We start from the raw sequence: 130,093 nt of genomic DNA, 5'->3' as shown, positions 1-130,093 counted from the left end.
ATATACATATACATATACATATACATATACATATACATATACATATATATACATTAGATTTCATTTATTTTTATTTTATATGTATCGGTATTATGTCTGCATATATGTATATGCACACACATGTACAGTGCAGAGGCCAGAGGAGGGCAGCAGATTCTCTTGGACTAGTATGGGTGCTGGAAATGGAACCTGGGACCTTGAAATAGTAGCCAGGCTTCTTACCTGCTGAGCTATGTCTTTAGCTCCAGGAAAGAAAACATCAGTGAGCATGTGATAACCTAACGGACGCACCTATATGCTTTACAAAATCTCTACCCCTGAAAAACATGTTGGTATTTTCCACTTTTGTTATTATTGGTAATGACACGATAATAATAATTAACAAAAAGACCTTTTCATTCTTTTTTTTAATCTGCATTAAGATCTTTTTGCTTTTGCTAGAACTAAGCCCAGAAATAGCATTAATACTCAGTCAAAAGATTTGAACTTTTAAAGCCAATTTGCCTTCCAAATTGGTTTCCCTAATTTATTGATCTCACTCCATCTTTGCCAAACTGGGTATTATAATTTAGTATTTTTTTTAATACTTGAGACCTATAATAATACTTTGTTTAATATTTGAACATCATTAATTAATTTAATAATAAAAATGAATGGCAATTTAAATTTCCTCTTCTGAGAGCTGCATATGTCTTTCCTGATTGCACATTGCTCTGGTGTTTTTATTGATTTGTGAGAGGTCTTTAAATATTAAGAATGTTAACTCTTTGTTCATGATCTTTGCCACAAAGTTCACATCTCATTCTTCTTCCTTGAATTCAGTTTATGATAACTTTAAGATTCCTAAAGTCTTATGTAGGCTACAAAATATTGGAATTTTTTTTTTTTTTTTTTTTTGTTGGCATGACCTCTTCCATTGTTTGATGCTCCCAAATCCCTCTACTTTCCAGAGATATAGAAAAAATAAGTGTCTTAAGCTCATTTTAAATCAATAATATTTTTCAGTCCGATTGTTGGGTCATCCTTGAATTTCTTTGATGGATGGTTTGAGAAGAGTAAGAGCATCTCTTTTGACTGAACCACCGAGAGAGGCCCAATACATCCCGGGTCCCATGCGAATGAAGGAGCAACGGCAGTTAAGGCAAATGAGAAAGTAAAGTAATAAATTTCCACCTTGTAAGCACTATACAAAGGAGATACGCTCTAGGCAATGTACACAGCCTCGATTCAGCTCGAGATTCTTTTAAACACAGGGAAGTCTCCGTCTTTTTCGGTTAGACAAGGCAAACCCTCCATTACTCCCACCTTATTTCAGTGTCTATGTTAATATAAAAAAACTTTGAATTTGAGTCTCTCTCTCTCTCTCTCTCTCTCTCTCTCTCTCTCTTTCTCCCTTTGCCACGTAGCCACCATTCTGTCTAGGTGAGTGGAGTCCCTATCTGTGAGACAAAAGGGCTGCTGGCTTAATTCCCTACCACATTGCAAGTTAAGACCGCAGGCGGGTGTCCTGACTGAGATGGAGAAGTATACGCAAATAAATCCCCGGCCTATGCTTGATTGGAATAGATATATGGGAGCCGGGGGCAGAATTGACCAGCTGCTGGACCATATGATAAACACAGAGGATCATGGTGTAGTATAAAAACTGGGCATTTATATGGTCCAGCTGGCCATGCATAATCTTCTCTTAATTTATAAGGCAGGAGCATCTGCTCTCTAGCTGCCTCTCTTTCCAAAAATTTAACGGCCTTACCCTTGAGCTTCTAGTCCGTGGAGCAGCCCCGTGGTACTGCTCCACGGGGGAAGAAGCGGCGGATCACCGCCAGGGAACATGGAAGGTCCAGAATCCCGCCTGTCAAAACATTAGAAAGGCTCAGATTCGTGGTCTGCTCCTGCATGACTCATCATATCTTGACACAGAGCTTTGCTGATGGCATTTTGAAATTACAGTTTTACCTGAAGCATCTTGGGCTGCCATCCTTGGACAGGGCCTTTTTGTTTCTTAACTCATAAAAGGGGAATTTGAGCCAAACTTACCTCCGATTGCTTCCTGTGAGAGTCAGGGTTAGTTTCAGCTGGTACTTAGTGAGGACTCAGCAGGGGATGCAGAGCGAGGATGCTTTCTGTGTTGGTTAATCATCACTGTCAGTTTAGCTGGAGTTACTGTCACTCTGATCCTGTCTGTGGAGGCTTTTCCAGAAAGATTAAAAAGAAGAGGGACGACCAGCTCTGAATACGGGCAGCATTATCCCGCAGGCTGGGGTCCGAGACTGAGCAAAAACGAGAAAGCAAGCTGGACGCCAGCCTTCATCTCTCTACATCCGGAGTCTGGGTGCATTGTGGCCAGCATTTCAGGCTTCCACAGACATGCATTCTGTGTGATGGAGCACTGGACACTCAAATTTGAGCTCAAACAAACCTTTTCGCTCTTCATTTGTCTTTTCTTTCCAGTAATGATGCCACAAGAAGAGTAGACAGGAAACCTTCTTAGCCTTATAACTGCCCACACCTCTCCCTGACAGGCTTGTCTTCACTCACTGTTCCTTCCTTCTCTTCCCATGCTCTTTCTGCTGCTCACCAGGGAGGGGATGTTAGGAGGTATTAGGCTCAGGTTTCTACTGCCTGTCTTTTTAACTCCTAATGGTTGGCAGAGGTTTGGAATAGTCTAAGAAAGAGACTTCTAAGATTCAAAGGACTTTATATCTTAATAGTAGAATCGCATCTTTTGGGCCACACAGGTAAAATAATGGAAAGAGAATTACCATCTTATCTTTTAGCAGCACCATTTTGGAAGAAGCCTGTTGTCCTATACATTAGAAGAGACATTAATATTTATTCTGCTACTAATATAAACCTGTGATGTTGACCATCCCTCTTTTGCCTCTCTGAGTCTGTGTTTCTAGAACTTCACAGTGGGGTTAAGATCCCCAACTCATATGAAAATACCTCTTAAGACATAAAACATTGGACAGATATCAGTGGCTACAATTTGACTTTTATAGACCTGTGGAATATTAGGTTTATAATAAGTTGACATAATTACCATTCACAATAGGATACTTTTGAGAGAAAAGAAAGTGAAGTCTGTAGAGACTACTGGGATAATAGCAATTTATCCAGGGTAAACCTGCATCCGATGGTATTCTTGTTCATAAGAGGAACTAGAAGCTGTGAAAGCTGTCATAATAAAAATGAAAATGGAGTCTCTTACATGAACAACAAAATATAAACAAAGTAGAGAGGTGGCAAATCAGGAATTCTCATTATTGATTTCCTGGCAGTAACTCACAAATCACTCTGTCAGAAACACAACCTACCACAGCCTTACACACACACACACACACACACACACACACACACACACACACACACAGCTTCTGCAAGACCACTGGCCAGAAGGCTATTCAGTTCATGCTGGTACCAATGTCATTATTAGTCCTTGTGGCCAAGGGTGATTGTTTCAAGACATCTTCTATATTCCTTATGGTACCTTTTACAAATTCCCATTGCCCCAACCTGTGCATATTTTTCTCAGCTGATTCTGGCCTGTGTATTCCCATTCTAACCCCAAATAAATATTGCTGCTTTTTTAAGAACTTCCTCTTGATGTTTAAATTGATAAAGGTTCTTAGTACCTATTATGCCGGCTTTGTCTTTGAACACCACCATACACCCAAGAGGTAATAAAAACAGTAGAATAACAAAAGACTTCTTTCTGTATATATTAAATGTTTGAAGACACTAATGTCCAAAATACTCAATGACCTTAAATTTCCATCAGTGATCTTCCTGTCTTGTCCCTTGACTGGAAACACACTGGTTGTGTGTGAGTCTCTTGCTCCCTACCGATGGGATTAGTAGTGGGTTAGCAGAACCCTTGACAAGTGGTTGAAATGGCTTCAGCAATGCTTTGCACATATTAGCAAGGGCCCTCTTGGTCCCTTCTCATCCTCTGCTTCAACTGTCTCCTTTTCTCCTGGAACCCATATACTTGTCTTTGAATGTCTACCATCGTTCCTCCATGACTTGCTCAATATCCACACTCACCAGTGATGCCTTGAGTATTGGTATAATAAAGTGGTAAGATTCACCAGAGAGACTCAACAAGGGCTCCTAGGCTGAGAACCTCAAGTGGGGACGGCTGAGCTGAATTTGTAGGTGATTTTGATCATCACACGAGTTGAAGGCAAACGGACTTAACAATTATGAAAGTTAAAAGTTGCTCTTGTGAGCATTTGGACTAATAGATCTTAAATTGGGGCTCAGCCAGAGTCTCAGCCATTGCTTCTGGACTTGTTAGAAATACAACCCACTGCAGAAGGAGTGGGGCTCTGGGGTGGCCCAGATTCCTGTGTGTTGTAACCTTCCTTCTCCCAGGTACTTCTGTGGTTGTGAACAGGATGGGTAGTCAGGTGGTAATGGGCTATTGAGGATCCACACCACTGGTTACATTACCACTGGCAATGGTCCTCTGCTCCCTCTCTTGTCTCTCAGGTTGACAGTTCTTGTCTGAAGATAAAATCCCCTGTTTGCTAAGGAGGGCTGCTAAAAGAAAAGAGGCTCCTGAAGAGCCATGCCCTGTGGTAAACCAGAGCCCAAGTGCTGATGATGACACTTCGGTAAGAAATCCCCTGAGAATCCAGCCTCCAAGAGGACCTGGTTCCCTCTAGACACAACCGTATTTCACTCTCCAAGTGGTTTCAGCTCTGCTTTTGGTGGTTAGGTGCTGTTCATTCTCAGTGTTTGGTGTAAGACTCTTCTAATTATTGCCTCGGAAGAAGTGGCTGAAATTGCCACCTGTGGGCAGATGTTGCTGTAGTTTAATCTACTTCTTTCTGTCCCACTGGTGGGTGAAAAAACAAAACAAAACAGGGGTCACCAGTTTGGCTATTCTTGCTCCTCGTCTTCCTAACCTTCAGCCAGTTGGCTCCAATTTTCTAAATGATTTTAATATAAGTAAAATATGTCCTGTCACTCATTTAATGTTTGATGTACTCTTCTTTTTGTGTATTTTTTATTTTTATTAATTACAATTTATTCACTTTGTATCCCTCCTGTAGCCCCCTCCCTCTTTCCCTCCCAAGCCACCCTCCTTCTCCCTTCTCCACCCATGCCTTTCCCCAAGTCCACTGATAGGGGAGGTCCTCCTCTCCTTCCTTCTGATCTAGTCTATCAGGTCTCATCAGGAGTGGCTGCATTGTCTTCTTCTGTGGCCTGGTAAGGCTGCACCCCCCTCATGGGGAGGTTATCAAAGAGATAGCCAATCAGTTCATATCAGAGACAGTCCCTGTTCCCATTACTATGGAAACCACTTGGACACTGAACTGCCATGGGTTATATCTGTGCAGGGGTTCTAGGTTATCTTCATGAATGGTCCTTGGTTGGAGTATTAGTCTCAGAAAAGACTCCTGTGCCCAGATTTTTTGGTTTTGTTGCTCTCTTTGTGGAGCTCCTGTCCTCTCCAGGTCTTTCTATCTCCCCTTTCTTTCATAAGATTCCTTGCACTCTGCACAAAGTTTGGGTATAAGTCTCAGCATCTGCTTTGATACCCTGCAGTATAGAGTCTTTCAGAGGCCCTCTGTGGTAGGCTCCTGTCCCCTATTTTCTCCCTCTTTTGAGGTCCATCCTCTTTGCCTTTCTGAATGGGGATTGAGTTTCTTAGCCAGAGTCATGAAATGGCTGCCTAAAGATTGGAAAAAGATCTTCACCAACCTTATATCTGACAGAGGGCTAATATTGAGAATATATAAAGAACTCAAGAAGTTAAACAGCAACAAATCAATTAATCCAATAAAAAATGGAATACAGAGCTAAACAGAAAATTCTCAATAGAGGAATATCGAATGGCAGAGAGAAACACTTAAAGAAATGCTCAATGTCCTTAGTTATCAGGGAAATGAAAATCAAAACAACCCTGAGATTTCACCTTACAACCCACGAGAATGGCTAAGATCAAAAACTCAAGTGACAGCACATGCTGGAGAGGTTGTGGAGAAAAGGGAACCCTCCTCCACTGCTGGTGGATGTAAACTTGTACAACCACTTTGGAAATCAACCTGGCACCTCCTCAGACAATTAGGAATAGTGCTTCCTCAAGATCCAGCTATACCACTCCGAGGCATATATCCAATATATGTTCAAGTACACAACAGGGACATTTATTCAGCCATGATGTACTCTTCTTAAAACAAACAAATGAATACAGAAAAGTTTAAAATTAGCGAAGATCACTCTGAAGGTAGTACAAAGAGCTCACATACACCACTCATGTAGTTTCCTCCATTATTAGCATAAGGTATTAGTAGGGTACAGTTATTTTAACTGATGACCTAAAACCAGTACATTATTGTTAGCCAAATTCTCTGTTTTTCAAATAAATATGTCCTTAGTTTTGCCTAGTGGTTGGTTGTTCCTAGCGGTTGGTACATGGTGGCACATGCCTTTAATCCCAGCATTTGGGAGGCAAAGGAAGGTGTATCTCTGAGTTCCAGGCCAGCCTGGTCTACAGAATGAGTTCCATGACAGTCAAAGTTACACAGAAAAACTCTGTCTCTACCCCACCCCTAAGAAAGTAATTACTATATGATATTTGGGCCCCAACCTGGATGCATTGATGCAATATGGTGGTTCTCTGATGCTGTCAAAAGACCTTTGTCTGATTCAGGAGTCTGTCTTCTATAAGCATCAACAAAGTGCTGACAAGATAACTTTGTTGCTTCCACATAGATTAAAGACCACATCTCCTGTGCAGTTCCTGATAACTCTTCTGTTCCTTTGTGAAGCTTTGGAAAACATGAAATCTGAAAACCCCAAATTTATATATATATTTAAAGTAAGAAAATTATAAAAGAGTGATTGTTAAAACTGCCAGATTCATAAACAATCAGAAAAAGTGCATTAGTTGAACTGAAAACCTCAAGTAATATCAATATGAAGTTATAATTCTTACAGACTTGATTTAAAAAGTATAATATCTTCACCTTCTTTTCAGTCAATGAACCCATACACATAATACTGAATCAGTTTGGAGCTGAGATTTTACTGACATCTGTCCTAGAAGGAAATTTTCTTCCTGTTTATGAGTTAAGTGTATTTGTACTTTCGTTAAAAAAAAAGAACAACTTTCAACTTTGTCCAAAGAGTCACTGTCTGATAAATTTTTAAGTATCACCAATAAATTGAGCCTTTTAAGCTACTTTGTGAGGCAAGCACCTGTTTTGGAGATTCAAAGGATAAACAAAGGTCTTCTATTTTGCTCTCCTTGTTTAAGCTTCATGGATTAGAACAGGCACATTTGAGAATTGAACTTAGGACCTTTGGAAGAACAGTCAGTGCTCTTAACCTCTGAGTCATCTCTCCAGCCCCAGAATGGACACATTTGGTATTTATTGGATCTGCATTAAAGGACTGTGATTGAATGAACTAAGGGTTAGATTTTGGCCCTGTTCTCGTTTTAGTTTTAGAAAGGTTACTCTGGATGTATATGGAAATTAGAAGGAAGGAGGCAACAGTAGGCATGAAACCAAACAGGAAGTCTACGTCATACCTTGATTGTAGCCAAGACCATTACCTACCTTTGTGAGGAAATAATTAGTCTAATTTGGAAAATGTAACTGGCTTATTAATGAGATTCCGTGTAGTCACGTGATGAGAGTAGGCCATCATGAGGAGATGTGCTTTGTTCTTTCAAGCCATAAAACAGGAGGAACATTCCATGATTAGATGGAACCGTGTCCTTTGGAACTTACAAGAAGCCAAATGGATCCCATCTTGACTCTCACACTGTCATTTTAAAGGGTAAACTGGCTGAATGTGCATGACTGAGCAGCTCTTGTCTTTCCGGAATTGGCTGGTTATAGGAAAGTGTGCTGCCAGTGGCCGTGAAACAGCCCTACCCTGCAGCCTTCCTACCAGTCAGCCTAGTGTGCTGAGACAGTGACTCAGGATTACACTACTGATCTTGTTGATTCTTCAAAAGTCCCCTCCTATGTCTCTTGTCAGAACACATGCTGGGCCTGCCCTTGGCTGTGTGCCAAAGTGCCATTCCTACTAGCAAGTAAGGTCTTCTTTTGCTTGTAGTATATCCTGTTTCTTTTCTGGTTGGTAATTCTGTGGAACAAATGGACCGCATAATATTTAGGATGCATAAACAGGGGGGTTCATTGGGAAAAGGTGGCCCATTCAGTCTCTTTTCAGACATACCAGTTTCTCCTCAGTGTACTCATGGGCAAGTCCCTGTGCAGTAGGGATGGAGTTCTGTGTGGCTGTGATGGTTAATATCACTAGCTCATTAGAATCTCCAGGTACCTAGAAACAAACCTCCAAGGAAGCCCATGAGGGACTTTCCAGATTGGATTAGCTGACACGAGAAGACCAACTCTAAATGTTGGGAACACCATCATACAGGCCGAGGTCCTGATGCTGAATGAAAAGGAGAAAGCAAGCTGAGTGCAAGTATTCTTCTCTCTGCGTCCTGACTGCCAGCACCTCCACTCCCACCTGCCTAACTGCCCTGACACAGAGGGGCTGCATCTTCAAACTGAGAAAGTCAGCCCGTCCTCTTGCATTGCTTTTGTCAGCCATCTTGCCACTGAAATGAGAAAAGTAACTCAGCAGCCTTGACTGGGCAGCCTGGGCTTCCTCCCCTTGAGGCTGAGCAGTCAGAACTCCATCAGCCAATGGTCTTAGCAACTCATGAACACATGGCACACTGGCATGCTTTGGACAGCATGGTGATTTACCCCTAGGGGAGTGAACACACCTATATTTGGGTTGGCTTTCATAGCCTAGCATGCTTCTCTGTGGCCAGCACTGTGGGCTTCTTGAATGCTTCATTTGCCTTCATGTTTCATCATGCAACAACACTGTTTCTTATATTTCTTGGTTGTGAGCCTAGCCTTTGATGGCTGAGCCATCTCGCTAGCCCATTAACACTGTTTCTTACGAAACAACCCAAACTTAACTGATATTGGGAACCCTTGCTCCCATAACTAGAATACCAGAGTTTGCATTGCCTGTCACTACAAAAGCTAATGGACAGAGTTCATGAATTTGAATCTGTCAGTTGTACCCAATTCAAAACCACTGAGAAGGCAGCAGATTGGCATCCCAGAGATCTGCTTTACATCCCATCTCTAGGCATCAGACTTTACAGGGAATGGATACAAAGAAAAATGGGAGTAATCATTGCAAGGTTTAACTGAACCCCTCTGGTCAGGTGGTCAGCCTTGTCTCTGAGAGTCATGGCACTGGAGCCCCTCTCGTTACAATCTCTACATTCCCCCTTCATTGTCGTCTCTCTCTGTGCAGCTGGGTTTGTATATGCCCCAGTCCGCTGAGTAAGAGCTACATATAAAGACAGTAGATACCCTGCTGTCATGGGTCTGGCCTACTGTCAGAATGGTGTCATATTCCTTAACTTCTGCATGTAGGAGCAGTCCACATGCAACAGCAGGCAGTTATATGAAGACAGAATAGTCAGGCCCAGGAAGTAGGAAGAAGCCCTTTCCCTCCCTCTCCCTTTCTCTCACCCTCTACCCCACTCCCAACCAGAGGTAATTTTATGAGCTGTCCTAATCTTTTGAAAAATCTAATGAATTTTAATTAATCTTGTGAAAGCAAGTGTTTGGCAGATGAGGCATTTTGTAGCACCCTTATCCTGTTGGTGTACTATGCTTCCTGTCAGCTGTCTGATCCCAGGAAGACTCTCACAGCTCTTCCTGTACCCAGACCCTTAGTCGGACATGCTTCTTCATTTGTGTGCTTGTCGTTTGCCAGATTTCTTTTCTTCTTTAAATGGCAGGTACCTTGAGGTTACCTAAAAAAAAAAAAAAAAAAAAAAAAAAAAAGAGGTTGTGTAGGTAGACAGTTCTCCTTGCTCAAGAGTTCTTTGCTTTGGCAGAGGAGTCTTGACAGGCCCCTGGGAAAACAACAGTTTTCTCTCTCTGGGCTTGGGATGTGTTATCAGCTGTCCTATCAAGCTTTCCCTGCCTCATTCTTTTGGGTTTCTGTTTTTGCTCATCCCTGCTCGCAGGCTTGCCATGTCTTGTCTTTGTTGTTTACTTTAAAGGCAAAATTTCTACAAATAATAAGACAGCTGCTACACCTCAACCTTCTCATGACTCCCAGTGGCTTCCTCTGAAGTAACAAAGGGGGGTTATGTTTTCAGTTATTGTAGCTGATGCTTTTAATGAATGTGACAGCGGGGGCATCAGACCTTTAGTGTGAAGTGCCTACGGTTTCATCATCACCGATCTCCTGCTGTCCTGCTTTCACTTCCCACTGCTGATAAAATACCCTAACAACTGAAGGGCAAGGGGTTTATATCAGACACAAGTCCAGGGCACAGTCAATCGATTTGAGGAAGTGAAGATGGCAGGAAGTTGAAGCATCTAGTCTGTCCAGTCAAGGGCAGAGAGAGAATGAATGCTTGCAAGCTTATACCCAACCCCCTTTCTCCTTGTTGTACTTTCCAGGACCCAGACGCAGGGAATGGTGTCGCTCTTTTAGGCTCAGTCTTCCCACATCAGCTAACAGAGTCCACAAGCAGCCTGGTCTAGACAATCCTTCATTACAACTCTCTTCGTATCACACCCTCTGTGGCAATGCCACATCTAGAGCAGCATGGGTCATGACCCCTAGGGGGTCAAATGATCCTTTCACAGGGGTCACCTAAGACCATTGGAAAACACAGATATTTACATTAGGATTCATAACAGAAGCAAAATTACAGCTATGAAATAGCAACAAAAATAATTTTCTGGTTGGGAGTCACCACAACATGAGGAATGGTATTAAAGCGTTACAGCAGTAGGAAGGTTGAGAACACTGCCCTAGGGTTTGGTCGTGGTGGTGCCACACTCCCTTTCCGTATTACTTAGGGAAAGCACTGAGCTGTCAAGAGAACACAAATCTGACAGATATTCATTTATTTCCAGTCTAGAACTAGCCAGTGGGTTCTGTTCCATGAAATCATTCAGGACCTAGATGAGTGAAGGCATTTTGGCCAGCTAGCTCCATCACTTAAGAAACAGAAAAATCAGGAGTGATTCAAAAGCAACTCTTTTAGAGGTTGAACTGGCAGATATAGTTGCCAATTCCACTCATTTTTATTTGGTGAGAGCTAAAGCATTTAATCTTGCCTAGTTGCAAAGAAGGCTAAAAAGTACCCCAGTCTACCTCAGCCCTGACAAGGATGAGCATGAGTTTTTAGGGGGGAAACAAATAGTGTTTCATATTAGCATCTAATTTCTGTGCAGGATGTGACAATAAATATACTACAGTTTCCCAATGTCTTTCCTTTTCACATTTTAGGTAGCTTCTAATTTACCGCTGTTGTAAGTCCTCTTATATACATGTGTTATATGTACATCTAATGCATTGTATGTTATACATCAGATATCTCACATAGAGTAAAGCAAACATTTGTACCTTGGTATTTATTTTATTTATAATTACGAGTGAGTATGTAGATATGGGTATATGTGCCTATGAGGCCAGAGGTGCCTATTTGTGAGTCACCTGACATGGATGCTGGGAACCAAACTCAGATTCTCTGCAAGAGCAGGACATACTCATAACCACTGAGCCACCTCTCCAGTCTCTCCCCGAACTCTATAGTTTTGATGACTGCACCTAATTTGACTTTTGAGGATGTCCTTCAGTCTAAGTCATAATTCTACTCAAGGTGCTATGTGTGCTTAGTTTTCCTACAGTGTTACACACAGAAATACATCTTATCAAACATCTTAGGTTGCTCTAAGTTTTTAAATATAAGACAGTATCTCATTTTAGTTTGAATTTCTCTATGTTCACAAATGTCACCTTTCCTTGTAAATATCTCATCTCTTCTTTTTAGCACTGCCTTGGGAAAATGCCTTGGGTTTTTCAAATTTGTTAAGTTCTGAGAAACATAACACAACTAGGAACACAATACAAAAATATGTAGTTTCTCATGAACCTTCTTTTCACCTCTTCTGCATTTCATTCCGCTTCCCCTCCACATCCAGACACCCCAAAACCAACTCCTTGGGAGAAGCATACAGGGGCTTTCCAAGAAAACGTCTGGTTATGCAGGCTCAGAAGATTCCTTAGATATTAGCAAAAGTTTATTATAGATAGCATTTTTTGATATAGATCTCATGTAGCCCAAGTTGCCTTCAAATGGTGGCGAAGGATGAATCTAAACTCATGACCCTCCTGCTTCCATCTCCCAACCACTGAGCTTGCACACTTGGCCAGGTTCGTGTGATACTAGGAACTGAACCAGGGTAAAATTCATGCACCCTAGGTGAGCTGGCTGAGTTATGTCCCTATTGACCTAAGCCTGTAGAAATAAGGGTCCTGGACACTGGGGTGTCAAGTGTGAAGACCAGGGATGAGAAGCAAAGAAGACAAAAGCAATAGTTGATACCAGGAGGTCTTGTATAAGCTAATGACATGCTAAGCAAGTGTTAAGAAACGCAGCATCTTCAGGGCTTGCCAGAGCTCCATGAAGAGTGTGACGAGAACAACCTCGGTACCAGGAATCTCAGAGTCCACGGTTCCCGGTGTTATGCAGGTAGACAATGACAGTGCGCTGGAATGTGGCTCCAGTGTACAGACAGCAGAAGACCAGGAACGGGAAGGTACAAAGATCACAACCTGGCTTACGAAGAGCAAGGGACAAAGCCCAGTCAGAGGCAAAAGGAAGGAAACTTTGGTATAAATGTGTGTGTTCACCAGTGGGGAGACTATTTATTTATAAATTTGTACATTTTTTTTCTTGTAATGGGGCATCCTAGGGTTACTCTGTACCAGATGTAACATGGTCATTGTTTGGGTTTCTTTCTTTCTTATTCTCTCTCTCTCTTCCCTCCTTCCCTTCTTCCCTCACTGTTGTTGTTGTTGTCATTGTTAATGGCAGCTAAAGATAAACAAATTACTGTTAAAAAAATGCAGCCTCATACTTTTTGCAGGGGTTTGGAGGAGATGGCCAAGGCTAGCAGAGAGCTAAGTCGGACAATGTTAGCAAAGAGAACATGGGTACCCCAGGCTACCTAAGGCTTGGAACCACAATTCAAGGGGTTGCTTTCCAGAATTTGCAGTCTTTACACCTATGAGGCACTGGCTCCATCCCTAAACAGCCTTTCCAGGTCCACTCCTAAACAAGGACACAATTAACACAGTTTAGGAAAGTTAAGTCTGTTTTCCCCTATGCTTAGCTGGCAATTTGTTTTTATTAGGAAACAGTTTGTCTTAGGTCTTATTTTTGAAGTCTTGTTCAGCTGAACTGGCTAACCATCTGATCTGTATTCTTATACTCAGAATTATTCACTCTGTCTTCATAACCCTGTCTCCTCATGATGCACACCGAAACCACACCCCTATGGCCACATCCCTAGATTACAAGATCCAGGAACTCAGACACAACCTCGAATGTATTTTTTTTATTATTATTAACTTATGCCAAGCCTATTTTTTTTACAAGTACAATTATGTGCTTGTAATGCATGAAAGCTCATTGTAATCTTTTTCTAACCTATGCAGCTCTTACTACTCTACAAGGAGGGAGCACATTCTACTCTTAATTCTGATTTTATTGTATCTTTCTGGCAAAACAACTTAAACCATCTCCTTAAACTTTCTATCAACTGCCATAACTTTGTAAAGCTATTTAAATCAAATCAGAAATTCTGTAAAACCATCAATTCATCTAAATAATATTATTTTACGAAAGTTCATCTTCATATTGATCTGCAGGAAAATTGCCCAATCAAGTGGGCTGTCTCCCAAGAAGTAATCACAACAGACCCCACCGCAGTGAGAACTCGCCACACACAGTCATACAATGCTGGAAATACGAGAAACAGCAATGACAAACACGAGAAGGCACAGCAACAGCAAGAAGCAATCTGGAGACCAAGCCCCTGGCACGTCTATGCCTCTCCGAGGTGTAGTCATTGCAGCTGTGTGGAATGGTGGAGCCTCCCTAGAAAGCTCACTTGCCCACCACAGTTCCTCCTACATGGCATCAGCCAACAGAGGAAACACAACAAAATAACAATAACAATAATAATATAAAAATAAATAAAGTCACTCTCTAAAAGCAGCCGAGCCCTGCAAAGTTTTGTGAACCTGTTCACATGTGTATTATTTGCATAAATGATGTACACATGTGTGTGTATAACACACAGACACGTGTGGTAGGAGCGCCATTTTAGATCAAGTCCGGTTTTCAGACAGTCCAGTCTCTTCCAGATAGATATTCCAAAGGACAAAGCTATGAAAACATTTCTTAGAAACCAGTTAACACCAGTTTACTTTGGCAGCATTCTCGAAGTTGAAGAAGGAATTGCCACATTAAGTTTCAGTAACTTTTTACTTACTAAGTTAAGTAACTTTCACTTACTAAAATAAGTAAAAGTTGTCTCCCTAAATCTTAATATTATCGAATTTTCTACATGAAAAGGAAAAAAAAATATGTTACATTGCTGGACTTGAACCTTCTTGTGTATGGATTACAATGTAAAATTACTCCATAACTTGTAAAAACAGAACTGAAGCAGTCAAAAACCATGTGTAACCATTTTCTATGCTTCTCAAGATAGAAGTCTGGAGTTGACATTTTCTTTTAAATGGCACTTTTAAGATCAATGATTGTGGTATATCTACACAATGGAATATTACGCAGCAATAAAAAAACAAGGAAATCATGAATTTGCAGGTAAGGTGGGATCTGGAAAATATCATCCTGAGTGAGCTATCCCAGAAGCAGAAAGATGCACACAGTATATACTCACTCCTATAGACATATAATATAGGATAAACCTACTAAAATCTGTACACCTAAAGAAACTAATTAAGAGGGAGGACTCTTGCTAAAATGCTCAATTCCTATCCAGAAAGGCAAAGAGGATGGACATCAGAAGAAGGAGAAAAGAGGGAACAGGTCAGGAGCCTGACACAGAGGACTTCTGAAAAGCTCTGCCCTGCAGACTATCGATGCAGATGCTGAGACTTATGGCCAACCTTTGCGCAGAGTGCAGGGAATCTTAGGAAAGAAGTGGGAAACAGTAAGATCTGGAGAGGACAGGAACTCCACAAGGAGAGCAACAGAACCAAAATATCTGAACACAGGGGTCTTTCCTGAGACTACTATTCCAACCAAGGACTATGCATGGAGATAATCTAAGACCCCTGCACAGATGTAGCTGATGGCAGTTCAGTATCCAAGTGGGTTCCATCGTAATAGGAATAGGGACTGTCTCTGACAGGAACTGATTGGCCTGCTCTTTAATTATCTCCCCCTGAGGAGGAAGCAGCATTACCAGGCCACAGAAGACAATGCAGCCACTCCTGATGAGACCTAATTGCCTAGGATCAGAAGGAAGGAAAAGAAGTCCTCCCCTATCAGTGACTTGGGGAGGGGCATGCATGTAGAAGGTGGAGGAAGGGAGGGATTGGGACAAGAGGAGGGAGGGAACCACTGGGGAGATACAAAGTGAATAAAGTGTAATTAATAAAGAAAAAAATAAAAAGATATTTAAATGAAAAAAATGAAACAAACAAAAAAAGATCAATGATTTTTTAAAGCTATATGGAGAAAGGAAATTTTTTTTAAATTATATTTTATTTATTTTGTATCCCCCTCTAGTTCCCTCCCTCCTCCCCTCCCAATCCCTCCCTTCTCCACACACTCCCCTCCCCAAGTCCACTGATAGGGGAGGGTTTCTTTTTCTTCCTTCTGATCATAGTCTGTTAGGTCTCATCAGTAGTGGCTGCATTGTCTTCTTCTGTGGCATGGTAAGGCTGCTCCCCCCTCAAGAGGAGGTGCTCAAAGAACAGGCCATTCAGTTCATGTTAGAAGCAGTCCCTGTTCCCATTACTATGGAACCCACTTGGTCACTGAACTGCCATGGGCTACATCTGTGCAGGGGTTCTAGGTTATCTCCATGCATGGTATTTGGTTGGAGTATGAGTCTCAGGAAAGACCCCTGTGCTCAAATTTTTTGGTTCTGTTGCTCTTCTTGTGGACCTCCTGTCCTCTCCAGATCTAACTATTATTTCTGACTTCTTTCATAAGATTCTCTGCATTCTGCCCAAAGTTTGGCCATAAGTCTCAACATCTTCTTTGATAGTCTGCAGGGCAGAGCCTTTCAGAGGCCCCTCTGTGGGAGGCTCGTAACTTGTTTCCTGTTTTCTTCTTCTTCTGGTGTCCATCCTCTTTGCCTTTCAGAGTAGGGATTGAGCATTTCAGTCAGAGTCCTCCATCTTGATCAGTTTCTTTAGGTGTACAGATTTTAGTAGATTTATCCTATATGTCTATATGAGTGAGTATGTACCTTGTGTGTCTTTTTGCTTCTGGGATAGTTCACTCAGGATGATCCTTTCCAGATCCCACCATTTACCTGCAAATTTCATGATTTCCTTGTTTTTCATTGCTGAGTAATATTCCATTGTGTGGATGTACCACAATTTCTGTATCCATTCTTCAGTTGAGGGGCATCTGGGTTGTTTCCAGCTTCTGGCTATTACAAATAAAACTGCTACAAACATGGTTAAGCAAATGTCCTTATTATGTACTTGAGACTCTTTTGCATATATGCCTAGGAGTGGTATAGCTGGATCTTGAGGAAGTGCTATTCCTTGTTGTCTGAGAAAGTGCCAGATTGATTTCCAGAGTGGTTGTACCAGTTTACATTCCCACCAGCAGTGGAGGAGGGTTCCCCTTTCTCCAAAACCTCTCCAGCATGTGTTGTCACTTGAGGTTTTGATCTTGGCCATTCTGATGGGTGTAAGGTGAAATCTCAGGGTCGTTTTGATTTGCATTTCCCTGATGGTTAATGATGTTGAGTATTTCTTTAAATGTTTCTCTGCCATTTGATATTCCTTTATCGAGAAGTCTCTGTTTAGCTCTGTTCCCCATTTTTTAAATGGATTACTTGATTTGTTGCTTTTCAACTTCTTTAGTACTTTATATATACTGGCAAAAGGGCTGAGAAAGAAATTGAGGAAACAACACCCTTCACAATAGCCACAAATGACATAAAATACCTTGGTGTAACCCTAACCAAGCAAGTCAAAGACTTGTATGAAAAAAATTTCAAGTCTCTAAAGAAAGAATTAGAAGAAGATATCAGAAGATTGGAAAGATCTACCATGCTCATGGCTTGGCAGGATTAACATAGCAAAAATGGCCATTTTACCAAAAGCAATCTACAGATTCAATGCAATTCCCATCAAATTACCAACACAATTCTTTACAGACCTGGAAAAAAATTCTCAACTTCATATGGAATAACAAGAAACCCAGAATTGCTAAAACAATCTCCTACTATAAAAGATCTTCTAGAGGTATCTCCATCCCTGATCTCAAGTTGTACTATAGAGCAACAGTAATAAAACTGCATGGCACTGGCTTAGAAACAGACTGGTGGATCAATGGAACTGAATAGAAGACCCAGAAATAAACCCACACACTTATGGACACCTGATCTTTGACAAAGATGCCAAAACTATACAATGAAAAAAGATAGCATCTTCAACAAATGGTGCTGGTCTAACTGGATGTCTACATGTAGAAAAATGCAAATAGATCCATACTTATCACCCTGCACAAAACTAAAGTCCAAATCGATCAAAGACCTCAACATAAAACCAGACACATTAAATCGGTTAGAAGAACAATTGGGAAGACTCTAGAACTCATTGGTACAGGAGACAACTTCCTGAACAGAACACCAACAGCACAAGCTCTAAGATCAACAATCAATAAATGGGACCTCATGAAACTGAAAAGCTTCTGTAAAGCAAAGGACACCGTCCTCAAAACAAAATGACTGCCTACAGATTGGGAAAGAATCTTCACCAACCCTCTATCTGACAGAAGGCTAATATCCAGTATATATAAAGAACTAAAGATCAATGATTTTAAAGGGCTAAATTAATAGGTGTGTATGTTAGAAATAGTGGCTTGCATTATGGAATTAACATTTTTTCTAGAAATGTTATTATCATTATTCAGAAAAGGAAGACACACTCTTTAAGACCTAGACCATGGAAGGGATGGCCTGGCCACAGCCCTCTCTGTCTGAATGTTATCTGAACTACAAACTCAATGTCATTTCTAAAGGGCCTTTGACTCATGTGAAGAGATAACTATTCATGCTGCAGCATGCCTATACAATGGATTCATTTTCCACCCTTAAAAAGAACATATGCTTTTAACATGGAGATGAACTTTGAGAACATTACACTAAGTAAAAAAAAAAAAAAAAAGGCAGTCAAAGAAAGACAAATATTGAACAAGTCTCCTTAAGTAAGTATCTGAAGTAACTAAACTCAGAGATCCCATTGTTGGTTGCCAAAGGCTTGGCCAAAGGGAGCGAGAAACTCAAAAGTTTCTGTCTTGTAGAACTACAATTTCAGTCAGAGAAGGTGGGAAGGGTCAGGAGATGGGAAGTGGCCATCATAACATAACAGTGTGTGGTGTGTTATATACTTAAAAGGCCAAATTACAACCATAACATCATTGGCATCCAAACTTCTTCTGTCTACCTCATTTCCTCCCCAACTCTGGCCTGAACTGTTGTGTAAGCACCTACAGCAGGAAAGAGGCCTGGATTCTGGTCTAGGGATGTGGCTCAGTTGGTAGAGTGCTTGAAAGCTTCAGTCCATTCTTAGCACTGCAAAACTCAGGGCTTGGTGGTGTCTACCTATAAACCGGCACTCAGGAGGTAGTGGCAAGAGAACCTAGCTTACAGGGAGTTGGAGGTCATCAAACTTGTCTCAAAAACAAAAACAACCAACCAACCAACCAAACAAACAAAGATATAGATAGACAGACAGACAGGCAGATAGATAGATAAAAGAAAACAGTGCCACAAAATTTTCATTTTCCTTTCCTTGCTACACCCACTCCAGTGTCGCCAGTGTAGCACATCAATAGATTGTGCTACAGGGCGGGAGATACGCTTTCTTCAGAAATTCGCTCCCTGGAGGTCAATGGCAGGTTCCCCCGACCACCTAAGTTAAAAAGACCCATTCTAGGGTCTCTACGCTTTTTCAGTCGCATTTGTGGGGCTGGATTAATGAGGTTTTTTTTTTTTTTTATCTTTCTTTATGATTCCTGAAACAGCACAATTAACTATTCAAGGAAATATATTCTTGATAGATTACTAAAAGCTTTAACAAGAATAGAACGGAAGAAAAGTAATTTTAAGAGAAGTAATGAATTAGATTTAGTATTAAAAGCATTATAAGAATAGTGAAAAAAAATAATAGGCTCCTTCTTAGAAAAAAAAATAGCATGAGAAGTACAGCTGGCTCGAGCTTGCCCCCCTTTTGCGTCTTGTTTCTAGGGAGGATCGTAAATCTTTAGCAAGACATATGGGAGGATGGTTAACAAAGGTGTAGTTAGATTTTGATACAGAGAAAGATTTTGGCAGGTATCTGACTTAGCTCCTGACTTTCCTCTTCACTGGTTAGCAATAATGAAACTGCAGTTTGAGGTTTCTTTTCCTTTGTTTACTTTGATCAAAAAGTTCTCAGGCCAAGATTTCTTGTGGGCACTGCTTTATGTTTGGCTACATTTTTTGAGTTAAAATGTAACTTTGTATTCTTGGTAAAAATCTAAGTGTTCTGGGAACTATGCCAACTTTAAGGTGTTTCCCTATGTAATTACTATAAAATTATTAGCCTGACTTCAGTAAAATTACAGCAGAGTCAAAGCCATTTCAGTGTCGTCTCTGACTGTCATTAGCCTGAAACTGTGCCTTCCTGACATCCAAACCTCTGATTTTGCCGCAGACACAGGGAGCCCGACTGGGCTGGTCCGTGGCATTTCCTCCTACCTCCTAGATTTCTTTATGTTCTTCTGAGCTTCCCCAGGACTAGGCATACTGAAAACAAAAGCCGAGTTGATGCGCTTGTCATGTGTGGTATTCTGATAGGCATCCAACACCCTTTGCAAGGCACAGTTGGTGCTTTCTTCTTGATCTTCAGAGGTTATCCACCCCAAATAGTTCTTTGAGGCAAAGGATGCAGCCATTACAAAGCAAATGATCTCCGCATTTAACCACTTAAGACAACAAGCATTTACTTCCTGACATTGCTGAGAATGAAGAATCTGGAATGACTTAGCTGTGTGATTTGGGTCCACAATCTCTTGTGATGCTGAAGTCCAGCTGTTAGATTAGGATACAGTCATCTTGGTTCTCAACTGAGGTTAGAAGATTCGAATAAAGGCCCTAGGCTGATCAAGGTGCTCCTGAGGGGTGGGCATAATACAATAAAATGTGTATTTTTTTATTATGCACATTTTATAAGCATGTGGCTTTCTGCATACTTTTCTTCATGATGTGGCATGTATGTCTATGGCATGTTAAGTATATGTGAAGAAGTAAAGGCTGGAATGACAGTCTCCTGTTTTGCTTGGTAAAGGCTAGTACGATGGTGTTCTATTATGTTAGGTTCATTCTCTTCCAGTTCCCATGGATAGCTTGGTGGAAGAGGAACCATGGTCCCTGTGAATTATTGCAAGGAAAAGTAAGTGCCGCCCTCAGAAGACAGAGCTGAGACACTGACACAGGGGGCAGGGCTGTAAATATGCGTACTCTCCCTTTATGGTCCAGTCTCTACAAGGCATACTCTCTCTTCTGTTAAATGATTAGATTTTGTGTTATATGGGAGGAGGCCATGAGGGTGTGACTACCTAGAAACAGGGATTTGGAGAGAAGACCATGTTGGAATCCGGCTAACACTGCAAGGGCCAGTCCTTAGACTCTGTCTGGAGTCCTCTAGTTCCATCAGCCCCCATTGCTGGCTTCCTTAAGGACATCTGGAACCAATTGTCCCCCTGGTCTCGTAAGAACATGCTGCACGTTAGAAATGTGGATTTTTCTAGTTCTCTCCACTCCCTTCTGGCTTCCATCCCGGGCCATTTGGGCTAGTTTCTGCTTTCACAAGTTTTCGTGAGACGCTAGCCATCTACATGTGTCAGCGCACATGTTCACAAATTCAAGGACAGCACCAATTTCTCCCCTGGATACAGAATCCTAGGCTCTCCCAGAGCTCTACCAACTGCTTGTCCGTAGTGGTGATGAGCTGATGATTTCCAGCAGCTGGACCAGCCCCAGTAGGAAGTGGGACACCTGTGTCCTGCTATGCCACATGCCTTCTCTCAGAATTCCCCTCAGATAGCTTGGTGGAAGGAGAACCACAGTGCCTGTGGATTCTTGCAAAAATAGTTGTGCCTGCACAAGCTATAAAAGGACCAACCCACCACTTTGTCTCTCTTGTGTGCTCTCTTACTTTCCTCTCTTTATCTCTTCATCTCTCTTTCACCCCCCATCATGTCTCTTTCTCTTTCCTTTTTCCTCTCTGTCTCTCCACTTCCATGCAATAAATCTCTTTCATATAATACCTGTTATGTGCATGGCATCATTTTAAAATAAATACTAACACTTAGTAGGTGATCTTTTGCAGAGCTGAAGATGAGACAGATCAGAAGTGGTGAGCAAAGTGAAAATCTACACTTGGCCTACCTGTGTCCCTGCCTGAAGTAACTTGTAGGTTCCCAGGAAATGCCCGCTGGAGTTGGTGTCTGGGGTAAAGCACTGAGTTGGGGGAGGGAAGTTAGGAAGACAAGACCTGTGTGATCCATTGGCGATGAGGACAAGAGGAGAAGGGAGACAGGGGATGAGGGGGTTGAATTCCGAGGAGGGATAGGTAAAGATCTGTAGTTGGCTTATCTGCTTCCCTGGCAATGCTATTCTGCAAAATTCCAAGTCACATAAAAAGGCACAACTGAGCTGCATCTGCCACACACCTGGTGGGAGACACGTAATGACATCATAGGTTCCTAGGCAACTGAGAAGCAGGCTGCCTAAATGCTAACATTTCTCCCCTTTCCTATAATTTAAAAAAAGTAAAAATAAGAGGACACTGGCCAATGCACCAGTGAAATGATTATGCGCCCAACAGATATATGAAAGAGGGTTATTGGATGGAGATGGAGAGAGGGAGAGAGACGTGATAGGGGAGGGAGGAGTACCCCTACAGAGAGAGGAGAGAGAGCAAGGGAGGAAGAGCGAGAGTGAAAGAGGCAGGGGTCCATTTATAGCTCCTGTGCAGCTGAACTGACCTGCCAGGTATGGCTACCTGGTGGACAACAACTGATGATGTCTTGGTTACTAGGAAACCCAGAAGCAGGCTGCCTAAATGCTGACACTAAGGCCTCTTCTTACTTCCCCCCATACTCAGGAAAACAAGCAGATCCTGGAAAAATAGGCTGCTTTCTTCCCTCCTGTGGTCCCCTTGCCACCCCCCAGTACATCCCTATTTCTAAGTGTCAGATCCCAATACCTAAAAACACATTTTACTTGGAATTCCCAGTGGCCACACCTATCAGGATCCATGAAGAATATCTATTGGGCAAAACACAGACACTACACTCTTCTAAGAACAAGAGAGGGCAACAGAAATCAATGAACAAATAGACACCTGAAAAAACAAGACATGATATTAGCAACTAGAATTACAATCTTCCAAAACCCAGATGCCTAGAAACTAGCATAAAAACACCATCAGTAACAGCCAGGACAATTTATCTCCACTACAGCCCAGCAACTCTATCTACTACAGTAAGTCCTGAGTATTTCAAAATAGCTGACACACAGGAAAAAGACCTTAGAATAGCTATTATGAATATGATAAAGGTCCTTAAGGAGGAAATTAATAAATCCCTTAAGGAAATCTGTAAAAATGAAAAAAAAACTTAGAAGGAAATACATAAAACAATTCCAGACCTGAAAATAAAAACAAAATCAATAATGAAAACTCAAAGTGGGGTAAATTTGAAAATGAAAAATTTAGAATCTTGAGCAGAAACCTCAGAGGCAAGCTTCATCAAGAGAGTACAAGAGACAGAAGAGAGATCAGATATTGAAGTCACAATAAAGAGAAATGGACACCTCCATCAAAGAAAATGTTAAATCTAAAAATCCTGGCACAAACATAGAAGAAATCTGGGACACTATGAAAACACCAACTCCAAGAATAAGAATAGAGGAAGGAAAAGAAACTCAGGTCAAAGACACAGAAAATATTTGCAACAAAATCATATGAGAAAATTTCCCTATACTAATGAAGGAGATGCCTCTCAAGACAAAAGAAACATATAAAACAATAGATTTGGCCCAAAATAATTTCCCCTTGTTACATAATAATACAGAAATTGTATAGAACAAAGAAAGAATATTTGAAATTGCAAGAGCAAAAACCCAAGCAACATAAAGGCAGACCTGTTGAAAGAACATCTAATTTTCATGGAGACTCCAAAAGCCAGAAGGGCCTGAACATATGTCCTATAAACTCTAGGAGACCACATGTGCTCCTCCAGACTACTATACCCAGCAAAACGTTCTATCACAATAGATGGAGAAAATAAGACAATTTATGATAAAACCAAATTTGAGCAATATATATTTGCAAATTTAACCCTACAGAAGGTGCTAGAAGGAATCTAAAGAGGTTAACCACACCCAACCTACAAGAAATGAATAATGCCAGACCTGGAATCAACAAACTGCTCATTGATATCATTCAACATCAATGGTCTCAATTAAAAAAAAAAGACACATAATAACAGTAAGAATGTGAAAACAGGACTCATCTTTCTACTGCTTCCATGAAACACACCTTGACATCAAGGGTAAAAGGATGGAAAAGATATTCCAGCAAATGGACCTAAGAAGCAAGCCAGTATAGCCATTTTCATACCTGACAAAATAGACTTCAAGCCCAAAGTTCATAATCACCCAAGTTCATGAAAGAAACACTACTACAACTTAAATCACATTCCTTTATATGTTCTCAAACATTTGGCATTCATTAAAAATCTAATAAAAAGCCTTTGGAAATGTAATTAATATAAAATCGCAATTCATGAATGCTATAAATCCCACAAGATAAACATGAAATAGAAAATATTTTAAAGTTCACAAAACTAATTAAAGCTGTTAGCCCAAAGGATTATAATAAAGGTTAAACATTTATCTTTCCCAGCTTTTCATTTTTGTCTCTCCTGGGAGTTTTGATAATCATTGGTTAATACTTGCTTAGGTTTTAGCAATATGACTAAACTTAAAGGAAAATGAAGCTCACCTTGGGCCAACTAACTTTCCTGGTTCCTGGGTAGAAATTACTAATCTTCATAATGCACCAGCTAATGTACTTGAAATACAACTGTTGACCACAGGTTTGGCCTGTTGCATGACACCGTTTTCAACTTGCTTCATCATAGCACTCTCAGGTTGCTTGTTTGGTGAAGAAAATTAGTGTTTGTAATATGTCTGTTTGCATTAGCGTAACCCAACTGTTTCCATTCTAAGTCACAACTGCTGTGGTCACCCCTGGGTACTCCTCTGGTTCATTTCCTCACAGAGTTTAATAAATAAAAGCAGTGGAGCATTGTAGAGCTTTTTGACTGAAACCTTGTGCCATCAGATCCAGGGAGGGAGCAAAGGTCTTCAATATTAGCATGAAGCAAGGCAAGTATGTTCTAAGTTGGCTTCAGCCACTTTTCCTTCAATCGTTATATATGCTGGGAGCCAGCCCACAGAGAAGAAAAAGAGATGGTGAAGGAGGAATGAGCTGGCATGGGGTCAAGGGAAATCTTGTAGCCTGACTGGCAGTCAGAGTTCTTTTTTATTTATACACAACTAAGTGGCAGGGATAGATTCATGTTGTTCCCAAACATAGAAGATACCATTTTTTTGCCCTGGACACTTGATTTGGCCTCCTCTTGGTCATAAGTTTAGTCGTCATTGATGAACTGTGACAGAACAAAGGTATATTTTGCAGTCATTTTCCCTCATCAACCCCACAACCCAATTTGTAAAAATCTAGAGGCGTTTCTGCCAAAGCACGACATTTCATTTTCAGGCTAGCAGCTCTTTTGGTTTCAAGGGCACTAGAAAGAAAGAAAATCTCTAAGCCACCCTGGGCAGGTTGCCATGTCCCCAGCAGTGTTATCAACTTTTAATGGTCAGAATGCCAATTGTCCTAAGGACCAAGAAAAATATTTAGGACAAAGCTGCTGCACTTATTTATTTATTTATTTTTATCTACTACTCTTTTTTAATTTTTATTATTTTTATTTCTTTTTTTAATTTTTTGATTTTTACATTAATTACAGTTTATTCATTTTGTATTCCAGCTGTAGCCCGCTCCCTCACTCCCTCCCAATTCCACCCTCTCTCTCATCTCCTCCCTGCCCCTCTCCAAGTCCATTGATAGGGGAGGTCCTCCTCCCCTTCCATCTGACCCTAGTCTATCAGGTCTCATCAGGACTGGCTGCATAATCCTTCTCTGTTGCCTGGTAAGGCTGCTCCCCACCAGGGGGAGGTGATTAAAGAGCCAGCCATTGAGTTCATGTCAGAGACAGTCCCCGTTCCCCTTACTAGGGTACACACTTGGATACTGAGCTGCCACAGGCTACTTCTGAGCAAGGGTTCTAGGTTATATCCATGAATTGTCCTTGGTTGGAGTATCAGTCTCAGAAAAGACCCCTGTGCCCAGATTTTTTTGGTTCTGTTGCTCTCCTTGTGGAGCCCCTATCCTCTCCAGGTCTTATTATCTCGCTGCTGCACTTATTATTTATTTTTTGGCATAATACAATGTTTATATTGTATGTATTTCTCTAATTTGATGTTCTTTTGTTTCTTGGTCATATGACGCCACAGTAGCCCTTTAGGAGCTAACCTTTCTTTATTACTTACCCACACCAGTCTTCGTCCATCAATAAAAGCCCCTGTGTAGGGCAAAGATCAGCCAGTCTAACTTTGTTTTCCTTGAGGGACATACCATGTGCAGCCCCCTTATATGCCTCATAATTGCTTGACCATATTTGACCTCTTTCGAGAAGATTTTAATTGGATCTGCTGCCAACTCCTCCAGCCCACTGAACCTTGTTTACATTTTTCAGTTTACTTTGTTCTGATTATCTTGGAACAGGGGCCAATGTTCCAAGAGTGTCTTGTAGTCAGAGCCCCATAAAGAGATCTCTGGCATCTTTATTAGAGTTACAACTTCCAGGGCATAAGGAAGACCTTCAAGCAGGCCGGATACGGAGATCTCCCTAAGAGTGGGAGGGTTAGTATGCTCAGGGCTTTCCCAGGGAAACTTAGAAGCAGCACGCCTGAGAGAAGGCATGAATGAGTCAAAAGAAACTCCCCATCAACCCAATATCCCTAAGCTGTACAAATGTTAAAAGCTCCCAAGCATGCAATATGTGGAGGCTGGCACAACGGTGATAGCATCATTTGGCTCATCTTTGCAGGATCTTTGTTAAGCAGCTGTGCTGGACTTATGGCTTTTGATGTTCCCGTTAGATATAGCTGTACCATGTGCCCTTTTTCTGATACCAGCTGCAGGACTGCATATGATCTTGCACTACCTCAGTAGATGTCAAGTCCGTGAAAACTGAATGACAATCAAAATTTCTCCTATAGAAAGCAAGGAAGATGAGATCATTCTGTGGCTGTAAGACGTATTTCCCTCAGAAAACATACCCCTACAGGTTGCGGTTTCATTGGCAAGATGGCTTTAGTCAAGTTTGAACCTTAATTAATGTTCTTTCTTTCAATGGTTATGAGTATTTCTATCTTTTCCATAACTCTTTGAGTGAATTCTGTTTCTTCTGATTATCTCTTCAACATTTATGCTCACTTCAATATACACGTACACATAATGAAACGTGGAATTCTTTCCAGGAATATCAAAATAAAAAAGACTCTGCTAAAAACCTACAAAGATGAAGAATAATTCAAATTCTCATAATGCTATTTTATTGCTGGTACAAACAGAAATTAAAACAATCAGTTCAGAAGACTATTTGTGGTATTCACTGAAACTAACCACAGTCCAAACCCCATGAACTATTCTCTGCTATGCAGCCAACAGAAATCTGTAGCAGACTCACTGAAAAGCAAATCTGCTTGTAACAGCTCCCAAATGGGAAACAACTCAATTCCCATCCATGCGATGGAGGATGAGTTCTATTATAAGTAGACAAAGGAAATCTATCCACTAACATAAAAGTAAACTATTAATATATACCTAAATGTCAGTGGGGTTTATAGGCGTGACATTGGACGCGCGCAGCCAAATGCTAGAGACTGCACACTGGTCAGCAATATTGACCGTGACAACTTTAAGAAGAAGTCGGGGTTTTTTTGGTTTTTTTTGTTTTTGTTTTTTTTTTTTTAAATTGGAGATAGTCTCTCCTTACCTGCAATTTCGCTTTCCCAGCTTCAGTTCTGTGAAACCGCTATACTTTGAGGATATTAAATGGGAATACCCAAACAATTCTTAAGTTTCTAGTGTGGAAGCTTGAGTTGTCCCATCACTATACCCCACGTGAGACATGGATTATCTATTTGTCCATCTTCTGAATACTACCTTGGAGGGAGATAGAGAACACATTTACATCATTTTATTATAGAGTGTACCATATGACTGTGTCGGCATGTGAATGCACTAAATGTGTGCGTTACATGGCATACTCTGAGTGCTCTTTTATTGTTATAGCTCTCACTGTGTTCAATTGAGAATTCATCTTTGTCATAGAGACATGTCACAAGACAGAGTGCTATAATTACAGGGCTCATCATTACCTGTGGTTTCAAGCATCAGCCTGTGCTCTGGAGAAAGGGTGGCTAATGTGTCTTCATGTGAGCAGTATATTTACACATGGATAATTTAGTGACTCACACATTCAATTTTTTCACATAGGAGTTACAAGAGATGTTTGGAAAGAGCGTCAGGATTAGGTTTTGATGTGAAACTTCGTGCAAGAATAATGATGTTTGTAAACAGTGGTAATTCAACAATGAGCCTATTCTGTATCAGCTCAGGCTGCCTCAGCCACTGTGTTGGTGAAGAAAATTCTTGGGGGATGGTTTCATGCTAAATTTGTGTGAGTGTCCCATTTAGGGCTGAGCACTCCTCAGTATCTTCTTACCTTCTGCACTTTGACCAGTTATGGTTCTCCGTGTTACTTGCAATTTGCTGCTCAATGAGGGTCAGAGGCTTAGTGGCAGAGCTCCTTTCTGGCTGTAACCCCTGCGAGCCCAAGATGCCCAGGCAGGATTTCATCAGTCAGACTCACACCAAATAACAGCTACGTCAATGTGTAAAGTATGAAGTGAGATTTATTGAAGTATTATGACAATTTGTTCTTAACATGATCAAGAATGTGAAATTTGTAATGTTTCTCCAAACAATTTATACTTGTGTAATCATGGCTAAGCTCACGCATGAAAGCAAACCACAAGCAAACAAAATCAAAGCAAAACTCTGTTGTCTGACAACATTCAAATGAGGCTTCAGACTGCTGAGTTTCACAACCTGAATGTTGTCTCTACATATGCTTCTGATTCCCAATGATGGATGGGGTCATCTTCTCAAGTCATCACCCTTCCCAAGGTACCAAACAAAAACAAAAAAGAATAAACAAATCAGGTACTACTCCACAAAAAGAAATAAAATTTGAGTAGTTCAAAAATAGGTGCAAAAGTCAGTATTTTCTGACCACACGGGACAGCAGGGACAATGCTCTAGCCCTTGCTTTTCACATCTCTCCCGTGTTTTCAGTGATCTACAACCATTTATCATTGTGAATATAAGCAGCCAGAAGAACTGATTATATTTTTAAAGTTATATTTTGGAGCACCTTTTGTGAGGATCACAAATGCTCATACGTATCCTCAGTAGCAGGTAGTCTAAGTTCAATGAGGTACAGAAAGATTTAGCCCAGGCAAAGCCAGCCACTTTCTGAGCCTCAGGCTACCTGATCTTTGGTCAGGAGAGGTAGTGTGATTCACAGGGTTTTGATTTTTTTTATAATTTTAAAAGCAATTTAAGCATCTACTGTGTGTCTTTAGCTTCAAGCTCTGCTTCCTTATAAGGGCACCAACTGTCTCCAACCAAACTGTCATTCTGCTAATGGAGAGACCCCTTTGCCTGAATGGCCGTTTATCAGTATGGCTTACATGTTTCTTCCGTCGTTGCTGTGAAAAAAAAAATATGCTTCATTTTGACAATACAGGTAAACTCTAAGGCAATAGTAAAAACAAAACCAGAAAGGGTAATCTTACTAAGATTGTGTGTTAAGGGGAAATTGTATTTTGGAGATTTCTTTCAATATTTACACGCTATTGTTGAAAATCTTATTCTAGAAATTAATTCAGAGCTAGGAGAGGTTATTTTTAAAGTGTTGATTCACTAAGTAGAATACTACATAAGAAATAAAACAATAAAAATACATTCATATAAAATAGAAATGTACAGAAATGTATTCATTCACATAAAATATTAAATCAATGTATCTGTGGCAAAGCAAACGGCTCAAGAGTGTGAAAAATTATTGGTGCAGGATTTCTTATATATAATGCTTTAAAATTATTGCAACATTTTGTTAACTGCCTGTTATTACTTTATTTTTATTTTGCAATTTTAGCAGAAAATATCATTGTTAAGGTTGTTATATTCAGAAATAAACCTCTATGCTTTATACAAGATCTTTATCTTATCATCTTATTTTATTGAGGCAGGATCCCACTATGTAGCCCTGGCTAGCCTATAAACTCTTTATGTAGACCAGGCTGGCCCCAAAGTCAGAGCTCTTGCTGACTCTGCCTCTCCAATGCTGAGGTTAAAGACATGTGCCATCCATCACAAGCTCTTTATTCTTTATCTCTCCTTTAAATTCTACTTTTTGAATCTATTCAGATTTACTTTACTTTGTAACTGAAATAAGCAGAAATGAAAGCACTGATGAAGAAATCCTCAAAAGGTGTGAGTAGACACCGATCTACGAAAATTGAAACAGAAATGTAGAAAGCTGTTCCAAGCATGAGCCATCCCATTCTCAATGTGCTCTTGGTTTCTGCATTGAAGAGCGCCTCAGACCGGTTCACGGAATCTTCACACATCTCTCGTCACTTCTTGGGCTTCTTCTGTTTAGCATGAGCTGATACAATTCAGCCACTATGCAGTAAGTGGAATGAGGTGTCAGACCTTTAATTTCAACCGTTCTCTGAGTCCCTTCATAGGCTTTCTGCTCCTACACACAAGGGGAGAGAAATCAGATGATAAGTGGTTTCCAATGACCCATTGATTTGCTTTTTCTTTGCTAAAATCATTGAGTTGTGTTGATCATGATCCTCAGGAAAAACCTTCTCTGCCAAAGCCCTGGGCCATAACTGGGTGAAGCCACTGGTTAGGCGGTCAAGCCACATGATGTCTCTTTGAAGGCTAAGGGTGATGGAGCCATAGCCAGAGTCTCAGTTTCAAGTATTTGGGCTCTGAGTGAAAAAATGGCGCAGACTGTGGAGATGCAAATGTGAGCCCTGAGACACGGTCAAGACAGAGAGGGACTCTGCAGACCTCACCTCCTATTTCCTTTTTCTGATTCTTGCAAAGTTCTGGCAGCACCTATTTTCTGTTTCTGGCTGTCATGGAGCTTCTTGTTTCTTGCTGAACTACCCCTCTTATTTACTTATTTATTTTTTAACTTTCTTCAAACTAAGTGAGCTCTGACTTAGATGTTTACTTAGAGGAAGGTGCTGTCAATGTACTCTCCAATATAAACTATCACAGCAAGACTACTAAATAATGTGATTCAAAAGCTACTGAAATAAACAGGAAGTGTAAAGCTAATAGAAATAAATATTAATGACAGACAAACAGAATGAAATATTAACTTTTTGATATACAGGTCAGTCTAAGGGAAGCAAGCTGACTATCCAAAAGGACGCATACCTGCTCCACACAGAAATGCACACACACACAACTTCTGATGGTGATACAGACACTCACTGCTTATCAGAGAAGATAGAATAATAGTTAAAAAAAAAAAAACAAGGAAAGATCTGGGAACTTAAGAGCAAAGAGGCAGATCTCTCATGTGATATGATCAAAGTGTTGGTTAAGTGAACAAAAGATCCAGTTCATCTGAACTCACCTTGTTTAGCACGTTGTTAATTACGAAAACTCTGTATACTAAGTCATAGTAAATTTCCGTAGATGCATTCTTTCCATTTTGGTTTATATATGGCAACTCTGGGACACGGAGAAGGACCAGCAAAGATGCATTAACTAGAGTTACGGTCACGACTGGAGGATCTAGTTTTGCTGGAGAAAGAATAGGAATTTTGATGAAGCATTCAAAAGAACATTATAAATTAACACTATGCAGCATGATAAATCACTTTATATCCAGAACTTTGGCAAAATCATTATGAAGATATATATATTTTTTTATATTTCAAAAGACTGATATGATTCTATTTCACTATTGAGAGAATGTCTACCAATCATTTTGGCAACATGATGATTTCTTTATAAAATTAAGTATAAAATTTATACAGAGATGCCTTAGAACAAAAAATATTTTATTTAGTTTCTTAAAAACATAAAATTTGAAAGCAGCTTTAAAACCACCAAAAGACTTGTAGCTAGTAACTTAATTCAACAGTATTGTGTCATGTTTTATGGGCATCAGTGGGTGAAAAGAGAATATTTGGTTCATGCATTTTGTTGTCAATAGCCAGTTTTATTATTAAGAAAGAAAAAAAATAGCATTGCTATGTTAATTGATTCCAGATTCACTAAAATTTTGCAGTGGCAATTTTCTTACTTGGCAATCATTATAATTTTCACTTTATAGAGTCACAGTTTTTATAATTCTTTAAAGTTATTGTCCCCCCCCCCCCGCCCCACCTCAGCATTGGCTGCAGGCTTCTTGTGCCCCTTTCCTCTGCTGCTGCCTGGTTCCTGGATACAGCCTATGCCATGAGTTTCGGAGACCAGAAAACCCCCACCGGCCTCCAGTACTCAAGGATTACCTGGCGGACAAGAGCTACAGTGAGGGGCATGAACCATCACAGGCAGACGTAGCATACTTGAGGCAGCCCCTGGTCCAATGCACAGTGACCTGCATCATGCCCTGCGTTGGTATAATCACACCCAGTCTTATCAAAAAGAAAAAGCCAGCCTGCCGGAAGTGAAGAAATCTTTAGGCAAATCGGATGGTCCCTCCAGTGTCAAAGTCACCACAGACAGCGGAGATGCTAAAGATGACGCTGACATTGACCTGTTTGGATCGCTGACGAGGAGGAGAGCGGAGAAGCAAAGAGGCTACAAGAAGAACGCCTTGCACCATGTGAATCAAAGAAAGCTAAAAGGCCCACAGTTGTTGCGAAGTCTTCCACCTTCTTAGATGTGAAACATCTAATGACGAGACAGACATGACAAGATTAGAGGAGTGTGTCAGAAGTATTCAGGCAGACGGCTTGGCGTCTCAATTGGTTCCAGCGGGATACAGAATTAAAAGGCTTCAAACCCTTGAGTGTAGCTGAAGATGGTAAGGCCAGAACAGACACGCTGGAAGAGCAGGTTACTGCCTTTGAGGACTCTTGCAGTCCACGGGTGTGGCAGCTTTTAACAAAATACAAAGTCATCCTCAAGTCCTATACAAACACATATCCGATCCACATGGATACAGATTTTTTTCTCCTGGAATTTTGATTTGGTATCTGTGCTAAAAACTTTTACTGGTGGCCATGTAGCTTGGCTTTTCATGTTTTTCTCCAGTATAACACAATGAATGTTTTGGGTTTTGTCCTGCCAGTTTTCCAGTTTACAAGCTTATTCTTCAGTTGTATTTGTTCTGAGCTTAAATCTTTCTCTCTTTATATATATATTTATTATATTTTGTAAGTTCACCACATTTATCATTTTTTTTTCTTTAAACGTATAAGTGTTTGGAAGATCTAAGTTTTTAATACACACCCTCCCACCCTGGCTACTTAATTTGGAACCAAAGTAAATTGAGTTTTCAGCCATCTTGAATTTTTATCTGATTGCTAGCTAAAGAAATTCCCCCGGATTTACCCTTCATCCACTCAAGAGTTTTGGGATTTAATCTGTCTTGTCAATTTCAGGGTCTGAATTCTGCTGACCAGGGAGGCCTGTCACGGTCACGGGCAGCTGTGGAGAACAGTCCTACAGTCATTTTGCAGGACAATGTGATACCCGTATAATTTTTCCCAGACAAGAAGTTAACATTATTATCACATTTGGCATCTCCAAACATGCTTTCCTCTGTGTGACTCTCTGTGTTTACAAAATGTTATTGTGAATTTTTTCCTCCCTGGAATATTTATTTATATAGTGCTCGTTCTTTGTGGCCAAGCAATGCTTAGAGAAGTAGCCTCGCAGTCATGAGCACCCAGAGCTTGGTTTTTTGAAGGTCTCCATTCACGGTCTTGGATTTTTATCATTTAGTGCCATTCCTGATTTTAAACACCAGTGTTTTAATTTTGGTGGCAGGGCTATTCACTCAGTAACTCCCATTGACATAAGCAAGCCACTTCCCCGCCTCCGTTTCTGTTGTAGAGGGGCTGAACACAAAGTCCTTTCATGATCCATATAAGGTAGATCATGGCTGGCACTCTAGTCCTGAGGGCGTTGTTTCCCAATGGTGTTTGTGAATTTAACAGACTGTCAGCGTCTTTCTCTTTCTTTGGCTATTTGTTACATATCTTCTAAAATTCTCCCTGCTCAGGCGTCTTTTGGTGGAATATCCTTAACATCTAGCCTCACAAAACGGTACATCACTCAACATACTTTTCCTAGCCAAATTCACCAATGTCTATTGCAGTTTATGTGACTATGGCATAGATCCCTGCATACTTAGTTTTGAGTACTGGATCTGTGGGTAGCCCCAAGCATCTTAAATTCGACATAGTAAAACCTGAACCCATATTCTGGATTACCTAGAATGCCAAAAAACTTCTCTTTTCCTATGAAATCACATAAAAATATCTCTTGTCTATGTAGCTGTGTCAGAGATAAATGTAGAAGCCATCTTTTACATGTTCATTTTGCTCTCTGGTAGACCCAACTTCTCCCCATGTCTACCCCCCAACAGTACATTTTCTAGAGGCCTTTTCATGATCCTAATTGAAGCCACAGCCTGTTTCCTATATCCTGTAGCCTACCACCTCTGTTTCCCGCAGCCTGTATGTCCTCTTTATGATCTATTTCCACCTACATAGCCAACTCGATCTTTACAAAACATAAAGCTGCTAATGCGATCTCCCGCAAAGTTTGATGATGTGATCAAAATTAGAATTTGTGAGGCTTGGGATAGTGCTTGGTGCTTAGTATTTGCTGTGATGTATGTAAAGAGTATTGGGTTTAATTCCCAGTATCACTTATGATACACACAGCCACACACACCAACAAGAAACATACAAACAAACACCCCCAAATCAAAACAACAAAACCCAAGTTTTAAATACATTTCTTTTTTGGAAGAAGTCATAACTTCTTAAGAGAAAGATTTTCACACTGGCTGTCTCCTCAGTCCCCACTGCATGCCTTGTTCGCTTTTTCATCTCCTTTCACCCCGTGACACATGTTCTGCTTCCTCTGGCAAGAGAGCCTTTGCTGTTCCTTTGGCCTGGATGTTCTCCCCTTCCTTCTGTCTGCATATATAGCTATTTAGCTTTAGGGTTCAGCTCAAGTGGCCTTCCCTGGACCTGCATTTCCTGTCACCCCTGACAGGAACTCTATGAGATCCTAGAGTTCATTTTGTTTTCACAGCATATATCACACCTATCATTTTGTGGGAGTGTGGTTATTGTATTAATATGTGTCTTTCTTATTAAACAGAGAGCTATGGGAAGAAAGAAGCTTGTCTGCTTTCTCTGCTTGCCATATTTCCCTGTGGACCAGGCAAAAGCATAGTAAGTACCTTGTCAATATTTGCTGTGTGAACAAAAGCATTGGGTTAAAAGAAAATTTCATTTCCTCAAATTCCAAATGGCAGAATGGAAAAATGGCTATATAGGGTGCTATTAGCACTCCAAAGCTCATGCTGGCATCAGGCTCCCTCAGTACCTGTTAGACCTGTCCATCTAGGATGCTAGGATGCTAGTCCATCCTAGCATCCCAAGAGCTTTTCACCTCCTTTGCCCTGAACTTCTCGAGATCATGCTCTTTCCTACCTGAAGATACTCATTCTTCTTATATGATAGGTTCTCTCTGTCCCTTTCTCTGTCTCTTTTCTCCTTTCCTCTCTCTCTGTTCACCATGCTCTCCTTCTGTTGTAACCTGCCTAGACTCTATAGTCCCTCTACCATTGAGACCTATGTTAGTTCCTAGCATAACTGTGGCTCCTCTGCTAACACTTCCTGGCACCTTTAGCATCTCAGAAGTCATTTTGCCTCCAATACTCCATATGAGGTAAAATTAAGTTCAAGTTTTCAGGCCCTGCATGCCTGAGACCAGGGTACAATTCAATAGTAAAATACTTGCTGCTTAGAATAAAACAATAGGTAATAAATGCATGTTCTGCTTGAGTTAAAGACAAATGTATGTTCTGTTAGAATTAAGAGCATAATATCCTGCCATGTACCTTACTCCCAGAAAGCTGGAAAGTCCCCAAGAGTTTCCCTATTCCAAATCCCAGCCAATCAGCTTAAAGTGCTTTAAAGTGCTTTGTGTAGCTACCTAGATACAATACAGTACACTTGGAACAAAATTGTTTATATTTAGCTGGTCAATATGATGTAATGCTAGCCCCCCTCCCCCGGCTTCCTACACCTGATTACCTGGTTACAGTTTTTCATCTAAATATGTATATATGTATACATATAGATACGCATGTATATATACGTGTATATATACAAATACACACATATATATCCCTACCTTAGAAACAGACTGATGGCACAGTCTGGTTCTCGAATCCAGGCTGTGGCCTTGACTGGTCAGTCTTTGTTCAGTGTTCATTAAATTCCCATCAGTTTCTGTCTGCTGTTCCAGTGGTCAGTGCGAAGCTATTTTTAAATCCATAACATTCTCTATGTTTCTCTCTCTCTCTCTCTCTCTCTTTCTTTTTCTCTTCCTCCCTCCCTTCCTCCTCCTCTTCTTCCCCCTCCTTGTCCTGCTTCTCCCATGGCCAAGTCCAGTTTGCTTTATCCTCACCTGCTCTGGATTCTTCCACATGCCTCTGGCCAGTCTCGTTCTCATATATATGATGAAGGCTTTCCCCTTAATCATGCCATGGAGTGGTCATGCCATCGGTTTACAAATAAGAAGCAAGTTGATTGTTTTCATATGCCTTAGCCTATATTCAAAGTTCATATATATTTTTAATCCAAAAAATTCTGGTACATTGAAATATTACTGAGAACAGGATGACACTTTCAACATAACGATTTTCCTTATTAAGACTTTGTTCCAAGACAGCAGGAGTCAAGAGCTCAGTGAACTATGACAGGGTGCTTCTCAGAGCAAGTATTGGAAGTGCCAATGCATACAGGTGGCTCATTAGCTTTCACAGCAGGCTCTAGGAACATACTGTCCTCAGACCCTAGAGACATGCTTTTCAAAACAGGATGTTTGCATAACCTCAGGAGTTGGAGGAGAGAGAGAGCCAATTTGGAAGTGAGGAGTCAGAGGAGAGGGTACGGCTCCTTCCAAGGGCTCCAAGTAGTAGTCCAACTAAACTGTTTTCACTGAGTTTGTCTCCTCCTACCCGTGAAGCTCTGCCTTCAAAGAGCTTTGAAAAAGCACTCCTTACGGCTGTGCGTACGAGTGTGTGTGTGTGTGTGTGTGAAGAGACAGTATAGAAATAACCTAAATCCTTGTTAACACAACACCACCCCCTTTTCTCTGTGACAGTGACTGGCTGTTCTTCTTACCTGATGAGTCTAATGGATCAGACTTTGTTGAATATTTGAACTTAATCCCATTTCTAGGCTTAACTATAAGGAACGACCCACGAGTACCCTGCATGGAACGAAACAGCTTACCCATGAAGCCTCCTTTACATCAGTTACAGAATTGCCTATGGAGTGTGTTGCAAGTTGTGCCCAGAAAAAAACCATGCTAGAGAGCAGAGATGGCATTTTTTTTTTAATAATTCTTCTGCTCATCTCCTAATCTAAAATAGCTCAAAATAAATAAATGAATAAAAATAACCTTTCTCCTGAGTTCCAGGGCATGTAGCATTTTTAAACACAAGTCACTAAGTTTAAATCTAACTGAACATTGCATCACTTAGAAGAGATAGAAAGATGAGCTCCCAAAGTCTTCAGACTAGGGGAGCCAAACCTTTACAGATGCTAACTAGAAGAAAGTTTAGGTTTGAGGACATGTTCTCACAAATACTGGTAGCAAGATTTAGTAAATCTGCTGGACACAAAGCATTAGTACTTAGAACTAGGAATATTTTTACATTCTTTTGGAAAAGAAAGTACCGTTTACATTGACTGTAAATAAAAGGAAGATTTGTGAACTGATAAAGATTTGAGATAATGAAAGAAATTTTGTTCTTTGTGAGTTTATTGGGGTTAATAGTTTCAAAAGTTTGTGTGTCAGCTGGGCAATGGGGCTTTGGCCTGAACCTCTGCTCCCATGTTTTCCAAGGTTGTCAAATAAGCATAATAAGAGTCCCTAGCACAGACCTGGGGATTCCAACACATAAGAGGATAGCATGGGGCTCAGCATAGCATGGCCTGGCCAACTACCCAGAGGTTGTTCAAAGGCAAGCAACTCACTGGAACTCACTTTCCCATGATGGGATGAAGCGGGCTGTCCTGCTCCAGGCAGAGTGGCTCCCAGCCCAGGCTGTCATCACCCTCCCGTAGTATGGCTCATACAGGCTTGACGTTTCATTGGTCAGGTCACAGAAGAGTTTTGTGGTCCCCCAGCAGTCCTTCTTATCTTTCCACTGTCTCTGTCCATACCTGAGGATGGAAAAACACAAAGATGTGGGTTTCTTCTCCAGTTCTTCCACTGTGCTCATTTTTAGTACAGATTGAAACTTCATGTTATCTTCAAGAACATACAGATGTTTCTTCATGTTCACCAAGATGTCAGCTTGCTGAAAGATAAATCTAACTTTGGAGACTTCTGCCTCAGTAACAAAAGGGTTTATTTTCTTTAATGTGTAACAGGGTGTCTTCTGATGTGTGTGGACCAGCTTTCATTGTTAGTATTCTCCCTCTACATCCTTACCACGTCTGAAGCCTCAACAATGTCATTTCCCCCCTTCCACTCCTCATCAGCTCGTTGTTGAGTTAGTTATAAGGTCAGTTCTGAGATATTGCTATCACATGCCATCTCAGGTGATGCTTAACGAATGAACACACATGGCTCAGCTCTTTACTGACAATTGAGTAGAAGTTGTACTGAGGGCTTCTTTGGGAGCTCTGGTACTAAGGACTGGGAGAGAGAACACAGCAAAAAATGGGGTGAAGCAAAAGGCCAACCTGAGCTCACGGGATGGTATGAGAGCCAAAGGGAAGAGTAGTACTCACCCTTCCTACTACTCACAAATCAGAGTGATTGTGTAAGACCATGGACGATGGCACGCAGAGCACTGAGGAGGAGGGCTCCCTGGTTGAAGGACTTACCTTGTAGCCATAGAATAAGCCATATTGCTGGCCCCTGTATTTCATAGTCTGCATAATAACAGCAGCTTCATGGTGGCAGGATTAAAACAGAAGCCACAAGAGCCAGGCATGGTGGTGTATGCCTGTAATCCCATCACTCAGGGAGGCAATGGTGGATTTCTGTGAGTTCGAGGCCAGCCTGGTCTACAAAGTGAGTCCAGGGCAGCCAGAATTACACAGGAAAATCCTCTCTCAGAAAACCAAAACAAAACCAAACCAAAACAACAACAAAACAGAAACAGAAGCCACACACAAATGCAGCACAATTTGGTGAGTCCGGGTCATTGATGATTGGTGACATATTGTCCTTGCTGGGGGAACACATCTGTTCTGATTGATTTTGTTCTTTTACATTTACTATAAAATATTGTATATATGTATTCAAACTGGTAGAGATGTTGATTAACTATAAGCCATACAAATTGGGTACAAACAAGTGAAAGTTGTTGAAAATACTGTAGGGGTAGGGATCATTCTAGATACTCTGAGGTCTGAATTTTAAATAAAATTGGAAACACTCTGAAAAAATTTCAGATTAAAGTTCTGTGGGGTCTTCAAGTTTAATCTTAGCTTCACGGTAGAACAATTTCAAATTCACTTATTACTTTGGCCACAGATGGGCTTGCTTTAGATCCATTTATATTGCTTGCAGGGAACATGAGTAGTTCTCTATTTCCTACATGCCAAAAGCTTCTCCAGCTAGGTAAAAACCTAGTTTCCAAACAGGAAAAAAAAAAAAAAACAAAACAAAACTTTTACTGAAATTATTAATACATTTTACAGAGAGAACTTCTTAGACATCGTTTTTGAAATTAATCATAGAAAAATCTAAGCAAAGACTCCCCCGCCCCCGTTCACCACACACACCACAACTGAAGGTATATGGATGGATTTATGTAGTAAGGGGTGTATTTCTGGATCATATTTACACGAGATTCCATGGATTTCTAGAACAGACCCATGAAAGCGAAGCTGTAATTGCTCTTGTCTTGTATTTAGTGTTTAGTGATTATTTATGAAGTCCTCAAACTATTTAGTGGAAGAAGAACCTCAAAAACCTTATGGAATATGTTAAGTAGGAAACCTGCCAGTTTCCAGTCAGCACTGACTGTTTCTCACCCTTGACAGAGGAAAGGAGTTCATTGCGCCTAAGTGTGACGCTGATCCAGCAAAAGGAGCTGTCACAAGAGGAGCATGCCACAGCATGGCCCAGTGCGTACGCATGCTTATAGAAAGCCCTTCACACAAAGAATTCTGTAGGTAGTAAACCTACCCTAACCAATTAAAAACACATTTACAAACTTTCATCTTAGCCTCAAGTCCAACCACCAGTATCCTGGCCTCCGCTGAGTGTTTGCTCTGGGCTAAGAAGGTGGTTGCCAACACTCATTTGACAAACTGAGAAGCCGTCCTGTGAGGGGAATGCACGAAGCTGAGGGTCTCCTTCCTGGGCTCCCTAAAGCTGAAGTATCCGTCTTGAAGACTGCTCCCATCATCATACCTTTGTGTCACAGGACAGCCTTCTGCCCCCACCTCTGCTTCTTCTCAACCCTCCAAAAACTCTTCAAAAAACCAAAGAACGCAACGTCTCAAGGCGTTCGCCTTCCCGTACCCCATCGCGCCCCAGAACACATTCCCCCGTGGTTTCTCTGCCGACTGAATCTACTTACATTTTGTACTGCACGAAGTAGACACTGCCGTTGCTGCTGAGGGCGCTTCCTGGCTGCCAGCGCAAAACGTTGTGGAAGTTTCTGGACTGAAATTGGACCTTCTGAGGCTTCAGAGGGACATGGGCTGGCCGCGTTCCTGAAGTGGCAAGGACAGTATTAACCATTACTGTGAGCACTGCTGTTGTGAACGGAAGTGCTTCATGAGATCTCTGCATCAGGAATCCCTCTAAGCGAAGGGAGTGGTCGTAGAGTTAGAAATCAACATTTTTCCACTCTACAGTATGATGATTTTGAGGCATGGTGAAAGCCTCCTCCCCTCTCTCAGCAGTGGCAGTGAATGAACTCAGGGCAAGTTCTCTGCCACTGAGCTATATTCTTTTTCTAAGGTAAAATTTGTAGGATGATGTGCTTCAGACTAGAAAAGAAAAGGTAATGATACCACCCTCCTCCAGCACTCCCCAACGGGTAGAGGAACTGAAATTCATGGAAAGAATACAGTCCTTAGTTTGTTCCCAAATAGCAATGGGATCTAATGACTGCAACGAGGGACCCATTACCTGTTTCACTGAAGTGCTCACAGAGTTATTTGGATCTACTGACTTACAGTCATGGGGGACTTACCTGAGACCTGCTGTGGGCTCTGGTGCTGTCTGAAGTCATAGGTAGGAGAGGAAAAGACTTTGTTGGGCAGGATTATTTGTGTTTTCTTCAAATCATATGACATAGTTAACCAGCATTTGATCTTATGGGGGCAAGAGACTCCTAAAAACATTTTATTTCAGGGTCCAAAGTTTCCAACAAGGGAGAAAAGAATAGTTTCTTTGGTTATTTTTCTTTCCCTTGGTATTTTTATTGACTTTTTTTAAAACGTGTTTTGAAGGCCTTCTGCAATGCATGAATGGTGGTATGGACTTGAAGAGTCCATTTCCATATTCCCAAATCACTACTTACTTAATCTTACTTAGCACATAAAAATGTTCAGGGGCAGACAGGCATGACTTCTTGTAGAGCCAATCTGAGTTGACTTGTTAACCTGACGATGGTTGGCTCCTTGCCCTCTGTCTCTAGACTCTCTCCTTTGATTTTGCTACCAGCTTCTCACTGCTGCCACTCTCCCCAGAAACAACTCACAGTGCACCAAGCACTTAGGGACTTTTCCCATCATCTACTCATTGAATTTGCCCAGCTCTTCCATGATAAAGGTACTGCCACAGTCGTTTTCTTACAGTCTAGAGACCAAGTCTTAGGTGAAGGAACCTGTCCAGGAGCAAGTGTTTAAGCTAATGCAACAGCCTTCTTCTTACTACTGAAACCTAAAAGTAAAGACCTAGATGAGACCAGCCTATGGGGGAAGCAGAATGATACAATAGTAATAAGCTTTTGCCTCCCTCATTTTCTTCCTTTATGACATTTATTGAACAGGATCAGAAATATTAATCAGAAGCTGTGCTCAATCTTTTCAGTTTATCCCCAGACAACTATATAAAAAAGATATTTTTTATCAAGGCATCTCCAGGTATGGAAACAGGCTCAACAAAGTTAGACAAGGTCATGCCCAAGGTTACAGGTATGGTCAGGTAGAGAAGCACTGTCATTTTGCTAGCTCATGAATTCCTGCTAAAGAAGTCCTTGCCACTAAGAACAAGAGGCATAGCCCACTGTAGTTCACATATTTCTGTCAGATGAAGGCTGAGATTGTTATATGCTGACTCCCAGAACAATTCCATAGTTGTGGGCACTGTTTAAGCCACTTAGTGGGAGATTCCCATCTACTGACTTGGAACTCCAGGGGCCTTTCTCAGAGGTGCATTTTGTTACAATGTTTTTGAAGAATTCTCTGTACACACCATTTGTTTGTAGACTCTGTTCTGTGTGGAAGAACTCAGCATTCAGCATATACCCTAAACTCTAAATCTCTACAGCGAACTACAGTCTCCAATCCACAGGTAAATTGGGTGTTACATAAAATGCCTGGTTTTCTATATAACAAATGGCAGGTGGAACCCAGCTTTAACTACGTGGTCTAGGGTCTGTGTCTTGTTCTTATAATCACTTGATATCAAAAGAGAGAGAGAGAGAGAGAGAGAGAGAGAGAGAGAGAGAATATTTTTTCTATCATGAAAGTGGCCCCTTTGTCATGAACACTCATCACTCATGCAGTACCCATGTAGCTATTCACTCGGATGCAGAGATCTTGTGTCTTCTGGGACCATTTAGTGACCTTACAAAGTCCAGAAAAATTATCCAAGCCATTTCTAACCCCATCTTGATCAAATTCAAAACTGGCCAGTTAAAAGGAGCTTTGCACTTACCTGTTGCACTGGTCAGGAAGAACATGATGAGGAAGCCTAGAAAGCAATGCTTAGGCACCATGGTTGCGAGTGTGTCTGTCTGACAACCAGTGTTCCTCTCAGTGAGGAGGCCGTGGAGAAGAGGAACTATAAAAATCCACACGTGGACCGTACTTCCGTGCCTCAACCACAGAAACATTATCTTACCATTAAAGAATAGGAATGTCTTAACATACATATATACATGAAAGAGAGGGGGAGGGAAAGAGAGAAAAAGTGTGTGTGTGTGTGTGTGTGTGTGTGTGTGTGTATAAGAGAGAGAGAGAGAGAGCAAGCTGTGTGTGCTTATCTGGCACTTTGATCTGGCAGTTTGATAGCAAATCCTGGGGGCAGGGTAGAGACAGGAATTATGCAAGGTGAATAAACGAATCTTAAGGGAATTTGGCTTTAAGAGGCAGGATGGCTTATGGGGACCAGGAGGACTTCAGAGCAATGTGCTTGGCAAGCCCCTGGCAGCTGTTCAAAGACTCATAGTCACCTCTTTTTGGATATCTTCCCTATTAGTCTTTCTGGTATGTATGCCTCAGGCCCCTTGGTGCTCCTGACTCCCCTCAGAGCTTCCTGCTATACTGTTCGCTTTTCTTTCTCCTCTCACATTTATTGAGCCCCTCTCAATAAATGTCTCTTCTTTCCCATTTCCACCTTCATTTTCAAGCAATTAATCTCAAGGAAGTTCTTCAAAGTTGCCAAAGCCTGAAGAAGGTTACTGTGGAAGACCATCAGTTTGAGCTACATCCAATCTGTTTCATAGCTTCTGTGAAATCAGATTGGACCAGCTCACCTGCTCTTTGTCAAAGATGCATTACCAAAATTCTTTTCTGTGGTCTTACACATATAAGCACAACAAAATCATAGTTTTTTTTGTTTGTTTTGCTTTTCTCTGTTTTGAAGAGGCTCTTGAGGTCAAAAGATGTGATGCACTCTGGCTTCTTTTTTATGATATACAGGCAGAGTCATTTAAATTCTTGGTAGAAGAGCTCCATTGCCAATGGCTGTGAGTAGTATTTGTTCATTCAGGTATGCATTCAGCCATTTGTTCATTCATACTTGGCAATGTGCTGCCCTACCACAGAGCAGGTGTTGTTCTGAGCGGTGAGTAAGAGAGAGATGGCCCTGAAGGTCCAGACACAGAATTCTAGAGGGGTCAGGATAGAGACAGCACTGAGCTAAGGTCACATTGAGACTTTCTACCCATGTCTCTATCTCTCTATGCTAAAGGAGAAAGAAGAGGTTTCATAAGGCAGCTGGAAGGTGTCTTCACCAAAAGAGGTCAGCTAGGACGAGAGCTGTAGGAAACTGGGGGAGGGCACAGTAAAAGGACAGGACAGCGTGTGCTGACGATACACAGGAGGGGTAGTAGAGGAATCAGGACTGTATAGAAAGTTGTGTGATGGTATCTCCAGGTTTGTCAGCTCCCCCATGCCTGTCAGACTTCTGAATCCAGGCCCTCTCCTTCTCCAAGTGAAGCTGCTGCTCTATATAAGCTTACTTTTGAAGAAGAGCCATATAGCATGCGTTATGTTTCCTTTTCATGACTCTGGTGCACCTTGTCTTCCAATCTTTCTAGCATCATCCTTCAGGTATGTACTAATGTTGACCACTAGATTTTAAACTTTGGACCAGCCCTGCTGGTCCAAAAATAGTAGGTGATCATCTGAATTTGAACACATAAAATATTCAGTATTTTCATCATCAATGGATCTGTTTTTGCAGCAACTAAACCAAGTTCTAGTTCAAGGAGAAAGGGAAAATATTTGAGTTCAGGGTTTCGCATGTTGAGCAGCAAAGAATGAGATTGGGATTTCCATTGAGTTACTGATTTTGTAGAACAAATAAGAGGAAGTTAGGAGGAAAGAGAGAGTTGAGACTGCTTGAGAGCTAAATTCTGGCCAGGACTATAGTTCAGTGGTAGAGTGTTTTCCTAGTACTTTCTTAGTTCTTGTTCCTATCCTTAACATCCAAAATTCAGAACAAAATGTCTCTAAGAACTAAATTATCTCAAAAACCTGAGGTTTTTACCTGGGAAACACAATTGCTGTTGTTTTAGGACCCAGAGTTCAGTCTCTTGGTCACTGTGCTGGCGCAGTCTTCATTCAGAAAGGCAAACAGGATGGCCATTGGAAGAGGGAGAAAACAGGAAACAGGACAGGAGCTTACCACAGAAGGCCTCTGAAAGACTCTACCCAGCAGGGTATCAAAACATATGCTGAGACTCATAGCCAAACTTTGGGCAGAGGGCAGGGAATCTTATGAAAGAAGGTGGAGATAGAAAGACCTGGAGGGAACAGGAGCTCCACAAGGTGAGCAACAGAACCAAAATATCTGGTCCCAGGGGTCTTTTCTGAGACTGGTACTCCAAACAAGGACCATGCATGGAGATAATATAGAACCCCTGCACAGATGTAGCCCATGGCAGGTCAGTGTCCAAGAGGGTTCACCAGTAATAGGAACAGGGACTGTCTCTGATATGAACTCATGGCTGGCTCATTGATCATCTCCCTCTGATGCGGGAACAGCCTTACCAGTCCACAGAGGAAGACAGTGAAATCAGTCCTGATGAGAGCTGATAGACTAGGGTCAGAGAGAAGGGGAGAAGGACCTCCCTTATCATTGGACTGGGGGAGGGGCATAGGAGAAGAAGAAGGAGGGAGAGTGGGATTGGAAGGGGTCGGGGAGGAGCCTACAGCTGGGATACAAAGTAAATAGACTAATTAATAAAAATAAAATAAAAAATTTTAAAAACCTGAGGTTTTATTATGTCACATTTCAGAAAACAAACAAGTCCTGTCACCATTCAATGAACTCTGAGTAAGCAATATCACAGCCTGTTTAAAGCCAACGTCTCTAACAACTCATTAGGTAGACAGAAAGACAAGTTAAATTCTATTTTCCCATTAACTTGGCAGCTAAAGGCTATGTACAGGATTGTTGCAAATGATATTTGAAGTTATCATGTGTAGAAAAAAAACCCCATTAATCTGTTAGTGGGGCCTTGTTTTCCTTGCTTCAGGCAGCAAATGCTAGCTTTAGACACATTCTCTCTGTCCTCTCCTCCTCACCCTCCACCCCTCAGGAGGGAGGCTATGACAATAGGTGTCTCCATTGTACTGTGTCTGGAGAACTTGCCCAAGCTGCTGACTTGAACAGACTTGAGCCTCTTCTTTCTCCTGTGGTTTACAGAAGATTAACGATTCTTATTTTTTTTTTATGTAACAAGGGGTTTTATTATTTTTGTTCATTTTAAAAGTACATATTGAAGCATTACAGATTAAAATGGCATGATATCTGAGATTTTTTTTTTTTTCAAAATAGGAAGGGTCATGGAAAGGCACCAATAACGTGTAATAACCATAAGACATTGTGTTGTGTTTTGCATGCATTATTTTATTTGAATCTCTCTCTTAGCTCAGGAGGTTGTTATTGTCATCTTGATAGTCCAGTTGAAAAAACTTAGGCATGGCAAGGCTCTGTAGCAAATAGTCACAGAATGTGGGTTAAAATCAGATGTGGATGACCTCACAGCAGGAAGGTGATTAGAACACTGCTGTGTGTCATTCTTTCTTTGGAGCATTTATCCCATAAACGGAATGAATGATGTCAAAGAATACTTTACCATTCACCTTTACCATGCAAACAAGGGCCTGTTCGGTGTAAGCACTCTTCTAGGCAAGAGGAGGAAAGACTGACCTATACAGTAGTGCCAGCAATGATGGAGCCAAGACAATTTTCTGTAGCAAGGTCCTGGAAGCAGATGGCCTTATTCTCCTTCAGAGTGGTGTTTAAAAACTGAAGCTCAGGGTGACTTGGGTGGTGTCAGATAGGGTTGACTTCTTGTTTCTGCTCCAGACCCTTCCCTTCATTCTGTTATTAAACACCAGACCAGTACAGAACCATATATATGCCTATAGTGACAAACACTCATTGCCCTTTCTTATTCTCTAGACCCTCATAAATTCCCCAGAGAATGCCTATGACCTTCAAGCTGCTCTGAATGCTGAAATAGTTGGTTTGGAATTCAAATTGTTTTCAGAGTAGAATTCAGGAAAGAAGAAACTTTGTTACTTAAAAACAGGCAATGAGTACAACATCCAACCTAAGTTTAATTTTGGTCATTTGGACCTTGAAAAATAATAAATTACAGATTGGCCATTCCTGCTGTGAAGGTACAAAGTCCAAACTGTTCCAGAATCTTAAATGTTTGGGGCACTGAGATAACCACAAGTACTTCTCCTGTGACAGAAAACAGCTAAAGGCAGCTTTATCAAAACAATGCAGTCACAGACCTTCAGGCTATGTGTGCAAATTGAGATGTAAATAAAACATAAATGAGGTGTTTTTAGGCTCCGACTCTATCCCTAAGGTATCTATGCATATGAAAACATTCAAAATCTAGAAAATTTCCAAAACCGGAAAGAATTCTAGTCCTAAGCATTTCAGATAAAGGCCACTCAATTTGCATAGCATTTTGAAACTCCCCATTCACAACACTTAATAATTTCACTAAATTAAAATTATCTGTTCATTCTGTATGATTTTTTTTCTACTTTGTTTTGACTGCTTTCATTTTTCTTAAAGAACGGCATGTGTGAGTGTGTGTATTCGTGTTCCTAAATACATAAATACAACCTGCTTGGTCTGTTTCTGTGTGAATGTTTTCAGAGCTGAATAACGAAACGAATGTACTCCCCATCTCAACATTTCTTAGTTTTTTTTTCTGGGGTTGAGGTCTTAAGTGCAGTCCCCATCCATATTAACATGTTCATTGGGATCCTTGTTCAGGGCATGTTTGGGCAGCCTGTTTTGATTGTTTTTGATCAAGGTCATTCATTGACCTTGGAAACCCTATGTGGTATCATCCACCATTGGGTCCTTGTATAAGTACTTTCAAGTGTTGGATATGACCCTGGAACCCTGACTCTTCTAGGTTCCTCTGGCCTCCCCTCATCATAAACTTCTCCCCCCCGCTCAGGGATTCCCCCCCCCCCCCCCAACTCCCACCTACTCATTTCTCCTTATAACCCTGCTACTTTGGCTAAGCTCTCTCCTGGTTCCTTTTGGCCTTTGAGTCCTCTCTTTTTTTTTTTTTTAATTTTATTTTAATTATTAGTTACATTTTACTAACTCTGTATCCCAGCTGTATCCCGCTCCCTTATTCCCTCCCAATCCCTCCCTCCCTCCCTCATCTCCTCCCTGCCCCTTTCCAAGTCCACTGATTTGGGAGGACCTCCTCCCCTTTCATCTGACCCTGTTTTATCAGGTATCTTCAGGACTGGCTGCAAAGTCCTCCTCTGTGGCCTAGCAGGACTGCTCCTCCCTTGGGGGGTGGGGAGGTCAAAGAGCTTGCCATTGAGTTCCTGTCAAAAATAGTTCCTGTTCCCCTTACTATGGGAAACCAATTGGTTACTGAGCTACCACAGGCTTCATCTGAGCAGAGGTTCTAGGTTACATTCATACATGGTTCTTGGTGGAGTGTCAGTCTCAGAAAAGACCCTGTGCCCAGATATATTTGGTCCTTGTGGAACTCCTATCCTTTCCACATCATACTAATTCCTTATGAGTTCTCTCTTTCTGTTCATTTCCTCCCTGCTTCTCTCCCGGTCATGTTCAGTCCACTATGTTTTTCCCCTGTTCTGATGATGCCTCAGGCTGTTCCCTACGTCCTGTCTACAATAAAAACTTTCCCCAATATGACCCTGGAGCAGTCCTATTGTCAACTTCTGCAGTCCCCAGTTAGTGTCATGTTTTTTGGAAGGTTGTATAATCTTAGGGGGTGGAGAGTGACTGGAGAAAGCGTGTCACTGGAGGTGGACCTTGAGGTTTTAAATTGCCCCTAACTCTATGCTTCGCAACTGCCATTCACTGTTGACTAGTGGCTTTCCTGCTCTTTCCACTAATCTTTCCATGCTGTGATGGGGAGTATCCCTTCAATCTGTAAGTCGGCACCCATCAAAGGCTCCAACTCATGACAGCTCAAATACTTGGAAAACCAGAGACCATGAAAAGGTTTAGATGACTTGATGAGAAAGTAAACTATAGTATTTGTTTATATATGTAGCCATTCATAAACCTCGGTATGAGAGTATATTCCATTTGTCAACACAAAACATAAAATATCATGCTAAAAATAAACTTGGTAAGAAATGTCCTATGTTTAGGATGTCTAAAGCTAAGAAGGGACATAACACAAGAGCCTTGGATAGAGAAATGCTCCTTAGACTCACAGAAGAGTTATTAACTTTGGAAAGCTGTTCATTGTTCGTGAACACTATAGTAAGCAATAGAAAGCTGATTCAAATCCTCAAAGAACTTCAAGTGTGGGGATTGAACCTGGCAACAACAACAAAAAAGGTCTATTAGTACACCTTAAAAATTGTTATTGCTAAAATCAACAAAGAGATGCCTAGTCTATTAAAGCACACTTTCCAGGGTCTGAGGGCTTTCCCAGAGATGAACAGGTCATGGGGGCACCAATCTAATTAATAGCTTAATCAACATTACTGAATTAAAAGTCTATTGAATAGCTGACATTGGAACTGTTGAACGTAGGGAAGGTCATTGAAGGGCACACATTTGGAGGGTCTATCTTTACCCTGGCCCATTCTGTTATTCTTCGTTGATTCCTGGCTGTCATGAGCAGACTCTTCCTGCCATGCCCATTGGTACTGATGTTTCTGCTTTATCACACCTAAAGGCAATGGTGACTGCTCACCATGGTGTGAAACCCCTGAAGCCTTGAGCCAAAATAAATCCTTTCTCCTGTGAGTTTTCTCTCAGCTGTCTGCAACAATGAGAGTCTAATATACACACGAAGAAAGCGTTAAAAATTAAAAGTGTGATACACACAGAACTGATAAATGGATGACACTTTCAGAGCAACGACAATCTGGCATGTGACAAATGTGGCACATGAGAACTGCACAGTAAGTTGGATGCTTTAGCAAATAATATGGTGATAGTCAATTTGCCAGGAGTAAAATGCACTCAACTGTGTGACCTTTGAAAAGGCATCTTGTGAAGTTCTAACACCTGGTAGCTATGAGTTAAATCTTATTTGGAAATAGTTCCTTCGTATTGGCAGGGGATTACTTCTAGGATTTCTGCTATCCACTAAGGTCCACTCAAGTCTCTTATATAGAAGAGTCTAGAATTTGCACAGAACATTCCCCTATACTACCCGAAACCCTCTAGTTGCACTCATAATTTGTCATGGCTCATTTGGTAAACACTAAATTTCATTAAAAATTTAGACTATTAATTCATGAGAGCAGATTAATATTTTAATGTTATATTATTAATATATTTAAAAATTTTGCGTGGCATAATCGTGTGTACGTGTATGTGCAGGTGTGAGAAGCGAACATTGGTGGAATCTATGGGCTGGACTTCCGGTGTCTTCCTCAGTTCTTCTCCTTCTTACCTTTTTGGTTTCAGTCTTCCCTGGGCTTGACGCTCAGTTTTCAGCTAGGCCGGCTAACTGGTGAGAGCTAGGAATCCTTGTGTCTCTAGCTTCCTGTTTGAGGTTGCAGGCAGGTGCAGCCACACCTGGAATTTTTTTTTTTTTCACACCCAGATCTTTATGTGTGTGTTGAGGATCTAAACTAGGTCCTCAGTCATGTGCTGCACTGCACCTGCGCAGCAATTTCTCTGGCTTGGAGCTTACATCTCCATCTTAGTGAATCAAGGGTTCCTGCAAAACAGAGGCTGTCGGCACGGCACGCACTTGTTGAGCACTCTTTCCATAGAACACTTGTCCCAAGGCTTTCCCCTCACTCCATGGAGAAAGCTTCTTTGCTCCCCTGCTGTCCAGTGAAATCTGCTTCTCTTTCTGAACTACTTGGAACAGGCTTTTATCCATCAGCTACTTACTATGTACTGGAAAACAGATATAAAGGCCCTATTCTATAAGGATTTATCGATTTTACATGTATGAATGTTTTGCCTGTATATCATGTGCATGGGTGCCAATGGGGGGGGGTGTCTGACAAGGGTGCTGGGTCCCCTGGAACTGGAGTTGTGGATGATAGCACGGTGTGGCTGCTAGGAAATGAACCCTGCTCCTTGTAAGATCAATAAGTGCTTTTAATTGCTGAGCCATCTCTCCATTTCCTGACCCATTTTAAAAGAGATTATTTTTAAAATTAAAGATTATACATCTACACTAAAAAATAATTCTACAGCATTAATGGATATTTACAGGTTATAGATAAAATATAACAAATAACTATGGCAGGTTGCCCAAGTGCTTCAATAAATGACTGAGCAAATGAGTTTTGGTTTCAAAACATTTTACTTAAAAATCACAAGTAATGCTCCATAAAAAAAAAATATGTACATGCTTGTATGATGTGTTCCATCAGATTCTATCTGCCTGAATTCACTTTACGTAGCCCTCAGCTTTTCCTTCAAAGTGAAAAATGTAAACATACTATATACATGAACTTAGAAATACGAAGGTGTTTGAAAAAAAAAAAAAAGCCCACCATGTTCCTTGAGGTTATAGGATGGAGGGGCAGTGGCTGCAGGGAGCAAGATTAGTAGAGTAAAATTCACTACTGCTAACACATCCAGAAAGGGGCTCATAAGCAACATTACGTGCCTTTGACAGAGTAAACTGGCACAGGTTCCTTCCACACGGAGAGAAATCAGCCATTTTATATGGTTAGTATCAGCAAAGGTACATCATTCCTGAAATCAAAGCAGGCCTTCACCACCGGCAGGACCTGGGTGGTCTTAGCACAGTTCAGGGGCATCTCCTGTGAGTCTGTACCCAATCAAGGACTCCTTCCCGCCGCCATCCACGGGCACGTCCACCAACACGTGGGGTTTATCATAACCAAAAGAGGTGGGGGCCTTTCTCACGGGGGTGGGGTCTTGCCCTACAGCCTTTGTTTCTGGGGTATGTGGGAGAACTTCGGAGTCAGATCCAGAGCTGCCTGATCCCACCAGGCCACTGTCAGAGCCATGTCTGGAGTGACAGGTGGCAGTGCTGCAGGGGCCTGACTGGTCGCTACTTAAATGGAAAAAACTGCCTCTTCGTATTGGAGTTGGAGGACTGTCAGAGGTCACAGGAGACGTGCTTCCTTCAGTGATCATGGCCTCTGCTTCTTTTGAAAGTTCATGTTCTGCGGCTCCTGGCTTGTCTGGAGCCGTCGTTGTGGACAAGCGTTCTTCACAGATTACTCTCTCGTTCTCAAGGAGAGCTGGCTGGCACGTTGTAACAAGTGACACATATTTTGATTCAGGTTTTGTCTCTGAAGTGACATTTCTTACCACAGAGAGCTAAGTAGAAAGAATAAAGACAGAAAATTACTGAATTCAAATGCTTGTTTAAAAAAAGGCCTAAGAAGAAAATGACGTATTTCAGAAAACATAATTAAAACTAACTCATTATATTTTTCTTTCTTGATCTTTTTGGTTTTTTGAGATGGGGTCTCATGTAGCCTAGGTTGGCCTTAAAGTCACTATGTAGCAGATGATGACCCTGAACTGCTCTGATACTCCCCAGTGCGAGAGCCTCAGGTATGTGCCACCATGTGGACTGGCTTTTCCTCTTATTTAGAGACAAGGCCTGGAACTTGATAGGTAAAGCAGGTTGGCCTCAGACTCACAGAGATCTGCCTGCTTCTGTCTTCTGAGTGCTAAGATTAAAGGATTAAACACCTGGCATGCCTTTTCTTTTTAGTAGAACTTATTTAAGGCTACTGATATGAAGTCATTAAACATCTCATAAATGCACATTGCTTTTTGCACACCATCTTCCTGGTGCCTGTGGGGAAGCCACAGCAACAGTTTCACCAGTGTAATTTCATGTCAGTGACTCGGCATTTCTTTAGAGTGATATATTTTCTTTAACAGACATAGAACATGTTGAGTCTTTCACACATTTTTATTTATAAAATTATTTCCTCAAACTAAATGATTAGAAGGATTATGTAAAATGCTGTGCTGAGCCTGCAGTTTCCTGGCAAGGTTCATACAGTTATATCTCTGCTGCCAAATGCTCAGGGTCATGTTCATTTTTCTGCTTGAATGAGGATGAGATAGCTTATTACAAGGTGACTTCCTACTAGTAAGGAGAACATATAGATCATATATGTACTGTCTACTATCTATTGATAGTTCATAGCCACCTTGGAGACAGTTTTCTTACAGCAAATTCCACTGCACACTTTGAGTGTTTTAGTTATTATTCTAGCTGTGTATGAATCAGTGTGTCACCCTTTCATTACCTTTAAGCATTGTTTAAACCATTTCAAGAGACTGACGTGTGACAACACTTAAATGTCAATTGTGACAGTTTCATTTTGGGCCATCTTTTCTTCTAATCTCCAACAGCAATGAAATTTGCATGTTTGTAGCTCTTCAAAAGCCAAGCTTTGGGGGCTGTGGGCTGGTTCTCCTGTATGCTGCTCTAAGGATGAAAGCATGGCTGCCTTCTGGAGAGCTATAACTAACTCCACGCACCCCAGCGAGGCAAGGTCTTTGCTGGTGCATGCACAAGCCTCTGTCTTTGAACCTATCACACTGTATACTTACACTGACTGTGCTACTGTCATTTGTTCCCTCTAGACCACTGGCTCCTTACCAAACCTGTCAGTTTTCATCCTGAAAATTATAAGAGGTACCTGGTTCAAAGTAAAATATATGTGGCTTTGGGATGGCAATTTATAGTGAAAAGTACTATAATAATATTAAATAAAATGCTATTCATCAGGGAACATCATTTTCCTGAATGACACTGATTATCAAAGGGACTGTCAAAAAAGATTCAAATTAAGGTTAGGATCCATAAATAAATAAATAAATAAATAAATAAATAAATAAATAAATAAATAAATAGACAGATAAATAAATAAATAAATAAGTACATTACCAAGGACTTAGGTAACATTATGCTTTTTCTCTTACATGGATTCTTCTTATTATGCCAATATACAAATACCAGGATAACTATTATAAAGACGATAAAAGGAGCAACAACCAGAATCCAAATTGAATCTGGAAACAAAAGGAACAGCTACAAATTAGAAGACAAGAACATTGCTATTATGTATCAAAAGTCTTATCACCATTCTTCAGCAAATGTTATCATCAGTACTTGAAAGAACACTGCAACAGAACTGGGCCATCTGAGTGAAAACCCAGTGTACATCCTAGCTACAGATCAGGCTCTTCCTAGCACTCACTGCAGTGCTTAAGAAAGACAATCAATCAGTCCTACCCACCTGTGACATTTATGAAGCTCAACAATAATCCCCATGGCAAACTATCCCTCAAACTAAAATAGTGGTCTTGATATCTTGGGGGAAACCAATAGCCGCTGAGTTGGAACTAAAGACTGTTCTCTATGGGAACAGTTACCCTTTTAAAAAATAAAGAGCATAAGCAGTAGACAAAATTACATATACCACACAATATATATCACCGTAACTCTGCTGACAGACCCAAGAGAAAATCAGAATGCAAAGAAAACACCAAACTGTGATTAATGGTAGGATTCCAGGTAATTGTTTCTTCTCAACTGAAAGACAAACTACATTTAAATTTATTTGTGTGTAGATATGTACATGTACACATTTTTTTTTGTTTTTGTTTTTTTCCTTCTACTATGTATGTCCTGGACCTAACTGAAGCCACCTGTGTTAGTGGCAGGTGCCTTTACCTTCTGTGACATCTTCATAGTTCTCTTCTGACTTTCTCAAGTTAACACCTTTTCAAATTACCATCTGAAATAGATACTCACATATATACTTCATACACTGTTATGTGTCTGTTCTTTCTTGGGTCAAGAGGGCAGCACTCCTCTAGCGGCTCTCTAGGCTGCTGTAGTACATTTCAATGCCTGAGAAGCCGTCTCGGTTTTAATTTTGACTTCTCTGGGAAAAGGAACTATCGGGTATTTTGAAAAGAAAAGGCAGGTGCTTAAATTATAAACCAACCTGCTTCTTTTCATGATACCCTGCTTCGGTTAGCATTCTGTCTTCAGCTGGGGGAAAAGTCAAGAACTTACCTTTTCTGTTGTTATGGAAAAGGGAAATACAGACGTCTTCCGACTTTTCTGTTCTAACATTCCAGTATTTTGAGAGCCCATCTACGGAAGCACAGTATTCAGAGTCCAGTGTGGGCACGACGATGCTTAACTGGCACAGGGTCTCATTACAATCTTCTATATCAACCTCATGCTTCTTCTCTAGGGTCTACACAGAAAAACAATATTAAAGTGTATGGCTTCCTTATGGCTTCTTTAATCTGAGGGTGAAAATCATTGCATTTATCTTATTAAACACTGAAGAAAAACATGTATTGAGTGAATATGAAATTAAAATAAGCTTTGCTATCAAATAATAAGTCAATTTGTGACTAACACGACATGAGAAAGCACATTTGTTAAAATGACCTCTATGGGAACACGTATTGTTTAAAACTTGAAGAACGTAAATGTTCAGCTGTGGAACTAGCTAATCCTTGTTTACCTCGTTCCTAGAGTACTAGAAGCAGCTGGGGAGAGAGGAAAGCATTTCACAGGAAGCATACAAAAGTAGCTACATGAGGGCTACAGGGTCTCTGTGCAGTTGAGGACATAACAATGGCGGAAGAGATCCCTTGTACATTCGCAGTTCATTTGTTCTACTCGCTATAGCACGTGATCATCTGTGCTAGGGCCTGGACACACAGAGGCAGTGAGTGTTATGGCTTGGCTAGGTGGCAGGGAAGGCCTGTGTGTCAACGGGCAGCTGTCTGAGGCGGCAATACTGGTGTGTGCCTAGGTGATCTTTAAGAAACAGGGCCTCACGGGAAGTTGTTAAGCTTTGAGTGTAAAATGTCCCTCACAGGCTTATGTACTAAGGCCTAGGTCTTCAGCTGATAGTTACATCTTGTGAGGTTTTGGAAACTTTTACAAGTGCAGTCTATCTGGAATAGGTAGGTCATTGGAGCTTGGCCCTTGACAGGGCCTTGTCCTGGCCTCTCCTGCCTCATTCTCTGAAACATGATGTTACATTTCCTTTACCACATGGTCCTCCTGCCATGATGTCCTATCCAAGGGAAGCCAGGTGACCATGGACTAATCCCTCAGAAAGCGAACGCCAAAATGAATCCTTCCTCTCTAAAGTTGTTTCTGTCAGATATGTGGTCACAGTGACGGGAAAATAATGAATACAGAAGTCTGTAGGTCGTAGTGGCGTGACCTTGGAATGCACTGAGATCCACTGCCCCCAACCTCCACCCCATCCTTCCCTTGCTTCTGCTGTTCTGAGGTGAAACCTCTTGTGACAGTGGTGCCTAGCTTGCTGCATGCCCTGTATGTGTAAGGTCATGAGTTTGATCCTCAGCACAAGAAGAAAGGGAGCCAAAGTGGTTATCACTTTACACACGCTGCTGTGCTGTGCCCTGTCTGCTGCCCTCACCAGAGCTGAACAGATGGAAACATCACACCTTGTGTCTCCACAGACTGAGTGAGCTAAGTCAACTTTCCCACTTTGTCAGTCTGACTAATACGTATATATTACAGTGTTGATTTAATATGCCTGACAATTCAATGCAGTTAAGTGGTAAGAAATGTGACAGGGAGTAAAGAGTATTACAAGAGAAATTCTACAATAAGGAACAAGGAAAAAGCAACTGGGCTACAGGAAATGAAATAATCTACTGAGTATGAAAAGAATTCAAAGAGGACAGCCCTCCACCCAAAAAGTACGCAGGATGTGCCAGATGGAGTGGTGAAGGGCATCTTGGAACAGAGGATGTTACTTCTAAGGAGCCATGAGCAAGCAGCATCTAACTCAAGAGAAAAGAAAAAAGTGAGCCCCTCCAGTGCCTGCTCTGTCCCCATCTGCCCCTCTCTCCAAGACCACTGGCTCCACTGTGGTGCCTCGTGTGCCAACTGTGCAGCTGCCTTCCCTAGCTCCTGTGCTTCCAATCGTGTCCCCATGTACAGCGGCAGGGATCAGCTTCTAAGCCCAGCATGGACTGCAGCTGTTGCCTCTCCTACAGGGTTCCACCGAAAGCATTATTGCAGCCCTGCAGGCCACCCCAACCCTCCTCTGCTGCACTGGACCATCCCGGGTTTTGTTGTACTTTTCACTTCTGTAGTTCTGTGTCCTTAGAAGGCACATAGTATGGACTTAATATTAAATAAATGGCGGCACTGTGCAGAATGGAGGGAGTACAGTTTGAGCCAAGGCATGGACTCCATACCACGGCCAGAGTAGTATAATCAAGTCACTGCAGTTGTACTGTTAACTTACTTTTCAAAAATAAATCATAGCTGTATGTTATTTTATATACTGCTTATTATCAGTGAGGGAAGTAAAATACTAAGGTGATATTCATCTTACCAGGAGAGAAACAGGTATGTAGAGAGGGTAATACTCTAGAGAGCGCCCTACAACTAAACAGGCAAAGAGAAAACTTAAATGCATTCATGTGGCCAGGGTTGGCAACTAACTCAATTCTGGGTCCCTTCATAGTATTTACATAGTTTTCCTTTTTCTTACCAGAATCTATGACCCATGAGTCTTATCTGCATGTGCATGACCAGTCTGCCTTTATCACAGTTAATGACAACTGCACAAGCTATAGAACAATTCTTTTTTAAAAAGATCAAAGAGAAATACACACCTTTCCACTTGTAATATTTTTCATGTACACTGTGTAGTCGAATGTGTGACAGGTGCTAATATCATCAAACATCACTCCAAGCCTTTCTCCGTTTATAATAACCTCAGGGTGAAACACATGGACAACGAGCCAGTCTTCCTTCCTTCTGATGTCCAAGCCAGGTGGTCCAACTTTTCCTGGGGAGAAAGGAAAAGTATAATTCCTCTCAGCATAGCTACTAAATCTACCCAAATCAATGGACACATTTGAACAACTCTGCAAAGATCTAGAAGACACTCTAAGAATACAATGTCTAATAAATTTCAGACAAGAAGTTCTCTTGCTTAAACTGTTTCAGTGATTTAATTTCACTTCTGACTTTGACTTTAGGAAAATGCAATTAGTGATAAATGTTGTTTTTCAGAGGATGAAAAGGCTGGGCTGGTGGTATAGGCCTATAATCCTTGCTATTTAGAAGGGTTGGGGGGAGGGCAGCTGAAGACCTGCTTGGGCTAAAGAATGAGTTTGAAACCAACCTAGGGAAATTACTGTCACCATAAAAAATAAAAACAGTAGGCTGGAGATGTAGCTCAATGGTAGAGCATTTGCCTAGCAACGAAAGGCCCAAGGTTCATTCCCCAACACTCTGCCCCCACATAAACATACAAAACAGAAACTCAAGTAAATACCTTCTTATTTGTAGCTTAAGGAACTATAAAACTATTCCCTAAAAACTATTTCTGAAAAGCCCCTTCTCTATCCATCATCTTCTATCATTCATAAATCATCTATCTATCCATCATCTATGTATCATCTGTCTATATCTATCTATCAATCTATCATCCAGCCATCATCTAACAATCAATCTATCTAATCATCTATCTATATAATCTATCATTTGTCTATTTATCATCTATCATCTGTCTATATATCTAATCTATCTATCTATCTATCTATCTATCTATCTATCTATCTATCTATCTATCTATCTATCTATCATGTCTTTGTCTGGTACCAGTGGAGGTCAGAAGAAGGTTTGAGACTCTCTGGACCTGAAATTACAGATGGAGTTGCCATGAAGGTGCTGAAATTTGAACCTGGTCTCTGGAAGAACAGCCAGTGGTCTTAACCACTGAGCCATTTGCACAGGTTCTAGAAAGTTCTTTAGTTATCTTCCTCACTGAAATCTAGTGTCTTTGAGTATCTATGGGTGTCTGGAGGATGGTTCTATAAAAGTTTGCTAATGGTTCACTGTTTTAATTTAATTTTTTATATTAATTACAATTCATTCACTTTGTATCCCACCTGTAGCCCCCTCCCTTGACCCCTCCCAATCCCACCCTCCCTCCCTCATCTCCTCTCACGACCCTCTCTGAGTCCACTGATAGGGGAGGTCCTCCTCCCCTTCCATCTGACCCTGGGGAGGTTATCAAAGAGAATGGTTCACTTTTTACTGTGAAAATCAGAACTACACACTCAAGTAGTCTGTGCATATCCCTGTTTCTCTGGTGTATGGGGTTTGTTTGGTGAACATTTGCATATGCTTCTCATGTGCACTGCGCACATACTGTGTTCCGCCTAGGTCTGGTGTTGACTCCCCACTGTGTATCTCAGGCATACTTTCTGGGACACGTTAAGTCCTTGATAAATCTGTGGTGGACAAATCTGCCATGAAGATGGCATGTGTCAGATGAACCCAGAGAATAAAAATACCTAAAGCAAGTAAAGGAAGGGCCTCTGGAAAAGCCTGGCCGTGTACCCCACAGGCATGACAGCGCAGAAGTGATCAGTCACACAGGGTGAGCTGCGGAGGAAGGGAAGTTGGAAGCGAAGCCATCGACGTTAGCAGACGAGGGCACAGGCTAAGGTGGGATGCCCCCACCAGAGATTAGAACTGATCTTGAATATTTTGGAGTTGAAAGTGAGAGCTGAGACCAGTAAACTATAGGGTAGGATGCTGGGAGGGCAAAGAGCTGAGAATCTTGGGCTCAGAGACATGAAAGAACTCTAAACTTCTGTTTCTTTGGGATAGATAGGCTGACTTTAATTGCTTCACTAAGTCCTGTCTGAGCCTGCTGCCTGCTGGATTACAGGTGTGGGTCACCGTAACCAGCTTGAAACTGTATTACATTGGTGTTTATGCTTCCCAGGTCTTCAAAAACTTAAAGGAGGTAGGAGAAATGAGCCCAGTAGACAAATCCTCTGTGATGTAACTTTGAAATGAATTTCACAGTGGACAGAGAGGGAAAAGCTTATGTCCAGCAATGCTGGTCATAATGCTGGTCAGGGTTTGAATGGACTGGATGCTAAATGTTTCTAAAGTAGCAAACTGAAGGCCAGTTCAGTGCTATTTTATGAGGCCTGGAAGAAAAAGATATTGGCTCCTTAAATTCTGTCAAATGTTTATCAGACACTTGTAGTAACTATCAATAAAATCAAAACAAACATACACAGAAGTGTTAATACTTCAAAATTAAAATGTATCCATGCATGGACTAGAGAAATGGCTTAGTGGTTAAGAGCACTGCTCTTCCAGAGGACCCAAACTTGGTACCTAGCACCCATACTATAGTTGGTAACCACTTACAGTAACAGTCACAGGGGATCTGATGCCCTCTTCCAGCCTCTCAGGGCACTGCATGAATGTGCTGCACAGACATACATGCAGGCAAAGCACCCATACACATACAAATTAATTAGGTATTAACTTAATTAAATTTAATTTATTAAAAAGTCATACATGTATACAATCTACTTACCTTGTCGGCATGTAATAAACTCTTTTGACTCTGCATAGACAGATTCTTTCTGTCCAACCTTAGCTTTAACTCTGGCCCAGACAGATTCATCAGGATTAGCAATTTCTTCATAGATATTACAACAATGATCAGAAATGTTGGTGCAAGAATCAATCCATTTACTTCTATAATAAAAAGGAACAGAGACAGAGATAAATCTTATTATCACACAAACTTTAGCTATCTATCTGTGTTTTGCTTTTCATCCAGTCAGCTGCTTGGAAAGGCTCAATTAAAATATGACAGAGATGCCAGATGAAAGAAGAAGTCCTTACTCTTGAATTAATCTAAAAGAATTCTTAATCTAAAAAAATCTGAAATTCAAATGGCTTTAAAATCTAAACCTTTTGTTCCAGAGAAAAGATAATGTGACACCATAAAAAGTTGCTTGTTTAATGAATGAAATTCATTATTTAAAATATCATATAGATTAGGGAAGTAGCTGGTTGATAGAAAGTTTGTGAGGCATGTGCAAAGCACTGGGTTCAATTCTTATAAGAAATAAATTACAAAATGCATAGAAGACCATAAAAATTACAAGTTACTTTTAGGCTATATGTGACTTATATATAAACTTTTTAAGATCTGAAAAACGTCAGAAATATGAAATAATTCTGTCCCAAGCTTTTGAGATAAAGTGTTCTTAACTCTTCCTATAAATTCCTTAGAAGAGATAGGATTCATACAATATATTTCATATATTTAAGTTTTAAATTCTGCTTTAAAAGTCATTATGGAACCCGTTTATACAGACATGGCTCCATTCAAACACGTTACAAAAGCTGTTCACTCACTCGTATGGATTCCCGAGTAAGAGGAGCAGGGGCTGCCTCTGTCATGAACTCGATTGCCTGCTCTTTGATCACTTGCCTGTGGCGATGCAGCCTTGCCAGGCTACAGAGAAAGAGGATCCAGGCAGTCCTGATAAGACTTAACAAGCAAGGGGCAGATGGCAAAGGAGAACTCTTCCTTTCAGTGGACTGGGGGAAGGGGAGGAGAAAGAGGAGGGAAGGGTGGGACTGGAGAGAATTGAGGGAGGGGGCTTCAATCGGGACACATAATGAATAAATTGTGAAAAAAATAAAAAAAAAGCTGTTCACTGTGGTCAGGTTGTTTGGTTAGTTTTAATTATTTATTTTAGTAAAATTTACAGTTATTACAGAAAGACAACACCTCAGACATCAGCTTTATTTGTTGAAACTTAACATTTTAGAAATTCCTTGTCCACACAAGAGTTTTTCATTCTCTCAACTTCATTATTAATTAATGACAATATAGATATGGGGTTTCTTCCTTATTTATCATGTTCCTAGTGATATTGCTGCTTAAGCTGCCTCATCCTTGGCCAGTAAGATACCTACTGGGTAATTTGACATCCCCATAATCGTCAGCCACATGGGAGATTCTCTACTTTCCTTTCTGTCTCTTCAGGCTGGGGCTATTGCTTGGACATAGAGTGCTTGACCTCATCCCTCCAAAGATGGAACAAAAACCTGTCAAACCAACCCAACAGGCCAAACAAACTGCCTGAAATCTCCATATAAATCTTCATTTTGTTCCTTGGAGTCAGCATTTTGCCAAGGAAAACATAAGGTTCTCCCTACTGGTTTCCACAACATTGTTATGTTCCTGAGAAGCCAGTCTCACTGGCTTCCACTGCATGTGCCTAGTATCTTACAGAACTTAATTTTATTTCCATTGAACAACAAAGTCTGGAAATCACTACGTTTAGGGCCATAGAAATTTCTTTTGTATTTTACAAAATTAATGCAGTAATCCGTTTCTGTAGCCATCATTTGTTCAATTTCCTATTCAGCTTTAAGTTCTATTTTTATAACAATGTATCTTACAGGTAATGAATTAACAGGTCTAAAAGTAAACACTGGAGAGACAGTTCAATCAAGTGCTTACTATGTAAAGCATGAGTTCAATACCCAGAACCCACATAAAACAAAACAAAATAAATAGTTTGGTGGTGTGTGCTTGTGGTCCCAGGGCTAGGAAGACAGAGACAGACAGGTGCCTGGGGCTTGTCAGCCAGTCCAACTAGCCTGCTTGGCAATCTCCAGGCAAATGGCGCCTGAGGAATGACATCTCCACATACTCATGCACACAAACATGCACTCACACACTCAACAAGCACAAATGCACCATGGGAGGTGGGGAGTGTAGCGCAGTGGTAGACAGCTTGCCTAGCGTGTGTAAAGGCCTGGGTTTGATCTCTAGCACCACAAAAACATGCCCAGGTAAGCAGATTAAGTTTTGCCAGACACATGTTCTTCCCCTTGGCCAGATCTACTTTGCATTCACATTAATTATGCATGAGGGTCACTGTCTCAAGTTTTCAAACAGAAGATGTTTTTCAGAGTTTTAATGTTTTCTTAATTAGTGACTGATGGGGGAGGGTGCAGCCCACTGTCGGTGGTGCCATCTCTGGGCTGGTGGTCATGGGGTTTCTATAAGAAAGCCCACTGAGCAAGCCATGAGGAGCAAGGCAGTAAGCAGCACCTTCCATGGCCTCCTCATCAGCTCCTGCAACCGGCTTCCCATCCTGTTTCAGTTTCTGTCCTGATCCCTTCCTTCAATGATGAACCACTAGTGATTTGGAAATTCAAGTCAAATAAACCAAAGCAAGTTGCTTTGGTCATGGTGCTTCATTGCTACAACAGTAACTCTAGCTGACAGAGTTATAATAACTAACAGTTCTTGAAATATCTGTGGAGGTGTGTAGAACACACTGTTCATGTCCTTATAGAGTTTTGCCCTATAGGTTATTTACTTAAAAGAATATACAATGGATAGATCTGCGTGCTAAGATTTTTGTCAAATGATCAGCCTACATGTTACCAAGCCTGGGATAATCACTGACCAGGATCTGTGTGGTAGATATGAAGACTGCCTTTGTAGCATGCCTATCAAAAGTTGTTAACCTTAATTAAACCATGAGAAGACAAATCCTCAGTCAAGTCTTGCTTTCCATTTGAGTCTGCCTTAGCTGTTAAGTATTTATTCTGAATGTTATGGGGTCTACTTAGATCCAACACAACTCAAATGCCAGGTCAACGCAGAAAAGACAAAGTTATTGTAATCAAGCTGCTACTGATTGATCAGCGATGCACAACAGACATGGGAGCTGAACTGTGACCCTGAGCCAGAATGTAACAGAGCTTTTAAGTGTGAAAACCACAAATATCTGTGCCAAGTTACAGTTACTTTTTTTTTCACGAATCAGGGATAAGGGACTTTCCTAGGAACATTTCAGGTTGATTTATTCAACTGTGGTGGGTGACTGGCCTGGTCCTCACATCTCAACTTGCCAGCCAGGATGTCAGTTACCCATGTACATGTCTCTCTACAAGGCTGGGCGGCCTTGGGAACTGAAACTTTATTTGACTCCTATTAAAAATGGAAGTTTTATTCAAAATGGCTTCGGTTTGGTTCCTTCTTACATGAGGTATTGCTAAACTACTGTCAAAGTGGTGTTTTCCCTCACTGCCATTAACTGCAAAACATGTTTACTCTTTGCTAACAATTAATAAATCTTAGTTTACTAAGACTAGAGAGAAATCTTGGAAGTTAGTGGTATTTCTCTACTTCACTACTGATAAGCACTAATCTGCATCCTTAGAATTTTTGTGACATCTACAGATAGTTGATAAAGTTTGGTGAGTGGGAAGGAAGGATAATGGAAGAACACAGAGAGTTCTGGAATGTGCAAAGATTCAGATTAAAACAGAATAGAAATAATAAATGCACAATACTCACCCATAATTCTTTACCTGTACAGTAAAAAAGGGAGTCTGTGACATGTTCTGGTATTTCCAGCATAGGATAGGGTTCATGTTATAGGAGGTAATTAGAACATTCGTTGGTACAGGAACTGTAAAAGATCCAAAACCAAAATGGACCATGGTAAGAAACTAGCATCAACAACAGAAAAGCTTATGTGATGGAGTGTTAGACAAACATACACATGAAAGTGAAAATCAATTTAGTAGATACTGAATTATTTCAACCAGAGCAAACTTAGAGGAAGCGTGCTACTGAAAATGTACAGGAGAATTGTGATTCATCTGAAATTATGAAAACACTGTCACGGTACTTATACTGTGATGGCTGATCTCCACTCTCCTATTTCAAGACAAGGCTCTATATTTAGAACCACCCAGGAAAAGCACCTCTGCATGTGTCTGTGAGGGTGGCTTCTGGAGTTTTAGCTGAGGAGGAACAAACTACCCTGCATGCAGGAGGTATCATTCCAAGCCAGTGGTTCTCTACCTGTAGGTCATGACCCCTGTGGCAACTCTCTATCTCCAAAAATATTTACATTGTAATTCATAGTTATGAGGTAGCAAAGAAAACAAATTTATGGTTGGGGTCACCACAACATTAGGAACTGTATTAGAGGGTGGCTAGGAAGGCTGAGTACCACTGTTCAGAGGGGTTCCAGAATGAATAAAAGGAGGAAGGGGTTGGGGGAGGGGGAGGGTCACTGTCAGCTCTCTCTCTCTTCCTGGTTGTGGATTTAATGTGATGAGCTGACTCCTACTGACTGCTATGATAAAGTGCACCCTCAGACTGTGAGCTGAACATGACCTTCCTTCCTTATGCTGTTTTGTTGGGTATTTTGAAACAGCAATGGGAAAAGGCACTAGTGTATATGGGAAACACGCGTGCAGAATAAAAAAATAAACGCCCACAACATTTTAGTGGTTCTGATAAATAAACTCTCTGCCTACTGCAATAACAATAATTTATCACTCAATTGCAATCACTGGAATTTTCAATATTTGCCAGTGCAGACTGTACTCAGGGTCTATAGAAGAACCGGCCACCCTATGAATTCTCATTCTCACTCTAAAATAGCCCCTGTGATAGAACCTTTATAGTTTGTTTTTGTTTTGTTTTCTAAATAGCACATGGAAATGTGCCTAAGCACACTGAAGCATCCACTGGTCATCTTAGTTTTATCAACCCTGTGCTTTCTGGAATGTACCTTTTTTCCTTGATACCACTCCTAAAAGAGCTGTTACATCACAAGAGTCACATGAGAGAACAGGCAGATGAACATAAATGTAACAAGGGGGATGTGACTCCAAAGTTAAGATCATTCCACATCAATGACTTTAAGCATCACTGACTTTAAAAGCTAAAGGACATCAATGACTGGCAATGTGAGCAGGTAAAGTGGCTCCCATGCATACCTTTCCATCTTCCGTGAATATGCTAAGAGCATCCAAGCACAAGCTTACATTTTTCAATATACTCTGATATAATTGCTCTTATTAAAAATTACACCCTGGGCCAATTAGTAAGAATCCCAGGTCCTTTCCTGGTTACCTGTTAAATAGTTACTTCGGGCATTGTCTTCTATTGAGTGGGACATTGTGGTAGTTTTAATTATCCAACGTGACATCATCTAAAATAAGAGTCTCAACGAAGGATTATCCAGATCAGGTTGTTCTATGAACAGTCTTGTGAGGGATTGTTTTAATTATGTTAATTGACGTGTAAAGAAACCTAAATGTGGGTTGTACAATTCCTGAATTTGGAAGCTGAGCAATTAGCACACATGCATTAATTAATTTCTCTCTGCTTTGAGAGAGAATATGATGGCCAGCTGCTTCAGGTTCCTTTCACTTGGGCCTCCCCACAATGACAGACAGCAATCTGGAACTGTGAGCTAAAACAATCCTCTTCCTCTCAGCAGCATCTGCTGTTCAGAACCTGAAAATGTCAAACTGCTAGCTCTCTCCCTCGCCCTTTACTCTTTCTTTCTTTCTTTGAGAAATCCATACTTGCTATAATGTTCTGACTGAATGTATTCTCAGCTCCCACTGCCCATATCCCATTTCTCTCCCAACTTTGGTTTCTTTTAAAAACATCGAGTCCCTTAGTGCTGCCAGTATGTGCATGGTGCATGGTGCGGGGCCATGTGCTGGGAGCAGCCCATCAGGGGCTGCAGCTCTGCATAAACTGACAGTCTCCCTCCTCAAGCAGCCATCACTGCCAAGAGCTCCTGGCTGAGGGTGACAAGTGGGTCTTCCTGAGCTCCTCTCCCACCCATGCTGGGATTTTGATTGGCTTGACCTTTACCCTAAAAACAAACAAACAGAAGAATATAAAAGACCTGTACAGTAAAACTTTAAAACAATGAAGAAATAAAGAAGACACCAGAAGATGGAAGATCTCCGGTGTGCATGGATTAGTAGGATTAATATTCTGAAGATGTCCATCCCACCAAAAGTAATTATACATTCAATGAAATCCACATAAAAAATTCAATGCATTTCTTCACAGAAATTGAAGAAACAATCTTAAAATTCAGATGGAAGCACAAAAGACCCAGGTCAGGCAAAACAATCATGAGCAACAGAAACACTGCTAGAGGTATCATAATCCCCGATTTCTGGCTCTACTACAAAACTATCACAATAAAAATAGCATAGTACCAGAATAAAGATAGAGACAATCAACTGAATAGAGTTGTGGACCCAAATATAAGCCCATGCTTCTGTAGTCACCTGGTTTTTGACAGAGGCCAAAACACATTTTCAGCACACGGTGCTGAATGAAGCTAGACCCTCATCTTTTACCTTGCACAAAACCCCAAACGGATCAGGGGCCTCAATAAAAGCCTTGGTACCCTGCTTTCTTTTCAACAGTATTTTCCATGGTTAATTTGTCAGCATTTATGCTTTTGACAAGAAGCGAGCAAAAACCAGGCAATGCCTTCAGCACGTGGCTTGGGGCCTGCCTGTGATGGATCAGAAAGCTCACACTAGGCACATTTTCTACAGGCAAGAGCTGCTGAGCCTCCTGCCCCCATAGCGCAAGGATGTCCTTTCCTCCAACTTCCAACAACTCATTTCCTTTTAGGATATTTTAAGATTTCTTTTTATTAGTGTGTACGTGAACATTATGTGCCTCACATGAGTGCTTGGTGCCTGTAGGGACCTGAAAAGAGCATTGGGTCCATTGGAAGTGGAATTACAGATCATTGTTAGCCACCTTATGGGCTGGGAACCAAACCTGGGTCCTCTGCAACAGCAGAAATTATCCTTAACCCCTGAGCCATCTCTCTAGCTCCTAAGATCCCCCTTGTAGGGATTCCCAGTAAAAATAAAATTCTAACTGTATATATTCAATGTGATGTTCCTGCCTCAAGGAAAGGCCACACAGAAGTCACGCTAAATACTTTCAACATATTATCAAAGTTCATTTATATTTAGGAAGAAGCCATTGTGTCATGAAACGTTAAACTACTAAACGAGAGTAGACTTGTGCAGCAATGGGTGCTTTGTTGTTGTTTGTTTGACTGATGTTTTTTTTGGGGGGGGTGGTTCTCACTGTAGCCAAGGCTGGGCTTCAACTCATTATGTAGCCCAGATCAAGCAAACAGATGACAGGAAGAAGTTTCAATGGATTATACAGGAATTACTACCAAAAAGAAACTTTTGGTTTTATACCCAAAGATAGCCAACACCTGTGGTTTAAATGGCCAGAGAAGAAACCATGTGGTTTGGTTATTAGACATTTACCACTCTTGTCTTTGCCAAACTTAACATGAAAACTGTCATATTTGTCACTAAGTTTCAAATTTTACCACCTCACCTTTAAACTGCAGTGTAGAGTAGTTCAAATAATTAAGGCTCACAGCAAACTCCTATCCATAATATTTACACTGTATAAATAAAAATAAATGTGGAGAAAGCAAAGGGGTATTATTGTTATGAAGTTTAAGATTATACTAGAATGGTTTCACAGACTAAAACAATCTTACGAATTTCGTGATCTCTTGAAAACAGTTTTCTTTTTTTTATTTTTTTTTTATTTTATTTTTCTTTTTAGTTACATTTTGTTAACTCTGTGTCCCAGCTGTATCCCGCTCCCTCATTCCCTCCCCAACCCCACACTCCCTCCCTGGTCTCCTCCCTGCCCCTTTCCAAGTCCCCAGATAGGGGAGGACCTCCTCCCCTTTCATCTGACCCTGTTTTATCAGGTATCTTCAGGGCTGGCTGCAAAGTCCTCCTCTGTGGCCTAACAGACTGCTCCTCCCCTGGGGTGGGGGTCAAACAGCCTGCCCTTGAGATCCTATTAGAAATAGTCCGTGTTCCCCTTACTTTGGAAAACTACTTGGTTACTGAGCTACCACAGGCCACATCCGAGCAGAAGTTCTAGGTTATATCCATAGATGGTCCTTGGTTGAGTGTCAGTCTCAGAAAAGACCCTGTGCCCAGATATATTTGGTCCTTGTAGAGCTCCTATCCTTTCCATATCATACTAACTTCCCTTCTTTCATATGATTCCCTGCACTCTGCCGAGGGTTTGGTATACTACTCAGCAATCAAAAAGGAGGAAATCATGAAATTTGCAGGCAAGTGGTGGGATCTAGAAAAGATCATTCTGAGTGAAGTATCCCAGAAGGAGAAAGACAAACTTGGTATATACTCGCTTATATAGACCTACAAGACATGATAAACATAATGAAATCTACACACCTAAAGAAGATAATCAAGAAAGTGGACACAGGCGAAGGTGATTAATCCTCATTTAGAAAGACAAATGGGATGTGCATTGAACTTATGACAGGAGTCTACCACAAAAGGCATCTGAAAGACTCTACCTAGCAGTGTTTCAAAGCAGACACGAAAACAGTTTTCTGAAACTTGTTCTAGAGAAGGTGCGGTGGTTAAAATAGCAATGGCCCTCATCAACTCATGTGTTTAAATGCTTAGCCCACAGAGAGTGGCACTATTAGGTGTGGCCTTGTTGGAGGAAGTGTGTCACTGTGGGGGCAGGCTTTCAGGCTTCAGATGCCCAAGCTCAGCCAAGTGTGCCATTCACCTCTGCTGCCTGTGGATCAGGATGAGGACCTTTTAGCTTCTTCTGCAGCACCATGTCTGCCTGCATGCTGTCATGCTTCCCGCCAATAATAGACTAAAGCTCTGAAGCTGTAATTGAGCCCCAATTACATGTTTTCCTTTATAGGAGCTGCTGTGGTCGTGGTGTCTTTTCTCAGCAATAGAAACCCTAGCTAAGACAGAAAGGCTCAATCTTATTCGAAGACCTAATTCCCAAACTCCTTCAACTCAAAACCAAAGGTCATAATGAAATGAAGTATCCAGGCCCTCCAAATGACTGCCTATCAGAGCAAAGATAGACTGACCTACAGGTGGGAAAAACTATACAGGGAGACTGCTGTTTTCACAAAAGTGATTTCTTATTGTAAACTGAGAAGTGGAATGACAAATTCAGATAAGTAGAAAGTATCATGGATTTGTTATTGTTGTTAAAATAAGTTTATAATGACATTCTTCCTCTGAAATGAGCTGTTCCCAGTCTGAGGAAAGAGATGTTTTTCTTTATGCATTTCAACTTCTATTTTAGGAGGCGGCAGCATGCCCTGGGTTTCAGCTGAACAGGAATAATGTCAGACTCCCTTTACCTCTTCTTGTGTTTGGCAGTGACTGAAGTCAGCAACTCCTGGATGCTAGACATGTGTTCTGTCACTGGACTAATAATTCATTCTAAGTTGAGAAATAGTTTGGGAACTGAAAAAAAACAAAAAACAAAACTAGTCTTTTCTGCATACAAAAAACCAAACCAAAACAAAAAACAATATAAAATCAAGTAAATGGTAGAAAAATGAGTGTTTGCTCCTGTGCAAATTTTAAATTTCTTATATTGACCTAGATGATTTTTTTACAAAGCCAATATACATCTTCATACATAACTAAAATAATTTAATATTTAAAACTATTTTTGAAGTAATGACACATGTGTAAAGTGATAATTCATGCATATCAAACTCTATAGGGCACATCTCAGATAATCCCCACAAGCATCCTATGAATGACATAGAATTATGATACATATTTTGTCAAGGAGAAAACAAAGCTTTAGGTAATATAAGTACAGATGACAATAAACAATGTTTTGTTTGTTTGTGATTGTTTAATAAAACAAGGGCTATAATCTCCACATATAAATAGGAGTGGGAATGATTTTTTTTTTTTCTGACAGTTTCACAAGTGTCTAGCTCATGTAATGATGCTTGGCTTTATGGCTCCATCAGATTATATAAAGCCACTGCAAAACCTGAATAATACATTACAGTAAGTCACAGGACAAAATGGATGTTGTGTATTTTGATGATGAATCCCTTGGGACATCAAAATAAAGATCTCCTTTAATAAGAAAATTTCACATGAACCAACTCCTCTCAGGAAGTCACTTCATTCTGATCAAAATCTCATTCTGATTATCCAAACAACTACAACAAAACCATTTATTGCTCATCTAATTTGTAAAAATCTACAATACTGCTGTGTGTTGCTAAATTTTGTATGCCAGCTTTTAAATGCTATTATTTGTTTTCAGTCTCTTAGGAGTTTTGTTGTTGATGATGATGATCATTTGTTTTAGAATCAAAATGTCACCTTTCAAAATCTGCAGAGATTGTGAATCAGAAGTTTACACTCTAAAGTAATCTTATCTGTAAGCAAAAGGAGCCTAGGCTGTAATCCCAGAATTCAGAAGGCTAAGCCAGGGAGTTCAGTTTGAGTTTATCTTATGTTACATAATGAGATACTACTTCAAGAAAAAATACACAAATAAACAAAAACACCAGAGGGAACACAACAAAATCTAAAGAAATGTACAAAAAAAAAATCTACAGAATGTATTGAAAAGAGAGAGAGAAAAAAAAATACAGGGAGGGCTAACCCGCCCTGTATTGTAAGTTTAGGGTACAATACAGAAGGGCACAGGTTTCACCATAGGGGCAGCATTTGAAGACCTGCAAACCATGAAGTCACACAGAGGGGAACCACAGTAGAAGGAAGTGCCTGGCACTCCATTTAAGCTTCTGACAGGCAGCTGTGTTAGTCTTCTCTCCACAACTGACACTGACTTCTCAATATTCCTTTAGAAGGGCTCCTCTCCACTCCACAGCCATTTCTCACAGAATCCTCCAGCCTCCTAATGGGCTTTCATCCTCAAACTACTTTATACGATGCCTGGCTTTTCTAAATAGCATTATCTAAACCTGCACAAGAACATCCTCTCACACCAGACGGGAAGACACATTATTTTCTTGGCTCAGGTCCTGCCCTTCTTTCAGGAACATCATGCTTCTATTTCTGAGAATCCCTCCACACCACACCTTTCAACAATGTTCTTCCTACACAGGCTGGCACCCAACCAAGCTAGGAAAACTGGAGCTTCCCTCTGGGATTTTGTTGGAATAGAAGAAGTTGCAAGGTTTTAAGCCCCAAAGGCTATCAATATTCATGGTTCATCCAAGTAGGGAATATGTCAATAACCAGGCCACTGGAAATAAGAAATGGTGAGTGGTAGCAGTCATCACTGCCTTGCTTCTTCTTCTGGTTGGTTGAGACAGGATTTCTCTGTGTAGCTCTGGCTGTTCTGCAACGCACTATGGAGACAAGGCTGGCCTCTGCCTCCCAAGTGCTGGGATCAAAGGTGAGCACCACCATGCCCATCAGTCTTAGCCTTCTTGTGTTCCATCTTCCTGTAGACAAGCTGATATCTCTCATTTTCTGCTTGACTCTGCCTTGGTTTCTCTGAGCCCAAAAGCTTTTGTTTTAGGTAAAGTCAGCTAAAGCTACACTTCTATCCTTTGCTGTTATACACAACAGTTTCCTACTTCTCTCCTGACATACAGTCTATGATAAAACAATATCCCACTAGCTTAACATGCCATTCCCATCTCTGCAAACACATGCTCCCAGACCTCTGGTTCTAAGCCTGGGTTAACTTTCTCTGCACAATCTTCCCAGAGTCCCCTGGATGGGGCTTGGCACCCCACCTTGACTTCCAACAGCTTGTAAGTAAATTCAAGCCCTTATCACAGTATAATGCAACTGCCCACAGCGACAGGCAATCTGCCCTAGATAACGGCTGATGGCAGGGTGGCTAAGAATTTGGACTCTACCGCCTAGTGAGTGACCTCTACCACTTGGGCAGCCCTATGTGGCTCATCCTGGATGCAGACAAGAGCCGGTGTGAAAACAGCTCTGTGATGCTCTCTGCTAAGAAGGTACCCAGCACTCAATAAGTAATGTAAATGTCTGTATTCTTAGCCTTGGGCACCATGTCTATCCTAAGGGATGACTAAGGATTTGTTTGCTTGATTTTTTTTTTTAATGAATGCATCCTATATTTAATTAAAAAATTTAAATTACCAAAGTACCAGATCTTAATAAGGCATTTTGTACATATTACATACATGTCATAGTAACTTCTAATTCGCCCCCCAGTTGCTGCTGCCTCTTTGCTTCTGGTCACCCCCACCACTACTACCAAGAGCTCTCTCTTCTGCATCAACGAGTTTTATCACTTGGTACTTATTTACGTATTTGTTTATCTACCTCTCCGTCCATCCATTCATTTATCTATCTATCCATCTATTTATAACCCCTCCTTCCTTAAGATCTCTTCCTCCCCTCTCATGGGCTACACACACACATACACACACAGGCACCCACTCACGCATGCATAAATCTAGGGTCTATGTACGTTATTTGTCTTTCTGAATCTGGTGTTCACTTAACAAAATTAACACTATTTCCAATTCCATTTTTCTGCAAGCACGATTTTATTTTTCTTTCCAGCTGAGCAGAATTTCATTTTGTATATGCACTTCATTTACTTTATCTGTTCTGTTGACTTACATCTAGGTGGCTATTTCCTAGTTATGGTGAATAGTTGTTTGCTTGATCTAAGAGAGTCACATCAAGGCAAGGCTGAATGGGGATTCTGCACACCTAACCAGAACATTTGGAAACCATAACAGGGGCTTCAGGGCTGGCACCCACCTGGGAGGTAAAGGGTTCCCACTTGCTTTCCAGCAGCTGCCAACTGGGAAATTTTTAGACACTTAAGACCAGGGGCAGGGAGAGACTGGATAAAAAGTTTTATTGCTATCTCTAGTTCTCTAATCAGGAAGAACTATCCCCCATCACATATTTCCTGAGAAAGGTCAATAAGCAGGTGAAACCAAAGGCTCCGAGGAGTTAAGCTATGAGAAGAACCCTTGCACCTCAACACTGAATACTTAAATGCCAGACTGAAAAATCAAAATATCTTAATATACGTTGGCACGCCTCCTCTCCTCCACAGAGGATTTGGGTAACACCCCGAAAAGGAAGTCCGTAAACAGTGAGCGGTACACACAATGCCAAACGCTCGCTGCCCTGGAGAGTAACTGTAAAGCAGACTATGTGCTGGCGAACGGGTGAAAGCGGCTGTAAACCTCGGTGAGCCCGGCGCCCGGCGGGTCCCGGGGCTGCCTCGCCGAGGGCGGCGCAGCCGGACCGGGAGGGAGGGATTTCCCGGCCGGACGCCTCCCGCCCCAACCCGCAGCGCCTGGGAGACCTTACCCGGGGGCGGCTCCGGATCCTCCGTGCTAGTCACAGCTCCGCTCCCGGGCTCCGCAGACAGCATCAGGACCGCGAGCAGAAGCATGCTGCGCGCTGCGGCCTGCGGGTCCATCCCTGAGCAAGGGACACCCTCGGACAGGGAACCAGTGCCGCCAGTGGCCCGGGCACGGCGTCACGTCCGCCGCACACTACTCAGCCAAGACCGCAGGCGCCAGGCCTAGGAGCGGAGCTGGCCGGGGGAGCTGGGCGGGGCCAGGGCGCTGGGCGGGGCCAAAGCCAAAGTCTACAACCTATGGGATCCAGCAGGGCTGTAGGAGGCGTGGCTTCACGGGCAGGCGGAGCTTTACGGGGCAAAGGGTAAAGGCTGAAGAAACTCGTCAGGGATGGGCTCAGGGCGGGGTCTGGGCATAGGGGCGGGACCAATGCTAGACTCGTTAACGTTGATTGGAGATCGGGGGAGAAGTGGGGTTTGAGGCGGTGCCTTCACGAGGGGGCGGGGCCTGGGCGGGCCCAAAGTGGACTTTGGACCCCAGAACTAGGCGAGGTCTGCAGAACTGCGGGCTGCGTGGGCGAGAGGCGATAGTAAGTCCGGACCAGCGTGGACTAGCCTGACGCATGGAATTGTAGGCGCCGTGTCTGTATTCAGGACCCGGGCTGTGGGATACTGAGAAATGATCCAAGCGTTACCTTCTTTCAGCTTGGCAGTACCTTCCGCTGTTCTTTCAGTTTATGTAGTAACCTGGGGTTGGAGATTTTTGCCTCAGTCCACAACCCAGACCTAACGCTTATCTCGTCCATCAGAATGTAGGCGTCTGGGACCCTGAGATTTTAGAAGAGTTCCAAAAGGCCTTCTCCAGTTCCCACCACTTTTGTCTCTAGAACTCAAACCTCTGGTTTCCAAGACGGCTTGTGTGCAGACTCACACAACACAAATCCAAAGTGCTTGCCTAAGCACTTTATTCTCTGAAAAAACAAACAACTATCAAAAAAAAAAATGTGCATGACCATTTTAATAGTGAAATGTCGAATGGCAGATTACTAAGTAGTCTCCAATCAAGAGATCAGCCCTCCTAAGAGCCTCTCTGACCGCCCGTTAGTTTGCACCTTTCTAATTCCTCTATATTCAGTTTAGAGTCCTTGCCCCTAATTAAGACAGCACTGAAGGGTTGTGCTCCAACAAGCACCGGGCTGCCTCAGCTGCTTCAGTTCTCTGCTTATCATCATCTTTGCAAAAAATTTAAACTGTAACCCATTCTTCTATTCTCTTTACCTCACTTTATTTTATTTGTTTGTTTTTTTAGTTGGTTTTTTTTTTTTTTCGAGACAGGGTTTCTCTGTTTAGCCTTGGCTGTCCTGGACTCACTTTGTAAACCAGGGTGGCCTCGAACTCACAGATATCCCCCTGCCTCTGTCTTCCCGAGTGCTGGGATTACAGTCACGTACCACCGGCCCGGCACCCAACTCAATTTTTAATGACACTTTTACACCCACCTGCTGCAGTATGCACATTGATTTGATTTTCTCTGCTACTTAGAACCCAAGCTCTGTAAGGCCGAAATCTCGGCATGACATTCAAGCAGTCTGCGCTGAAGGAAAGTCCTATCTTTAAGCAAAATGTTATGAAGGCATTGTGCAGACTAGAAATTATCAGCGAAAGCTCCCTCTTTGTGTTAATTAATCCGTTAATTAATTAACTATGTTAATAGGCTAGTATTTCTCAGACTTTAATGTCAGCATACATCTTTATGATCTTGCCCAAGTTCAGATTCAGTAGATATGATTCTGGTTAGACTTCAGCTTTCTCCATCTCTAAAAAAGTTACACACCAAAGTATTCCTTGGTGCTAGGAATAAGAAAGCTTTACACTATGCAAAAGACTATTTCCTTTGGGGTGCTTATGGTATGCACCACATGAAAGACATATCTAGTCATTATATGGGCACAAGGATGAATTACTGAGCTTTGCTGTTTAGGGCAGACTGTAATTTGCCTTTCACAGATTTTGTTGTAGTCGAAATCACAGGTTGGTTTACCCAAGAAGCAGACTATGACTTGGAAAGTAAGATGCAAAACATTTCTTGGAGGGTGCTTCTGAGATAAACCCTTATAAAAGGGAGGCAGAGAAAGAGCAAGAACTGGTATGTCAGGACATCTCAACCTCACAAGCTGCTCGGAAGTTGGGAAGACCTTGTAGGGATGCCCTCTATGGGTGTGAGAAGCGAGGCTATGACTTCCCAGCACTGAACACAAGTTAGAACAGGGCATGATTTTGGGCTCCCATGACCTTAGCACCTCCCCCAAGAATGCTGGCAACTGAGGATGACTAGTTGCAGCACTCCTGCTGACAGGAAGAGGGTGGGAATAAATCTTCCATTACTGAGGAATTATTTGCCAAAGCTTCACAGTATCATCCACAGCAGAACATCCTTCCACAGCATTGCCTTAGTCCCTCAGAGGAGGAGGAGTCCTATGACATCATTAAATGTTTCAGAGCATTGCTGTGGATACCCAAGATAGCTCTGCACTGAAATACTGACCTGAGCAAGGTAGACACAGCACCTGCCCCCATGGAGCTTGGATCCACCAAGGAAGAAGCACTGAAAGAGAAGTATCAATACTGAGTGCCATTTCTCAAGAACAATGAGATTAAAGTATCATAAGTGTGTGTGGGGGGGAGTAGCTTTGTCTGGATTTTAATGAAAAAAAAAAAAGTTTTATTATGTTGTTTGTTTGTTTGTTTGAGTTAGAGTCTCATGTTTCCCAGTCTGGCTTCATACTTACTAAGTGGCCAGAAGTGACCTTGAGCTTGTGATCTTGTGTCTACCTCACACACACTCAGATTGTAAGTATGCACCACCACACCAGGTTTCTGCAGTGTTGGGATGCAACCCAGGGCTTTGTGTATGCTGCCCAAGTACTTTCCCAATCCGGTGTACGTGTAGTTCAGTAGAACTTTTCTGAACATAGTTACAATATTGTAGCCTGATAAATTAGGAGATAAGGGGGCAAGGAGTAGGCTTGGTGGGCTAATAAGATTAGGAGGACAGTAAATAAAATCTATATATTTAAAAAATACAATTGTACAAAGTTTGTAAAGTTGACACATAAAGGAATAAATGATCAGTGTCTTGGCTTCTCTGATAAATTTCTAGCACCTAAGGATCAAAAATGATCTAAGTATATGCTATCCCCCATTGTAGCCTCAGGCAGGTTTTTAAACAAACAAACAAAAAAAAATTGGGATGAGGGTGGTTCATCCAAAGCTTGATGAACAAGGAACCATTGCTCAGGATTAGAGCTATAGTTTGAAGGCCACAATCAACATGGCTTAGAGGAAATGAATGCACTAAATAAAATAAATTACAAGTTTAGAAATAGAGCATGACAAATCAAAACGACCCTAAGATTTCACCTTACACTCACCAGAATGGCTAAAATCAAAAACTCAAGTGACAACACATGCTAGAGAGGATGTGGAGAAAGGGGAACCCTCCTCCATAGCTGGTGGGAATACAAACTTGTACAACCACTCTGGAAATCATCCTGGCTCTTTCTCAGACAATTAGGAATAGTGCTTCCTCAAGATCCAGTTATACCACTCCTAGGCATATATCCAAAAGATGCTCAAGTACACAAAAAGGACATTTGCTCAACGATGTTTGTAGCAGCTTTATTTGTAATAGCCAGAACCTGGAAACAACCCAGATGTCCCTCAAGGGAGGAATGGATGCAGAAATTGTGTTAAATTTACACAATGGAATACTACTCAGCAATTAAAAATAAGGAAATCATGAAATTTGCAGGCAAATGGTAGGAACTAGAAAAGATCATCCTGAGTGAGGTATCCCAGAAGCAGAAAGACACACATGGTATATACTCACTTATAAGTGGATATTAGACATATAATATAGGATAAACATACTAAAATCTGTACACCTAAAGAAGATCAGCAAGAAAGAGGACCCTCATTCAGAAAGGCAAACTGGCTGGACATAGGAAGAGGGAGAAAACAGGGAACAGGACAGGAGCCTACCACACAGGGCCTCTAAAAGTTTCTACCCAGCAGGGGATTAAAGCAGATGCTGAGGCTCATAGCCAAACTTTGGGCAGAGTACAGGGAAGCTTATGAAAGAAGGGGGAGATGAAAGACCTGGAGGGGACAGGAGCTCCACAAGGAGAGCAACAGAACCAGAAATTTGAACACAGGGCTCTTCACAGAGACTCATACTCCAACCAAGGACCATGCATGGAGATAACCTAGAACCTCTGCACAGATGTAGCCTATGGCAGCTCAGTATCGAAGTGGGTTCCCTGGTAAGGGGAACAGGGAATGTCTCTGACATGAACTCAGTGGCTGGCTCTTTGATAGCCTCCCCCTGAGTGGAGCCTTACCAGGCTACAGAGGTAGACCATGTAGCCACTCCTGATGAAGACCTGATAGGATAGGGCCAGATGGAAGGGCAGGAGGACCTCCTCTATCAGTGGACTGGGAGAGGGGCATAGGAGGACTAAAAGGAGGAAGGGTGAGATTGGGAGGGGATGAGGGAGGGGCTACAGTTGGGATAAAAAGTGAATAAATTGTAATTAATAATAAAAAGAAAAGAAATAGAGCATGATCCAGTGACAACAATGAGTAACACACACTGCCTAGGCTCTGGCATTTCCTTCCTCTTTATCAAGGCAGAAGTGTTTGCCTACTTCCCTTTAAAGCAGAGAGCTTGAGAGTCTGTAACTACTGCATGGAGTTCTTCATTTTCTTTATCAGTCTATAAATTATAGCCAATACCCTTAAGCCCACATGCTTCCCCAGGCCTCTGTCTCCACATTGATTCTTATCTAACTTTTTTTTTTTTCACATATAGTACTTATCACCATCTGGAGAGCTCACTATAAGTTATGTATACTCAAAGCACATAAAGCATATGTATTGGATATACCGTATCTTTTTCACAAAATGTACAAATAAATGTGACCTGATCTCCACAAATAATTACTGAAATTGTGTTTATAATTACCAAAGAATGCAGCAAGGTTACAGGAACACAGAAAGGACACAACATGAGATTTAAGAAATTCCTGTGTGAGTGAATATGTAACACACACATCTCTTTCCCTTGTCTCTTTTACTACTGGAAGATAAACTTCTCCTTTCTCTCACTGCCGCATCTCCTACCCCTGGATAAGTGTCTAACAGCCCATTAGTTTTCAGCAAATAAACAAAAGAAGAAGAAAAAAACAAGTGTATAAAGAGATATAAGGTGAAAACATATATAATTTAATTTATGGTTGGCTCTAATATAACTGGGTCCCTAACAAGAATTCTAAGTGTTTACGTATCACGCTGATTCTAAGAAAAGCGTTGTTCGTTTTTGCTCTGCATAGTCCTTGTATCTGTCACGCCGGTATCTGATTATATCATGCTAGCACCTGCCTCAAAGTCAGTTATCTGTGGGACAGGACAGCCAGTATCTGATTGTATCATGCTAGCCCCTGCCTCAAAGTCAGTTATCTGTGGGATAGGACAGTCACCTACTGAATGAACATGAGGACATGACAGCTCCTAGGTATAGTGGATGAGAAGGGTTTTATTATAGATATGAAGGAGAGCACAGCTAGAGGCAGCTAGAAGGGTTCAGTTTGAACTGAACCAGGTCATGAGAGGAAGAAGAGGTGGGGAGAGAAGAGGGGAAAAAGAGGGAGAGAGGGGAGGGCAAGCAGAGAAAGAAAGGTCAAGAGACTAAAAGGTAAGAGGGAGCCAGCTGGGAGCCAAGAGGCCAAGAGTACATGGCCAAACTGATGTTTTATCTAAGAAAGAGAAGCTGGGAGAAGGGAAGGGAAGTCCAGCCTTGGGCTGGAGAGGTTTAGGATCAGAGTGGGGTGAGAAGGGCTGGGAGGAGCCACAGGTAATGTCTGTGACTTGTCCTGGATTTGGGACTCGACACCTACCATATGGTTTCTCTTAGAGAACTACATGGGAAGTGGCTGTGTGCCTCCTGGCACATGTCAGGCAAGCAGGCCTCATTAACTCACTTCCAAGAGTTTTTTTTCTCAGTCTCCTATCTCAAGCTTTCATGCCATTGCGGTCCACCAACCTGAGGTGTAGCTAAGTAGGACTTCATTTTGATCAATGATCTATAAGCAAAAGTCTGTATGTGCATGGCTTGGCAGCATTATAAGGGAACAAGTACAACAAAGGAGCATACTGTCTAGACCCTTTTCTAATTTCCTGCTCTGGATGCACACACAGTGATGTCTACGAGGTGGTGGACATCGGCAGCCCTAATGCAATGGCTTTGAGAAGAAAAAGAAATCAGCCGCTAAAAATGGAAGATTGTGCAACTGGGGGGATGGTTTAGTTGGTGGAGCGCCTGCCACACAAGCATGAGGCCCCGATTCAGGTCTGCAGAAGCCACATAAAAAGCCAGGTGCATCAAGGTGTGCAAAACCAGCGCTGCGGGCAGGAGGCAGAAGGAGAAAGGCAGATCTTTAGCGCTCGTTGGCTAGTCAGTTTAGCCAAGCTGATGGGCTCCAGGTTCAATGGAGAAACTCTCTCTCAAAAAAGCATAATTTAAAATGATTGAGGAAGTTACTTAAAGTCTACTGGCTTCCCTATGCCAGTGGAGAGACATACATGCTTACTTTCACACCCAAATGAGCACCTACATATGTGCATATGTGTACACAAACCACACACACACACACACACACACACACACACACACACACACCACAACTAGAAGATTGTGAATATTGCAAGCCTGAGCCATCAGTGTAAGCACTGAGCTGTTGAGCCATTTTCTGTGACCACTCACCTTTGTGTTTGCTATGGAGAGAAAAATGATTGTTTATTGGTTGAAATTATTGTCAAGTTGATTTTCTGTTCATTGTGCTGATTTTTTTTTTCCTCACTCAATGTCAGGCCATCCCTAAGTGAGTTCTCTTTCAGAGGAAGAGTTGGTGTGTAAACCACAGTGTTGAAGAGAATACAAAAGTGGAGACTACTACTCAAGTACAGAGGGTAGAAAATTAGCCCAAGAAGCAAAGAAGATCCCTTGTTTGGGACGGGGGACAAGAACAAGGCCCTGTGGATTTTGTAGCTGCAGGAGCTGCAAGGCTTGGTGGAACAGCTGTATAGGCAAACTCCCTGGGACCAGCCCACGGGCTACTTTTCTCTTCTGACTTTCCCATAGATATTTACAATGCTGGAATGTCTGATCTTTGCAGCTGCAGGAGCACACTGAGCGTAATTTCTAGCCATGTGTGGTCAGTCTCCCAAAGGATAGCTACCACGCACACTGAGAAGATGACAGTTCCCGGCATCCCTCCAAACACCGGATTGAAAAAAAAATGTTGCTAGCAAGAACTGGGTGACCTAAAGAAGCACACAGTCTGTCCCCAGTCCCTATTACTTCCTGTTTCAGTGCATACCACCCCCACACCCTACACCCCCCCTAAGACCCAGCTCCAGTCTACACACCAGAAAGGGAACTCAGCACAGGCGCCTCTCACTGCTGTTAGACAACCAGGCTCCTCCTAGCGAGAGCTGCTGTGGTTTCTGAAACTTTAAACTTTCTCTCCACACTTACCTTTCACCAACACTTATGCAAATTGTCCCATGTTCTCTAGGCAGATGTTTTTACGTGGCTTTTGGTCATGATTGAATAAATAATTTACTGACATCAGAATTTAACAACTTTGGGACTGGCGCTCCAAATATATGCTTTGATGCTAAAATAATTTTTAAACAGCCGAAGAATGGATTTTCAGGAATGATGTTGGGAAGTGGGAGTCTAAAAAAGGAAAATAGAGATTAATCTATTTCTTCCTGAGCAAAAGAGTCTTTGAGCTGCTACGAAATCATGGCGTGACAGTTTTCCAAAAGTGGGGTGTACCTTTTCTTAGTTACATTAACGGTTTGGTGATTGGATTCAAACAAGAGACATATTTTCTTTTGTCAACAGACAGTAGGAGGACATGCATTCCTGCTTTATTTTTAATATCAATGTTACTACTATTATATTGAATGTCAGTGATGGTTTCTGAAGGAACTCTTTCTTATTCGTAGCAAATCAAGGGGTTTCTTTTGTCCTTTGTTTGTTGAGACAAAGTCTGCCATAAAATTGGACTATCCTCAAACTCTCCATTTTCCTGCCTCAGTCTACTAGTGTTAGGATAAAAATGAGTGCTACTATTCTTGGTTCCTCTTATCTAAATTATTACCTCAGGTGTCACCTAGTAATATGGTGCCTGTGGTGGCTACAGCAGTGTAACTTCCAAAGTTAGCCTGGGTGTTTATTCCTAAGAGGAACGTACTTTACTTGAGACATGAAGAGAAATCTTTTCCTCCTTAGTATAAACAAATTCTCTTTGAAAATACAAAGAAAGAAAGACCTAGCTGCTTAGGGTCAGGAGTCTAAATACATTTTTTTCACAAAGAAGATAAGACCAGAGCCTCAAGCTTCACACCTTCTAGGAGTTTCTGTGGTCCTGAGGGTTCTCTCCCCACTTGACAAAAAACGCACATACCTGTGGAAAGGAGGTGAATGGCTCCGAAAGTCTCCTTAACTAGGCACTCTTAACTTTGAGCCTCATGTTACACATCTCAGTAAACTTTTCTCAAAAATCTTAATTGTGCAGAAATATAAGAATGTTTCTCTGTGGCCTGCATTTCTGTAAATCTGCTGCTAGCTCACCATCTCAGCCATTTCACACACCTTTTGATTTATGTTACTTCCTTGATTTTTATTTTAAGCATTTGCCACTGGTTGAGCTTAGGACATGTAGAATGTCATTTTTTTGGCATTTGAGGAGAAAGGAAGCAGGAAGTACTTGGTGACTTCCTGCCTTTCTATTTTGACCTACACCATGAAAAATTTCTCTGACCTGCTGAAGCCATAAAACTCTCATTACAGGAGTGGATAGTTTGCTCTGTTAGAAAAGATTACCATCTAGCATGCAGCCACAAGGACATCAGACAGACATTGCTGAGTCTCTCCCAGGTTATTACTGTTGGAACACACCCTTGTTAACTAAACCAGGTTCTGGACAATGTCACCAAACAGCATAAAAACACTCAGGCTTCAGTTTCCATGGATTTCCCTTTCCTAATGAGGGGTCTTATATGAGGAATGGTGGATGGAAAAGGTGTCACCCTCCCCCACAGCCTCTAAGTTCCTAGAGGACCTAAGAATGTGTATGGATCAACACATAAGAGAGAATTGCTACACTGTTTGTGTGAACATACAATTTCTAATGTAACTTTTGACTTAGTGTCCGAGGGCAATGAGAAGTCTAATTCTTTCTAGTCTAATTCTTTCTAGTCTAAATTATGCTGGAAGCAGTTTTGTCTATGTGAACACTTATCATGTGGGAAAAACACATTAACATTGTCCTGGCAGTTCTGGAGAGAGAGGGAGACAGAGACAGACAGACAGAGACAGAGAGAGGGAAGAAGGGAGAGAGAGATTTATAAAGAGGAAGCGTTGCTGCAGCTTTATAAATTGCAGTAGAAGCTGGCTGCACCTCTGGTGAGATCTCTACAGGAAAATGTCACTTCAAACTCAGCAGGCTGGGAGTGCTCAGGAAATCCTTGTAATAGGAAGGAACCTTTGAGCTTAATCTTGACACCAGTTTCTCCTCTCACCGTGGGCTCCTAGCAACTACCAAATAATGGTAGAGAAGTCTGACTCTTTTAACTCTGAGTTTCCTTTGGAATCAGAGGAAATGGGTGTTTGAAAAGCACACTTACTGTTTAACATTTCAGTTTCTACACATGCCAAGGTGCTGTGAGGCTACATTTTCTGCTTGTGTCTTTTTCAACTTTTGCCCACTGATAGAGGGCTGCCCCTCCACCTAATTTCTCAGCCGTTCTTATTAGATTGAAATACATTCTCAATTTGGTAGAAGATTATAAATAGTATTTTTAAAACCAAAATATAATGAGCTGGGTAATTTAGCTGTTTAGAAAGCTGAGATGGAAGGAGGTTTGTTAGAGTCCAGGAATTCATGCTCAGCCCGAAGAACAAAACAAAATCTTCACTCAGAACAAAATAAAATATGTGTGTGTGTGTGTGTGTGTGTGTGTGTGTGTGTGTGCTTTTTTAGGCAAAAAAGGAGGAACAATTTAAATGGAACTATAGCATTAAAAAACAACTCTTCTACAGAGCAAGTTCCAGGACAACCAAGGCTACAGAGAGGAATCTTGTCTAGAAAAAAACAAAAACAACAACAACAAAAAAAAAAACACATCAAAAACAAACAAAACAAAAACAAAAACCAGCCTTACATAAAAAGAAAAGGAGTAATTAGAATTTTTTTAAGTACAAAAATGTTGTTTGGGAGGAGGCAAAATTGCCCAGAGTGTCTCTAAAAAGTCCAAGATAAGGGGTGTCATTTTCCTAATGAAATACTTATGCAGTATCTTTGCCATAGAACAGAAAGGTTAACTAATTGTGAAGGAAAATATTGGGTTATAATCACAGCCCTGTCATTTGATAGCTGTGTGGCTTTGGGCCCATTCTTTCACCTCTGTGGGCCTCATACTCAGCTTCCTAGATAGATATGAGAGTCTGCTTAATGCATACAAAAACTGTACAGGGCCTGGGAGAGAGAAAGTTCTGGATAAATCATGGCTACTGCATTGACTGGTCCTAGCTTCAGCTACTTTCTCTCAGTCCTAGGTCCTAGCACACTTAGTATATGACCCATTTCTTTTCTTAATGCCTAGCTTGAACACTCATTATTTAAGGTAAGAGGCCAACTGGTGTTATTGGGCAAAACCACCTGCTACAGATAGGAATGAACTCCGAGGAATGAACTCCGAGGTCACCAAGGTCAAGTAAATGTTTACTGGGCACCTCTTCAAACAATCAGTCTGAACTTGGGACTCAGGAACATATTATAGAAACTATTATGATTTACAGCAGGGAGGAGAAACAGCCCCTGAGATCCACCTCTTAATAATGGGAACAAAGTCTGAAGGTGGCTTACACTGGGATGAAAAACTGATCTATGTATTGTTGAGAGTGAGTGCTTCTGTTACTATAGGAAATGGAAACCACTGATGACCTCCTGGTGGTCCACTAACTTAGAAAGGAAGAAAGGAAAGAAGGAAGGAGGGAAGAAAGGAAGGAGGGAGGGAGGGAGAGAGGGAAGGAAGGAAGGAAAGAAGCTGGCATGGGTTGGTTGCCATTTTGTTGTTATAGGACGGTGGTCCAGATCATGAAATCTCCATCATTTCTTCCTCTTTCAATAGGCTAGTGCGACCCTCTCTCTAAATGTCCTCTTAGCTTTAGTCCTTCACACTTACTTAGCAAATTACCACCTAAAATGTTGAGCTAACAATGTAGTGAATCTTCAGCTGGAAAAGTCAAAATGTTAAGGGTAAGGCTAAGAAGAAATGCTCTGCGAAATTGGCTTTAGATGGAGATAAGAAAACTTAGAGTGGTGGAAAAATCACCAGTGGCCAAGTGGTGTCTCCATCCTGGGAGTATTCATGTCACATACTATCTGGTAGATGATAGCACATGGTCAGGGCTTGGGAGGTGTGAGTGGAGGCATTCTGTTGTCCTATTTTGACAGGGCTGACACCCTGCTAAGCGGCCATTATATTTGGGCCATTCCAGTTCTGGTGAGTGAGCTTGAACAGACTGAGAGTTCAGGAATTGGGACCATTCACTGTAGAGAAAGAACTCTGTAAAGGCTGCTGCTCAGTAAAACTTCAGTGCTGTAGTGCAAGGAAAAGGCCACACTGAGAATGAGTCTGTGTTCAGACATGTCACTCCTTGGAATGAGCTTATGACATTCGATTTGATCCAAGGATTTGGTATGAGAGCTAAGGACTTTCTGGCTCACAGAAATCTACATGCTTTTGCCATGTTTCTCTGTCCTTCCTCTTCTTAAGGCGGACTTCCCCCATGATCACAAGGTGGATTGCAGAAGCAACAGAGAGCCACAAGACTCCTTCCTGCTGACATCGAAATACCTTAATTATCCACAAGTTTCAAACACTATTTTTCTGGAGATACAAACTCAGGGAATGTATCAAGTTAAAAGTGAATTATCATCATTGTCACACTAGTATGAAAGTTGTAACCTCCTGAGGACTTCGCAGTAGAGAAGGCCAACCAACCTGCTCAGAAGGATTTTTTGAAGTGTAGTGGGATATAAATGGTAGCTAAGTCCATTAAATCGCTAAATAAATTTGCGCTATATTAAGCATGATTGTATAAGTCGGGAATCTTCCGAGAAGCAGGACCAATGGGATTGTATGTGTGGGTCTGGATGTGCGTAGAGAAAGGAGTAGGTTGCTTAGTGTTTAGAAATATGGAAAGAGAGGGGCAAGGAGAGGGGCAAGGAGAGGCAAGGAGAGGGGCAAAGGGGAAGAGCAAAGAAAGGGGAGGGAGGGGAGGGAGGGAACTCAGAATTTGCTGACATGGCTCTGGCAGGGCCACAGTCTCCAGGAATTAATAGCAGGCTGGAGAACCCAGAGAAGAATGGGTGCTTCAATTCAAGAGTAAATGTGTGTAGTCTGGAGACGAAGGATGAGCTGAGGATACAGCTCCAGCCCGGAAGCTGCATGTTTGTGTTGAGTTTTTAAGGATCTGGGTGAGTTAAGGAAGGAACCAGGTACTGGCACACAGCCAGCTTTCCAGAGCAGGCTCGGTAGCACCTTCCAGACTACGCAGCTACATGGTAGAACTTGTGCTGATGATCTTTGGGAGGGTCCTGAAATTAGCAGTAAATCTCCGCGCGGTGTGTGGCTTTGGCACATGTTCTAGGCACGTTGCCTCACAAAGACTGGAAGTCTGAGAGGCAAGCAATGAATTGTTGAAGCCGAGAAAAGGAGGGCAGTTGTGTTCTGATCCCACTCTGTAGGACATGGGCATGGGCGCTGCGTGTGAGGACAGATGCAAATCTCCGCTCTGCAGACAGCGCTGTCTGTGCTCAGCCTCTTCTCATTGCCGTAAAAGCGACTTGTTACTTGGCAGTTTTCTTATAAAATGATTGTGCTGATGATGATTTAGGTTGTGAAAATAATATTTGGGCAGTGGAATTGGGCTGTTTTCTCTCTGTCAGATCTTATGGAGGATTTGAATGTAAGTCTAGAAGTTTAAAAAGCAACATCAAAGAGTTTCCTTTTTAGAAGGTGTTAAGTTTTAATCATTACTTATTATTACTTAAAAAGATTTGTTTTTGTCTCCGTGGTTTGAAACGTGTGCGTCAACTTTTCGGGAGGGGGTTGGTGAGCTGTGATTGTGGTTTCCTTGGCCCAAACACTCAGTGTAAATATTGCCTTAGATCAAGTTTACTGGAACAGACTCTAAGTGGAAGATTTTAGAACAAAAGTAGGCTAGACATTGTGATTGTTAATTTTAACTGTAAACCTGACTCAATCTAGAATTACTTGGAAAGAAAGTATCAATGAAGGATTACCTAGATCAGGTTTGTCGTAGGTGTGTTTACAAATGCAAGGATTAAATGAGTGAGTGATTAACTCTCGAATGCATAGTTTAACATTACGGCTATTCATCAGTGAAGGTTGATTAAACGGGAAATCCAAGGCAAGAAAGGTTGGTGATTACATTGTTATCTTGAAACAGTGGCTCTCAACCTCCCAACACTGCGACCCTTTATCTAGTTCCTCATGCTGTGGCAACCCCAACCAGAACATTTTTGTTGTTACTTCATAACTGTAATTATGAATAAATAACATGTTATTGATCATAATGTATTGATTATAACATAAATAGCTGATATGTAGGCTATCTGATATACAAGCCTTGTGAAATGATTATTTTGCCCCCCCCCCCAATGAGTTGCAACCCACAGGCTGAATACTGCTCTCTTAAAAGAAGGTTAAGTAAACAGACTGAGGATACAGTAGGATAGCCATCTTCAATCTTGAGTGACCTCAATGCGAATTATTAACTCTAGCTATGATGTCCAGCAAAAGTTGCAGTCTCTTAGAACGTAGGAACCATTTTATAATACTTTCTCACCATAGTTTATTGGAAATTAGACTGATTACACTAACTGATAAGAGAAAATACACTCAGTGTGGGTAGCGCTGTTTCCTCGTCAGGTGATCCTGAACTGTGCGAGTGTAAAGAATTAACTGAGCAGATGCGATGGTTCATTGATTCATTCTCCTCTGCTCTTGCCTGTGGATTTAATATGGCTAGTTCTCTCAAGCTTGTGGTTTCCCTACTATGGGGAACCATAACCTGGAATTATGAGCTAATTGAAACCCTTTTTTCTCAAGTTGCTTTTATTAAGGTGTTTTTTTTTTAAATATATATTTGATCATTGTCATCTCGTGAGTCCTTCAAGATACTCTCCCCCTCCCCATGCACACAACTTTAAGTTCTTTCTCAATAAAACCCCACAAAAACTCAACACAATAACAACCCCCCCCAAAACCAAGAAAACAAAGCAACAACCCCAAATACACAAAACCCACCAAACTGTAACCGAATAAATAGCACATACAAAAAAATGTGGGGTCTGTCATATGCTGGTCAGCTGCTGAATATGAGGCCTGTTCTGAGGAGGGTGACATGCTCAGCATCACGCCACTGGGAAAACCGATCTTCCAGCAGGTATAAATGACAGTTCAGCTGTTAACCTTTACCCTGGTGGCTAGGTATTCATTCATTCATATGACTGTTTGTTTACAAAATAAATTAAAATAAAATGTAATGAGACAAATACATACATACATACATACATACATACATACATACATACATACATACATATGCAGAAGACCTGCTGCACATCCATGTAGTCCCTGTTCGTGCTCCTTTGGTCTCTGTGATTCATATGAGCTTTGATCATGTTGGTTAAGATGACCTTGTTTTCTTGGTGTCCTCCATCTCCTCTGGCTCTTAAACTCTTTCTGCTTCCTTTTCTGAGGGATTCCATGAACTCCAAGAGGAGGAATTTAATGGAGACAGCCCACTTAGGCCAGAGTGTTCCAAGGTCTCTTAGTCTCTGCATAATGTTTGGCTGTGGGTCTCTGTATTTGTTCTCATCTGCCGCAGGAGGAAGCTTCTCTGATGATACCTGAGCAAGCCACTAATCTTTGAGTAGAGAAGAATGTCATTAGGAGTCATTTTGTCACTGTAAGTTAGGTCCCTGAGCTGTCTAGTCTCATGTTTTTTGTTACGAAGGCTGTGTTGGCTATGCATTCCAGTCTCTGGAGTGGGCCTTAAGTCAAATCAGTCGTTGGCTGGTTTCTCCCGTAAGCTTTGTGCCACCATTGCCCCTCACATATCTTGTAGGCAGTACAGCATTGTGTACTGGTGGCTTGGTGTTTTATTGAGAAAAATTTACCACAGGAACAGGAAACCAACTCAAGACAGGAATTGGTACTGGGAAGTGGGGCCATTGTTGTTATAAACCTGACTGCATGGTGTTTAAGCCCTTTGAACATAGGGAGGAACGTAGAGGAAACTGGAACTTTGGGCTAGAAAAGCTGTTGAATGCTGGAAGCAGAAGCTAATGGACGGGTATAGAGGGAGCTTGGAAGCTAGTGATGCTGAGAGAAACGTGGACAGTACAGGCCCAGCCCACGAGGTTTCAGAAGGGAGACTCTGTGTGTGCTGGGATGGCAGAGCCGGAGAAGTAAGGCTACCAAAGCCTCTTGAAGCTCAGGCAATTTCATCATGAACCCCAGATGACAGACATGTAGCTGTAGAATGTAGTGTTTTCCCAGCTGGAATTTATTTTTTCTGTGCTTCTTGTTAGTGATTCTTCCCTTTGGGAATATGTATTTTTGCTATTGCATGTGGGAAGTACTTTTAACTTGATTTTGATTTTATAGGAGTTCACAGTTAAGAAATTTAGGCTTTTAAAATATTGAAAATTTTAAAGACTATGGAGACACTTAAAGTAAGACTGAGTTTTACATCATGAGATAAACATGAAACTTTGGAGAAAAGGTATGGGAGGATATGGGTTGAAGTGACATTCTTGTATACATTACATAGTCTAGAATTACCTGGAAAGGGCTTCTCACTGCGGTGTAATCTAGATTAGGTCTGTCTGTTGGCTTGTTTGAGGAAAATTATCTTGAGTTTATTAATTGGCATGGGAAGATTCACCCACTGTGGGTGGCAGCATTCCCTAGCCATATAAGAATGGAGAAACTGAGCTGGCCACAAGCAGGCTTGCATTTGTTTATAATTTTTTGTTTTCCATCCTTGACTACAGAGGTAATGTAGCCAGTTCTTTCAGGTTCCTGCCATTGTGCCTACCCTGCTATGATAGTCTGCAGAATCGTTTACTCAAAGTAGCCCCTCCTCTCCTAGGCTTATTTTGTCAAGGTATTTTATCAAAGCAACTGGAAAAATGAAACCAATACATAAAGGCAATCTATATTTAAAGGCCAAGGATTTGGATTTAGAAATTAGTAAATTTCACCAGGCCTGCAGATCAGAATACAAAAATATCTAAAGATGTAACACTCTAAACTTTTCATTATTTAAGATGGTAACCCCTTACCACCTATGACTGCTGACCAACATGGCCAAATAGTCACCTGCTATGGCTGTAAATGGTGTATCTGGGTCTAGATAATTTTGTGCTAAAGAAGGAAACAAAACCTTTCCTTAGTATTTATTTCCCTAGTATTCCCTTAGTATTTTTTCTTAGTAAAATTATATTTTCTTTCTGCTTACTTAAATAAAATAAGTAACCAAAATTAACTTTGTTGTTTCTTTATCTCTTTTATATTCATTTCGTGTGGCCAATAGAAAATTAAAAAAAAAATGGTTCAGCCAGGAAAGGTGCCTGCTGCCAAGCGTATTAATCTGAGATTGATCCCCTGAACCTATGTAACAGAAGTGGAGAAAATCAACTTCCACAGGTTATCTTCTGACCTTCACAGTGGATTGTGGCACAGGTGAATTCATAGGTATACACATATATGTATAGTCAGACACACACACACTAAGCAAGTAAATATACAATAAAAAATTTTAAAGAAAATTTAAAATCAATACATAAGTCTTGAATTATGCCATTTGGGCTGCCAATGTTACAAAGGATGCCCTTCCTTTCTGCCCTTTTCTCTATGCCTGTGGTTGTTATGCTAGTCTTGGGCCCTCTTGTTGAGCACTGAAGCAGCTTGCCATGTGACACTGTGGTTTTTGGTTTTTTTCTACCTTTGGTACTTCCTCTGCTCTTTCCAGTAATGACTTCCTTAATCAATGCATCACTGCTGTGGAAGGAGTTAAAATATGGTATTTCAATACCTTAACTCTCATGGTTGAAGACACTTGCAAAGCAACAGAAAAGATTCCTTTGTCCCCCCCCACCTCCTTTCCACCTTTGTAGGATCTCATTCCAGCACTGGTTGACTTTGAACTCATGGGATTCTTGTACCTCCCTTTTCTGAGTTCCGAAATTACAGGTGCAAGCCATCTCACTCTGCTCATGGTTTCCTTAAAGGCAGAAATGAGTTTCTCATCTGAAAGATACCCTCCCTACACTAGAATGTTGGATATTCCATCTTTAAGGACAAGAAGTCATCATGGGGAGAGTTCTGAGCAGCCTTTTGTTAAAATAACTTATCTTTTAACTCTCTCCACATGGATTTTTGCTTGTTCACAGTGTTCTTTGTTCAGTTTAGTAGATATGTAAGACACAAGTGGCTCTAATTACCTAGCATCTTTAGGTTCATGACGGCTCCTATGTGGTGTATATCTGGCAAATAAATGTGCGTTCTTTTCTTCTGCCAATGTCATTTTATTCTTTTTTTGAATTTTGTTTTAATATTGGCACAATCAAATAATTTCTCAGTGTGTGTTCAATAATTTTAAAATTTCAACAGAAACATTTAATTTATATGAACATCATATGAGAATAAACATAGTACGAATTATCCAACATTTGAGTGTGTTAATTTTAAATGCCCACTTTGATGTTTGCTCATTGTATTTTTCAATATTTCTTTGCTATTGATAATTTTATATTAGTTTGCTCAGTAAATCTGGGAAGAACTCTGCTAATATTGTTATGATAGCAGAACATTCAATTCTACCTTACAATTATGTTCACTTTTTCTCTATATTTAAAAGCTATATTATTTTAAAGCAGGTAATCTAGAATGAAATGGAATCTTTAAAATTGAATGCTTTATCATTATATAAAGTCTGTCAGGATGGGTTTTTTTTTTTTTCAGAAGTCAGTTTTGCCTAGGGTTATTATTATATCTTCCTTGTTTTAGCAATTGTCTAATATTTTTAAATTAAATTTTTTTAATATTAATTACAGTTTATTCACTTTGTATCCCAGCTGTATCCCCCTCTTTTATTCCCTCCCAATCCCACCCTCCCTTCCTCATCTCCTTCCATTCCCCTCTTCAAGTCCACTGATAGGGGAGGCCCTCCTCCCCTTCCATCTGACCCTAGATTATCAGGTATCATCAGGACTGGCTGCAATGTCCTCCTCTGTGGCCTGGTAAGGTTGCTTCCCCCTCAGGGGGAGGTGATCAAAGAGCCAGCCATTGAGTTCATGTCAGAGACAGTCCCTGGTTCCCATTACTAGGGAACCCACTTGGACACTGAGCTGCCCTGGGCTACATCTGTGCAGGGGTTCTAGGTCATCTCCATGCATGGTCCTTGGTTGGAGTATCAGTCTCAGAATAAACTGCAATTTGTTCTTGAAGGTGGAATTTTTCTGCCTCTGTGCTATGCTTAGTGTTGGTGATCACTCTTCTTACGAAGAATTAAATCCAAAATCTGCCTGGCTTTTGTTTATGGAGACTTGAAATTACATATTGAGTTAGTTTGGAATAGGGAATTTGTTGAGAGGCCATTGGGCTGTTACAGGGGCTCCAAAGACTGGGCCTTTATTTAAGAAGCAGAGATGAAAAACAACTGTGGGCTACTACGGAAAGAAAGTTATCCCATTGTTTATCTGCATTCACACAGTTAAAGGGTATGTATTTGGTTTTATTTTTGATCATGTGTCCTTTTCCTGAGAAGACCTCATCTAAACCTGGGAGTTTGCTCAGCATGGGGCTTTGGTCCAAACCTGTATCTAATACTAATATTGAGCTTGGCCTCTGAGCCTCACAAGCCAGGCTCAGCTACTCCTTCATAATAAGCCAATTAGAGAAACAAAGTGAAAAGCAAAGAAAACTGATTGATTCAATGTGGTCATATTGAAATGAATAAAAAGAGGTCCAGTGATTCCCCAAGTTCATCTTCAGGGTTCTGACATGAGGTTTGGTTCTGGCAGTTCAAGAGACGCAGACAGGTAAGCAGTCCTGGTCTGGAACTGGTTCTACCCATCATGGGCCCCAACGTTGTCTCTACTCCAGTCTCCCTTACAAGGTCGCCTGATAAGAGGTCAGAACTGTTTACCATCTCTTTCAGGGAGGCATTCCTCTTCTGGCTGTCAAAAGGCTTCTGAGATTTCTGGGGATATTTCAGTTTCCTGGGATGCAGTTTCAACAGCTTAACAAGCAAAGGGAGGGTCACACTTTAGAAGATGATGGTTGCATCTCTTAAAATGTTTTGCACTGAAATTGGCCTGAGGATTGGGCCATCTCTCAGTGTTTGTTTCTGAGGAAGCAATAGTTAAGAACATGTATCACAATTTGCTGAGCAGTGTGGGAAGCTCCCACAAACAGTTTGTAGCTGGATTCCCATGATGTTAAACTACAGGTTGCACCAGTATGGATTGTCTCTTGGGAGTGCTGGTTCAGACCGGCATGCCAACTCACAGAGGGTCCCTCCCACACTCCTAAACTAGGTGTACTGTCCTAGCTGGTTCCTGTGTGGCCACAAGTGACTCAGGCGTTTCCTGCTCTCACACATTTCCGGCTCATAGTCCCCAGAAAAATTCCCTGGGCTTAGACTCCTGAGCCAAAGCTTGTCTTTTAAAGCTTGTGGTCCATTGTAGAGCTATTTGTACTGTCAGAAGAAGAAAGTGGCCAGCTGTGCTGAATAGATGAGTCACTGCTTCAAGATTGAGGAAACAAAGATATTTATCAGGGGACTTTGAGGAGGAGCTGGTTTCTGGACTGCAAAAACAAAGTGAAGGAGAAGGAAGCAGACTTAAGCGTCTCTCTCCTCCCTTTGCTACTGTTTTTCATTTCTCACATTTCTCCCATTTTAAAAACTTCTGTTAAAGATGGTAAACAGTTACCTACAGTTGATCACTACTCAATATACATGTGAATCAGGCGTGCACAAGCATGAGGACCTGGGTCTGGGGTCCCAGGATCCCAGGGAGAAAGCCTGCAGTGCTGGATGCTGCAAGACGTCTGAGGCTCATGGGTCAGCGAGTCTAGGTAATTCATGAGCTGCAGGTTCAGTGAGAGACTTTGTGCAAAAAAAAAAAAAAAAAAAATGAGGTGGGGAAGTGATTGAGAAAGACAGCTGACATTGACCTCTGACCTACAGACACACACACACACACACACACACACACACACACACGCTGCTGGTCTCTGGGCTTTAGAACTTGTGTTCTCAGGAATCCTCTGTCCTGTGGACATCCCGGAGAAGATTTTGTTAGACAGACCCCACTGGTGCCCATCATTTTCCCCTCCTTTTCTGCTTGCTCATTCTTATTTTCCTTTCTCCGCCCATTTTCAAGAAATAGTTGCGAGAGGTGTCCTCACCTTCTCAGGAGGAAAGAGCTACTCCTTTTCTCGGCAGTGGAGACACCTAGATGACTCATGGCTATACCTTTATTCTTCTGGGGAGACAGTTAGGCTCACTAAGCATTTTGTAGCCAGCCTTTTGATGATGCTCACACAGTATCATGTATGATATTCTGGGAATCTGGCTTGTATCATGTGCTGAACTTTTTTCTTTCCGTGCTGTATTTTAACTAAGCTCCTAGCTATTGTAGGATGAATTGGGGGCTTTACTAAGAAAATACGTAAATTAAATAATGCTACGTTTTCTTTAAAATATCCAATTTGGTCTTTATTTTCTGGGAAGTAGACTGGAATGCTTGTCTTAATTTTAGTTAGTTTTGAAGCACAGGGACATGCCTTAGTCGCAAGGGAACATAATTATTCCTTTTTGAAAAGTGAATAATCGTGAGTAGCCAGCAACCTCCAGTCTTCCTCCCATCCCCTGCACTGCAAGGCAGGGGTGGGATGGGGGAGCTCTCTTCTCACTTCTACCAGACTACCAGAGTTAGGTTTTACACCTTATCTGTGGACTCTATATGCTTCTCTGTTTTTTATATTCTGGCCATTGAATTCAAGGCTGTATGCCTACTAGGATTGTATCATGCAACTGAGTTATATCCTAGCATACACTGTGCATTTTTTTTTTTTTTTGTAGATTCTTTTGCTAATCAGTAGTCTTTAAATGTGTCTATGGCATTGTTTTCAGTGCATTCCCATGCAACAAACAGAGGTATTACTTAAAGAAAAACAAACCTCCAGGGAGCCAATGAGCATGATCTTGTCACTCACGGAGTGTTTGCCTGCACACAAGTTTGTGTACTGTGTACATGTCGGGCGCCTGTGGAGGCCATGGGAGGGAGTCAGATCCCCTAGAAATGGAGTTAGAGAAGGTCATAAGCAACCATGTGGGCGCTAGAAAGCAGCTCTGGGGGAGCAGCTAGTACTCTTAACCACTGACCCATCTCTGCAGGCACTCCAATCTTTTATGTGAATTGTCTTAGAATGTTTTGTAGGTAAGATATTCCAAGTGCTTAATTTTGAGTCCTGACTTAGTGTTGTATTTTAGGGAATTTCTTCTTCATAAATGGTTTTTAAAAAATTTTATCATTTGAAAATGTCCTACACTGTGATTTTACAAACGACTCATGTCCTGGCCACTTCCCTTGACACAGAAGAACATTTAAACTGTTTCTAAGCAAGAAGGAGGACCTTGGGTAAGATGCTCAATCCTCATTTGAAAGGCAAACAGGATAGACATCTGAAGAGGGAGAAAACTGGGAACAGGACAGGAGCCTACCACAGAGGGCCTCTGAAAGACTCTACCCAGGAGGGTATCAAAGCAGATGCTGAGGCTCACAGCCAAACTTTGAGCAAAGTGCAGGGAAGCTTATAAAAGAAAGGTGAGATGAAAGACATGGAAGGGACAGGAGCTCCACAAGGAGAGCAACAGAACCAAAAAATCTGGGCCCAGGGGTCTTTTCTGAGACTGATACTCCAACCAAAGACCATGCTTGGAGATAACCTAGAACCCCTGCCCAGATATAGCCCATGGCAGCTTAGTGTCCAAGTGGGTTTCCTAGTAAGGGGAACAGAGACTGTTTCTGATATGAACTCAGTGGCTGGCTCTTTGATCACTTCCCCCGGAGGGAGGAGCAGCCTCATCAGGCCACAGAGGAAGACAACACAGCCACTCCTGATGAGACCTGATAGGCTAGGGTCATATGAAAGGGGAGGAGGGCCTCCCCAATCAATGGATTTGGGGAAAGGCAGGGGAGAAGATGGGGGAGGGGGTGGGATGGGAGAGGATAAGGGAGAGGGCTACAGCTGGGATATAAAGCAAATAAACAGTAATTAATAAAAAGATTTTAAAATGCACACATTAAAAAAACAAACTGTTTCTCATTCTTTGCCAAACAAAAACTGCAGTTCCTGACATTTTGATACCTATTTTGCTATAGTCCTGATTATTTCCTGGGTGAGCATCTGAGTATACAATGACTTGTCAAATATATGAACATTACAGACAAACCAGATAAATGATTCCAAGAACATTTTCAGGAATATTGTAATGGTTTACACTCCCAACAGTGACCTGAGAAATTGCCCTTCGAGTATCCTTAGCAGCACTAGGGATTCCCATATTACCAGCAAAGGTTGGTGGAGAAAGGGGACCACTCAAGTTCCAGGAGAGGTTGACTGTTCTCGTGCCTGCTTACATTTTGTGTTCTGCTTTTGTTCTTCTCTTAAAAATTAATTTGTTTTCCTGGTCACATTCTATGATTATTTTTTTTTTATTTAATTTTTTTATTTTTATTTTATTTTTCTTTTTAGTTACATTTTGTTAACTCTGTGTCCCAGCTGTATCCCGCTCCCTCATTCCCTCCCCAACCCCACACTCCCTCCCTGGTCTCCTCCCTGCCCCTTTCCAAGTCCCCTGATAGGGGAGGACCTCCTCCCCTTTCATCTGACCCTGTTTTATCAGGTATCTTCAGGGCTGGCTGCAAAGTCCTCCTCTGTGGCCTAACAGACTGCTCCTCCCCTGGGGTGGGGGTCAAACAGCCTGCCCTTGAGATCCTATTAGAAATAGTCCGTGTTCCCCTTACTTTGGAAAACTACTTGGTTACTGAGCTACCACAGGCCACATCCGAGCAGAAGTTCTAGGTTATATCCATAGATGGTCCTTGGTTGAGTGTCAGTCTCAGAAAAGACCCTGTGCCCAGATATATTTGGTCCTTGTGGAGCTCCTATCCTTTCCATATCATACTAACTTCCCTTCTTTCATATGATTCCCTGCACTCTGCCGAGGGTTTGGTTATGAGTCTTAGTGTCTGCTTTGAAACACTGCTAGGTAGAGTCTTTCAGATGCCTTTTGTGATAGACTCCTGTCATAAGTTCAATGCACATCCCATTTGTCTTTCTAAATGAGGATTAATCACCTTCGCCTGTGTCCACTTTCTTGATTATCTTCTTTAGGTGTGTAGATTTCATTATGTTTATCATGTCTTGTAGGTCTATATAAGCGAGTATATACCAAGTTTGTCTTTCTCCTTCTGGGATACTTCACTCAGAATGATCTTTTCTAGATCCCACCACTTGCCTGCAAATTTCATGATTTCTTCCTTTTTGATTGCTGAGTAGTATTCCATTGTGTAAAAATACCACAGTTTCTGTATCCATTCCTCCGTTGATGGACATCTGGGTTGTTTCCAAGTTCTGGCTATTACAAATAAAGCTGCTATGAACATGGTTGAACAAATGTCCTTGTTGTGTACTTGAGCAAATTTTGGGTATATACCTAGGAGTGGTATAGCTGGGTCTTGAGGTAGCACTACTCCTAGTTGTCTGAGAAAGCGCCAGATTGACTTCCAGAGTGGTGGAGACAACTTCCTGAACAGAACACCAACAGCACAGGCTCTAAGAGCAACAATCAATAAATGGGACCTCATGAAACTGAAAAGCTTCTGTAAAGCAAAAGACACTGTCATCAAAACAAATAGACAGCCTACAGATTGGGAAAGAATCTTCACCAACCCTTTATCTGACAGAGGGCTAATATCAAGTATATATAAAGAACTAAAGAAGCAGAAAAGCAACAAACCAAGTAATCTACTTAAAAAATGGGGAACAGAGCTAAACAGAGAATTCTCGAAAGAGGAACGTCGAATGGCAGAGAAACACTTAAAGAAATGCTCAACCTCATTAGCCATTAGGGAAATGCAAATCAAAACGACCCTGAGATATCACCTTACACCCATCAGAATGGCCAAGATGAAAAACTCAAGTGATAGCACATGCTGGAGAGGTTGTGGAGAAAAGGGAACCCTCCTCCATTGCTGGTGGGAATGTAAACTGGTTCAACATTCTATGATTATTAACCGTGGCACGGATATCTGCACTATTTATTACTGTCTCTTCTCAGAAAGGTAATCTGTGCTTCCACCCAGAGACTGAAAGGGAGGTCTGGCGTCAGGCACAAGTAAGTGACTAACCGGGAATGGAGATGACTAGATTAAGTACTGACAGGTGATAGCTGGAATTGCAAGACCAGCTCATAATGATGAGTGATTCTAAAATGAGGCCTTCAGAAATTTCAACCATCCCAGCATTTCACAGAATTTTATTGATGTTTTTCATTCTCCCCAAGACTTTCTTACTAAATGAAAGGTTTCCTCTGTAAGGACACACCCTTCTTTGCCTTGAGAGCTTCCAATACTGTGTTTGTTTGTAACATAGAGTGTTCAGCTGCTAGCATCTTTCTTTTTCAGCATCTTTTTTTTCTCATCGAGTCAATTTTTCTTGCTCGCAGTTATTTTTTAAACATTTGTTTCTATGGAAGTACACTATGCCCTGGGACTGGACAGAGCCTACATTCTCACAGTTATATTTTCCTTTCTTCTTTTTTTAATTTTTCTCTCTATATCCCCTTCCATTTTCTTCCTTTTTCTTTTCCTTTGCTCTTTTCTATCTTTATTCTTATTAACAATTTTTATAATTTTATTTATAGTTATAGATACAAAAGGTAGGTCACTCAATAAAGTATTGCCCTCATGGAACTTTATTTCTAAAGTTAGATTCATATTTATATTTATAACCAGCAAGATGAATGACTTGTGCGTGCTTATGGCTTTGGACAATTGATTCAGTCGCAGGGTCACCATGTGAGTCAATTGCAGTGAGTGTTCTATCACTCTCCTTTGTAGTCACAAGCTCTACCCTCCACCAGCCCCTGGCAAACTCTTGTGTGTGTTCTGTCTATATAGGTCAATCTTTTCCTAAATGCTAGGTAAAGGGAACCCTTGGATTTTGTGGCCTTTTAGTCCCAGCTGCTTTCATTTAGAATGTTGTTTTGAGATTCTACATGTTGCCTATACACTTGGACTTAGTTATTTTTATTTAAGAGGAGAGTTCTAGTTCTCTCCAGCATTTCATGGTCATTTGGATTGCTTCCAGTTTTGGAGATTATGAATAATGCTATTATAGACATTTATTCGTAGTTGCTTTGGGTATGGGGATGGGTAGGAGCGTGCGTTTGAATCCTGTTAGAGTAAGCGCTTGAGAGTGAGATCACTGGGTGCTGTATGAAATAGTTTTTTTATAAAAGAAACGGCTCCACAACCTTCCAAACCTACAGCAAATGGGGGTTCCAATTGCTGTGCGTCCTTGCTAGTATTTGATACTGTCAGTTTTAAACTCACTTAACTTTAACCATTTGAACAGCGATATGTTCTCTTAGAAGACGTCAGTTCTTTGCTCCACTTAATCAGCACTGTTGTTTCCACTGTCTTATGTTTCCTTTTAGATTAGCAGAGACTGAGCCCATCAAGTTTCGAGGGGCAGTGGAGATCTCGCGAGTCATTCTCACCTGTGGTCATATTGGAGGCCTCTTCTCTATGGAGTTAGAGAGGATGGTTGAGGTTGACAAACATATAGGGACATGTGGCATGTCAGAAGGACATGGCTGTGCTAGGGAGCTCTATTTGTGCCATTTCTTGTGGCTATGATAGTGTGCCTGATAGAAACAACTTGATGGAAGAATGATCTATTTGGCTTCATGGGTAAAGGAGCCATCATCCACAGCGGCAGGGAACGCGTGGAAGTGTGAGCAGCCCACAGCTGCAGCTCCGGGAGCACAGGCGCTGACTGCATGCTGCTGCAGTCAGGAGGCGGGGAGATGCCCACATGGGGCCCTGCCCTGTGACCCAGTCCGCTGGCTAGGGTCTAGGTCCAAAATGTTCTACAGCCTCCCCAAACAGCTTTGCCAGCTGGAGCAATTGTTTAAACACATGATCTTGTGTAGGGGACATTTAACAGTGAGGAAATGGGTGAGAGAAAATTCTCAGTATGCTGGGAGAAAAGCCAGAGAATCTGGGGCCTCATCAAGAAAATCTTTGTTCCAGATGACTAATCAGGATGGCTTATTGGTTGGAACAAAGAAGGGAAACTTACGGCATGCTCAATAATTCAGTCATGAGGCAACAGGGTCTGAACTTAGTTATAGTACTATTAAGGCTGGATTTGGTAAAAATTTAAAAAGGTAAAGGATCATTTAAGTTAGTATCTAAATATCGATGAGAAGATTCACAGTGTTGATGCCCCTAAATTTCACATTTTGATAAGACGGATTCCAGTTTCGCAGTGAAACATTCTTATTTTGGTTATTTATAGTTAATTACTTCTCTCATTGTTTTACGCATGTGGTGTTTTGTGGGCATGCATGTCTGTGCACTGTATGCATGCAGTGCCCATGGAGGCAAGAAGAAGGCATTGGATCCCCCAGCGAGGAGAGATAGAGATGGCTGTGAGGAACCGTCAGGGTGCTAGGAATTGAGCCCTCGTCTCCTGGATGAGTAGCCAGTGCTCTTGACCACCGTGCCACCTATCCAGTGCCATGGTTAGGCATTTTAAAATCCCTATCTTGCTTAATTCAGCGGCCAGGCAACTCTCCAGCTGTATCTGACTCCTCAGAAATATTGACATTTGACACACATGGCCTTTTGGCACAAACAGCTCCTCTTTTCTTAACCGAAGACCACCACTTGCTTTGATTTTTCTTCTGCTTCTTACCCTTGCCCAATTCTGTTGCCTTTCCCCATCTCTAAGCATATGCCTCTAGCCCGAACCTTGTTACTTGTTCTCAGACTGGCACAGCTACTTACCGACTTTAACAGCTCCACTGGCCTCTGGTCTCTAGAACCCCAGTCTCCTGTTTCCTGTGGCCTTTCACTCTTCCAAGTGCTCAGGTCCCAAGTGTAAAGTCTTTCTATACTTTTCTGTTTGTCTCACCTGCCAGTTCCCAGCTATCACCACAAAATTTGTTTTGTTTTGAGACAGGATCTTACTCTGTAGATCAGGCTGGCTTCAAACTCAAAAAGATCCACCTGTCCCTGACTCACAGGTGCGGAGAGTGAAGGCATGTGCCTTACTTTTACCCACAATATGTCTTTCACTTTATTTTCAAAAACTTAGACTTTGGCCATTTTTTCTGTCTTTGATTGACTCATCAGCACTTCACTCAGCAAAAGCTAGGATGGCTTAAAAAAGTAAACTATTGGATGTTTTCATTGCACTTTAGAAAACCCCTCAGTGACTTCGCATCTAATCCACAGGTGAAGTTCTTAGAATAGGTCAATGGCTAACTCTCTAAAACAATTAACTTTTGCTATTGTTCTGACCCAGAAACTGTTACATCCCACTAGGAAAGCATAGGAGATTCCATCGTGCTATTTAGAATGATTAATAGTAAACACACATTGTATCTTTCTGAAGATTTCCAGTTAACACTTTGGGGCAGTGCTTGTACGTGGGCAAGTGAATCTGAGGAAAGGAAAGCCACAGACAGGAAGGAGCTGCTGCAATTCACCTTGAAAAATGAAAATATAAAATCCTTGTTACAGTTATTATTAAGGACTTAAAAGTGTTGAGGGTCAAGCTGAGCACAGGGACCCTGTGACCTCGAGTCTATGCGGCTGGCTGGCTCAGTTGGAACATACTCTTGGCATGCCCTTTCTCTGTCTTACTTTGCTTAAGTTACAAGACCTTATTTGGGTTTCTTACATATGCCAGGTCTGTGCCAATCTCGTGTTTTGCTTGATTCACTCTTCCTTCCATATCAGCACTAGCCATTTCCATGTTTCTGTCAGGTGTGTGCTTACATGTTTATGGGCTGGCATAGGGACAACGGGAAGGAGCTCTGAGAGACAATGCCCCATGTCTCTCAGAGGTTCAGCCCCATGTTTAGAACAAGTCTGGATTTTAGGGATCTAATAAAATTCGTATGTTTACAATCGCTAAGATAATAGAGGTTAAGTTCTTTCCCAAACTTGTACAGCTTTTGGTTAGCGCTTGGGTATGTGACATTCAAAACAGAAAGCACCATTACTAGGTAAGGGTGTGTACAGCAGTAGGGTGAGATAGATCAGAACTCACCAGTTTGTAATTCTGACAGAACAGGGGGACCTGATTCTGAGAAACCCACTGGAGACATGCCTTTAAACACAATAATTCACTGAAGAAATAGGTAAGGAAAAGAGCAAAAGCCTAAAGCTTTACCACATAAAAATGCTCATGTTTATGGGGACAGAGGGTTTGCAAAGAAATAACTAATGTAAAATAAAACAAAAATGTACATCAGTTCTGGTCAGAGGGATGCAGTTTTGAGTCTTGCCTTGCTGGCCCATTAGCTTTGCAACTGATTCTCTAGGACTTGCTTGCCCCTCCTGTGAGTGGGGATAATAGTAACAACTTTCTTTTGGGGGGGGTGTGTGTGACCAATAGTTAAAATAACCTAGATAAAGCAACAGGGCTCATTGAACATAGTATTGATAAATGGATGTTATTTAATGTTTTTAAGATTTATTTATTGTTATGCTATGCATTTGCTATGCTTTTATGTATTCATGTGTATCACGTGGTGCCTGATGTCCAAGGAGGCTAGAAAAGGGCAGTGGATCCCCTGGAGCTGGAGGAACAGACAGTTGTGAGATACCACGTGGGTGCTGGGCACTGACCCTAGATCCTCTGCAAGATCAATAAGTGCCCTTAACCTCTGGCCCATCTCTTTAGCACCAAGATTTTGTTTAGCATTTTATACATAGAGATATCCCTTATCAGAAGATACATAAAGGCTACATTAAAAAAATACTGCTTTCTTGGGTGGAAAGAGTCTAAGAGCTAGGAGGATTGGAGAACACCAAGCAAAAGGCCATCCAAATAAACAGGATCAGTGCTGTGGTCTGATATGAACTCATGGAGTCTGAGATAGCCTGCACAGGGCCTGCTTGAGTCTGCACTAGTTGGGATCCTGGAGCTGAAAAGAGGAGTGGACATATGTTCCTATCACTTAACCCAGAAGCCCTCTCCCACTGATAGCCACTCGAAAACGAAAGTTTAGTTTCCTCCAAGGGCAACACTGGGAAACAATCTACTCGGAAGGGTAGACTGCAGGGGATGCCGGCAGAAAGTGAGCTCACCAGCATCTTTGGAGGTTGCTTGTCTCATAGTGTGATGTCAGGGCTTTTCTCTTCTTTTAATTACATTATTACTTCTTGTTTTACTTTACTTACATATTTACTCTTCTCCCTTTTTATTTTACAAGTCATGTGAATGTATATTATGGCTTCCAGTTTAGTGATTTCTGAGTGTTTGAGCAAATGAGTCTCTTTCTTGTGCCTTCTCTTTGGGCTCTTTTCCTTCCATTTGCTTGTTTTGTCCTATTCTGATGCTAGTTTTTGTTTTATCTTATTATATTTATTTTGCTATTACCCCTTAGAAGCATATTTGTTTTCTTATTTAATTATCTTTTCGAGACAGTGTTTCTCTGTGTAGCCTTGGATGTCCTGGACTCACTTTGTAGACCAGACTGGCCTCAAACTCACAGAGATCCTCCTGCCAGAGTGCTGGGATTACGGGTGTGCACCACCACACCCTGCTTCCTGTTTGTTTTCTAAAGAGGACAGAAAGAGGTGGATCAGGGTGGGAGGTGAGTTAAGGAGGAAGTGGGAGGTGTAGAAAAGGAGAAATCATTATCAGGATATATTATGTGAGAAAAAAAATCTGTTTTCAATAGAATGGAAAAAAATCAATGTTCTCTTTATTCATAGTACCGAGTTTGGATACAACATCTCCAAACGCTTATTGGCTTGTTGGAAGGATGTGACTGTTTATGCTATAATTGTTTTTGGTTTTGCTGAGGGGAAGTTACACAATGCAGTTGTTTTGTGCCAATTTTTTAAGAAATTTCTCTGTTACATTTTTGAATGACTTAAAACACAGTTTAAGAACTGGACTTTCTGGCTATTGAGAGACCACAAATTTCTGAACCATTTTCTGTTCTTTGTGTGTATAAAGGACTAGAAGTACTTTGGATTGGCAGCTGTCCAGACCTTAGAATCAGACAGAGAAGGAAGCGTCTTCTCCACTTGACTTTAATCCATACAGTGGCCATGCCTTTGTCTAGAACAGGAAAATGACTATTCTCTATTATTTGAAATGGAGATATATTTAGGGAAGAATCTATTTTATTTTTTTAGCTTCTTTTTATTTTTATTACTTACACTTTATTCACTTTGTATCCCCCCATAAGCCTCTCCCTCCTCCCCTCCCAATCCCACCTTTCCATCCCCTTCTTCACGAATGCCCCTCCCCAAGTCCACTGATAGGGGAGGTCCTCCTTTCCTTCCTTCAGATCTTAGTCTATCAGATCACATCAGGAGTGGCCGCATTGTCGTCTTCTGTGGACTGGTAAGGCTGCTCCCCACTCAGGGGGAGGTGGTCAAAGAGCAGATCAATCCGATTATGTCAGAGGCAGTCCCTCTTCCCATTACTATGTAACGGACTTGGACACTAAACTGCCATGGGCTACATCTGTGCAGGGATTCTAGGTCATCTCAATGTATGGTACTTGGCTGGAGCATGAGCCTCTGGGAAGACCTGTTGCTCTCCTTGTGGAGTTCCTGTCCACTCCAGATCTTACTATTTCTCACTTCTTACATAAGATTCCATGCACATTGCCCAACAGTTGGCCATAAGTCTCAGCATCTGCTTTGATAGTCTGCAGGGCAGAGCCTTTCAGAGGCCCTCCATGGAGGGTTTCTAGCTTGTTTCCTGTTTTCTTCTTCTTCTGATGTCCTTCCTCTTTGACTTTCAGGATGGGGATTGAGCATTTTAGTCAGGGTCTTCTCTCTTGATTAATATCTTTAGATGTACAGATTTTAGTAGGTTTATCCTATATTACATGTATATATGAGTGAGTATATACCGTGCATTTCTTTCTGCTTCTGGGACAGCTCACTCAGGATGATCTTTTCCAGGTCCCACCATTTACCTGCAAATTTCATGATTTCCTTATTTTTCATTGCTGAGTTATATTCCATTGTATAGATGTACTACAATTTCTGCATCCATTCTTCAGTTGAGGGGCATCTGGGCTGTTTCCAGCTTCTGGCTATTAAAAATAAAGCTGCTACAATCATGGTTGAGCAAATGTCCTTATTGTGTACTTGAGCCTCTTTTGGATATATGCCTAGGAGTGGTATGACTGGATCTTGAGGAAGCACTATTTCTAGTTGTCTGAGAAAGCACCAGATTGATTTCCAGTGTGGTTGTTCCAGCTTACATTCCCACCAGCAGCAGTGGAGGAGGGTTTCCCTTTCTCCACATCCTCTCCAGCATGTGTTGTCACTCGAGTTTTTGATCTTGGCCATTCTGATGGGTGTAAGGTGAAATCTCAGGGTTGTTTTGATTTGCATTTCCCTGATGGCTAATGAGGTTGAGCATTTCTTTAAGTGTTTCTCTGCCATTCAATATTCCTCTACAGAGAGTTTTCTGTTTAGCTCTGTTCCCCATTTTTTAATTAGATTACTTGGTTTGTTGCTTTTCAGCTTTTTTAGTTCTTTATATATACTGGATATTAGTCCTCTGTCAGATAAAGGGTTGGTGAAGATTCTTTCCCAATCTGTAGGCAGCTTTTCAGTTTCATGAGGTCTCATTTATTGATTGTTGCTCTTAGAGCCTGTTCTGTTGGTGTTCTGTTCAGGAAGTTGTCTCCTGTACCAATGAATTCTAGGGTTTTCCCCACTTTTTCTTCTAACTGATTTAATGTGTCTGGTTTTATGTTGAAGTCTTTGATCCACTTGGACTTTAGTTTTGTGCAGGGTGATAAGTATGGATCTAGTTGCATTTTTCTACATGTAGACATCCAATTAGACCAGCACCATTTGTTGAAGATGCTATCTTTTCTCCATTGTATGGTTTTGGCATCTTTGTCAAAGATCAGGTGTCCATAAGTGTGTGGGGTTATTTCTGGGTCTTCTGTTCAGTTCCATTGATTCACCATTCTGTTTCTATGCCAGTTCCATGCAGTTTTTATTATTGTTGCTCTATAGTACAGCTTAAGATCAGGGATGGAGATACCTCCTGAAGATCTTTTATTGTAGAGGATTGTTTTAGCAATTCTGGGTTTCTTGTTATTCCATATGAAGTTGAGAATTTTTCTTTCCAAGTCTGTAAAGAATTGTGTTGGTAATTTGATGGGAATTGCATTGAATCTGTAGATTGCTTTTGGTAAGATGGCCATTTTTACTATGTTAATCCTGCCAAGCCATGAGCATGGTAGATCTTTCCAATCTTCTGATATCTTCTTCTAATTCTTTCTTCAGAGACTTGAAATTTTTTTCATACAAGTCTTTGACTTGCTTGGTTAGGGTTACACCAACGTACTTTATGTCATTTGTGGCTATTGTGAAGGGTGTGGTTTCTCTAATTTCTCTCTCAGCCCTTTTGTCTTTTGTATACAGGAGGGCTACTGATGTTTTTGAGTTAATTTTGTATCCAGCCACTTTGCTTAAGGTGTTTATCAGCTGTAGGAGTTCCCTGGTAGAATTTTTGAGGTCACTCATGTATGCTATCATATCATCTGCAAATAGTGATACTTTGACTTCTTCCTTTCCAATTTGTATCCCCTTGATCTCCTTCAACTGTCTTATTGCTCTAGCAAGGACTTCCAGAACTATGTTCAAGAGATATGGAGAGAGTGGACAGCCTTGTCTTGTCCCTAATTTCAGTGGGATTGCTTTAAGTTTCTCTCCATCCAGTTTGATGTTGGCTATAGCTTTGCTGTATATCACCTTTACTATTTTTAGATATGTGCCTTGTATCCCTGATCTCTCAAAAACTTTAAACATGAATGGATGTTGGATTTTGTCAAATGCTCTTTCAGCATCTAGGGAAATTATCATGTGTTATTTTTTCTTTCAGTTTGTTAATATGGTGGATCATATTGGTGGATTTCCATATATTGAACCACGCCTGCATGCCTGGGATGAAGCCTACTTGGTCATAGAGGATGATATCTTTGATGTGATCTTGTATTCTGTTTGCAAGTATTTTGTTGAGTATTTTTGCATCAATGTTCATAAGGGAGATTGGCCTGAAATTCTCTTTCTTTGTTGGGTCTTTGTGAGGTTTAGGTACCAAGGTGACTGTGGCTTCATAGAATGAGTTTGGTAATGTTCCTTCTGTTTCTATTTTGTGGAATAGTTTGAAGAGAACTGGAGTTAGCTCTTCTTTGAAGGTCTGGTAGAATTCTGCACTGAAACCATCTGGTCCTGGGCTTTTTTTGGATAGGAGACTTTCGATGACTGCTTCCATTTCCTTGGGGGATATAGGTCTATTTAATTGATTTACCTGGTCTTGATTCAGCTTTGGTAAGACGAATCGATTAAGAAAATTGTCCATTTCATTTACTTTTTCAAATTTTGTGGTATATAGACTTTTAAAGTAAGTCCTAATGATTGTTTGGATTTCTTCACTGTCTGTAGTCATGTCCCATTTTTCATTTCTGATTTTGTTGATTGGATAGTGTCTCTCTGCCTTTTAGTTAGCTTGGCTAAGGGTTTGTGTATCTTGTTGATTTTCTGAAAGAACCAGCTCTTGGTTTCATTGATTCTTTGAATTTTTTTATTTGTTTCTAATTGATTGATTTCAGCCCTGAGTTTGATTATTTCCAGCCATCTGCTCCTTTTTGCTGTGTTTGCTTCTTCTTTTTCTAGGGTTTTCAGATGAGCCATTAAGTTGCTTGAATGAGCTGTGTCAAATTCCTTCTTGAAGACAATTAGTGCTATGAACTTTCCTCTTAGAACTGCTTTTATTGTGTCCCAAAAGTTTGGGTATGTTGTGCCTTCATTTTCATTGAATTCTAGAAAGACTTTAATTTCTTTCTTTATTTCTTCCCTGACCCGGCTGTCATTTAGTAGCAAGTTGTTCAATTTCCATGTGTGTGTAGGCTTTTTGCTATTTCTGTTGTTATTGAGGTCCAGCTTTTTTCCATGGTGATCAGATAGAATACAAGGGATTATTTCAATCTTCTTGTATCTGTTGAGGCTTGCTTTGTGACCCCCTATATGGTCTATTTTGGAGAAGGTCTCATGAGGTGCTAAGAAGAAGGTAAATTCTTTTGTGTTTGGGTGTAAGGTTTTGTAAATGTCTGTTAGGTCCATTTGACCCATGACCTCTGTCAGAGACATTGTTTCCTTAATTTCTGTTTTGTTGACCTGTCCTTTGTTGAGAGTGGGGTGTTAAAGTCTCCCACTACTAATGTGTGGGGATCTATATGTAGTTTAAGTTTTATCAATGTTGCTTTTACAAATGTGGGTGCCCTTGTATTTGGGACATAGATGTTCAGGATTGTGATGTCTTCCTGTTGGAATTTTCCCTTGATGAGTATGAAGTGTCCTTCCCCATCTCTTTTGATTAATTTTGGTTGAAAGTCTATTTTATCAGATATTAGAATGGCTACACCTGCTTGCTTCGTGGGTCCATTTGCTTGGAAAGCTGTCTTCCAACCCTTTATCCTCAGGTAATGTCTATCTTTGTGCCTTAGGTTTGTTTCTTGTATACAACAGATTGCTGGGTTTTGTTCATGCATCCATTCTGTTAGTCTGTGTCTTTTTATTGGAGAATTGAGTCCATTGATGTTGAGAGAGATTAATGACCAGTGGCTGTGAGATCCTTTGATTTTGATGTTGGCTGTGGTCATAAGTTTGTGTGCTTTGTTGCTTATTGTTTTACTGTAGTGAGGTTAATTATTTCCTGTGTTTCCTTGAAAGTAGCTAGTTTTTTTGGGTTGTATTTTCCCGACTAGTGTCTTCTGTAACACTGGATTTGTGTTTAGGTATTGTTGAAATTTGTTTTTGTCATTGAATATCTTGTTTTCTCCCTCTATAAGGATTGAGAGTTTTGCTGGGTATAGTAGCCTGGGCTGACATCTGTGTTCTCTTAGGTTCTGTATGATATCTGTCCAGGCCCTTCTAGCTTTCATAGTCTCTGTTGAAAAGTCAGGTGTGATTCTAATGGGTTTGCCATTATATCTTACTTGGCCTTTTTCCCTTGCAGCTTTTAGTATTTTTTCTTTGTTCTGTATATTTACTGTTTTGATTATTATGTGGCAGGAGGATTTTCTTTTCTGGTCTAATTTATTGGGTGTTCTGTAGGCCTCTTGTATTCTTATTGGCCTCTCCTTTAAGTTGGGGAAATTTTCTTCAATGATTTTGTTGAAAATATATTCTTGGCCTTGGAGGAGGGAATCTTCTTTTTCCTCTATTCCTATTATTCTTAGGTTTTGTCTTTTTATGTTGTCTTGGATTTCTTGGACGGTCTGTGTCAGGAATTTTTTAGATTTAACATTTTCTTTGACAGATACATCGATTTCTTCCATTGTACATTCCATACCTGAGATTCTTTCTTCTATCTCTTGTAGTCTATTGGTTATGCTTACCTCTGTAGTTCCTGTTTTCTTCCCTAAGTTCTTTCTTTCCACAATTTCTTCCATTTGTGTTTTCTTTAATTTTTCCAATTATATCTTCAGGTCTTGAGCCATTTTGTTGATTTCCTTCACCTGTCTGACTGTATTTTCCTGTTTTTCCATTAATTCTTTCAGCTCTTTGTTTGAACAATCCTCTGTTTCTTTTATTTCTTTCAGTGATTTAAGTATTTCCTCTCTAAAGGCCACAAACTGTTTGGCTGAAACCTCCTGTTTTTCATTATCTTCTATTTCTTTAAAGATGGCCCTAATCTGTTTGAGTTTATCTTCTTCTAGGTCTTTACGCATTTTATTTGTTTCTTCTGTTATCCTCTTCAAGAGCATAGATGTTAGGTCATCTTCTTGAATTTCATTTATTTTGGGGTGACCAGGGATACTTGTCCCTGTATTACTGGGTTCTGGAGATGCCATATTGCTCTGTCTTTTGTTGCTTGAGCTTTTAAGCTGGCCTCTATCTATTGGGCTATCATAGGTGTTTGGGGTTAGTTTCTGGTGGTTCCTGGAATCCTGTGATGGAGAGAATCCCCTTGGCAGGAAGATGATTTTTCCTGAAGGAAGCCTCCTCAGCTTTTTGGGTATAGTCACTGTATGTCTGGTGTTTTTCAGGAGTTGCCACTGCTCACCTCAGGCATAGATAGAGACCTGAGTGGTAACTGTGGTCCTTGGTAGTTGAGAGGGCTCTCCTCTCACCTGGAGAAGTCCTGGAGACAGCTGTCCTGCTTCTGGGTTTCTTGCTGTAAATTTAGTGAGCTGCTGCTGTAACCTTTGTGTCCCTTGGTTTGGTCAGTTTTGTTAGGGATAACTGGTCGCCCCTTGGAGCAGTATCTGGGGGTTGATCTCAGAGATCCCAGGCTTTTGTAGGTCTGAGGTTGGGGCTCTGTGCCCCAGTACCCAAGCAGTAATCAGTGGCAGGTGAGTACTGCTCTCCTGGTATCAGCAGGCTATATGGTGCACAGAAGGTCCCTGGGTTGGGCCAGTCTGTGGGACCTTTTCCGGGGATATACTGGGTGGCCTAAGTCTGTCCCCTTTGCTTCACTCCCTGTGAGGATTTCTCCTGACAGTGACTCTAAGTCTCTGGTGTCCTGGGGCACACAGTTCTGTCTGTGAGGAATAGTTGGTACAAAGCAGGTCTCTGGGCTGGCTGCTAGTCTGTGGTACCTTTCACAGGGATATACTGGATGACCTAATTTGGGTCCCTGTTTCCTTCCTTCCCTGTGGGGTTTACTCCAGACAGGGACTCTCAGTCTCTGTTGCGCTGGGGTGCACAGCTCTGTCTGTGCTAGAGAGCTGGTGCACAGCCCCTTTCCGTGCTGGCGGTGGGTACCCGTGGTCTGCAAGACTTTTTCCAGGGAAAGACTGGGTGACCTGTGGTCAGTCCCACTACTTTCCTTCCCTGTGGGGTTTTCTCTCGACTGGGACTCCCAGTCTCTGGTGTTTTTGTGCCCACCGTTCAGATTGGGAAGGTGATTGGGACACACAGGTGCGTGGCTCTGGTCCGGCGACCTAGTGCCTGCGCGACCCCGGATCTCTTCCGGGTTCTGGCTGGGTGGCCTGAGCGTGGACCTGACTGGTTCCCATGCCGTGGGGGTTTCCGACATCTTGGCCCCCCTTAGGAATCTACTTTAAAATGGTCAATACATATGACTTAAGAGAGAAAGGCTACAAATGCCATATTCAAACTCCCTCTGCTTTATCCTGCCAGAAGACATGAGGTTTAGATTTTGAGTTGTCCCACATAGCAGCATTTCTCCACAAAGAAGTCCTTACATGCTGTCCCGAAGATGCTGGTTTCTATTCATGCCTTTTTAAAACAGAGGATGTTCTTTAATCCAGCTTTCCTCTTGGAACTCTGTGTCTTGTTAGAAATGGCTGAAAAATATGTGGGTCACAAACGGTGGCCACTGACCAAGCTTTGTATCTAACTGTAGATAGCTACATGGGCTGTCCATTCATCTAGCACCTACTGCGTGCTAGTCAAACATTTGAAGGCCCAAAATACAGAATTATTATGGCGTCCTGGAAGTTGTTGATTTGTTTATGAGCTCAGACTGGCTTTGAGAAGAAGTACCACCCTGTGTTTGCAAGACTTTCAAGACGTACAAGAATGTTTTCGCATTGGAACGAGAACATGCCAGAATAAATTATGCCTTAGCTCATCATCCAAACTGGGCGTCACACTGGCGGTTAATAGAACTGAGCTCCAGATGATAGCTCGGCCATTTTTCCACAGTGTTTTTCTAAGGGAATCATAGTGCTTTAAGCATGAGCATTGTTGTTCATCACTAGGATTGAAAAATATGATTCTGACAATAAGAAATTAACATTGTTGATTATTTTTGTAGTTATTAGGTTAGATAACAGCTCAGTTGTTAATAGCTTAATTAGTTTTTAATCAATTAATTGTCATTGACTACTTATTTCATAAATACTGGTTCTTCAATCTTCATTCCTTCATTATAAAAATAGATTTTTACTTCATAAATCTCACTATTTCAGGCCCCAGTTCTCCTGTCCACAGGTCTGTCACACTGAGAGCTGATCCAATTCATGGACAAAATCTGTAATTTTCTAACTGCTAGTTTTAAAATAGATGTACTTTTTTCAGGGACCCCTCAAAGCTTGACTCTAAGGTGGTTTTTGGAGGTCCTTGTTCACTTTCATTGACTCTTTTCCTTTTATTCTTGTGGAAGTAAAGGTAACGTATTTGTTTATAAAAGTCTTTATAGTTGCCCTGTTAACAGAATTCATATTGTTCACCTTACTGGGAATCACTTCCTTTTTCACCTAAGCTCTAGCTACATTCTTATCCTTATGTATTAGCATATTGAATGGTCCATTCACAGTCACCATTCTCAGAAGAGAGAACTAGGAAACACAGCTGTGACAACCCATTTATTTATTTATTTATTTATTTATTTATTTATTTATTTATTTATTATAATTATCAGTGTGTGTGTGAAGGTGGGCATACATGTACCTAACATGAGACCCATATAACCACAACTCTTTCCAAAACATGTAATGACTACAGATCATCTTCACATGTATGTATATGTATATATGTATGTATATGTGTGTATGATAGATATATGATATATACATTCTCTCTCTCTCTCTATATATATATATATGTATATAAAATCAGAAGACAGAAATATATATGGAACAAATGGAGTGACATGAGGCACATTGTCTAGAAACTAAGAACGACATTGTAGCCAAGCACAGAAATGCATACATAGAGAGAAGTAGGTAGAAAAGAATAATAGTTTTATGGTCCTGACCTAAGAAAGAAGAGGTCATGACTTCCCATGATGAAGACGACAAAAATCCAGTTGTAACGAAATACCAAAAGAAGTCATCAAGATTTCATTTTCCTTTGGCTCCTAGGTTCCTGGTTTAACAATCTGCAGATGAGGCTCATGGAAGACCCAGATGGGACAAGGAACTTATCCGTTATGCATTTGTGCTGCAGCTTTGGTAGCATAGGAACCGAGAGTGAAAAATTATCCCATGGTGTGAACTCCACAGTCCTAGTTGAGAGTAACATGAGCTGAGACAGAAGGAACTGTGAACCTCTGTGGCAGGCCATCCATGACCCTTAGAAATGAAGCTGTCAGAACAGATAACTCTGATTTAAACCCTCACCAGCCGTATGAGCTGCCTCCACCCCATGGATTTCCTGTAGACCCTGTGATCATACATCCAATTGCATGGTAACACACTTGGCACAAGGCAGTTACAATGCTCTCTGTTTCGGTCAGTGTTCTGTATGTCCAAATCTGCTAAACTGCTTTGTTTATTCCCCTCCCTTTCCTTAATTTGATCTGAAGTCTGTCTAGCTCTGAAAGAATAGTATTGGTGAAGAAAATAAATGTGAGTCTCAGGGGCCAGAGAGAAAAGGAAGAGATTAAATGTACTGCCACTTAGAGGTAGTCATTTAAAGGCAGTCATGGACCACACACACATGGAAAAACAACCCAAGAAAGAAAGGCATTGTGTGTAGTCCTAACCAAGGGAGAGAGCTTTGGAGAAGAAGGGAAAAATGACATTTCTTTTTTCCAAGAAGGCAGAGTACCAAAGCAAACAATATTGAACAGATCTGAAGCAAGATAGAAGGGCGATGTCTAGAGACTGAATCCTCCAAAACTCACCTTAGCCCAAAGGTAACTGCCAGGAGGTTGAATCACCAAAAAGTACTTACTTGAGTCAAGAGACAGAATGTGGCCACCTGTTCTGTTCTTGGGGAAACCTTTTTAATGGAAACCCATGCTGGGTGCCAAATTTGTCACTTATAAATCAGGATTCCATTTTATTGATCCTTAGTATTATTAATAAAATAATTAAAAATAAACTCAGAAGGGAGCTTGAGGGCTGTTTGAGAGAAAAAACTGTTGTCTCCTTATCAGCTAAGAAGAGAGATTGCCATACCATTTGGGCCCAAGAGAGCTGGCATGTTCAGGAATGGAGCTGATTGGGCAGGTACATGGCAGAAGGAGATGGGACACTTTAGAGAAAGAGAATGTTCAGAGTGTCAGAGAAAGTGTCTGTCAAGGGACAGACCAAAGAAAAGGAAAAGTTACATTTTTAGTTAGACTTCAGACAGCTTAGCAGGCTCCATAAGACTGTGGTAAATACATTGTGGAAGGAGCATTAATGATCTTCGTAAGGGGAAATTTTTGAGGGATGGCCTCATGGCCAGTTGACAGGCCCGTTTGGATTGACTCTTAAGGTAGAGGACAGTAATATGTCTTTGTAGTGTTGTGTTTGGACAGATTATAAATGTCATGTTTCCACCCAGGGCCAGAAGTAGAACTCAGATTCCAGTCTTTTGAGCAGGAAGAAGCAACTTTTCTTTCCTTAATGGGCTTCAACAAAGCTGTGATACCACCACCTTCTCCTAAGGGAATTTAAATATTAGGAAGGAGCCTCTGTGTTGGTTCATTTGCTAGTGTTACCATGAGGTGGAGCCCAAGGGTGACTATGAAGAAGCAGTGCATCCTCAGTAGGCTCTAAGTCTGTGACTGTCCAGCTACACTTTCCAGTGTGTGTGATCCATCAATTCCATGCATAAGGAACTCTCGTGCTGCCTCCAGCCCAGCACACTGGAATTAATGACAAAAGGCAAATCTTTATGCAGCCCCTGATGGTTCACACATCCTTCAGAAGTCTTTCTGGATATCATGTATCATGTAGATCTATTGAAATCATTCTTTTCTTTTGATATTTTGTGGAGGTCTTGTTTGCTGTAATACTTTCTCAATTCATCCTTATTGTTCCTTTATTCCCTTCTTGCTTTTATTTACTTACTAGTTCTTGAAGAATCCCTCCTCTTTAAATTGGAAATATTTTATCTTTTGATAATTGATTTAACATATTTGCATTTGTTGTAGTTACTGTGTTTTTAGAATCTATTTTCATGATGGTTACAAAGACAATTTAGCTTTTTTATGTTATGTTAAATATTTGTTCAGTCTATACCATGACTTTTCACTTCTAATTAAATTCACATGAGAAATTCAGCTCCCCTGTCAATAAACCCTCACAAATACATTAATATGAGATTGGGATATGAAGACAAAATATCTTTAAACAACCAAATGATCATCTGCCAGATGACAGGTAAGTAAACTATGGCAGATTTTCCCAGTGGATGGCATTTTACATGGGAAATGAACTTTATGCAACATGAATGTATTTTAGGAATAAATGTTGAGTGAATCTGTCAAAGCCAGGAAGACAACACAAGTTTTCTCCGTCAAGTTAATAATAGGAATGGTAAGATAGCATAGAATGTTTACCTTTGTATAGCTTTAGTTTATATGCACCTATGTGAACCAGAAAAGACAAGGAAACCATGAACACAAAATTCAAGAAACCTATTCCCTCCCAGGGAAAATGGAATTAGAGCTTCAGGAAGCAGCAAACAAGTAGACAGAAAATTTGTTGTTCTACTAATTGATGGTCTTGTAGATGTTTATTGCAATATACATATATATATATACATATATACACATGTACATATACATACATACATACACATATACACATACACACATATACATAATAGAAAGTAGAAGAAGAGCAATGGAGGAGGGTTCCCCTTTCTCCACATCCTCACCAGCATGTACTGTCACTTGAAGTTTTGATCTTAGCCATTCTGAATCTGATGGATTCATTCTGCATCTGACTCTGATGGAATCTCAGAGTCATTTTGATTTGCTTTTCCCTGATGACAAAGGACACTGAGCATTTCTTTAAGTGCTTCTCAGCCATTAGAGATTCCTCTGTTGAGAATTCTCAGTTTAGCTTTGTACCCCATTTTTAAATTGCATAATTTGGTTTGTTGGTGTTTAATTTCTTGAGTTATCTATGTATTTTGGATATTAGCCCTCTGTTGGATGTAGGGTTGGTGAAGATCTTTTCTTCATTTGTAGGCTGCCATTTTACCATTTTGTTATTGACAGTGTTTTTTGCTTAGTGTGTTTTGCCTTAAAGAAGGTTTACAGTTTTATGAGGTCCCATTTATTAATTGTTGATTTACAGCCTGAGCTGTTGGTGTTCTGTTCAGGAAGTTGTCTCTTGTGCCAATGAGTTCAAGATTGATCCCCACTTTCTATTCTAATAGATGCAGTGTATCTGGTTTTATGTTGAGGTGTTTGAAATCATGAAATTTGCAGGCAACTGGAAGGAAGTAGCAAGGATCATTCTGAGTGAGGTAACATAGATCCAGCAAGAAACACATGGTATGTACTCACTTATAAGCAGATATTAGCCGTATAGTTCAGGGTAACCAGGCTACAATTCACAGACCAAAAGAAGCTAAATGACTAGGAGGGCCAAAGGGAGGCCCTCCTAGACTCTCACTCAGCTGGGGAAATCGACTAGACAGCAGAAGTGAATGTAGAGGGGGAAGTGAGTAGGAGAGGGTGTGGGGAAAGAAACAAGGGGGGGAATCAGATGTGGGAGAGTGGGGAGCGGAGGAGAGAGGGCCTAGAGAGAAAAGTAAAACTGAGGGCGGGGGCATCACTGAGAAAAGCTGGAGACCTGCGACAGGGTAGGCTACAGGGAGGATATGAGGGTATCTCTGCCTGGGCATAGCAGAGGGGCTTGTGGAGACTGAGGAGGCGGCCTTCCAGCCTGGCAGGACTTAAAGTGGTGGGAAGGGAATACCAATCTACCTACAAAACCTTTGACCCAAGGTTTGCCCTGCCTGCAGGATATGCACAGGTAAGTAGGGAGTGGAGACTGACACCTGGCCCAACCTGAGACCCACCCCATGGGAGAAAGCCAACCCTTGACACAGTTAATGATACTCTGCTATGTTTACAGATAGGAGTCTAGCATTAGCTGTTCTCTGAGAGGCCCCACCCAGCAGCACTCAAATCAAACACCGAGACTCAGAGCCAAGCATTAGGTGGAGCTTGAGGAGTCCTAGGGAAGAATGAGGGGGTAGGATAGAAGGACCCTGAGGGGACAAGAAATCCACAAGAAGACCAACCGAGTCTATTAACCTAGACCCATGGGGGCTTACAGAGACAGAAGCACCAACCCAAGAATATGCAGGGCCTAGACCTACCCCCCTTTCACACTATGTAACTGATGGGCAGTTTGATCCTCATGTGGGTCCCCTAGTGAGTTGAGCTGGTGCTGTTTATGGTGTAGACTCTTTTGCCTGCTTTGATCACTTCTTCTTGGCCCGGCTGCCCTGCCTGGCCTCTGTGGATGAGGATAAGCTCAGTTCTGATGCAACTTGATGTGCTGGGGTGGGTTGGTGGTGGGGTCCCCTTTTCTGAGGAGATAGAGAGGGTAGGAAGGGAAGAAGGTGGAAGGAGGACTGGGAGGGGGGCGACTGAGATCGGGATGTACAGTGAATATACAAATTAAAAAAGAGAAAAAGAAAAAAGCAAGGTGGAGAGCTATCTTGAGGAACAACATCGGCTACTGAGTGATGGATTCTACATGCACACATATGTACACACATTGTCACACCCATGTATAGTTCCCATACACACAGGACAGAAAAAGTGAAAATGGATTAAGAAAGTATGAATGAAGCCTGCTCTCCCCACTTGGACAATCTTTTGTTCAGTTTTTATCTATTGAATTTGCAAGTTGTTCTCAGCCCTGAGCCAAAGAGGGAAGAGTCAGGTCCTTATTCACAACACGTGCATGGTACAAGTCTTAGATCCAGAGGACATGTGGGGAGGTCAGAACACACCTCCTTCGCAAGAAGGACAGTTGATTGGAGGCAAGCAAGAGGCGGCACATTGCAGGAAGTTCTGTTTGCCTGCAGTTAGGCATAGATTCACAAAGGCACAAAGTCTTCTGTGGGTACCAGAGGAGCTGATATCAACAGACTTTGCTGACCAGCCTTTATATGCCATTGTTTGCCTCATCCACTGTCCTTCTCACAGAGGCCCAGATTCCTTTTCCTTTGTGCTATAGAAGTGTCTTGTTCGTTATCAAGCATGCTGTGTCAAATGGAACTTAAAGCTGCCTCTTTGAGGCTTACTAATTTCCTGAATGTATATTATATATATTTGAAAGATGCAGGTTAATAAATTTCTGTTTACTTTTCTCTTCAGTGATAGGCGCCCAGTCCAATTATAAACCCACCCACGGGAGTTATCAACTCTCCCCATGCATGTAAGTAACTACATCAATCCGTTCGGTGCCAAGCTTCACAAGGTAACAATGGATGAGTTTAGCACCAGGAAGGCCACACTGGTCCTTCCCGTTATCTGTCTAGGCAGTAAACTTATTTCGATGAGCTGACTGTGTGTTCCTGTGAGACAAGGCAAAGGCCCAGTGAAGACCTGGTACGTTTGCTGAGTGAAAAAGGACTAGCTTCTTAATTGTGACCAGTTCTGATGTGAAGAGTGCTCTTGTTTACTGTGCCTTCAACTCTACCTCTCAGGGGTCAACTGTTTGGTACTGCTCTTTCCCAAAAGTTGCTTTCCTGGATTGATGCCTCCTGGACCCAAGGTGTGGCCTTGGTAGAGCTGGGGAAGTAATGATTAGGAAGCTGCCAGGCACTGCCTGCTGCTACTCTGCATCATGGATGTCCAGTGTTGTCCTATATCCTCGTTGCAATGGTCCAGGCAGTGCACACGAGGCAAGAAGAGTCAGCTGAAGGAATACTTCTACAGTTGTGACCCTTCTGTGCTGACTCCGGGATGCAGTTGTGGTTATCTTACCTAGGACTTTTCTAAGTCCCAACTATTTCCTTTCACTGTGACCTTTCTGGGCTCAGTGATGGCCCTGGGTATTTATTTACCATCTTCTGAGAAGTTAGAACTTCCTCTTTATACGCTCTACACGTGGTGGGTGCTTCGGCTGTTTGTGAACTGACCCAGACAGACTCACTACCAAGCTCGTTATGAGGAACCAGGATGTTTCATTACAGTTATATTTGTAGAATTTAAATGTAAAACCTAGTACACTAGAATAACTAAGTATAGTTAATACATAATAAGTTCCTTCAGAAAACATGTTACGCCCCTTCCTGTTGATATTTTAGACATGCAAAGGGTAAGTGTTATCTGTGGATAAGTTTCATTACTCCCATTTTTCCTCATTATAAAGATGGAATAAATTTCCTTTAATTTGGAAACCAACAATTTGGCATGATTGATAATCAAATCATTTGGCACAAATGGAAAGCAAAATTTGCTACACGAGCATCTGGCACTTTACATTTGTGTCAACAAATTTAGATTTGTTAAATCTGTCAACAATAGAAAATATTTATGTTCTGTGAACTCACAAAAAAAAAGAACCTCAATTAATGAAAGTACTTAATTTTTTTTTCAAGTTTAAGTAATGTATTACACAATCACTTTTTGTAAGGTTTTGGGGTTAGCCGTAAAAATCACCAGGCACTAAACCATGAGCTGATGATCAGTGTAACTCTAAAGTTGTCATTACTGACTGTGACTTAGCATCGGGAGTTTTGAATGCTGACATAAGAAAGGTTCCTATGGAGTTTAGGTTTCTGTAACTTGTAGAAGTCTTTTGGGATGGTGAGTGGGGCTGCTCAGAGCCACCATTCAGGGAGTATGGTGGACAGTACAGGCTGTGTAGCATTTAACTCATAATGCCACCTGTAAGTAGCACTGATGAGAAATGTCCTCCATAGGCACAGGTACTTGAACACTCAGTCCTCAGTTGGGTGCTGTCTAGAGAGGCTATGAAACCCTTAGGAGGTGTAGCCTATACTAGACAAAGTATAGCACTGCAGACAGGCTTTGGGAGCTTCTCCCCAAACTTGTGTTTCCAGAAGCTTTCATTCACTGTGTGTGGCAGAAAGACGTGATGTGCTAGCTTCCTGCTGCCATGTTGTGATGTCTAAGGAAAATCCATTTTGTACTTGACACCCATTTTAGTTGCTGTTTGCCTCTTGCCTAAATTCCCGACAACCTTGACTCTTGTCCTCTCCACAGAATGCTGTGGCTGTTGTGGAATGATTAACTGCTTGGTCTGGCTTCTGTAAACTTGCCTTTTCTCTGTAGGCAAAGTAAGGCAGTTGCTCATGTAGCTGTAAATTGAGCAGAAATGAAGTCATTGTGAGTTTCTCCTTTAAAATCACAACTCCAACTGCTTCCAAGTGGCATGCCTCTGATTTGGCTTGGACACGGCAGTCCCGTTAGAAGTTTTAATAATTTTGGCTAATTATAATCTGAATCGAATCTGTAGAAACTTCTCTGGTGGTCTTGAATTCAGTAACAATGCCATGCCAGGCCATCCCCACCTAGGTGGGTACTTCATCCCTTTGGAATCATAAAGCAAAATAAGCCCTTTTTCCTTAAGTTGCGTTTGAAGGTGCTGTGTTACCATAGTAATGGAGAAGTAACCAACACATCATCTTTAGAAGTCAGTATTATAATCCTCATCCCACAGAAGAAATAAGCACATTACACAAACTCTTTCATGATCTCTGTGCTCCTTTAGGTTCACATGGTCCTTTTGTGCTTAATTTTTATTCGTGTTATGTTATTCTCAGTCTCCACTTTTGAGAGAGCCAACTGCCCTCCCCAATAACAGCAAAAGTTGTCCCCAATGCTTCTCAAGGAGAAACTTAGAAATGCCTTTATGGATGGGGGATCAGATAAAGGAGATTGAGACAACTAACCTATTTTGCCATCTCCTCTGCAGAGGAGGACATCTTAGTCTGTTTGAAGCTCTGTATTAAAATACTGTAACTTAGGTTTCTTATAACTTAGTATCTTCCTCACAATTCTGAAGGTGGAAGTCCTGTATTACAGAGCTAGATGAAGGCCTACTTCCATAGTGAAGGATACTCTATTCATCTGCATAGGTGGACTAAATGACTCTCTACAATCTCTTTGTCAAGAGCATGAGTCTCATTTTGGAGAGCCACATCCATATAATCTAAATATGTCTGAAGGGCACCCCCCTTCTCCCCACTCCACCAGCATCGGGCTTGCTGAAAGTGCCTCTGTACCCAGGGAAAGAAGATGAACCACAACAGATGAAAAGAAGACTGGTCTTGTCATTTAATGCTTTTTGCTCTCCTTCCTCTTCATTTCTATTTTGAAACATTCTGAACTTTAAGCATTTTTGTTATAATTTATTTTTTTTGCATTCTTGAGCTGTAAAATAGAGAAGGCATGCAGATCCACCTAGATTACAAACATTTACTATTTTAAGGAGATTGGAATGACCTTGGATGAGGAAGCCTGAGGGCTGGGGTAAAGTACATAATGAGTAACGTGCACAAGGATGAAGACTTGAATTCAGATCTTGTTACCATGTTAAACCTGAGTACAGAAGTGCTTGTGTGTAAGCCTAGGACTGAGGGAGGTACTAGAAAGGTGAAATGCAGAAATGTGGATCCCTAAGTTACTGGCCAGCTAGTCCAGCCAAACTGGCAAGCTTTAGATTTAAGTCAGACAGAATCTGTATCAAGAAGTCAGCTAGAATGTGATAGGAGAGGACACTAGGTGCACAATATATGTACAAATACTCATATGCACACACATACACACAAATACACAGAGAGACACCACACACACACACACACACACACACACACAAATACACAGAAAGACACACCACATATGAGACACACACACAGAGAAAGAGAGAGAGAGTGCTTTTTCACCTTGACCTTTCTCCACCCTTTCCTTTGCTTCTTGCATGGTGCTTTGGAGTTGAGGCAGCAAGAATACTGTCTCCTGCTACTTTTGATTTTTATCTTTCAGTTAAATTGACCACTTTTGACTTTTCCTGCACAATGTGGCTCCCTCCCTTTTATTGTGAAAGCAACTTGAAGGTGTCACCTGCTTCCTTTATTGACTTAACCAACTCCTCAAAGGCTGTCCTCTTACCTCTCAAAGAAATACATGCCATTGTAGGTTTTATGCTGATTATCCATTTGTCTTTATTTTATTCCATGAAAGGCCATCTCCCCATAACTGATTGTTGACTCTATGTGTGTCAAAGTGTATATTCTCTAGTTAGTCCTTTGTGACTTATGAATTTAGACTCACCCATTCATCACTCCATGTTCCATTTTCTTCCTTGCTGCTAGTCTGGAAACTATACATTCCATTTCTTGTTATTTACCAGTTATTTTAGAAGTTTTAGTGTGCATATTTCACTGAATTTGACAGATAATAATTTTTGTCAATTAAAAAAAAATCTCTTAGCCAATGAGACCCTTGGTCCAACCAACCAACCAACCAACCAACCAACCAACCAACCAACCAACCAACCAACCAACCAAATTGGAATATGTGTGTTTGTGTGTTAACTAGAAATATTTATGTTTTCTCATTACATGCCCCAACACTTCAACCTATCTTTTCTAATTTTGCCTCATGACCTTTCTGTGTTCAGCTAATCTTCCTGAAAAAAGAAAAACAAAAGGACTTGTCTTTATGTGCACAGTGCCCTCAGAGACTAGAAAAGGAAATTGGAGCTTCTAGACTGGAGGGCTGTGAGCCATCATATGGATGCTTGGACTTGAACCTGAGTCCTTTGGAAAAGCAGCTAGCGCTCTTAACTACTGCGCCATATCTCCAGCCCTAATCACAGATTTCTTATAGTAAAAAGAAGAAAATGGCTTCAAAATATAATCTCAGCAAAATCAGAGTGTTTTCATGAATGAGGTCTCAGATGTGAAAAGAGGAGGGAAGAATAATTTTTCGAATACAGTTTTTCTAAAACCTCACTGAAATCATAGTGAAATCCTCATCAAGTAAGTGGATTCACTTCCTAGATTTTGTTCCTTAAATCTTGTGACAGTGACTCTTAGAATGAAAGTCAAAACAAACAAAACCTCTTAGGTTGTGGACGTTAGTTCCCCATAGATAGTGATTCTCTTCTCTATACATACTCCTTACTTCATGAGAAAAGACCTCTCAAGTTCACAGGTCAATGTTAGTAGGACTGTCTATATCTGAGTTAGTTTCAGTAAGCAATCATAACACCCCATGTTTGTAAAGGTTGAATTATTATTCTCCTTATAAAGGCTTTGATAGAGTTTAGGTTTGTTTTTTTAAATTTATTTCTTTATTTTACATATGAGTGCTCTATTTTGCGTGTACACCTGCATGACAGAAGAGGGCACCAAATCTCATTATAGATGGTTGTGAGCCACCATGTGGTTGCTGGGACTCAGGACCTCTGGAAGAGCAGACAGTGGTCTTAACCTCTTAGCCATCTCTCCAGCCCCCTTTTGCAACTGTTACATATTGTTTCACAGTTTTCTTTAAAAACAAGGCTATAGGATTCAGTGCACTAGTGAAGCCATGCCCTTCATCTACCAGCCAGGTACACCCCCAGACAGATACTGTTGCTGTGGGCCACAAGGTTAAGCGACTAAGATCAATTTAGTAAGGACACTGCCCTAATGTCCTACTTCGTTTTAGCATGTGAAGGCATGCTTTAAAGACTTCAGTGTTGACTGTAACTCTCACAGGTATCCTATGTATTGACCTTCTAATTTTATGAAGGACAAACTAAGATGTGGAGAAGTTAAATAACTAGTCAAAAACTACAGTCATTATAATTAATAGGTCTCTTGATCCCCCAGTATTGATTGTTTCTTTGTGTAAATCTATAATTTAAAATTTGTAGCCTATGAGTAGAAACATTTTTCAACAAAATATTTTTTTCCGTACAACATATACTGATGACAGTTTCCTTTTACTTTGCTCCTCTCAGTTCTTCCCCACCTTCCTTACCCTCTGGATCTACATCCTTTCTGTCTATTATTAGGGAAAAAAAAACTGGCTTCTAAAAGATAAAAACCAAACACATCAAAGAAAAATATAACAAAGTGAAATAAAACCCACCACACTGAGGTGGGTGGAGGCAGTCAGCCCATCAGAAGGAAAAGGGCCCAAGAGCAGGCACAAGAATCAGAGACCACTCCTTCTCACTAAGCTAATGCCCATAATTTGTCCACTGAGGACTTGGTACAGGCTCTTGTAGGCCCCATGCTTGCTGCTCCAGTCTTTGTGAGTTCACATTACTCTTGCTCAGCTGATTCAGAAGACCTCATTTTCTTGGTGTCTTCCATCATGGAGACATCCCATTTAGAGCTGTGTTTCTCTGCATAATTTCCGGATATGGGTCTCTGTATCTGTTTCCTTCTGCTATCAGAGGAAGCCTCTCTGATCATGACAGGACATGGCACTGATCTATGAGTATAGAAGAATATCATAAAGAGTCATTTTATTGATAGATTTTTTTTTTCTTCTTTTAAAGATCAGTAATATTTTACAGCAATGGTTTTGCCCTAGGTCTCTGGGCTATGGAGTCTCTGGTTCTTGGTCACCCAAGCAGTGTTCACTATGGAGTGGGCCTTAAGTCACATTAGACATTGTTTGGCTACACTCACAAGTTCTATGCCACCATTGCTCCAGAATATTTTTCAAATAGGACAGACTGTAGATCAAAATCTTTGTTTCTATTTTGGTAGCCTGAAGAGTATCTTCCTGCACCAAAAGATGCTAGATTGTAGGGGCGAAGGATCCATGTAGGCCCCAGCTTGACTTCTCCATGTTTAATGAGTTGTGTGGGTATTATCCTCAGCAATGAGGCCCTGGTGTCAGTTTGAGGAGAGTGAGTTTGTCTTAGCACAAGCTTGGGTTGTTTGAGGATTTCTGTGAGACCTCTTGGCTAACAACTCAATTGAATGCAACCCAGTTGTGGTACTAGAAGCTTCATTTGGTGACAAAAGATGGCCAGTTGGAACTCTGTCTCTTCCATTATCAGGAGACCTCATTAGGATTACTTTTAAGTAAAAACACTTAAAATTTTAAAAAGATCTACACATTGAACAATTTTAATGAAGTGACATTTGCCATCTAATGGTGATAACAGTCTTGTAAAGGAATGGGGAAGTAATGACAGGCTGAAAATCAATACCTTGGCCTTCTTCCCTGGAGGCCCAGAAGCTATAGGAGAGAAAATCAGTTATTTCTTACCCCTTCTGACCTTCCCTAGGACTACTGCATGGATGGGGCTGCTGACGGGGTGTGATTCTCCAGCCTCTTCACTTGTTTAACTGCCCTTCTTCTTTGAGAGCCCAGTTTCAAAACATTGCTTCCTCAGGCTAACTTGCTTGAGCCTCCAAGGCTGGGCAAATACCTTATTAGGTAGATACAACACACCACCTGACCTTTGGACTGTGAATCCCAAATACATGTATGCTTGTACTTACAGTGTGTTGATTAAAGTCCTTGCTGACAATAGCCTGGAAATTCCTTGAGGGTGGGGCTCACGCATATCCGTCCCTATTGAATTTATCACAGCATGTTGCATATTGTGAAGGTGTTTCATCATCTATCATTTATTTCCTGAACAATGAATAAATAAATTAGGTTGACAAAAATGAAGCCCCCATTCATGCTTTGTAATAGGCACCAGGGCAAGCTGCAATAATCTATGTGTGGGGCCTTGAGAAGTTTACCATATGATGGGAAGAAAAAGAAATGCAGCACAGAGCTGGAGGATCCTGCCTTTATTCGGAGAGAAGCAACTTTCAAGTGGCCAGATTACAGACAGCCTTTGGGCTGGGTGTGGAAAGAGGTGGCCAAAGCTGCCTTTGAAAACTCTTGTAGACTTGTAAGTGTGAACTTACTTGCATTAGGTGAGAGGTCACTTTTGCTTTGCTTTTCTGGGTCAGTGTCCTTGGCATGTAAATCCCTCTGTGGAGATTTGATTGCATAATGAATGAGTTTTTTCCTGAAGATTAAATATAAGTGAATGAGTAGAATTTTTTTTTTATTTCAGATAGGTTAATATAATAACTTAGTTTTTAATTCAGTAGCTTCAGGGATTGTGTAGAATTAGAGAGATCTCTCTGAGTCTCACTTACATCTCTGCCTGATTCTCAGAACATTGTGTAAGCTCCTCTTTCCTAGGAATTAAAACCCATGGTAGACAAATGCTCTACCACCAAGCTATACCTCTACCAAGCCCAAGCTCATGTTCTGTTTCTTGCTCCATTATTTTCACACCTGTTACTACCATGATCCATCACCAGTTTTTTTTCCTATGTTTTCTCGCTTGGAAGAGCTCGTTCATTAGCAGTGTTCAGATTCTTAATCTGAAATGGATTGGTTTGGATGGATTTAATAGTCAAGGGCATCCTTCCTGGGTACCCACTGCACTCACTTGATTTGTGTCACATCTAGGCTCTTATCTCAGTGTCCATGCAGTAGGCAAGGGTTTGAGTTCCCAGGCAAAATGTTCTTGATGAAATATTTGGGCTGAGCGTCCTACTATAAAGAACATGGTTAACAACAGAAATAGAGATGGTTTATTAAAAAAGGAAAGCGCTACTGAGATAGACGGGCAGAGCCTGTGCTCAAAGGCAGTGGGCCTGAGGCTGCTGTGTGGACTTCTTACAGGGTATTTGTGTAGCACACCTAATCCCCGGTTTGTGGAGTAGCAGGTTTGCCTTGCACACACTCCATTAGCCACCTGAAGCCCAGGTGAGGAAGGGCTTGAGTTTGCCTGTTAGCTAGATTCTTTTGAATGTTAATTTTCTGGTCTGGCCTCCAGGTCTGGTCTGCCACAGCACCACTCCTGAGCACTCAGACAGAAAACCTTTTCTTTCCTTTCCTTAAGCAATTGAGAACCAAGTTCTAGATCATTCACCTCTCTAGCTACCCCTCTTTAATGTGTCCAGAATATGAGTTTCAGTCCCCACCACTGTGACTCTATCATTGACAGTCTCCTTATCTGCTTCCATCCCTCTGATAGGCACTGCTGTCGGCTTGCCTTCCCTAAGGTACACACGTAATTGTGTTTCACTCTTGCTTAAAGCCTTTCGGGGTCCTGATGGCAGCCTGGGTTTGAATCCCCTGCAGTCCAGGCTGCTCTCTTCTTTCTCCATCTCCTGGACCCTTCACCTTTCACTTACATTCTGAGCCTGCAATGTGAAATATCTGCCGCCGAGTCAGCCCTGCCCTGACGTCAGACTCAACTAACATCTGCTACCAATGCCACCTTCTTACTTTATGGTCTTCATGCCATGGTTACCTCATCTTCTTTACTAAGAAGATACCTAATTGTCCTTCAAGCTTTGGTTTATTTACTTCTTTCCCTTTGGAAAGCATCATTCCTTCCAAACACTCACCAAGATGCCAACAAACACTCACCAAGATGCCGTTTTACAGGCCTCCCCCCAATCACCATAGATTTTTTTTTTCTCTTCTTTTTTCTCTAGATTTTAATGGACTAAAGGCTATGTGTTAGGTAATTATTTTGAAAAAAAAAAATGAAATCACTAAAAACCCTTCAACTGATATTGAAAGCCTAATTTAGGAACTAGATAGTAAATATTTAGTGTCCTTGGCCAGGAAGTTCTCCATTGCGTGCATGGCTGTAGTTGTAATGCAACTTTCTTTGCTTACACTCCATAAAATAAATTTTCTACTGAGCTTGTCAAGCTACTCTGTGATAGCTGTAGTGTCTCTTGATAGTATATGCTGTAAATATTTGTTTAAGTCAATGGCAGGCTAGATAACTGTTGGCTTTAAAGAAACTCTAGATCAGATGTTGTCCTCACTAATGTCTAGTCAACCTGTGTTCCACCTGATTAACACACAGCACTAGGGGCCTTCTCACATCTGGAAGGCAAGAAAACAGCCCATTAGAGAATGCTATAGGTTTTTCCACAACATTCACACATTCTTATTTTGGATGGATCCCTGTATTAACAGGTTTGTTTCTTTCTAGGGTTCACGAAGAATCTTAGGCACAGCATGTAATGGATTTAACCAAACTGAAGAAATACAAATAGGTACTCATACAGGCAGATTCCCCACAAGAGCTGGATGGTGTGTGTGTGTGTGCTGGAAACTAATCTGCCCCCTAATACTTCATCCCAGTAGGGCTTGGGTCTTTAAAGTGATTTAGGTAAATAAGGTAGAGACTCCTCCCTCATTTCAGACTGGTCATCTTAAGCAAAGAGGAGGGAGCTGTAGGCCCACAGCTTCCTGCAAACTGACATACATCCAGGATCAGCCTGTGTATGCTTGGGTAGGGGGTGAAAACCTGCCATTTCTTCGTTCTAGGTGAAGAAATTACAAGTTTGTCATCTTGTGCACCCATGGCTTCTTTTTTTATCTGTCTGTCTATAGGGATGCTTATGTGCCTTCAGACTGACATGAGTAAAGCCATCAAGTTTATTTGAATGTATAACATATGCCAAGTATGGGAAAACACAGTGGGAAAATATTCAAAAATCTTAATATAGACATTAAGAAACTTATACAACAAATTTGGAAATCAATCTGGTGCTTTCTCAGACAATTAGCAATAGTGCTCCTTCAAGATCCAGCTATACCACTCCTAGGCATATATCCAAAAGATGTTCAAGTATACAACAAGGACATTTGCTCAACCATGTTTGTAGCATCTTTGTTTGTAATAGCCAGAAGCTAGAAACAACCCAGATGTTCCTCAGTTGAGGAACAGATATAGAAATTGTGGTACATTTACACAATGGAATACTGCTCGGCAATTAAAAACAAGGAAATCATGAAATTTGTAGGCAAATGGTGAGAACTAGAAAAGATCATCCTGAGTGAGGTATCGCAGAAGCAGAAAGACACACATGGTATATTGTCACTTATAAGTGGATATTAGACATATAATATAGGATAATCATACTAAAATCTATATACCTAAGGAAGCTAATCAAAAAGGAGGATCCTGGGTAAGATGCTCAATCTTCATTCAGAAAGGCAAGTGGGACAGACATCGGAAGAAGAGACAACAGGGAACAGGACTGGAGCCTAACATATAGGGCCTCTGAAAGACTCTACCCAGCAGGGTATCAAGACATATGCTGAGACTCATAACCAAACTTTGGGCAGAGTACAGAGAACCTTATGAAAGAAGGGGGAGATAGAAAGACCTGGAGGAGCTCCACAAGGAGAGCAACAGAACCAAAAAATTTGGGCACAGGGGTCTTTTGTGAGACTGATACTCCAACCAAGGACCATGCATGAAGAGAACCTAGAACCCCTGCACAGATGTAGCCCATAACATTTCGGGGTCCAAGAGGGTTCCCCAGTAATAGGAACAGGGACTGTCTCTGACATGAACTCATGTGCTGGCTCTTTGACCACCTCCCCCTGATGGGGGAACAGCCTTACCAGTCCACAGAGGAAGACAATGAAGCCAGCCCTGATGAGACCTGATAGACTAGGGTCAGATGGAAGGGAAGGAAGACCTCCCCTATCATTGGTTGGGGGAGGCGCATAGGAGAAGAGGGAGAGAGGATGGAATTGGGAGAGGATAGGGTAGGGAGCTACAGCTGGGATACAAAGTGAATAAACTGTAAATAATAAAAATAAAAATTAAATTAAAAAAAGACATTAAAGATGGGGATTTGGGGTAGCGAGTGCCTTATTGGGGACCAGTAAGACTTTCAGAACAAAGTACTACATGTATTTATATTTGATACTGTATAAATTATTTTCTCATAGCTGTGACAAAAATATCTGATAAATGCCACTTAGACAAGGAACAGATGAACAGGTTACATGCCGAGCATTTTCCTACTGTCAATGTTCGGTATAAGGAATGGTGACATCGCTTCCTCTACTGATGAATAATGAAATATTTTTCTCTCTCCGTTAAAAAAAATGTATCTCTGTGAATATGAAGGTGTTGAGAGACGAGATCAGAGATTATATATTCACTTCTGTTTCTGTGTATGTGTGTGGACTTCTGGGAATGAATACCATATCATGTAGGAGTCCAAGGAGGCCTAAAGAGAGCATCAGATCTCTTCTGAGCTGGAGTTACGAGCGGTCACGGGCGCTGTGACTTGAACTTCGGTCCTCTGGAAAAGCGGAAAGAGCTATTAACCTCTGAGCTGTCTCTCCAGTGCCAGCATTTGGGTTTTTATGTACTCGATAGGTCAGTTTGTTGTAGTCATTGCTTCTCTAAACCCCCGTGTCCCATCACTGGGTCACGGACCACCGTTCTAACGGAGTTCTGTACTCGGTCCATATTTTTAGCAAACTTTATGGTTTGCCTCAGATCTGGAATCAGCTCTCTGTAGGGAAACTTAGTTGTTTATGATTTTTAAAGACATAATTTAGGTAACATGAGTGTTGCTGCTATTGCACTGTGACTGTTTTTAAACCTTGCAGTTGATGGAGGTGAGAAATTTATGTCCTTAAGTATAAGTAGTTTATAGACCACAGTAATATTTTTTAAAAATATTTTATTTTATGTATATGGGTTTTTTTTGTCTGTGTGTATGACTATATACCACGTGTGT

At 41.3% G+C, this 130,093-nt stretch overlaps 2 protein-coding genes and 1 pseudogene across 2 annotated transcripts; 1 reads left to right on the top strand and 2 right to left on the bottom strand.

The window, feature by feature from the left end:
- Positions 1–29,956: 29,956 nt before the first annotated feature.
- Positions 29,957–42,556, bottom strand: Il22ra2 (interleukin 22 receptor subunit alpha 2). Its single transcript, XM_055599452.1, has 5 exons — positions 42,496–42,556; positions 40,184–40,319; positions 37,627–37,805; positions 31,007–31,176; positions 29,957–30,106 (listed from the first exon to the last, which is right to left on the bottom strand). Exons 1-5 carry the CDS (start codon positions 42,554–42,556, stop codon positions 29,957–29,959), a joined length of 696 nt encoding a protein of 231 aa, XP_055455427.1.
- On the top strand, positions 31,834–32,588 carry LOC129670802 (elongation factor 1-beta-like; annotated as a pseudogene).
- An 8,246-nt stretch (positions 42,557–50,802) lies between the features above and the next one.
- On the bottom strand, positions 50,803–73,555 carry Ifngr1 (interferon gamma receptor 1). Its single transcript, XM_055599453.1, has 7 exons — positions 73,337–73,555; positions 63,696–63,810; positions 59,892–60,055; positions 57,154–57,329; positions 54,545–54,731; positions 53,408–53,532; positions 50,803–51,813 (listed from the first exon to the last, which is right to left on the bottom strand). The coding sequence occupies exons 1-7, from the start codon at positions 73,446–73,448 to the stop codon at positions 51,265–51,267; spliced, it is 1,428 nt and encodes a 475-aa protein (XP_055455428.1). The 5' UTR covers positions 73,449–73,555; the 3' UTR covers positions 50,803–51,264.
- Between the last annotated feature and the right edge of the window lie 56,538 nt (positions 73,556–130,093).

The sequence above is a fragment of the Psammomys obesus genome, unplaced genomic scaffold (genome assembly GCF_907164565.1).
Source record: "Psammomys obesus unplaced genomic scaffold, mPsaObe1.curated_primary_1811, whole genome shotgun sequence".
NCBI lineage: Eukaryota > Metazoa > Chordata > Mammalia > Rodentia > Muridae > Psammomys > Psammomys obesus.
This window is presented reverse-complemented; position numbering and strand designations above follow the sequence as displayed.

What these genes read in the sequence shown, in the direction of transcription:
- Ifngr1 (XM_055599453.1), bottom strand. Translation starts at nt 73,448, where the DNA reads ATGGACCCGCAGGCCGCAGCGCGCAGCATGCTTCTGCTCGCGGTCCTG. An exon ending in GTTTATTACATGCCGACAAG is followed by an intron (nt 57,330 to 59,891) that starts GTAAGTAGATTG and finishes CTTTCTCCCCAG; the next exon opens with GAAAAGTTGGACCACCTGGC. An exon ending in TTTCCATAACAACAGAAAAG is followed by an intron (nt 53,533 to 54,544) that starts GTAAGTTCTTGA and finishes TTTTGTTTCCAG; the next exon opens with ATTCAATTTGGATTCTGGTT.
- Il22ra2 (XM_055599452.1), bottom strand. Translation starts at nt 42,556, where the DNA reads ATGGTGCCTAAGCATTGCTTTCTAGGCTTCCTCATCATGTTCTTCCTG. An exon ending in TACTTCGTGCAGTACAAAAT is followed by an intron (nt 37,806 to 40,183) that starts GTAAGTAGATTC and finishes TTCCATCCTCAG; the next exon opens with GTATGGACAGAGACAGTGGA. An exon ending in CTTCATCCCATCATGGGAAA is followed by an intron (nt 31,177 to 37,626) that starts GTGAGTTCCAGT and finishes TTCTTTCTCCAG; the next exon opens with CAAAACTAGATCCTCCAGTC.